Source organism: Pinus tabuliformis, chromosome 1_1 (assembly GCF_031772625.1).
Source record: "Pinus tabuliformis cultivar Carrire ecotype Pingquan chromosome 1_1, CPIR1, whole genome shotgun sequence".
In the NCBI taxonomy this organism is placed as follows: Eukaryota; Viridiplantae; Streptophyta; class Pinopsida; order Pinales; family Pinaceae; genus Pinus; species Pinus tabuliformis.
The window spans coordinates 209,727,014-209,871,192 of NC_142297.1; the positions used below are offsets into that span (position 1 = coordinate 209,727,014).

General features: G+C 39.1%; 1 protein-coding gene across 5 annotated transcripts; it reads left to right on the forward strand.

The window, feature by feature from the left end:
* Positions 1-21,162: 21,162 nt before the first annotated feature.
* On the forward strand, positions 21,163-113,453 carry LOC149212277 (uncharacterized). 5 transcript variants are annotated; one of them, XM_089391806.1, is made up of 6 exons: positions 21,163-21,483; positions 21,580-22,238; positions 43,816-43,937; positions 111,725-111,852; positions 111,992-112,774; positions 112,882-113,453. In XM_089391806.1, the coding sequence occupies exons 2-6, from the start codon at positions 22,156-22,158 to the stop codon at positions 113,080-113,082; spliced, it is 1,317 nt and encodes a 438-aa protein (XP_089247932.1). In that variant the 5' UTR covers positions 21,163-21,483; positions 21,580-22,155; the 3' UTR covers positions 113,083-113,453. The 5 variants fall into 5 exon arrangements, with proteins under 5 accessions (XP_089247932.1, XP_089247929.1, XP_089247930.1 ...); XM_089391803.1 differs by having other exon boundaries at positions 21,166-21,483; positions 112,873-113,453; XM_089391805.1 differs by having other exon boundaries at positions 21,168-21,483; positions 111,995-112,774; positions 112,873-113,453.
* The last annotated feature ends 30,726 nt before the right edge of the window (positions 113,454-144,179 follow it).

Here is a 144,179-nt window from a genome sequence, read left to right on the forward strand (position 1 = left end):
TTTGAAGGGCACCCGTAACCCCACTTTATGGGGTCCGGGGCAGCGCCCCGGAAAATTTTGGTTTTGGGCCATATGTTAGGTTGGGCGGACCCACCTATGGTTTTATGCATGATTTTCGCACATGTTTTTTGGACGCGATGGTTTTCGGTCCATGGTATTGGACGCGATGGTTTTCGGTCCATGGTATTGGATGCTTCGGCATGTATAAATATGTATTGTAACATTGAAAGGAACATAATGAAAAATCAAGCTGGTAGTCCCGGTTTTGGGATCCAGGGAAAAATCTCTGTGCATATGTGTTTTATGGGTTATGCTCTCGCATTGTTTATTTTCTTTGTTTAAGAATTTGTATGCAGGTAATTTCTGTACAGGGTTAAAACCTACAATGCATTTCCTACTCCATGTCTGTCAACATGTCTGATTCAATAAATACCCTCTTCACTGGATCACTCTAGCTGATAGGAGTGTTACAACTCCATCCATACAATGACTCGAAAGGACTCATCCTCAATGACTCCTAATAACCATTGTTGTATGTTAACTCAACCAATGGTAGATACTCTTCCCCTTTCCTCTATTGGTGCATCATGTACATCCTCAACATATATTCCAAGATCTTGTTGACCCTCTTTGTCTGACCATCTGTCTGCGGATGCTAAGTTGTACTGAAGGCCAACTCTATGCCCAAGCCTGCAAATAGCTCCTTCCAAAACTTGGAAGTGAACTTCACATCCTTGTCTGATACAATCTTCTTTGGAACACCATGTAGTCTCATACCTCGCTAATGAACACCAGTGCTACCTCACTAGCTGAATATGTAGTCTTCACTGGAATGAAGTGAGCTACCTTGCTCAACCTGTCGACCACGACCATAATAGAATCATGCTTCTTCACTATCCTTGGAAGACCTGTAATGAATCCATGGAAATGACCTCCCATTTCCATTATGGAATCACAATAGGTTGTAGTAGACCACTTGGATGCTTACTTTCCACCTTTACCCGCTGACAGTCTAAACATCTAGCCACGAACTCTGCCACTTCCTTCTTCAGATTCGGCCAATAGTAAAATTTCTTCACCACCATCAATGTCTTGATATCCTGGATGACCCGGATACAGTTTCGCATGAAACTACCTCAAGATAAGATTCTTGAGCTCACTGTAGTTTGACACACAGATCTTGTCTCTAAATCTCACTAAGCCATCTGTCGTGAGACAATAGTTTGCATCTTGATCACCTGTACCTATACCTGTACTTTGTTGTTGCATGTGCATGATCTCCATGTATTTGTCATCCCATTGTCTTGCCTGCAAGATCCTATCCTGTAACTCTATCCCATAGGAGCTTATAATTGTTATATGATTTACCTGTACCTTCCTGCTAAGAGCATCTACAACCTGGTTCTCCTTCCCTTTGATGTATCTGATCTCGAAGTCGAACTCACTAAGGGCGGCCAACCATCTAGCTTGCCCAACATTCAGGTTTGGTTGGTCAAACAAATACCTCAACCCACAATGATCGCTCATCAATGTAAACCTCCTGCCCAGAAGATAGTGTCTCCACATCTTCAATACATGTATAATCATTGCTAGCTTAAGATCATGTGTTGGATAGTTCTGCTCGTGCTCATTAATTTTTTGTGATTCATAATGCACTGCCTGTCCTTCTTGCATGAGAACTCCACCAAGTCCCCTCTTGCAATCATATGTACATACTACAAACTCCTTGTCCGGATCTGCAATCTTTAGCACTGGTGCATGTGTCAACAACTGCTTAAGTTGCTCAAAACTATCTTCACATTCCGTCGTCCATTCAAACTTCTTACCTTTTCATTGCAATGATGTGATAGAATATGTAATGTGTGAGAAGTTCTCGATGAACCTCCTGTAGTAAACTACCAATCCCATGAATGATCTCACCTCATCTACGTTCTTAGGAGTTGCCCACTCCATGATGGCCCTTATCTTTTCTGGATCTACTGTAATGCCATCCTTGGAGACAACATGTCCCAAATAATGTACCTCAGTCTGAAAGAAGTTGCACTTGTTGAGCTTAGCATACAATTGATGCTCTCTCGACAACCTCAATGCTACTGCTAAATGTTCGGCATGTTCTTCCTCATTCTTAGAATATACCAGTATGTCATCAACGAATACAATAACAAACTTGTCCAGTTAAGGGCGCAACACACTATTCGTCAAACACATGAATGTAGCTAAAGCATTAGTCAAACTGAATAGAACAACAACAAACTCATAATGCCCATACCTAGTCCTGAACGCAGTCTTGAAGATATCCTCTTCCTTGATGCGTACTTGATGGTATCCCGATCTCAAGTTGATCTTTGAGAACACTACTGCTCCCTTTATCTGATCAAACAAATCATCAATCCTCGGCAAAGGGTACATGTTCTTGATCGTTACCTTATTCAGTTGTCTATAGTCAATGCACAATCTGAGAGTACCATCTTTCTTCTTCACGAACTACACTGGTGCGCCCCAAGGTGATACACTGGGCATGATCTATCCTTTGTCGAACATTTCATTTAACTACAACTTCAATTCTACCAACTCAAGTGTGCTCAACCTGTAAGGTGTTTTCGATGTTGGAGTTGCCCCTGACACCAACTCAATAGAAAATTCTATCTCCCTGTGAGGTGGAAACTCTGTAGTGCCCTCAGGAAATACATCTTGAAACTGCTGCAAAACTGGGTACCTTCTCAATACATCCACATCCTCAACTTCCTTGCCCTTGTCACTGGAAATGTGTACTGCAAACATCACACAACCTTTTCTACAGCTACGCTTAGCCTGCATAGCGATAACCATCCTCACTGATGTAGGCTTCTTCTTTCCTTGTAAGGTCCTCTTTTCCCCAATATCATCCACACACTCAATAGCCTTGTCAAATCAATCCACTTTGGTTATGTGAAGGTATAGCCAATCCATACCCAAAAGCATACTACACGATTTAATGACAATACATTCAAATGCGCTATTGTAGGCATCCCATTTAACTCAAATGCACAAGCTCTTACCCAATGGTGAACTCACTTATTTGTACCTGTAGCCAACTGCACCAACCAAGATTTTGCATGCACTTCTTTTCTCAAACCACACTTATCCACCAGGTCAAGATTAATATAACTATAGTTAGATCCAGGATCAATCAAAATAGAAGCAACTTGATCACGAATCTTATCATCCATCTCAATAATCGATGCCTCTGATTCGCCTACCTGTTGCCCACAGTTGCATAGATCTAAGGAATGCTATGACCAACATTTCTAACTATATGCACCTCCCGAGAACTATAGATCTGGGGTCTACCACCACTCGGATACTACAGACAATCCATCTTACGACGATCCTTACCACATATCCAACACTTCAATGGTTCCCTACCACTGCCTCTAGCATGCTGCTCTCCATGTCCTTTCTCAACTATATTGAATCTCTTGTAAGGAACTACATTATCTTTCTCACTTTCATCTTTAGGTCTTCCTCACTTTGGTGGGCATTTTTCTTTAGCCTTGTCATTTCTTCTCAAGTCATGCTTCAGCTCAACTTTGTGCTTTGACTTCTCATAACAATGCTTCAACTTTCAGATGGCCTCCTCCAATGATCTAGGCTCATCAAACTCAATCTGTTATTTGTATGCAACTAGAAATCCACTGATGAATCTCTGAACCTTGGCCTTCTCCTCTCCAAGGTAATGCACATATCTCAACAATACCAAAAATCTACTAGTATACTCCTCATCTGTCATAGAACCCATCCGCAACTCTTAAAACTCCTTAGCTATGTCATCATGATTCCTCTCAGACAAGTACTTCTTCTTGAAGAGCCTTTCAAATGCATGCCAAGTCAAATCATCCTCATGTATGTCCTAGACATGCTAAGCAACCAAGCCTCTGCGTCTTGCAATTTCTTCATCTCTCCATCAAAGTTAGGTGGATTTTCCTTCTTGAACTCATCCGGAAAGTATCCCCTATCATTCCTCCTATACGGATGATGACAATGATGATCATGATGTCTATCAAAACCAGAACTAGAGTAATACCTGTGTCTGTCACCCCTCCTATCCAGAGTGTCCAACATAAAAGTAGTATCACATTCACCTCTGCTTGTTTCTCTTGTTCCTGCATGATTTTTTTCATTGTCTACTTTGCAACTCCTTATTTCTTCCTTTAGGCTTCTTAATGTGTCTGCCAATCCAGAAGAGTTCCCCACACCACGATGCCCATATGATTCATAGGGAGATTCTATGTAGTCTACCACCTTGCTAGCCATCTGATCTCGTTCATGTAAGGCATACTGTGTCAGCTAAATAAAATCACCATAAATCAACATACCTTAGCATAATTCGGGGAGGATACCTTGACTGCAAGATCATCAAATTAGTGTGATGCATGTACGACATAACCATAATAACATATAGGCATATATAAAATAAGTGCATCAACGCATAACCATCATTCTATACAAGTCCAGTCATCAATGCAAGACCATATCAACATTGCACACTATGACCTCATGCATGACAACAACCTTTACTCCAGTATACACATTGCCTCATGAAACTATCAACCTGCATACACAATGCCTAACCACTACACATACGAATAAACGCATGTAATCAAGCATAAGTGATCAATTCTTGTAATCAACCTACAAGACTAATGCATGTAACCAAATAATCAATAATGCAACCCAACATACAAGAATGTAATCAAGCTGCATATAATTTTACCAGTCATATACTCATGACAATGCATTCCATAAAACCGACATCAAGTTCCTCATGATAACCTTACTTATACCATGATCAATGTGATGCAGTGCAACAAGCACATGGAACACAAATGTAAGAGACAACACACACAACTGACATGCATGCATGACCAACACATTCTCCCATATCGGTAGCACTAGATATGACCCAAAGAGAGCGAAATCATGCTCTGATACCAATATGTAACTAATCCAAGTGGATATTGGTGGTCACCTTCCAAGTCCACTTGGACCCCACCATTGTTTCTCTCAGCTTTTTCAGTTTCCTTAATTGTAGCACAACTTACTTTTTTTAGCATTTTTTCGGGTCTTAAACTTCCGGAGTCGTTTTAAGGCCCTAAACGAAGTTTTTTGGGAAAACTGGGAGCAACATGGGTCCATGGACGAATGTTGGTCTTCCCAAAGCTGTAGTTCTCGGACAGATCTTTCTAACGAGATATTGTGCACGTCAAACAGAGATCATATGCCAAAGTTACGACCCGGGGAAGTTGATGTACCAATTTACGCAAACGAGGCCCACAATTTGGCGTTTCATCTTCTAGGGTTAGGTTTCTGGATGTTTAGGGTTTTCCATTGTTTCTCAACAATAAATAGGCATTCGAGCCTCATTGTAACACAGTTCAAAGGCATGTAGCCGCCACATCTCTTCTCAGAGATAAGCTACCATCGCCTTTGCTGGTTTATTTCCATTTGTTTGTAAGCATATTTCAGTATTTTACATTAATGAAATGAAGTATTATTTCTGCTACATCTTTGTGTTTATGGTTATCTCTATAATTTATTGCGTTCCTATCTAAATTTGGATCAGTGGTATCAGAGCGGTTTGCTTTTTTTCTCTATTTTTCTTTGCATGTTCCCAACGAGGTCGGGATATAAGGAGTTAGGGCTTGAATTGGTCGAACCTTTGCAAGACCAGCCTCGCAAATCCCGATGGCCTCCCATGGCGGATGAAAAGAAAGATGAGGGGGCAGGAGATCCTATCAAAATCTTGCTCGAAGAAGCCCTCGAGCGATAAAGGAACGTGATGATGGATAGCTTTGCCCAGATCCTTCAGCGGCTACCCAGAGGCGACGCATCAACTTCCAGCAGCTCCTCTGGAAATTCCAAGCCCTTTAAGGTACAAGTTAATTTGGAAATCCCCATCTTCGAGCGTCAAATAGACGCAGATGCCGTACATAAATGGTTAAATCTGCTAGAAGGTTATTTTTTTCATGATTTTTCCAGTCGGCCCCCCACGTCAAAGACTGGTGGGAAACATACTGCGAACTGAAGGATGAAAGTACAGGCTCACTATTTTCAGCCACACCCACTTGGGATTCATTCTGGGATGCCATTAAGGAGCAGTACTACCCTGTCAAAAGCTATGAGGATCAATACATAAATTCGACTACGCTGCGGCAAGGAAGGGACCAAGACGTGCCAGAGTTTACCAATATTCTCCATACCCTTCGCAAAAATTTGGGTGTCAAAGATTCAGAGCAGCATATGGTACTCAAATACCGCGGTTACCTGTACAAGTACATCCAGGAAGAAATAGAATTCCTGAACATCCCCTCGCTCAGCACGGCATACCGATATGCCGTCAAGGTCGAGCAAAAGTTTAAATAGAAGCAGCGAGACTTTGGATCTGCGAATTCGAAGCAAGGGAAAGGTGCCCCCAAACTGAAAAACAAAGGACAAAGCCAAGGTGGGATGGGCCAAGACAACCTGCCAAAGCTGCAAGCAAAGAACATCGTAGTGAAGCCAGAAAAGGACACGGGAAAGTGGTGTGAGTTCCATAAGAGCTCCACTCACAACACAAGTGAGTGTCGGGCCAGGCAGTCACTGGTGGCCGAGTTGAAGGTTTTAGAATCAGATGCATGTTCCGACTTTGAGTCAGAACCCGACAAGGGGAATGACAAAGGGAAGCAGATTATCGATGCGGAGCCAAATGCCACCATTGCCACCATGAAGATACAAAAGGAGGAACCTGAAGATCCAAAGGAGGAGGAGTGTCTCTTCCACTCCCAGATGTGTGTAAAGGACTCCCCGCTACAGTTCATTGTCGACAGCGGGAGCCAAAAGAACTTCATTTCGGCAAAGGTTGTGAAGCGGTTGGGCTTATCGACCACCGCACATCCACAACCGTACACCATCGGGTGGCTTCACCAAGGAAGAGATCTTTGCGTGAGCTAGCAGTGTCGCCTTCCATACAACATCAAGCCCTTCACGAATGAGGTATTGTGTCACATTTCTCCCCTTGAAGTGTGTGATGTATTATTAGGACAATCATACTTGTGGAAGCGACATGCTGTATATGAATCAAGGCCCCAAGCTGTTATTGTTACATTGGGAAATAACTTGTATAGGATACCGGATGTAGCACTGCCTACCGCCATCTCTTTGGTTACTGCAAAATAATGCAGTAAGCTCATTTCCAAAACCGGGAAATTTGTTTTCCTGATGATACACCCTCAAGGAAAGAAAAAGATGGTGGCCACAACCTCCAGACAGGGCCCCTCCGCACGACAACTACAGGTGGACAAGGTCGTGGAGGAGTACGAAGACATCTTCACCTCCCCTGCAGGGGTTCCTTTGCACTGTCAGGTGAAGCACTCCATCGATCTGACCCCAAGTGCGCCGTTGCCCAGTGGATCAATCTATCAGTGCTCCGTTCTGGAGAACAATGAAATCAAGAGGCAAATTCAGGAGCTGCTGCAGAAAGGTCACATCCGTCCGAGTTCATCGCCCTGTGGGAGCCTGATCATGTTGGTACAGAAGCTATGTGCCAATTTGGAGAAATGCACTTTTGGCACGACCCAGGTTCAGTATCTGGGATACATTATTGATGAACAGGGGGTGCATGTGGATCCAGCCAAGATCCAAGTCATTTGGGATTGGCCATCTCCAACCACTCTGACAGAGCTCCACAACTTTCTAGGTCTTGCCAACTTCTACCGCAGGTTCGTGTTGGGGTTTTCTCATATCACTTGGCCCTTGAGTCAAGTCACCAAGGGAGGAGCAAAAGCAAAATTCTTTTGGTCTGAATCTCAACAGAAGGCATTCATAGAGTTGAAAGATTGCCTCTGCATGGCACCAGTGCTCGTGTTACCAGATTTGCAACAACCATTTGAGGTCAAGACAGATGCCTCTGACTATGCTATTGGGGCAGTCCTTACTCAACACGGGCATCTAGTGGCATATCACAGTGAGACACTTTCAGACACAATCTGGAAGTATCCCACTTATGACAAAGAGATGTATTCCATTGTGCAGGCCTGCCGACAATGGAAGCATTACATTTTGGGGAAGGAAACGGTCATCCACACAGACCACCGACCCTTGCAGTTCATACAGACCCAAGGGAAATTGCAGAATGATCACCATCAGAAGTGGTCTACATACCTACAACAGTTCCATTTGAATATCAAGTATAAGAAGGGCAGCACCAATAATGTTGCAGATTGCCTCAGTCGACCACCGATCATGGCGTTAACCATCGTGCTCAACTCTTGTGGGCACGAGACTTCTGATTGGCCACTTCTCTACAAAAGTGACCCAGAATTCAACCACACATACCAGACACTCTTGGAGGGTCGGCATGTTCCAGATTTTCACCTCCAGGATGCCCTGTTATGCCACCTGGGTCACCTTTGTGTTCCTTCAAGCGAGCGTGCCAAGATGATTTGGGAAGCACACTACAGTCGGGCTGTTGGGCATTTCGGGGTCGAGAAAATGGTGGCAGTACTGCAAAAGTATTTCTATTGGCTGAATCTTCGATAGGATGTCGGGAAGTACATCAGATCATGTACTGCCTGCGCCATTGCCAAACCGACCATCAAGAATCAAGGCCTCTATACCTCGCTGCCTACCCCTAGTCAACCTTGGGAATCCATCTCCATGGATTACATGTCAGGCCTTCCTTCCACTAAGCATGGAAACGACTGTGTTTTTTTGGTCGTCGACAGGTTCTTGAAGATGGCCATTGTGGTGACCTGCAAGAAGAATATCACAGTATAAACCACTGCTAAACCCTTCTTTGAATGAGTGTGGGTGCACTTTGGGATCCCACAGTCTATCATCTCAGATCGAGACAGTCGGTTCCTTAGTACATTTTGGTCCAGTCTCTAGTCGATGTTGGACACCAAACTCACTAAGTCCACAGCCTTCCATCCTCAAACTGATGGCCAGACAGAGGTTGTCAACAGGATGATTGTACACATTCTGCGCATGTACAACTCAAAGCATCTACGCACATGGGACGAGAGCCTCCCCTATGTTCAACACAACTACAACCGAGCTCTTCATAGCTCGACTGGCCACAACCCTTTTCAAGTGGGCTTAGAATTCCAGCCACTATGTCCCATTGATGTGGCCATGCCATTTGCAGCTACTCACACAGACTCGGCTCATGTCTAGTCTGAAACAGATAAGGCAACCAGCTTCATTGAGCACATCCAACATATTCATCAGCAGGTCCATGACATTCTGGACAAATCAAATGCCAAGTACAAGCAGCGACATGATCAACATTGGGTGCCACACAAGTTTTAGGTGGGCGACAAATTTTGGTTGCATTTGCAAAAGGAACGCCTTACCGGAGCCTATCGGAAATTGAGACCACTCCGATATGGTCCTTACACCATTACTAAGGCTGTGGGAGACAATGCATTTGAGCTCAACATTCCCCCATTCCTTGGCCTACACCCAGTGTTCAATGTGGACCACCTTCAGCCATACTTTCCACCATTACTAGACACATCCAACATTGCAGAACAACTCACACCCACAGAATTAAATCCAGATTGCATGGAACAAGTTGCAACTGATCGGATCATGGACACACAGATCAAGCACACTCGCCGACAGAATATCCAACTATATCGAGTTGTCAAAGCAAGCCAACTCCTTCACTAGGCAAGTGGCTCACGAGGGACCAAGTTCAGCAGAAGTTTCCTCATCTCATGGAGGAACTCAACGCAATGGGGACCATTGCTTCCTGGGGGGGGAATGATCCAGGTGGATATTGGTGGCCACTTTCCAAGTCCACTTGGACCCCCACCATTGTTTCTCTTAGCTTTTTCAATTTCCTTAATTGTAGCACAACTTACTATTTTTAGTAGTTTTTTGGGTCCTGAACTTCTGGAGTCGTTTTGAGGCCCTAAACGACATTTTTTGGGAAATGTGGGAGCAACAGGGTTTCATGGACCGATGTTGCTCTTCCTAAAGTTGTAATTCTCGGATATATCTTTCTAACAAGATATTGTGCGCGTCAAACGGAGATCATATGCCAAAGTTACAACCCCGGGAAGTTGATGTACCAATTTACCCAAATGGGGCCCATGGTTTGGCGTTTCATCTTCTAGGGTTAGGTTTTTGGATGTTTAGGGTTTTTCATTGTTTCTCAACAATAAATAGGCCTTCGAGCCTCATTGTAACACAGTTTAGAGGCATGTAGCCGCCACATCTCTTCTCAGAGATAAGCTACCATCGCCCTAGTTGGTTTATTTCCATTTCTGTTTGTAAGCATATTTCAGTATTTTAAATTAATGAAATGAAGTCTTATTTCCGCTACATCTCTATTTTTATGGTTATCTCTATAATTTGTTGCGTTCCTGTTTAAATCCGGATCAGTAACACCCCCTCGAAGGTCTACCCAAATTAACCATGCCAACCAGGGTAAACATGAGAAGAGAGGCTACTACGATTAGATTCGACCTCCTATGTCACCTTAAGGAAGTTGAATCAACGAAACATCACATACAGTCATCCAACATCAACATAACCCTTAGGAGACAAGTTAGCCACTCAAACATCCTGTCCCTAGGTCCCATTGTTGTTTTGCAGCTCTTAGGCCATAGTTGCTCTCATGCTATAGGCAAGGGAACGAACAACAACCTAAATTCTCTCTCATAGGCCTGCCTGCTAGCGACTATGGAGCAAAATTGCTAGTTCTGTGCTAGTGACCCTGAGATTTAAGCCACTTTTGTAGCCCAGAATCCTGGCCTTTGCCCAGAACTTGTTGTAGCTTCCATAATTCATTAACAACATGATAAGAATGTTGATCAAACAAAAATCAAGCTCAGGACTAGGCCTGAGCATCCCCAACCAGGACTGACATTCTGTCAAACACTTGGTATCAATGCAACCTATAGGTATAGGATACAAGACAAAGCATAAATGGCTGAAACAACTTATGAAATATAACCAGAAGGATCACCTCCTTCTCCATTGAACTACTCAATCATCAATTAGGTCTTGCATCCATCCATTTAAAATTTACAAGTAAATACATGAAATAACCATGACATAACCTGTCACATGACCATGCTTATAACCAGCATTAAACCATGTAAATATCACAGATAAGACAACCATTAAATCCACATATAAATCGGTGAAAGTAAGAGAAAATAACTTTTATTAATCATAGGCAATTCCGATTAGGTTCAGGACTTCCACGTACCACCCAACCATAGACATGGCTTAACCAAATCTCTCTTTCAGCCAGTCACCCTCGTGCCATATTCCAAGCATGAATGTGGGATCTCATAGAACAACAACCAAGGAATTAAAAGGCTATACCACCTCCACCCTCACCAAACCGTGATCACACCAAAACCGATGCTCCAATCACAACCGAATAGAACTTGGAATGCCATCCAGAATCCATCACTATCCTTGAGGAATTTTCCATCTTATTGTCTCTCAAGCTTTACCGCAATCCAAACCTGGATCACTAGGCCCTAAATCGACACTGCTCCCTCAAGCTTTACCGTGTATCCCGACAAAACTGGTTAAGGGATTCCTAGGCCTTTGGGAATGAACCTTGAGACCACCTCTGCCTCGGATTTTGAAATCCATCCGACAATTCCAAAGCTCAAAAACCGAAATAAAAATCCCAACATACCATGGCATCCGGAAAAAGGCAAGGCTAGGCTGAAAACCACTATCATAATCTGGCAAAACCATGCCACTGACAACAAGAGAACCATACACCAACATGCAAATCCATGCATGTCCAAACCAGATAGGAAATCACAAATGCAAAAGATTACTTGCAAGTATTCCTGCTAAAGTTGCTTGAGTCCTGCTTTCCTTTCCTTGATCCTTGCTTGTTTTTCCTTTCCTTTTCCTTTCTCCAAACTAGAGTGCTCCAAGAAACAATAAGTGACCAAGAGTGAGAGAGAGAGAGAGAATAACGAGAGAGATCCAAACTTGAACTGACAAAAGGTTACCAATTGATCCTCAAAAGCCTTTTTATGAAGGAGGCCTCTAATTCCTTCATTTTCCTCCTCACATGCAACATGTGACCTTTCACCTTAATTTTCTCCTAATTTCCTTTATTTTCATAAATAAATGTGCCAAAAATGCCTTTTTTTCCTTTTAATGCCTTAGCCAAAACACACATCCAGTGATGCCCACTAGGATATCTTTGCCTATCATTCAGCTTGGAATAAGTGTCCATGGTCTTATTTTGCCTTTGTTAACTTTTATTACATGAAGTTTTCACCAAGGGTGTTATAACATACAATTTAGCATTAGGATAAAGCAAGATCCCAAATGGTCAAGATTGGAAGACGCGCATCAAAAAAGAACCAATGGATCTACTTGTGCGCAGGAAGGTACTTAAGTTGTGCTTCACTGAGATCATGTGATGCCTAATAAGGGGCATCCCATGTAATGTATTCCTTTCCTTGCTTTTATTTCTTGTAATTTACTTCAACATTTTAATTTCAACATTGTCATTTCTTATTATGTCAGCTAATAGAATAATAATGACTTTATATGGTGCATGTGGTTCTAATATTTTGTGCGGAGTGTTTATGGCTATTGCAGATTCTAGAGCTCTTGCATACTTTCCTGAATATCAAGCGCACATCTTCATGTGAAGCCAAATGTTACCTACTTAGATGTACCTAGTAGGGAATGAACTCTCCATTGTCCAACAGGGGAATTTTGCCCCTTCTTATATCCTCTTGCTTTGTGCAAATTTTGTACCCCCACAGGGGAATTATATAAAATGACACTAGCATGATGAACTTATGTAATAGACTTAGACCCTTGGGACATGGTTACTAAGAACATCACTCTAGAGAGTTTTTTTTTTTACTAAATTAATTAATTTCATGGATCTAATTGCTGATGATGAACCACGAAGGTTGGTTCGAAACGTCGAATACAACAAAAACCTAAATGCGATGACTCCGAAAGACAACAATACACAAATTATGGATCGCAAAAGCCTCAAATCAACAATAAAAAAATTAGTTAAGTTTTTTCACTCACATCCTCCAAAGTTGGAGTGCGATTACTAGCTAGGCCTCAAGTGTGTTTTCTAAATATAGGGTCAATGTATATTACCATGCTAAGCATTTTTCAGAGTCTCACATAATTGCACTAGTTATTTTTATAATTTTTTAATAATAAAAAATTTCATGTAGAACATAATTTTTTATGTAACAAATAGAAAAGTGGAATTAGGAAATATTTTATGGCATGTGAATACTCAAAATTCATACTCATAGTACCAACATTATCCTAGTACCCACTTTTGGGTGCAAAATCTTAATTTTCCCCCCATGAAAATTCACTTTTACTCAAAAAGTGGGGAAAAAGACAAGAAAAATCAATCATTTAATAATTGGGAACATATTAAAAATGTGTTTTCGCTCAACTATGTTTTTCAAGGAGTGAAGTGACTAAGTATCAAAGAGTTAGTTGTGTGATGATGTGGAGGCCAAGTAAGGCCGACAAGTTAAGGAATTAACTAGCTACCCATTAGCATGAGTTGACTGCCAGCAAGGGAGGTCAAGTTCCTTATTTGTAGGGGTCGACTTACACACTTGGAGAGGTTGAGTTGATTGCTGGAGATAACACGAGTTAGGAGGGGTATGTGGCAGGGCCACGAACAACTCCCTCTGCGAGTTTACACTTGGGATCATATGCTTCCCACTAGAGAAGATATACAACAATACTTGGCAACCACATACAACAACTGTTATCACACTTGGAGAGTTGGCCTAACACTTGGATGATGACTAGTTTTACACTTGGAGACAACCATGATTTGAGTGGAGATTTTCCCCCCCTTTAGTCCCCCTATATTATACTTGTCTCATGTAGCTCCTTTTTATATCTACGTTGCCATCTTCAAGGGATCATGCACAACCATTTGGAGGATATGTTGGGATGCCTTGGGATTATCACTTGGCCACTTGTTGTTTTTCTCTTCATTTCAGTTCCCCCCCCCCCCCATTTACCTATAAATGTAATCTCCCCTCTCATTGCTAAACATGTTTGGAAGTTTAAGCTTGGGGAAGTACTGCTAATATTGCTTTGTAAATGTTCTATCTTGACGATAAAAGGAAGACTTTGGAGGTCCATGAGATTCTATCAATTTTGTGTGGTTTGCTTGGCTCACCTTCTGTTTAATTGCTTAAGGTTTGTAGCTTAGGCCTTGATAGGGGCATTATTGCCCAAAGAAAAAGATAACAATTGCTTGTTATCTTCTTGTTCGTTTGCATCCTAGAACTTAGTATTACATCCATTTCTTGGTTGAGTATCATGTTTATTTTTTTCATTGTACAAGTTACACCTATCCTACTAATATTTTTTGCATGATCTTGAGTGTGTTACAGGTTCCTCTTACTTGGAGTTGGGGAAGTCCTTGGTTTGACCAACCATCTTCTAGCACCTTTTCAAAGCATTAGTCCCACTTGGATTAAAAACCTTCAAAGGCCCCCCACTCTCTCTCTTCTCTCATGACAAAATTTCTATCAACAATTCTTGGTTCTTATTCAAGTGCTTCATGTGATATATCTAGCATTATAGAGGCTGAAAGGATGTTATCCTATGAACAATCATATTATATGAGAAAAACGAAGTTCTCTTGGTCTTTTCTTAACTAACCAACATAGGAACTTAGCATTTTAATTATAGAATTTCGCTTGTTATTTTGGGCTTTCATATACTAACATTTTTTGAGTGTTTCGAACTCATTTTCATCACTTTTGGAACTAATTAGCTTGTTGGTTTTTAGCAGACTTGTCATTTTACAAGGGGGAATGCTGGTGAAATTATGCCAACATTGAGGATTTGGAGCACCTAATGAAGACCTCTTACCATTTACCTTGTAAAAGCACCACTATAACATCATATGCATCCTTTTTTAATCCCTTTATTAACAAGGGAATACATCTAAGCATTGTAATCATCTTGGGATTTAGGAGAGTCTCCTAAGCATCATCCCCTACCCAATGGGGTTATCTTGTGTGGGTGTGTCTCTATCCATGGCGTGATCTCTTTGGGGTAAAATTGACCTTTAGATTAGCTTAATCACACAACATTAGATTAGTCTACTTTTATTTCACTATATTAGTTTCATTTCATTGGTCTAATTTCATTCCATTTTATTAGTGTAATTAGACAACATTAGATTAGTTTAATTCTCTTTTTCACTAGAGTAGTCTGATTTCTTGATCTTAGTTTAAATTTCAATTATTACTTTCTAGAATATATTTCAATTCTTGTTCTTAGATTAATTTCAATTTCTTGCAAAGTAACAAACCCCATCAAGATCTTTGTGCTCACGCCATTGCAAGCTTGCCTTGATCCTTGCGTGTGATCATAAATGTTTTGTTGGTTGATTTAGTCTAATAGGAAAAACCACTTCTATATCTCCTTATTGTGAGACTAGAGGAAATTAGTAAACATTTGACTTGTGAAATTAACCTAGGGGCTTGTTACCCTTAGTGTTGGATCTCCTTGTGAACATGTTGACTTGTGGGCTCTCTGGAGTACTCATTGAAGCAAAACTTCCTCCTATAGGATCTCCTTGAAACTTCCTTAACCGAACGAGGATAAGGCAAGAAGGGGAAACTCACATTAGTTAGATTTCCTTTTTTTGCAATCACATTCCCACATTGTACACTCAAACAAATCACCACATATCCATCAAATTAACTTAAATCCAAGTGAAATCTAACCTTAACTAAAATGTACCAAGGACACTTCACAACACTTCCTTTACAACATTCTTGGTCTTGGTTATTTTCATAGCAACATTTGCTTTTGACATCTTATTTCCACGTATATATCTGTCAAGCTCATTTATTTTTGGTAGTTTCATTTCCAAATGCAAACACTTTACTTTTAAGCATCTGCCATTTACTTTGAGTATTTCACTTTCAATTATTTACTTTTCAAGTATTTGAGCATTTGCTTCCACAAGCTATTTGACTTGGCACAGTCCGTATTTGTTACATTGTTTGTGAATATGTCATTCATTTGGTCATTATTGCTACATGTCTTATGGATGGTTATATGTGCCTTGATTATTTCTTCTACTTGTGAAATTATTTACATGCCCTTGATATGATATGTTGTGATTTGCATTTAGATAGTTTCTCTTGGTTAACTCATTTAACTCCTATAATATTGCTTGGTTAACTTAGTTTAGTCAAACCTTAGTGTCTTTTTTCTCATAGCCTAGACGAAGGAGTTGAGAATTAAGTGATAGTTGCTCAACTCAAGACTTACCCCCAAAGCCACATCAAGTGGATTAAAGATTTATTCCACATTAGCCTCAAGTGTGGATTTAGGTGACAATAATGTATTGAGAAGTGTTTTAACTTGTAACAAACAACCTATTTTATTCAATTAATTATTAGAATTTAGTAATAAAAAATCTTGATTACATCAACTAAAATTACTTTTACACAAATTTTCGCATTATAAATCATTTTTTTTTGCAATTATTTATTTATTTATTAATAGTTCCATTTTAACATCTCAATATTGCTAATCATATAGTCTAAACCTACCATGGCCATTTCAAAATTCAAACAAAATTCTTATTTAAAAAATAGTTTATTTTTATATAATTAATATATTTTTTGAAATATCCATTATTATTATTTTTTAAATAATAACAATTATATGTAATATTTTAAATATAAATATAAATACAAGTTTATATATAATTTAAAACAAACATTTATAAATATTTTAGTATTTTTTTTTTAAACAAAATATACCACTACAATTATAAAAGCCATAGTCTAAACAAATTGTTTTTTTTTTTTTTTTCCTTGAAAATCATGGAAATTCTGTAACGTTTTGATAAAATCTGGTGAAATTTTTGTAAATCCATGTTATAGTTGTCAATTTTTTTATTTTTTTTTAAATTTTTTTTGCCAATATTTTTACCACTTTTGACCATCCAAACAATTCCTCCACCTCAATATCCTTCTTCACTATAAAATACAATCACATAATTTTATGAATTTAACGAAAAAATCCTAAAATGTTACCACATTCATTATTAAAATTAGGTTCACATCAATAATAAATGGTAAATTTATCCTTACTATTACCTTATATTTTGTATTTTATTTCCAAAATAAAAATACATATAAATATATTGTTGAATTTAGGCTTCCTTGATCCATATCAAGTATTGAGAAGATTTTTCGGCCTAAATCACATCGTATTTCATTTGTCGACGCGTTTCGAACCAACAAGTGTGGTTCATCATTAGGACAAGTTGAAGAACCAGACCATGACAACAGTTTAAATATAGAGATCAGATCATCAACGACTATATTTGACCAGGAAACGACTATATTTGACCAACGATTATATTTGACTAGGAAACATATATATTTGACCAAGAAACGACTATATTTGACCAGGAAGCTATATTGGATTGAGGGGTAGGGATAGGGAAATTAATTTAAAAGTTTGTTTCGATAAATTTATTACCATAATTGATTAAATTTAACTGCTTGTATTTAATGAGAAAATAGATTTATTATTATTATTAAAAAACAAGGAATAACATAGACACCTTTCATGTCCTTGGGGTCGATGGGGTCTTTAATAAACCTAAGAGAGCTACGGACCCCCTATGTTGGAGAGACTCGCCGTTCTATTAATCAAAGGATTCATGAACACTCAGCTGACATAAAAAATATGATGACCCATTCTTCCGCACTGGCAGAACACGCGGAAAAAACTAAGCATCACGTATGCATTGAGGAGGCCCGTGTTATTGCCAAGATTGCCCCTTTTCATCATCGAAAGTTTAGGGAGGCCATAGAAATTGAAAAAAGGCCTAACAATCTCAATAGAGATGACGACTGGAAGATCAACAGATGTTGGATCCCTGCCCTTTCTTCCTAGCCGCCCCCGCCCCCGCCCTGCTCCCACCCCTTGTATTGTTCCTTTGTTGTTATCTTCTCTCGTCTTCTGGGCCTTGTGTTGTCCTTTATCTGCTCGATGATTTTAATGAGTTATTCATCATTTTTAGCTTTACTTACTCTCCCTTTAGAATTAGATATTTATTTATAGAGGTAGTAAAAGAAAAAATCTTTTTAAGCCTTAGTTAATTGGCATAATTAATTTAATAAAATTAAAAAAAAATTTTTACCTCGATACGAATTTTAAAGAATAGTGCCTATTATCCCATCTTTAATTTTAATATAAATATTCATTAATGAATTTAGAAACTGCCATCTTCTTTTTCCATAGCTCCTTAAGAACCTTTAGATGATTTTTAATAAGAATTTGCCTCTTTTCAATTTTTGTTAAATCCTTTTTTTAGTCATCTTTCTAACTAACTAAGTAGGTTAATTTTTATTAAACAATTTAATCTTTCTTAGGATTTCATTTAAGATTAATAACATTAATTTATAAGTATGAGGGTTTACGCAGTGCATTATATTAGATATCATTTTGGGATTCAACTGTGTTAAGTAAGTCATTCAGGTATCACGTATGACCATTTCGTTGCTCACAGGGGTGAAGAAGTGGGATTGAAACTAGTGAAATGAATCACATGTCAATCATCACTTCCGGGGCTTGAACCCGGTAACCAGGACTTCCCGGGAGGTCACCCATCCCAGATCGCCTCAGGCATCCATCCCAGACCGCCTTTGGCTCAAGCACGCTTAACTGTGGAGTTTTCCCCACAATCAAGCCCACTTAGCTTGCTACCCCATTTGCAAAACTTAAGCTCATGGAAATGGTCATACGTGAATGACTTACTTAACACAGTTGAATCCCAAAATGATATCTAACATTAATTTATATTTATATAGCTTTAACATTAATTATAAATCTATTATACTCTTTAATTATATATAGTTAAATTAAGACTTAGTTATTTAATAATATATGGTTAATAATTAATATAATTAGTCTCACCTTAATGAAGAAAATTAAAAATGAGGATCCCATTTTAACTTTAGGTTTTTCAATAAAGAATTCATTTTTTTTTTCTCGTTAAAGCTATACTATTCTATTATATTATGTACAATAAACATTACAATCAGAAAGACAAGTAGCCCAAGGCTAACTGTGGCGCTTGGGGGGCAGATCACGATTCAGAATTGGCCCACGCAGGGGCGGCGTGACCAGACTTAATCTCTTCCAGCACATGACAAAATTCAAAACAGTAAGCACATCTTGCAACAGCAACCCACGCAGGGGCTTCAAAACAAAAACAGAGTTTTTCCCTCGCAGGGGTGACAGAGGACCGGTGACAGCATGATTTCGAATCCTGCTAGCAGGACTATGGCAACCATTAACATAAGTGAAAACTAAAAAGACCCAAACAGAGAATCTTGACCTGTACCCGTCGCAGATGGAAACAAAAAACTTATACCGGACCTGAGCAAAAGAGGATGAAGACGGAGGTTGCCGAGGGTTGCTATTCCTCAGGCTTCTCCTCGAGGATTCTGCACCACCCATATCCTTCAGGGCGGCCTTCCCACTCGTCCACTTCAGCCTTTTTGGAGGTCGACGCCTCATTCTCGTGAGGTTGGGAGGGAATCTGCTCTGGCACTCTCGCTGGTTCTTCCTCAATTGTTTCCGGTTGGTCCTCTGAGAGCGCCTCCTTGCTGCCTGAACCTCCCTCCTCATCCTGAGAGTCCTCAATGAATAGGACTGATATATGTGCATTGATACGAGCATTATTTCTCGAGCTGCCCAGAGTGAAAACGGCAGTTCCAAACGCTGGCAGCGGGGGCGGTCCAGCACTGGGACTGCCCGAATCCATGAATTGGCTGACCTGTAAGGGAGTGGCCCCTGATCTTCTATGGCAATAACAACAACAGCAGTGGTGATGAGATTCTGCAGCAGGGTTGCGTGAAGAGCCTCCACGAGCAGAGCCTCGCCTACTAAGCATCCTTTGTCTTGGACGGACCATATTTGCCTTAACGCTGGAGGAGTGGAGCAGAGCGTCAGAAGAAGAATTATCCAGCGTGAGTCGCCCCCCTTCGCAATTGAGACCTCTCCTGGCAGATCCGGGACGGAATTCAATGGCGTATAGATAGCAATCAACCGGGAGTTCCCACTTGAAGCGTTCCACAGCTTCGTAATGGCTATCTGCAACAGCAGTAGCTGAGTCTTGAAGGAGACGAACGCCCACCGGACGAAATTCCTCAAGAGCCTGCACCACACAAACCTTACATTGCGAATGGGCCTGCAGTAATCCTTTGCCCCTCTTAATCCTTTCAACATTCTCTCGAAAGTAACCCTCCATAACTGCTCTCTGCAACAACAGCTCTTCACCTTGCGCGACATTGAATGCGATGAGCTCGTAATACTAATCTTCATTCCTCGGCGGCAGTGTGTAATGACTGTCCTGAATTAACACGGGGCGGCACATGCTTGGCATGTGGCCCTTCCCTGGCTAACGTGCTAACACCCGCATCCGGGGAATAAAGAATTCATTTAACTATTAACTTTAAAATGATTTTAATCCAACTAACTTAGTAGGTTAGCCTTTAATAATCTATTCTAATTTATAATGTTAGTTTGTATATTTTTTAATAATAATAATAAATCTATTTTCTCATTAAATACAAATAGTTAAATTTAATCAATTATGGTAATAAATTTATCGAAACAACTTTTTAAATTAATTTCCCTATCCTCCCTACTCAAATATACAGCTCCCTGGTCAAATATAGCCGTCGATGATCTGCTTTCTATTTAAAGTGCTGCGATGGTCTTGTTCTTCAATTTGTCCTAATGATAAACCACACTTGTTGGTTCAAAACAAATCGACAAATAAAATATGATGTGATTTACACTGAAAAATCTTCTCAATACTATATAAACATTTTATTAACATATTCTTAAATAATAAAAGTAAAAAAAATATAATTCTTAGATATTTTTTGCCATATAACTTTATCCTTTCTATCTTATTTCTAGTTATATATCCTTTCTATATTATTTATAAAATAAAAATAATTGATTACTTGAAAATAAAATATCTATCGCTAAGAAACGTGAAACTATAAATGACCATCACCGTATATGGAAATGGACAGGCCACTCCCACAAATTAAATAATTCTTCAAAGGTCATTAAAACATTGAAAACTTAAAGGGACTGCAGGCATCCTTCAAATTGAGAGCCCGTGGACTCCACGAGTCCCCACTGTCCGCAACCAAATGAAATGCTCGTGGCATCCGCGTGCAGCCGCGTGCTCGGTGACCTAAAGATGCACAGATATAAAAAATTACTTGTAATTTGTCGACTTCAGAGTCTTCTGCACAGCGAAGAAACCTCAAATTGCCCGTCGCAAATCTCCACATAAGATACAGGTCTAAAATCTCTGTAGTGCGCGCTCCTGATCGAACGGTCTGGGGCAGAAAAGGCAAATTGAGGCGTCCCTAGAGTCCTACTCTTTTGCAGGTATGTAAAAATCGTTCATGAAATGAAATTGAGTTGAAGAATATTGAAGCGGCTACGCGTATGTTTTTTTTTAAACAATGGAGTCTTTTGTCACAGAGCTGGAAGGAATGCTGAATATTGGATATATTGGCACGAAAACATCGAGTAGTTAAATATCTGCGAATAGCGGAGATATTGGGAAAGAAACAGAAATATAGCGGTGAAAATCTCTAAGTAATGAAGATACGGGGGAAAAAACAACAAAGAAGCGAAAATATCGCTGAAAAGTGGAGATTTTGGCGAAGGAACAAGAAAACCACTATGAAATTCGCTAAATATTTCTGATGTTGTGGAAAGGAGATTAAATTATTGTAAAGAAATGACAAAATTGTAGTTAGGGTTTCTGGAGCGAAGATCGTGTTGCTAACCCTAAATTATTTGCCATTGATATCGGTTCATTTAAAGAGACTAGCAGAAAGGCCTGTTATGGAGTCTGATTGGCTTGTTTGCGAAAAACGTTGGGTTCGTTGGTAGAATTTAGAGAATTCAGTGTTTTCGTGGTGAAATCTGGCAAATTGATTATTTTTCCGGAGCGAAATCTGTTTAATTGAGTGCTTCCAAGGTGAAATAAACTCTTCCGGGGCATCTGGACCGATGACATTGTAGAGATTTGTAACATTCTTTTCAGCAAATATGTTTCCAGGGTTCCATCCGCCATCTGAGATTCATCAGCCTGCAGCCGAGTTGCATCAATTGCACGGACAGCCAGAGATAAGGTGAGTTTCGAGGTTCTATCTTACTGTTCTTATGGACGACATTGCTGCTCACAACTACTGAATTTAAAAATTAAGCTTTCATGGCTGCATACGAATTTTGGTTTAGCTCCTACAGTCCTTTCAAACGGTTGCTCTATTTATGAAACTGGAGTAGCTCACAAAATAATTTTTTAACTTCTAGTTTTTTTTAGTAAAAGTTCCTTTTATCAGACGCAGGGACTATGAAAAGGGCGTTTTGTAATTTTGCGAAACACCTCGTTTAGTTTGAGAAATGTATTCTGGGTGCATCACATTTTGGATGATGAAGTAGGCATTTTGCTAGTGCGGCTCATCTTCAGGACACAAAGTCAATCTGAAAGGAGAAAACTGAACAAATTATTAATATTGAAACCTCGGAGAAATGTCACACTACCTTGAACAGAGACGGCCAAGAGTGGGAATTCCAGGCTAAAATTTTATTAAAAAGATTTAATTATTATTATTATTTATTTTCTTAATTATTATTGTTATTTTATTTAATGAAATACTTTTTAAGGCAAATAAAAGGTTTAATTATTTTTGTTATTTTGGGAAATACTCTTTATTCTAACTAAGAGCTGCTCTTTTGGTCTGTGAAAATCACATAGCATTTGCACCTGGTCTCATACTCACCCTTGCACCTGGCTGGGAGTTTAAAACCCTAGCCTTCTGCTTAATACAAGCCCTATCACATTACTGCTTTGCCAGTAGACCAAACTTCCATGTCAAAATATTTAATTGTTTAACTAGTTGGATTTCAAATTAATTAACTTGGAAGAATTTTGAGACTGAGGGACTATGAAATTGTGAAACGTCCTTCCTTCCTTTAGAAGGGATTAGGATATTCTGTTTTGTGCATATTGGGGATAACCAGATGCAACCATGTAAACACGGTCCCTTCTCTTCACTTTAACATAGCCCTGTAGCCTACCTGGATTTGAAGTTTGAACATGGGTTAATACGGTGCTGGCTACCTCACATTCCACTAGACCACAACCTAATGGACAATCTTTTACTTGTTCAAGGTTCAAAGTTGCAAATAAAACCGATTTTCTTATTCTTTTTTGACTTGGTGACATTTCAGCCTGCAATCCTACTATTGTTGTGTTCGATACCCGGGGTTAGCAGTAAGTTGGAGAAGCATGATAGAGTCAACTCATGCCTCCTATTAAAATATGTATGAAGAAGGGAGGTGAGGGGGGAATCTCTATAGATCAAGGTGAACATTGAAAAATTAGTATTGAATGGGGTCTAGGTGAAGTGAGAAATAGTCAAGATGAAGTGCTTGCTATTATCAAAGACTCAAGCTTCTTGACTCAAGGTGGATTAGGAGCTTGATTGTTATTGGGGACTCTGAAATCATTATAAGGCATACGCCTTGCTTTTTTACTCCTGGATTGCTTGTCAACAATTCTCATCTCTAGAATCAAGACTGAGGTAAAGAGGTTTGAAGGTTGATTTCTTCCATGTTCTAAGATGCAGGAATCATTGAGCTAAAAAGTTAGCTAACGAAGCCTCTAGCTTAGAGGGTGGGAAAATAAGGATAAATGGGTGGGAAATTATCCTCTATCCCTTAATTTTATTCATGAACTACCATCCAAAGCTTGTCATGCATCCAAGATTTATTGATAAGAGGCAGCACAAATTTCATGATGGTAGGCTGAGACACAAGCTGGAGTAACTCGCCTGTAGATTCACACTCTTTGCATTTGATTTGGGAGCAGGTTCATCTGGTATTTGGCTCATTGCAGATGGACGAAGGTGGGATATTTTTGGATCCCAGCCATTTCTTGTTCTGATTTGTGCCTGGTTTTACTGTATTTAGAGCATTTCCCTCGTGGTTCATGCCCAGTTCTGGTGGTTTTAGTCGGTCTCAGCATTCATGGGAAGGATTGGTGGGACAGGCTTAGCATCTGCGAGAGGAATTCTATGGTCCTGTTGCAACTGTAAGTCAGTGGCTTTTCACTGTGAACGAACATGGATTCTACAGTGGTCTCTGTTTATGATTGCAATTCTGTTGAAGTGTTATCTTGGGTTTGTGGAATACTAGTCTGGGATTGCAATATATTAGGGGTAAATTCTGTGGTGAAGATAGCTTGGGCAGAACACAATTATCTTCAGTTACCATCTGCAGAGTTGGAATGTGGGATGATGGAAAACGACAGTCACCTAGGATGCTGCTCTATTTGTGTACTCATGGACATTTACTATTTACTGGGTTTTAAGGAGACATAAGAGTGCTGTCAGACAAAAAACCTTGATTTTCAACTCAACTATGAGATATTCTAGAGTCGGTCACTCAGCATGCCAAGTTTATAAGCTTGAGTGCAGAGTTCCTCAGCATACTATAACGAGTTTGGCAAAAGGTTCCCTTGTCAGCATTAGGCCTTTATATGTTCTGTAAAACTTCTTGGGTCCAAGGACTTCTGACTGCTCTGTAGGATTTATACCAGTCAGTTTTTTATGATTTCCTCTGTGAAGGAAAAACATTTTAAATAGTAGCTAGCAGAGCCATTTTGGAACTTTTTAAGACATTTGGCTGTTAGCAATGCTTCCTTTTTGAATTAACATTTTGACCAGTGAGGCTGAGCATTTCTTTTAATACAAAATGTAACTGTTTTAGTCAAAGGAAAAATATGTATGATAACAAGGGAAGATTTGATTGTATTTCTAGCCAGCATTGGAGAAGGCTGTTTAAAATATCCATATATTTGTCCAGTGCTAAACATAGATAAAGCATTGCTCATAACATTTTTAGAAATTACTGGCTACTGTCTTTATCTGTTTGCTACAAATGGAATGTCTGGGCCTGATAACTGTATAATCAATTGAAGAATAAGTGTATAACTGGGAATTGTGCGGATCTCAAGATTATGTGAACAATTAATTTTCCCTTTTCTCTCTGCCCCTGGGATTTGTTTTATTCTCCCACTATTACTGTGGAGGCCATTTTGAGTATGCTTTCTCAGAGATTTAATTCTTCTTCTAGTCATCTTTTTTTCAACTTTTTAAAAGTTTTCATATATTATGAGACCCCATCTATAACCTGTGCTTAGTGTGAGAAGAAAGAACCGACAATTTCTTGTGTGTTTACTGGTTAAAGCTTTCAACTGCTTGTCGATTTAAGAAGTTCTACTTTTTGGTTGTTACTTTTTTTCCTTCAACTCAAAGAGTCGATGTTTTGCCAGAGTGACAGAAATTAGACCTTAAATAATAATAATTTATTCAACCACCCCATAGCTAAGAAGAGCTTATCAATTTGCTAGTAAGAGAGATTTGTGATGAACAGTCATTTCATTCACCAAACATATTCTTGTTGTCGTTGTAATTCCAATCCATGCTTATAGATAGGATGCTGAAGGTCAGATGAGGCAGGGCGTGACCACTTACCAAAGTATTACCTTCTTCACCACTGTTTTCTTCCCCCTTTCTTCTTCCTAGCAAGTCTTATTGACACTGGTGAAGCCTTTACCTGCCTGAAATACACTGTCAACAATTTTGCCTCCCTGTTCTCTGATAGTTTTCTTGTAATCAGTTGAAAAAGTTAGTCCCATTGAAGATGATGCTCTCTTCCCAGGGGAAGAACATTTTGTTGGAGAATGTAACTAGTTTCGGTCTTCATAATCTGTACCATTATGTATTTTATGTAAAAAGTAAAAGAAAAAGAAAAAGAAAAAAATATTATTATTTTTCTAGACAAGCATGTTCTTCATGCTTCTAAGTTTTTGAGTCAAGTCCTATTCGGACCCATTGGAAAAAAAAGGAAAAACAGTTTTCAAATATGTAATTTTGGGTCAGAAACCCCTCTAGGTGCCAAGTCGGCTCTGCCCCAATGGATGTGTCTATTCACACGCACTCTGAACTGTATAAATAGAAGGAAGATGGAGCTCATTTGGACACACACACTTGATGGATTGTGGTCTGAATATCGCAGAAAGGGTGGAGAAGAAGGGAGGGCCGAAGTCTGAAAGAGAGGATTTATTCTTGAGCTAAAAATTGTGGAAGATCTGCTGGAAAGAAAGAAGGCTTGACTTGGCATCTAGAGGTGGAAGTTTTTGTGGTTAGGGGTCTTGGACATCTCATTTGATCTGATTCTATAAGAAGAGAATTTTATGTGTTTTTCCCTTGGGGTTTTGCCCTAACTTGGAGCCTATATCTCGTGTTCTCAGTTTTTCTTGTGATCTTCATGTTTACATTTTTGATAATTGTTTGATGAAGAATGTTAAAATTGGCAACTAGGGCCAAACTCCATGTGGGTCATCTTATTAATGACAATGTATATTTTTCTTGGATCCCTCTCATCGAGAGCTGTAGGATTGATCCAAAGATTATCCGATTCCGATAAGTATTCATGGAGATATGAATTTATTTGTGTTATGTGACAATTCGTCAAGGTTGGCCAGCAAACAAATCAATGTTACTTGGGAGTGGGAGCGACATTTTCAAAAGCTCCCGGTTTGGGAGCGAATCCCAGAGTATTTTTTATATAATATATATATTTTTTATATTTTTATATTTTGATACATATATGTCAACAAAAACATGTAGAATTATGAATTAGATATAAAAAACATAAAAAAACATAGATTGAACTATATAACAACAATCACCTAGAAGTTATAATCTTCATCAACCATGTCCACATGTTAGTAACATAGTAACATACAACATATTGAGTCTCGTGATTCATCAATCTTAAAATTTCAAGCTTTCAAAATTCAATATATAACATTTATCATCATTGATCACCAAAGTTGTACTTGTAAGCGAAGTGCAACCATTACAACAAATAATATCTAACATGAAATGAAATGTTATAAAATGAAATGAAACAACTTTCAACTTTCATGAAGCATCATATTCATAATTCATTACTGATGAGTTATAATTGCCAACTTCAAACTTAAATTGTCATATATTGTTTAAAAAAATATCATAATAAATATGAAAGAGTCAATAGCTATAAAAACTACTAGAAACTAGAAAAGACAAGTAAATCTATTATCTATTGCTTATGCTTGGGCCTCTTTTCCACCACGAGAAATGTTTAGTTTTTTAGTCTTGTTGGAAAATCAGGATCTTTGTCATTAATATTACCTGCTAAGCATTAATATTTAGAGGTATCTTTGTCATTACCTCTATATTTGTATAGGGATCTTTGTCATTAATATCACCCTCTAAGCATTAATATAAGATAGAAAAAGCATAGCATGTCAAGATTTTGTTTGAGTGATGCGTACATTTTTAGGAGGGTCATGATAGAGGAGTTCGACAACCAATGTCACTAACATCAAGGTACATAGAGGTATTGGTGCTCTTGATTAAATACGAGTTCCATACCCTAATACATGACAAAATTCAATGGAAACATTGCAATCCTGAAAACCTGAAAAACTGATAAGTATGTTGGATTTTGAATGAAATCTAAAATTCTACTTTCTCCATGTGAAATCCAATGAGGTTGGAACCACTCAAACATCCTGAGTCATTTCATGGTAATGTTAAAAATTTAAGTAAAAGGATGAAAATGAAGATTAAGGAGAATGTCACTTTTACTTTAAGAATTTAACATTACCATGAATCGCATATCAATACTAGGGCCATAGGCTTGATCATTAAGTTGCCCCACTCAAAACTTATTTGTTTCTTTGAAAAGAAGGCTAAACGCTCTCGAAAAGGCAGGAGGCGTTTTTTTTTTAGGGAGCGCGCTCCCGACCCGTTCCCTAGTCGCTCCCACTTGGAGCACGGATTGGGAGCGGGAACGAGGGGGGCGGGGGGCGCTCCCCGCAACACTGAACCAAATAAACCCCACATGTGCTCAACGTTTTAGTATAAATAGAGGTGCCTTGAAAGTCATTTGGACACACTCACTTGGGATCTCTTCCTCTCTACTTGTCTTTGGGTTTTAGTAGGAGGAGAGATCCTAAGGGATAATACTGCCCTAATGTAGAAGGTTCTATGCTATCTAGAGGGAATGCCCTAGGATCTACGTTGCCCTAATGAAGAAGCCCTAATCAGCCTTAACGCAATCATGGAGGAGACTACTATAGCGCAGCAAGGAGAAGTTCTAAACTGCTTTCAACACTGGTCTAGAAGAGACCTAAGTTGATGTCCTAAAGAAGAGCCCTAGCCACAGATCTAAATGGAGCCACAAACTAGCCCTAGCCGCAGTAATGATAAAAGCCCTAGCTACAGGTGGAAAGGAGACTCAGCCGCAGATGGAGGAGAGCTCTAGTAGCAGTTAAGGTAGAGAATTGCTGCTAGAGCTCTGGCTGCAGTTAAAGAAGGCCTAAATCCACAGTTAAAGGAGGCCTAAATCCGTAGTTAGAGGAGGCCTAAGTCTGCAGTAAAGAGAGGCCAGATTCCTAGCAATTGAGGAAACCTATACGCAGCTAGAATAGGAGACCTAGCCATGTAAGGATACTATGTGTGCTGTAGGTGACAGCATGGAAATCTGTGTGCTGTAGGTGACAGCATGGAAATCTATATGTGTTGTAGGTGTTACAGTGGGACAACAGTATAGCTGTACATGATGCAATACATGGACAACAAGTACATGGAGCAACAAGGTACATGTCTAGTTGGGGCATCTAGTGCATGGAGCAACAAGGTACAACATGTCTAGATGGGACAACTAATACATGGAGCAGCAAGGTACAACATGTCTAGATGGGACAACTACTACATGGAGCAGCAAGGTACAACATGTCTAGATGGGACAACTAGTACATGGAGCAGCAAGGTACAACATGTCTAAATGGGACAACTAGTACATGGTGCAACAAAGTGCAACAATAGTACTTGGGACAGCAATGAAGCTTGATGGAGCAAGCAAAGAGGACAACAGTATGGCAAACATGGAATGACAATATCACTAACAATGGGATAGCAGTGGCAGCATAAGGTGCAGTAGTATGATGTGTACAACATGGTCATGAGGTCTAGCAATGTGATGATGGGTGCATCATGGTGCAACATGATGACGAGATGTAACACAATGATAGGTGAAGGAATTGCCTTGGAGAATCAGTTGAAGCAGCATGTCTTCAACTGATCTCATGTAGAGATGATCTATTCTCTTATCTAGAAAGTCTAAGTGTTGACTTCTGTTGTAAATGTACCATCTCTTTCTCTCTCTCTTTGCTGAACTATTGAAAAACATATAAGAAGAATTGATCAAAGGTTTCCCCACATTGGGGTTTGTCCTTGGCTATCGCCACATCTTGTGTCCTCTTGTCCTGGCTTGTCTTCTGCGATTTATGTGTATGTTCTATCTGTGGTTTATTTTAATGCTGATGTGATTTCTAATCTGGAAAAGATATTGAGGTAACTGTGAAAATTGAAATAAATTGCTCTAAGCAGAGAACATGCCTAAAAATAACATGGTATTAGAGTTGAGGTGAAGACAAAGCCCAAGCAAGAGTGAAAGAGCAATCACTGAAGATAGTTGGGAAAGGACAAAAGGATCAATGGATTCTTCATACCTCTTCAAATTCACCAAGGGTGAAGTCAAGCAGAGTATATTATCAGAATGGCGCCGCAGAAGCTTCTGATGGCCTACCTACAAATCACTTCAATGGGAAGTCCGGATCTCAGGGTGAAAGGAAAGGCAAACGCTTTTCTTACAATAAATTCGACCATTATGCGAAGCAGTGTCCAAATGGCAGGGACACATCTCTTGATGAACATAAAAATCATTCCAGGGACATCTTCAATGATCGGAGGAATGACAAATAATGCAGGTCATCAAGGAAACAACCGACTCTTCAAGGAAAGCAAGGAACCCTAGGTATGAAGAATCAAATGTTGTTTCTGATAAGATAATCTTGGATTGGCCCTCTCCTTTAGATTTTGTGGGAATCTGGCTTATTGATTATAGTGCTTCAAGGCACTTCATCGGATAGAAGGGTGCTCTCTCGAATTTGGTAAGAGATGGAAACAATAGTGGGATTATGCTTGGAGCCGATGCCATATGTACCTAATTGCAAGAAGAACTTGGTGTCCATTTCGGCAATGGAAGTCAAAGGTTTCAGGGTGGCATTCATCGATGGAAAGGTACATGTTTGAAAATAGAATTTTCAAAGATGCTTTTACTCATGGGTTCAGGGTTGGCAATTTGTATCAAGTTGTAGGATGGTCCATTGGGGACCATGTCAATTGACACATCTCATCTATAGCATCGGAGGTCTACTGTGGGGCCCTACCCGATGTGAATCGGATGGTGACTGGGATGCTTGAATTCAAAAGGAGCATGAAGGTACATGTCTGAGATGTACCAAAGGAAAATCTTACAAGGGGACCATTCCCCTCATGTAGCAGGTCCACAGACTTGGAACAACCCGAGGGGTTTGAGATTCATCGGGAATCTTATGTATGCAGGTGGAAGAAAGCCGTCTATGGCTTGAAGCGAAACACCCCGGGCGTAGTATGAGAGGTTTGATAATTGTCTGATAAAGCTGATTTTCACTAGGAGTGAAATTGATCCAAACCATTGCTTGAAGGTTGTGGATGATAGATCTCTCATACTGGCACCTTTTGAGGACGACCTGTTTCTGACAGGTGCAGACCCTCTTAGAAGTAAGAGGGAGTTGGATTCCGGATGTGGAATGATAAACTGCAAGCCTGTGACTACCTCAAGCATCTTAACTTTCAGAAGTTATATGGTAGTGATGTCGGACCTGATTTGCGAAATGCCTCTGAGTTTCATAAACTCATTCACGTTGATGTTCTTGGTGAACTTCCGTCTGGACATATGTTTTGCAGTTAGCATGATGAGCTCATATATGGTTGAGCCTCACTAGATTGGTGCCAAGGATCTTCTGAGAAATCTTCAGGGCACAATCTCTCATGGATTGAGATACACTGCCGGAAATGTGAAGCTGCATGTTTATTCGAATGCTCACTGGGTAGACAGTGCGGAGGATTGCAAGAGCACTTTTGAGTGCTGGTTCTCTTTGGGTTCTGTTTCGATATCCAGGATGAGTAGGAAGCAAAAGTCGGTTGCTATAAGCACCGCTGAGACTGAATACATAGCTACGAGTATGATCTCGTGTGAAGCTGCCTGGTTGTGGAAGCTCTTGAGTGAGCTGTTTGTACACGTGATGGACACCACCGTGATCTTCTGTGTCAACCAGGGAGGGATTCGATTGTTGAGGAATCCCGTATTCTATGATTGCTCTAGTAGATAAAGATCAGATACTACCTTATCAGGGATATGGTAAGTCGATGAGCGAGGAGATTCCATCGCATTGAGACTGATGTATAGGTCGCAGACATTCTGTCTAAGCCCCAGGGAAAGGTTAAATTTGCGACTTTCTCGAACGACTTGGAGTCGTTGAGAGACCTTTTTATAAGGGTCCTGCATGTTACATGCATTGAGCTTTGGGAGCTTTGGAGGGGGCTTGGGGTACTTATTGGAGCAACACACGACCATAAGGCGACTCACCCTCCCCTAATGGTGCACTGTGTACATGGTGAATGGCTCAACCTTCCCCTGTGATACCCCGAGGTGACTTAGGGACAGGATGATTAGTTCTCCTGTCGAGGCATCCTACCCATGCAGTCTGGGACTCATGGGAAGTACCTCTCATCTGATCAATGAGCAGGGAAATTGGTGGCAGGGGTGCAGGCGTAATTGACAAACGTTCAAATCTGGAAACTATTTCTTCTAATTCTGGCGGAATTTCTTCTTGGATTTCCCTCAGAGTCTCGGTCATTTACCTCCAGAGTTAGATACTCTGCTAAATTAGTAGAACCGCTAATTTAGCCGCAACCGCCAAATGCCTTACAAACCCTCTAACCATCGCATATCGCAATCGCAAGCTCACCGGGCAGGTTTCCTTTATTTGTTAACGTTGCGATGTGATATTTATCAATGCGCTTGTATCGCATGTCGCATTTCGCAACTCCGCCAGGCCAGGGTCCCTTCACTTATAACCGATGCGATGCGAGATCCATCTGATGGTCAGCATTCATCAGTGATCTGACGGTCACTATGATATCACACAAAGATCTGTGCGACGTTACCGCCTCATGGAGCCGATAGGCTTATAAAATCCAATTTATAACACTTTAGGTCCGGACTTGAGATTAACACCGATGACAGAGGTTTTTCAGAATCTACGACTTGCGGGACTTTGATTAACACAAGGTTTAATAACAGGCCAACCCCTGCTGTTGACTGGGGAGCAATGCGTTGATTATGAAATCAATGGTTAATAACGAGTGCAGGACTTCAATCCTAGTTCAAGAATTCATGCACTACTAACCCCGCAGTTACTAATAAACGACGAAAAATGATTAAATGCGATCACACAGAACTCTAAGTTTCAGGGCTAAATTGATATTTCAATAATACACAATGATATTACGGAGGGATGCAACACCTCCTCGATTGACCAAATACATGGAACTACACAGAGATATAATTCCTGCAACCAAATCTTATATACAAAACAAGCCGAATCAGTTAAAATCCCCTTACAATGATTTAGAGCTTACATAAGTACTGGTTCATTTAACAACCAGATCCTAAATCAAAGGATCGAATTAACTAATCCTATCTAATCTGCATAATATTCTCCTCGAGAATCTCCACTACATCTAACTACTTGAATTTATTACATGATAATCCAAATCCTAGATTCTAGTTCAAATACTAACTAGAAAGCTTTGTAAATTGACAGCTAAAGGACTCCACTCCTTTGCTTGTAAACTTTTTTGTATTTTTGGAATAAGTTCGAAGCTTTTTGCCGTTAAGCCTCATGCTCCTGCATCAGAAATGGGGTTAGGGACCATAGTAGTACTATCGATGGATGCATCGTTGTATCTACCATACTCCCTATGTTAGGATGACCTCCATTGATCTGGGATCAATAAAAATGACTTTGGGTCAGTAAAGAATGGTATGAGACATTCTCGATCAATTCTTCTTCTTCATGGTTTAGCAGAGCAGTGCAGGGCACTGATGGCAGAGATAGTATAGTCGGACATATGGATTAGCAGATGGAGTTCTCCCTAGTTGACAGGGAGTGTTAAAATTGGCAACTAGGGCTAAAATCCATGTGGGTCATCTTAATAATGGCAACTGACATTTTTCTTGGATCCCTCTCATTGAAAGGTGTAGGATTGATCTAAAGATCATCCGATTTCGATAATTATTCATGAAGATATGAATTTATTTGTGTTATGGGACAATTCGTCAAGGTCAACCAACAACCAAATAAACCCCACATGTGCTCAATGTTTTAGTATAAATAGAGGTGCCTTGAAAGTCATTTGGACACACTCACTTGGGATCTCTTCTTCTGTACTTGTCTTTGGGTTTCAGTAGGAGGAGAGATCCTAAGGGACAACGGTGCCCTAATGGAGAACAGATCTATGCTATTTAGAGGGAGTGCCCTAGGCTCTACGCTGCCCTAATATAGAAGCCCTAATCAGCCTTAATGCAGTCATGGAGGAGACTACTATAGCGCAACAAGGAGAAGTTCTAAATTGCCCTCAACGCTGGTCTAGAAGAGAGCTAAGCTGCTGTCCTAAAGAAGAGACCTAGCCCTAGCCATAGATCTAAATGGAGCCACAAACTAGCCCTAGATGTAGTCATGATAAAAGCCCTAGCTGCAGGTGGAAAGGAGACTCAGCCACAGATGGAGGGGAGCTCTAGTAGCAGTTAAGGTAGAGGTCTGGCCGTAGTTAAAGAAGGCCTAAATCCGCAGTTAAAGGAGGCCTATAAAGGAGGCGTAAATCTGCAGTTAGAGGAGGCTTAAGTCCGCAGTAAAGAGAGGCCAGATTCATAGCAATTGAGGAGACCTATACGCAACTAGAAAAGGAGACCTAGCCACGTAAGAAGGACCCTATGTGTGCTGTAGGTACAATAGTATGGTACATGGGACAGCAGTGGCAGCATGAGGTCCAACAATGTGATGATGAGTGCAGCATGGTGTAGCACGATGAGGTGCAACATGATGACGAGATGCAGCACAATTGTAGAAATTTCTGTTTTCCCACCCCGGTTTTCAGTTTCACCTTATTTCTCCCATGTAGTTAAATGCCCTTTCCCATAACCATACATTTAACAAGCTGAAAAAATAAATATTGCTGAAAACACAAATTCTGGAAATTTTACAGAATGCTGGAAATTGCAGAAATAAAAATCAGCAGTAATAAACAGCCTTTAAAACACATTTAAACACTGAGATTTTTGGTCAACTTGACCCTGGAAAAACCCCCTACAACTCTTGGGGAAAACCAGTTCGAGAGCTCTTCTTCATTTCTGAAAATGCCTTTTTACAGTGTGAAATTTTCAGCAAAAATCAGCAAGCAAATTTACAACTTATCTCGATTTCTGAGCCTCACAGCCCACCAGAAATTTCCAAACAACAACACAATGCTGTACGGCCACTGTACGGACGGTACAGACGGCTGTACGGACGATACAGACGACTGTACGGACTGTACGGACATGCTGTACGGACGATACAGACAGACTGTACGGACCTCGATTTTTGTGCAGAAAATCAGCTGCCTCGATTTTTGTGCAAAAACAAATCTGCCTTTTACTGTTTGCTCAGCAAAAATTTGCCTTTTACTGCTTGCACATTCAGCTGTAAGGATTTGCTTAAATGCTGCCTTGGTATGTGTGCCAAGCTGCTGCCTCCTTCTCCTCCTTGTCCAGAAATCTCCCTTGCTCTCTTGCTCTCTCTCTCTCAATCTGCTCATGAAAGAATGAATGATCTTTTCCTCCTTTTCCTCCCTTAACCCAACCCTAAGTGACTTTTGGGTGATCCCTAAATCCAATGGCTGAAATAGATTTAGATCAATGGCTGAGATTAAATGCTCATTTAAATCTCACTTTCTATTTTTTAATTCACCCCACTTTAATAAAGACCCACTTAGTCATTTATTTCCAAGGTCACTTTTCCTTTCTAATTTTTCATTGACTTTATAAAAGTCACTTTAAAATTAGACTTAGTAACTTTATCACTTAAAGTCACTTTTAAATTAGATTTAACTTTATAAAAATTATAAAGTTACTTTAGGAGAAAAATTAAATTCTTTTGGACACTTTTCCCTAGGCCAAAGATCAAAGCCTAAGGGAACCACCTGTCCTCCGGTACCAAATTTCAACACTCCCTCTTACCGAGGAAGGTGTTCCTCACCACACCCATCTTGTCTCTGAAGTAGACATGCTTGCCCCGTGGTAAGGCTTTGGTAAGAATATCTGCAACCTGCTCATCAATGGAAATATACTCAAGCTTCACAGCTCCCTTCTGAACATAGTCTCTGATGAAATGATATCTGATCCCGATATGCTTTGACCTGTCATGAAATACTGGATTCTCCGTGAGTTTAATGCAACTCTGATTATCACAGTAAATCACTGAAGGTCTCAACGGCTGACCAAATAAGCCAAACAACATCTTGCGAAGCCAGATGGCCTCACAACTAGCTAGACTGGATGCCATATACTCTGCTTCTGCTGAACTCAGTGCTACTGACTGCTGCTTCAGGCTGAACCATGACACTATTGCTGAACCCAACCCAAAACAGCACCCTGAAGTGCTCTTCCTATCAGAAGCACAACCTGCCCAATCAGAATCAGTGTATCCTGCCAATCTCACTCCATCTCCCTGCCTGTAGTCCAGACCATAATCCACTGTCCCTAGCAAGTACCGCAAAATGTGTTTTGCAGCCACCCAGTGAACCTTCCTAGGCTCACACATAAACTGACTCATCGTGTTGACTGCAAAACAGATATCTGGTCTAGTGTTGACCAAATACATCAAGGAACCAATCAGCTGCCTGTACAATGTGGGATCCACCAACTCGGAATCCGAAGCATGAAGCTTCTTCCAGTTGGTGATCATCGGTGTCGACATGGGTCTACAATCCTCCATGTGGAATCTGCTAAGGATGTCCACAATATACTTCCCCTGCCCCAGGAAGAAATGCCCCTCCTCCTGCCACACCTCCAAACCCAAAAAGTAATGCATCAAGCCGATGTCCTTCATCTCAAACTCCGCCGCAAGATCTCTCTTGCAGTGCTCTATGAGTCTCTCTGCACCTGTAATGACCAAGTCATCCACATACAGCACCAGAATGAGAGGCTCCTCACCAATCACAATAAAGTAAAGGTTCGGATCTGCCTCACTCTTTGTGAAACCCATCCCCTGCAAATATGTATCTATCCTGGAGTACCAAGCTCTGGGAGCTTGCTTCAGGCCATAAAGGGCCTTCTTCAGTCTGCACACATGGGACTCCTTCCCATGCACCTCAAAGCCCTGTGGCTGCTCAATGTACACCTCCTCCTGTATGAAGCCATTGAGAAATGTGGTCTTCACATCCATCTGGTGGATCTTCCAACCCATCTCTGCTGCTATCGATATAATGGAGCGGATCGAAGTATATCGAGCCACGAGAGCGAAGGTCTCCTCATAATCAACTCCCTCTACCTGGGAGAACCCTCTAGCCACAAACCTTGCTTTGAATTTCTCAATGCTGCCATCTGCAGCATGCTTTACCTTGTAAAGCCATCTGGAAGTAACCACGGATTTGCCCTCAGGCCTCGGCACCACCTCCCAAACATCATTCTTCATGATAGAAGAATACTCCTCTTGCATGGCCTCTCTCCAGACCTGCTGGTTAGCTGCCTCCTCATAGCTAGAAGGCTCAGAGTCAAGGATGCTGGTAACCATCGCCATATAACTACAAAACCTCTCAGGTGGTCTACTCTCTCTGACCGGCCTCTTCGGCTCAGCAACAGATGTGGCATCTCTCAAGGTGTCCTGAAGCCACTTGGGCTTCCTCTTCCCTGAGCATGCTTCTCCCATAGGAGAATGAAACTCCTCCTCCTCATCACCATCAGTAGCCTGAACTCCTGACTGTCTGTCTGCTGTCCTCCTGCTTGCACCTGAACCTGTAGAAGCTGAGGTACCGTGTGAACTATCCATCAGTGGACTCCCTAGTGAACTGCTCTGTGAACTGCTCTGCATGCTGCCCGGAGCACCACCCCTCTGGCTCGGCAAGCCACTGCTCACTGATGGACCTGACATCCTCATAGATGTACCTCCAGATCCTCCTGATCCCTGCCCACTGGATCCCTGCGACTGACTCAACTGCTGCTGAGGGTCTGGCTGATCCAGATACTCTAACTCCCGTGACCTCCTAAAGGCCCTGTCCTCCTCGAACTTCACATCTCGTCTGACAACAACTCTCCTCTGTGCAGGAATGTAAATCCGAAAGGCCTTTGAGGTCTCACTGTAGCCCACAAAGATACCCTTCTCTGCGGTGGGCTCTAGTTTGGTCCTCTTCTCCTTGGGTATATAGGAGTATGTAATGCATCCAAAGATATGAAGATGACCAATATCAGGCTTCTTCCCAGAGAAAGCCTCCTCCGGAGTCATGTGCCCCAAGGCACGATGCGGACTCCTGTTCTGCAAGTAAACAGCTGTGTTGCAGGCCTCTGCCCACAAGAACAATGGTAACCCCTGATCATGTAACATGGCTTTGGCAGCACCTATGATGGATCTGTTCTTCCTCTCCGCAACCCCGTTCTGCTGGGGGTTGTAAGGAACAGTGAACTCCCTCCTAATGCCTGCCTCCGCACAATAGTCAACAAACTCTCCAAGGGTGTACTCTCCTCCATTGTCCGACCTCAGGGACTTGATCTTCCGACCTGTCTGTGTCTCCACAAGAGCTCTAAACTCCTGAAACCGCTTGAAGACCTCACTCTTGGTCTTCAAGAAATAAATCCAGGTCCTCCTGGAGTGATCATCAATGAATAAAACATAGTACTCATATCCACTCAAGGAAACATGAGACATCTGACCGCTCACATCGGAATGAATCAAATCAAGTATCCCAGTCGCTCTGCTATCACTGCTGGGAAAAGGGGATTTGGCAAACTTGCCCATCGCACAACCTCTGCAAGTATCAAAGTGATTAGTACTGAAATCTGGCACACCTGTAGTGATCTCCCGCAATGTCCTCAAGGCTCCATGATACATGTGTCCCATCCTGCGGTGCCAAATCTCACACAGCTCAGAACTGCTAGCTCTGCTGTCGGTACTACTGCTCAATGCCAACAGGGGCTGGAATGCAAACTTGTACACCTTTGCATGGCGTACACCTATCACTCTAGCTGAATCAGCTGGAGCGCCCCTGGGATACATCAACACCTGTCCTCCCCTGAACAGTACCTCATATCCTCTGTCCTCCAAAGCTGAGACGGATATGAGGTTCTTCCTCATCCCTGGCACATAAAGAACATCTGACACTTTCAAGGGAGGTTTGGACTCCCTCTGAAATGTCAGTGTCCCCACCCCGACTGCTCTAACAACTCTGTCATCACCGAGTACTACCTCTATATCAGTGCCACTCTCTGAAAGCTCTGAGAAGTACTCACGGACTCCTGTCATATGACGTGAAGCCCCACTGTCCACATACCAGATACCTGAAGATGCTCCGCTAATCGAGGGAAAAGCATGCTCCCTCTGAACCTGTGTGGCAGGTGATCCTGCACTAGAGGACTCACATGTAGTGAACGCAAACTCTCGGTCAAAACGACCTGCAAAGTCCCCAATCTCTGCTGAAGCTGCCATGTCCTGGTTCTTCCCCTTCTTCTTCTTCTTCTCCGGACACACAACTGCATAATGTCCCATCTTCTGACAATTCCAACACTTCACCTTGGAATAGTCCTTCTGTGTGTTCCCCTGTTTACCTTTACCTTTGCCTTTGCCCCCACCACCGCTTGTGGAAGCCTGCTTCTTCCCTTTGCCTTTCTTGCCTCCTGCCACCAGTGCTACGTCCTCATCCTGCTCACCTGGCTTGGCCGCCCCAAGCTGTCCTTTCCTGATCTCTGTCTGAATGCAATCATCCCAAAACCTCTCCCATGTGGGAAGGGTCTCACGTGCACAAACCCCATCAGCAAAGTTCAACCATGAACGGGGGAGGCCATTCACTGCAATCTGCACCAACTCAGTGGGTGGAATGGCCTCTCCAATCGCTGCCAACTCATCTCTCACATTAGTAATCTTTGTGAGATATCCAGCTGCACTATCATTACCCATCTTAATGTTCTTCAGCTTCTCCTTCAGGACCATTTTTCGGTTCTCATTGGTACTCTGGTAGAGATTGGACAATGCTGTCCACATCTCATGGGCATTGCTCTTTCCTCTCACATGAGGAATGCAATGGTCTTTGATTCCGTCTAGAATCAGCCTCTTACCCTTGTTGTTCTTTTTATTATAAGCTGTCAACTGAGTAGCATCAGTAGGCACAACAACAGGGTTCTGTGTGGTATGCATCATGATATCCCAGACTTCTGCCTCCTCAAAGATACTCTGCATTCTCTCCTTCCAAACGCTGTAATTTGTATGCCCATCCAGCCTATCCTCTACCCTCAATCCCAATGACATCCTGCTGTCCTAAAACTGAAAAATAGCACTGCTGTGGTAAAGATAAAACCGCTGTTTATGAAAAATCAGCTTGCTGGAATTTTCTGAGTGAAAAATCAGCAGCTGTAATTTTTCCTTTTGCTGTCCCAAACTGCCCTTCAGCACTCAAGCTCTGATACCATGTAGAAATTTCTGTTTTCCCACCCCGGTTTTCAGTTTCACCTTATTTCTCTCATGTAGTTAAATGCCCTTTCCCATAACCATACATTTAACAAGCTGAAAAAATAAATATTGCTGAAAACACAAATTCTGGAAATTTTACAGAATGCTGGAAATTGCAGAAATAAAAATCAGCAGTAATAAACACCCTTTAAAACACATTTAAACACTGAGATTTTTGGTCAACTTGACCCTGGAAAAACCCCCTACAACTCTTGGGGAAAACCAGTTCGAGAGCTCTTCATTTCTGAAAATGCCTTTTTACAGTGTGAAATTTTCAGCAAAAATCAGCAAGCAAATTTACAACTTATCTCGATTTCTGACCCTCACAGCCCACCAGAAATTTCCAAACAGCAACACAATGCTGTACGGCCATTGTATGGACGGTACAGAAGGCTGTACGGACGGTACGGACGGCTGTACGAACTGTACGGACGGTACAGACAGACTGTACGGACCTCTATTTTTGTGCAGAAAATCAACTGCCTCGATTTCTGTGCAAAAACAAATCTGCCTTTTACTGTTTGCTCAGCAAAAATCTGCCTTTTACTGCTTGCACATTCAGCTGTAAGGATTTGCTTAAATGCTGCCTTGGTATGTGTGCCAAGCTGCTGCCTCCTTCTCCTCCTTGTCCAGAAATCTCTCTTGCTCTCTTGCTCTCTCTCTCTCAATCTGCTCATGAAAGAATGAATGATCTTTTCCTCCTTTTTCTCCCTTAACCCAACCCTAAGTGACTTTTGGGTGATCCCTAAATCCAATGGCTGAAATAGATTTAGATCAATGGCTGAGATTAAATGCTCATTTAAATCTCACTTTCTATTTTTTAATTCACCCCACTTTAATAAAGACCCACTTAGTCATTTATTTCCAAAGTCACTTTTCCTTTCTAATTTTTCATTGACTTTATAAAAGTCACTTTAAAATTAGACTTAGTAACTTTATCACTTAAAGTCACTTTTAAATTAGATTTAACTTTATAAAAATTATAAAGTTACTTTAGGAGAAAAATTAAATTCTTTTGGACACTTTTCCTTAGGCCAAAGATCAAAGCCTAAGGGAACCACCTGTCCTCCGGTACCAAATTTCAACAACAATGATAGATGAAGGAGTCACCTTGGAGAATCAGTTGAAGCAGCATGTCTTCAACTGATCTTATGTAGAGATGATCTATTCTCTTATCTAGAAAGTCTAAGTGTTGACTTCTGTTGTAAATGTACTCTCTCTCTCTCTCTTTGTGTGCTGAACTATTGAAGACATAAGAAGAATTGATCAAGGGTTTTCTTACATTGGGGTTTGTCCTTGGCTAGCGCCACATCTTGTGTCCTCTTGTCTTGGCTTGTCTTCTGCGATTTATGTTTATGTTCTATCTGCAGTTTACTTTAATGCTGATGTGATTGCTAATCTGGAAAAGATATTGAACTAACTATGAAAATTGAAATAAATTGCTCTAAGCATAGAACATACCTAAAATTAACAAAGAAGAACATAATTAAATAAATAAGATGCCAACAAATTTCACAAACAGTTATCAAGGAAAGGAAAATCTAATTTAACCATAAAGTCTCCTGATTTTCCAACACATTTCGACAGCACCTCCCTTAGGAGCTCCTCTTATATATATGATACTACTTTGGGACCTCATATAGCTGACCCGATCCAAGGTATTGCTTGTTATGTCACATGGAAATAAGGTTTGTAATTAATTTTGCTTTAAGTTGGTGAACTTATTTACAAGCTGAGGTTCTATTCTTTTTGCATTTGCAAGTATCAATAGAAGGCAGCTATTGTTTGTAGTAATTCAAGGACACTAGCTTTTGTTTGTAGTAATTCAAGGACACTAGCTTTTGATGAGTGAAACAACATTCATTTGCTGCATTATTTAATTTTGATAATACTATTTTGGTTTCATGCCTTGTGGGCTGTCTTTGGCTTGAAGTTATTATCTATGTGATGTTGCAAGCTATCTTTCTATGGTAGCATATCCTTTTGTTGGGATTTCGTTCCATATTAATACCCCTCTTAATATTATTTGTGTGTGTTTTAAATAATCCCACACGCGTAACAATTGCGAGGCATAGATTGTTTGTTAGGCACTACCTGCAGTCACAGTTTCGTCAATCTGGACTCTAGAGTCTAGACTTGGGTTGTAAGAGCCCCGGTTGATGCGATAGTGTCTTCTTTCATTCTGGTACCATCATTGCCATCAATTTTTGTGTCATGTCTTGTGGTTCTTATCTATGTTATATTGCAAGCCATTTTACTACAGTAGCATACCCCTACGTTGGGCTTTCATTCCACATTAATAATTCCCAGTTTTGACGACATGCCTTGTGGACTGTTTTTGTCTTGTAGTTGTGGTCTATGTTATGTTGCAAGCTATCTTGTTATAGTAGCGTATACCCCTATGTTGGGAAACGTTTCACATTAATATGCGCCCCCTATATTTGTCAATTGGAGAAGTTGCAAAATGGCCGCATAAAGTTGGGTCTCTTTGACATGATTGATGATATTGTTTAAGTTTATTTAATGGCATCCGAGTCTACATTCTTGTCCTAGGTTTGTGCCCTATGCCATCAACCATGTTGTGGTACATTTGATATTTTTTGACTACTGATTGGTGTTGTTGTAGAATCCTAATTTCTGCATCCATAAATGCTATGGGCCACTTGCTTATTGATTTCAGCAATTCAGTTGCATGGAAGTATAGACACTGGTTTTCAATTATATGTGTTATTGTCATAATTCTGCATCACCTAAAATCTGTGGTCCAATTGGTGTCTCACATGCGAAAACTTAAAATTTCATTGTGGGATGAGGGATTGTGTACTATAATCTTAAGTTCCTCTACCTTATACTTGAAGAATATCTTGTCGTCCTCTGAATTGTGTTTTGTCATTTATAATGATTTTGACATGTAATAAAATTAATTATTCAAGTATGTAGATATCCATAGGTAGTTATTTAGTCATAATTGTAGTAAAGTTTCTGGATGTGCATTGTGAACTGTGATGGAGTTTAGAAACATCCCAATGTATTGAGTGGACAGGATCCAAATGAATTCCTGATGATGGGTGGAGTATCTACTCAGAACATTGGGATATTTCTAAAATTCAACATAGTTCACATCCAGACATTTTAGTACAATTAATTATTCGTTTTTTATCCATGTTACCCTTGTTTAGCTTTTCTTCAATGATAGAAACAATATAAGGAGGGTACAGGAGCTTAGATTGTAGATTTTTTTTGATCTAAAGTCTGGAAAAATGCATAGGGAACTTCACTAATTTCCAATTTATTAAATTTCGATAAAATGAATAAATTATTTCAATGATATATAATATTATTCTCATCTGGATTATTGGTTTTGTAGCTGGAAATATTTAGTTGAAAAAAAGTTAAATTTATCACCAAGTTTAAAGGGTACAAGTATTTCATAAAAGACTGACATCATTAGATTCCAGGGGGTTGTCACAATGCCACTACCTTCACCTTTTTACCCTATATAATATTTCTTTAATAAGGAAACTATCATTTCTAACAGAAAGGCTTCAAGGTAAATACTGTTTTCCGTATTTTTTCAAAGTATATAAAGAACATGTTTGCAAACAAATGATGTGCTTCCATTTGCTTATGCTAGATCTTTACTAGGAACTACATTGATTCTTAATGTAATCATTTCTGAATACACTTATTACTTCAAGTTTCTACTTTTGACTCTTGAAGGTACTTCTATTCAACTATCTGATGCACAGTACTACACATACTTTTGATCACAACAATGTTTTTGTCATGTGCAGTATGCATAAAACCATAGACAAAAATCTAAATGCACAATCGATATGTAGTTTAGTACATGGAGTCTAATGAAACTAGATATGAATGAAAAATGCCATTGGGAAGCATGCCTCACTTGCACGAGATTTGTAACTACTTTTGTTTGTCCTTAGACATAATAGGCGGGGAGATGTAAAGGATGCAATTGCTGCAAGGAAAGTTCAGAAGGCAGATCGTGAGAAATTGAGAAGAGACCGCTTAAATGAGCAGTTTGCTGAGTTGGGAAGTGCAATTGGTAAGAAAATACGTAAATTTGCAGACTGGTGTCATGCTATGTGCAATTCAATCTGAACTGGTTACACAGATGATAATGCAGATTGATATGCATCTATTAAAAAATAACCGACTGAAGTTTCTATTTGGACCTAGAAGATTTCATAACTTGGATATAGGCAAGGTGTGCTTTTTATAAGGCCATATCTTATTTGCTGTTATGCTTGGATTATTTTTACTTTTGTGGATATACTATAATTCTATTGTAGCCTGAAATGGAATCTGCTGCACATTAATTTTGTCTGTTGTGCTTACCTCTTTTTATGTTGTGTTTTCTCTTCTGTTGCTTTTCACAATATGTATGCAATTATTTTATAAATGTCAGTTTTATATGGCCTTAGTGCAATAGATGGTCTTATCTGGTAATGTAGCTGATATTGCAAGAAAGAAACCAGAATTTTACATTGAGATGAGGAAAAATAAGCATTTTTGTTATCACCAAATATGTTTTTATCCATAGTTAAACTGTTTAATATTTATGCACCTATACCCAAATTAAATTAACAGTACTGATATTTCTGATATATGTCAATTTTGGTGGACTGGTTTGTAATGGCTTTGATAATATTAAGGATTTGATTAATTTTGTTTTACAATGTAAATATATAATTTCCATGGCAAGAGGGTTTTTTTTTTTTGGAGTTACTCATGATCCTCCAACTTGACTTTCAACACTTGCTAATGTCTATATACATTGACAGAAGACCTGTAGAACCTGACTGAGATAAAAGTCCAATATTTCCAGTGATGCGACTGAGGTTATGGAACTAGAGGCCCTTCATTTAATAAACATCACAATACATGATTTTCTATGTTCCACCAAGACTATGGGACAGGGGTATGCAGGTGCAGGGAGATGCAGAGGGGGTACGTGTGAAAGTACCTTCAAATTTTAGAGAAATTTAGGGGGGATGGGTGGATGTTGAGATATATAATTTTTTTATGCTTTCGTTATTGAATATGAATTTGAATCTGATATTCAAATTCATATTCAATAATGAAAGCATAAATACATTGATCCGTACATAATTGAATTAAATAATGGAATGCACTGATCCGTACTCATCATTCTTATTGATACATACATCATTCATCCATACACCACGAGATTCAATAATAAAATATATTGATCCATATTATTATTAATTATCCATCATTCTAGAATCTGCATTGTTTTAAAAATTAAATTCATCATTGGTCATTCTAGATTCTAAATTGATTTTAAATTTAAATACATCATTCATCATTCTAGAATATAATTAGTACTAAGCAAAATAGATCATAGTAGATATGGAAGTCTGAAGACTAGAATAGTAATTTGGTATAACTCAAACTCAAAAATAGTAAAGAGTGACGAGTCAAAGAATCGGTCTAAGGTCATCGATATCTACGGTCAAGACTCGAAAGTTAAAACTGAAAATTAAAAATGGACAATGAGCATTGATGGAGTGCTGCATAGTATGTCAAATAGTATTGCGTGGTAAATCAAGTAGAGGTAAGCTTGGTAAGTTGAATGAGTGAGTTAGGGATTGCAAATTAGTCTTTGATATTTGTTATGTATTTTTCATTTTCATTTTAATTAAATTTTTGTTTTTTAATATATTTTTTTTAATTTTATTTTTGTTTTTAAATTTCGAGGGTTATTAGACAAAATTGAGGGGGACACGTCCCCCCCTCAAAAGGGGTGCTTCTAGGCTTGGTGCTCTTGATTAAATACTAGTTTCAGACCCTCATACATGATAGAATCCAATGAAAACATTACAATCCCCCCAATCCTGAAATTCTGAAAATTGTTAAGTCTGATGGATTTTGAGTGGGATCTAAAACTCTACTTTCTCCATATGAAATCGAATGAAGTTAGAACCACTCTCAAATATCGTGACTCAATTAATGGTAATGTTAAATATTTAAGCAAAAGGATGAAAAATCTAAGAATTTAACATTATCATTAATTACATCATTAGTAGGGCCCTAGGGTTGAAGATTAAGCTTCCTCACACATAAATTATTGTCTTCAAGTAAAATTAATGGCGGACGTGTAGCTCTTTTTGAAGGTGGATGCCCACGAGCACTCGTTTTGGGGAACGCCCACATTGGGGAAACATTTCTCCTTGCATTTCCTTACATCTACCTAAAAGGGGGACATGGGGAAACGTTTCCCTAGGCGTCCCCTTGTCTTAGGTGTGTGGGAAGCGTGCCCACAAGCACATGTTTTGGGGAAACGCGTCGCCCACATTGGGGAAACAATTCTCCTTGCATCTCCTTGCATCTGCCTAAAAGGGGATGTGGGGATGCACTAGATCCGGAGAGTGCAAGCCAGAGAGCAATTCAGTGAGGTAGCACAGTGTTGCGTAGAGACAGTGCAAAACTTTAGAGGGAGAGTCGAGATCTAGTGCCAGAAGCTGAGGTGTGAGACTGAAGGGCCATAGGGTCGAATTTCCAAACAACATGAGATCAAAGGATGAGGTGAGGCAGTGCCCAATGATTGTGACGCAGATCTGTGTAGGATTGACGCAAAGGCAGCGTGGGGCCAACCAGCGAGCCCTTGATCAATGTCGGATCTCCAAAACAGTGTGAGATTTTTCTCATTAACCTTTCCCAGTTATTCTTTGTATTGGATAACCAGTTTGGGCATCCAACGATTTGTACTCAGATTACTACTGCATAATAATAAAACCCTCTGCTGCTGCACCAATTTTCCCAAGTTGGATTTTTCTGGGGAAATTGGTCCAAAAACAACAATGTAATGTGTGTGTCTCTATTTCTCTCCTTCGCAGTATTTAGTTTCCGTAGTATTTTTTTGTGCACGCTGCAATGTATGTATTTTGATATTTGTTGTAGAAAACTACAAGTAATTTGTTCAAGTAATTAACAAATAGGAGAAATATCATCAATTTGTTGCAGTAGGAATCGAGTAACTGATTTTTCACAATATTAAATCAATCATTGCTTGACAAGCATACAAACACCCATGCAACTAGAAAGCGCTGTATAGCTTGAAAGCTAGATTTCCTCCTTTGCAAAGAAACTTTACACCATTTTATTCTGATCATTAACAAATTCTCATTGGTATCCCCAATAGCGCCATCTGGCTTAAAGATCACAAAGAGTTGTGTTGGTTTTCTTAGTTGGGTTTTATTCCAACCTTTCTGAAATTTTGATATGCTTACTTAGCAATTTATGTCATTAACAGCTTTTTGCACATTCTACTCAAAGGGTGGTTACACTACCATCTGTATTTCTACTTTCAGTTGCTTGATGGGCTACTTTTACAATTTTCCAGGAGCATCAGTAAAGCAATAATAAATTCCCTAGAGCATCTGTGACCTATTATAGTGCAAAAAACAAGACTATCTTTTCATATCCCGTCTATGTAAATGAGAAAATCATCAGTGTTCCACAAGAACACGTCCCTCAGGGTGGGGTGCACACACCCCGCACTTCCCATGCACCTTGGACAAGGGGATGCATGGGGAAAAGTATTATGATACCACATGCATCCCCTTGAAACAAGGGGATGCACTTTTCAACAGAAACCATGCCTTGGTATAATAATACTTCAATTTCTTTATGAGCCCAATATCAATTTCAATTTAGCAATCACATAAACATGTAAGTAAAACGCTAATAGAACATAAACATAAACAATAGAAGACAAGCCAAGACAAGAGGACACAAGATGTGGTACCAGCCAGGGACAAACCCTAATGTGGGGAAACCCTTGATAAAATCTTCTTTTAGTCTTCAATAGTTCAACAGAGAGAGATGTACAATTTACAAATTCTGATAATTTATAACAAGAACAAAAGAGCCCTAACCAGAAAAGTCAACATTGGTCAACATGGCAGATTTAACCCTCAAAGATTCGGTCGACTTTGGCCTCCAAACAACAAGATGAAACAACCCTCAAAATAGTCGAATTCTACCCAGTCAAAGTCTGGTCAAATAGTGAACCTGCGGTCAGCCCAGAATTGCAGCGTGCTTAGAAAGAGATTCCTCACCCAAACTGAAGTCAAAACAGGTCAATGCATTCAAACAGCCTCCCAGCAACTTGGTCACCGCTGGTCAACGCAGCAAACAAAAACCCTAGTTTACACGTGTGGAGAGAGAGAGAAGACTGCCTCGGATAGGGTGCCCAATCATAAGAGGAGAGAGAGATACGTGTGATGAGATGATGGTGAAAATGACTTGAGGTCTCCTTTTTATATGCAACGTTGAGGATGAATTGGGGGCTTGTGTGCTTGTTTTGCTTGCTAGTTGACCTTGACAATATGTCCATAATATAAATAAATTCACATCTTCAGTTGTACATGTCAGAATCGAATGATCTTTAGATCAATCCTCCACCTCTCTGAGAGAGGAATCTAATAAAGATATCAGTTGTCATAAATAAGGTGACCCATGTGGAGTTTGGCCCTAGTTGCCAATTTTAACATTATGGCACGTGCTTGGATATTTGTTGAACTCCGAACCTCTTCCCCGAAGCAGCTCAGATCTCTCTTAAGGCATGGTTTCTGTTGAAAAGTATTATGATACCACAATTCAGATCTTGGCATAGTGAAAGACACAACTTCAGATATCTCTATGACTCTACTGTAGTAGCGCAACTAATCTTATGGAGGACTTATCTATGTCACAGTTCGAACTTGTTTTTTGTTCAACTCGGGTATGATGCTACACTTCAAATCCTCTCTAAGCTGCAGTAAGGATCATTGGTTACAATTCAGAGTCTTGGTATTAATTCCATTGAAGGTTGGAACATGATTTGGTGGAGGATGTCTAGGCTCCTATGAATACTCCCATCAGAGGTTCTCCATGGCCCAAGCTATATTGAGATGCTAACAAGGTATGTCTTGCTTCAATATGTAGAGCTCCTCCATATATTACAGTAAGCAAAGTAGTCCGAGGAATACTTCTGGTAATGATCCCTGTGCCATCTATAGTCATAATATTGTTTTAGTTTTTATAATGCATACTAGGCCTTTATGTTTGCATAGCCAACATACAATTTAGAAGTACAATGATTGAAATAATCCGAGATATACATATGTTGATTATAGTAGACCAAGGGTACACATTAATTGTTAAAGGGTTTGATTAAAGGTTAGCTAATGTATGCATTGACCATCATGTAAATAAAGTGCAACATAGTATGGTGAAAGGACTAAAGATATGTTGCTACAAGACGAGACCTAATGCTACAAAATCTAACCTACAATGTCACCATATGGAAAACTAACTTACTACAGGTCTAGGGTGTTATAGACTAACATTATATAGTATGGAGGTGACTATTGTGAGGTTTCTTGCCACAATATATTTGATCATAGTGAAAACATGATATGCAACATGTGGCAATAAGATAGTGATTCTTATCGGGACCATGATGGTTATTAGGTAGTCGTCAGCTATTAACAGTGACCTAAATTTGGCTTGCTGGGCAAGCAAAAGTTGTTGGCGCTAGGTGGCTTGATGTATTGCATCTATTTATATTGAACTCTTGATATTAATCGAATAATAAGAAGAATTGAGTTTGGGTTTTCCCCCTTGTGGGGTTTTGCCCTAGTCTCCAACCTAAATACTAGTGTCTGTATTGCCTTCGCTTTTCATCTATTGTTCCTTATTGTTATGTATATTGCTGATAATGATGGAATGCATTTACTCTGATGGAAAAAAAGAAATCTAAAATTCTCTACATGCAACAAAGGCCCTAAAATTAACATGGCGTTTCATGCAACTTAGGTTGTGGTTCTGATCTGAGGGATCCCATGAAACTATGAGGTGATCGTCTCGGTCATCCCAAGGCAAGGCATGGTGTACAAGAATTGTGATTTGTGACTGAAAATCTTCTTGATGGAAAGGGCTAAGCATTGCTGGTCCCAGTACTTGAAGAAGGTAGAGAGGGAGCCTCTTTATTCTTGATATAGACAGTGATAACTTTCTTTGATCTAACAATATATGGGGGCACCTAAAAATGAGGTGCATCTTTGTCTTTGTCTCCTATAAGTGGCACATTTGGTAGATCGTATTTGACCATGGTATATGGTGGTCATTCTTTATCTAGAGTCTATGAGAAGCAACTTGAAACTATCTTAGTGAGATCCTGAGCAAATGCATCCAATGCTTGCGTGTGTTAATGGGGTGTACTATGATGCCATCTTGTAGCTCCAAAAAGTGCCCTAGATAGAAGGACTTCTTTGAGTCCAGGCTCATTGGAGGTGAGGTCCAAGTGTCTTGGATGTATAATCTGTAGATATCCTCTTCGATGGTTTGATTCAGTACTTAATAATTTGGCAAGAGGTGGCTCGTCACATCATGGGAGAATATGAATGGGTAAGTTGCTTAGGGGAGATAGTTAACGATTGAAGCCAAGATAGCTTTGAGAACCAACCTTGATGTTATATATATATATATATATATAAAAATGTAAATATAAATAATAATAACAATCATAATAATGAAGAAGAGGCATGTCTAAGGACATGACCGTTCATGAAAGGGCACTTGCCTAAGTATATGTGGACCCTCGTTTATTATTCCTTTTCTGAAATCTTCCCAGCTAGAATGTAATGAACAAAGTTAGTATACGCAACAAAATAATCAGAAGATCTGAAATATAAAAATGTCCATGATAGGATAATAAAAATATATGAATGTTTGAATACAAGAGATATGAGATATGATGAGATTGTTACAAATGAAGGCCTCGTTATATACCTAGGAAGGTGCCCTTTCATGAACAATCGTGTCCTTAGAGACATGCCTCTTCTATACTAATCACTAATTAATCATTATTATGATTGTTATTATTATTATTACTATTTTTTTTGTGAATCTACTTTTCTTATTAATTCATATTATTCATAAGAAGTCTGCATCGTGAGGTGTTTGTCTTCAAAACACCATTGGCCTCATTCCTACCGGACTTGTTGGCCAAATGGTAATGTCAAAAAGACACAGATAGTAGGAAAACAAAGCTAAAAGACCATACACAAATTTCCCATATAAACTAGAATGTTCCAAGGATCAAAGTACAACCTACACTCATGATTAACCCACAAGATTACCTGGTGGTGGGTCATATGGACCATTTCTATCTGGTTGGTGAAAGGCTTCCTGAATATGAGCCTCCATGTGTGTGATCCTTCCTTCAAAGTTGTCCAGTCTCTCTTGGAGCCGCTGTTGGCCTCGCCATAGGGAGACCAATTGATCCATCATGTGCCATTGATTGTGTTAGGTATCATTGCTGAAGGCAATGATCTAGTTTCTATTGTCACGTCTGTCGTGGACCAACTACACCACTGCCAGTGTCATTTGGTGACGCTGCTTTTCTAAAACGACAAATAGTGGAGGAAGTTTGACCCGACCCGACGAAATTGCCCGCTGCTGTTCCAAATCCTCCTCTCATCCTATTGCTCAACACGATGTCCAACTCCTTGACCACGTTGCCCCGCAATGCACTGTGCATCATTGTGCTCCAACTATTTGCTCGACACTGCTCCCACTGTGTGTTCAACTCAACACCGTGGCTGCCAAGGTGGAAAGCCTGCTAGAACGCTCAAGTTTCCAAACACTCCTCCCCAACTCGCTTGTCCACTTCCCACCCAAACAACCAGATATCATAATTTTCTTCAGCGTCTAGCTAGTTGCCTTGCCACCTTGAATATGTTACACTACCTCAAACCCTCCTAGCTAAACCAATTCCTTTGTCGAGACTCCACCAACTCACCTTGGTACTGACCCCTCTTCTCCATACAATGCATCCTGACCCACCTCCGGAAAATAAAATGACTATCCCTATCAACCAGCCTCCCTGGTCAACCGCCAAGCCCATAAAACTACAGGAAGGAGTAGCGAAAGTCACACATAATTTCACTGTCTTCAACGCCCAGCCTGGTCAAACCCCCAGACTCTCCAAATACCATAGCAAAGACTCTAAAGTAAACACCAAACTAAAAGGAAAATATAACATGAACTTGATACTTGCACCACACCGAGAGGGAAAGTCTCCCGAACAATGTCATTGTTGCCTTGTCAACTATGCCTCCCTCGTGCGCTGCTACCCAGAAATCACCCACACACAACACCTCTTGAAGCGGACCAAGGTCCCAATTGCTTATTCACTGGACCTCTTCGCCAACCAAATTGCTGCCATTAATCTAAGAAACCCTCTTGTGCTTCCCTCTCATGGGACGAAAGCCAAGGTATGGCTGCAACAAGTAGCTACCATGCGCTCCATAGAATGCACTTTCCCCCATCAATTTCCTGCCCATAACCAAAAACTAACCAATGATACTCCCAACCATCAAGTCCATACAAATAAACTTCATATGTTCTCGAATGTTTTGAAGACGTGCTCCAACAATAACGTATTTGACACTCTTCCTCATTTACGTACTGCGTGGGAGTGGATTTATTACCCACTCATTAACTTCCATCACCTCATTCCTCACCCCCATCGGGGTGATTGTTATTATTATTTATATTTACATTATATATATATAACACACAAGCATGTCGTAGTTTTGGGGGGGGGGGGGTGGATTTCAAGAGCAAGATAGGAGTACCTCTTTCTCTTGGTGGAGGGTTCTTTGAAAGACTTGTCTCTATCAAGGAAAGAGACTAAAGATAAAATGACATTGTGGCGAAATGGGTGGACATCGAATTCTACTTGAATAATGGTTTGTGGAACTGCCCGCTTAGCGGATGATGCATTTGTAGACTCTCTCGAAGCTAGCCTAGTCTATCTGCAACAAGTTCGACCCCAAAACTTTAGAGACATAAATATTTGTGGGTCTAATAATCACCTTCATGAGGTGAAGTTTTGACGAACAATCCTAAAACCAACTTTGGAAACATTGTCTCTCAATGAAGGCCAAGGAATCATATCCTCTATTGAGCTGAGGATGGAAGGCATGTCACATACCAAAATGAGGCCTCGTAAACTGTGCCCCCAGGTAGGTGTACGCTGTGGTGATCTCAATCTCAACACCTTGATGGTAAAAATGCAAGTTTGTAAGAGATCTCTTGGATGCATTGAAGACTAGAACCTTGTTTTTACCTAGGGTGACTGCCAATTGTTGAAGGTCACAAAAGATTAACAATGTGTTGATTTGTCTCTGTAAACCCTTGGGGATACAATCAAGAGGATCAAGTCACTGACAAAAAGGAGTAGTGAAATCAACACTTGTGTAGAAGACAACCATCTCCCTTGTGGATATGCTCATGTAGGAAAGACTCCACCTCATCAATATAGATCTCAAAGAGGGTTGGTGAGAGGGGGCATCCCTATTTTACCCTAATTTTACCGTGGATGAAATTGGAAAGGCCATTTACCGTCTTGAGCTATCCCAAAACTGACTCATATAGTCTCATAATGGTTGCCAGGGTAAGTAATTGAATTCGATCCCCACCCCCCACGTGTCACTAATTGAGAAAATCAGACACGATCCTTGAGGGACAAGTGTCTGATTTGATGCTACTACATATCATGAAATCAGGATTCGTGTCCCACAAGAATCTTGATTTTTGGACACATGTCTGGAAAAAAGGGACCTGCGAGCTTGATAAAAACTAGATTTGGGCCGTTTTTTCTCACTTGCAATTGTGGTTTTGGAGTTGTGGGATCGACCAACAAAGGAGATAGGCGTGTTTTGGAGGTGATTCAAGCAACAAGTATGTGGATTTCTCTTCCATTTTTTTCTCTAGTTTTGCTACAATAGTGTGCTTGTCATTTTGTTACATTTTTATTTATTTTTACAACAATCATGGCTCAATCAAGGGCAACAGGGAAGTGGCAAAAAAAGGGAAGGAATATCCCCATTGGTGATGCCCCTTCTTTCAATTTCATTAGGGTTTGCTAGTGTTCCATCTATTGTTAGTGGGGTAGCAACAACAACTTCAAATGTTGGGGTAGCAAGACAACAAGCTCAAGAAAGTAAATATCCCTTTTGGAAGTATGTTACAAGAGATCAAGGGCCAGGCAACAAGTTAAAAGGAGGAGGCAATTTTCTTTGTAAATGCAACTTTTGCAACACTCAATTCAAGGGCACTTATTTCCGTGTGAAAGCACATTTGGTGGGCTTACCATCTTGTGGAATTGGAGCAGGTTTAGGAGTAATTGCATCTAAGAGGAAATAATTAGAAAGAGAGGCCAATGTTGTTGTGGCAATGGTGGCTGCATCATCTAAGAAAAACAAGGATGAGGATCCCCTTCCATTCTAGAGGAAAAACAATGCCAGTTATCCATTTGGGAGTTCCGATGGGGGTGTAGGTCAAGCAACAAAAAGGAGGGCACTTGGTCCAATGGACAAGATATTTCAGCAAGAGAGGTGAGAAGAGATTGATCTCACCATTGCCTTTTTTTCTATCTCAACTTCATTTCATTTAATGTTGCATGTTTATTGAGATGTGTTGAGCTCTAACTCAAGGGGCTCCATTGGGATATGTGCCTCTTAGGTCAAAGAGGCTTAGAACTACATTGTTGAGTAAAGCAGAGAAGGAGCTGGATAAAGTGCGTGAGCCCATTAAACCAACATGGCCAACATTAGGGTTTACTATTGTTTTTGATGGATGGACAGATGCAACATGCCATCCACTCATCAACTTCATGTTGTCTTCCTTGAAAGGACCAATTTTCTTGAAAGTAATGGATGCTCTTGGAAAATACAATGATGCACAATATATGGGTGAATTGTTCATTAAAGTTATTGAAGTTGTAGGTGTTGATTCTTGCGTGCAAATCATTACAGACTATATATATATATATATATATATATATATATATATATATATATATATATAACGTGTCCTGTTCCAGGGGTCTCCGTGTCCTGTGTCAGAGTCTCGTATTTTCGTTTCCACAAATCATTACAAACAATATATATAACGTGTCCTATGTGTCTTGTTCTAGGGGTCTCCGTGTCTTGTGTCAGACTCTCATATTTTCGTGTCCTGTGTGTCTCGTGTCAGGTGACTTAGGTTTAGGCATGCATTAGTATCACCATCTAGGACTGTGGCAAGTCATCATCTTAAGGGCTGTGTTAATATCTGCTCAGGCATGTTAGGACTGTCTAGGGATTGTATTAGACTCAATGAGTGTATGTTGTCCAGGGTTGGATAAGTTCAGAGCAACAAGGCAACAAGGTACAAGTAGCATTTGTTGTAATTTGCTATATGACTTTGGTTGCAGGCAGCTCAGGTATATTTTATTATTATGATTATGAGTGCAACTTTTCACAGTAAACTTGATTATTATTGTGCTAACTGTTGATTGCAAGCAAAGGTAAGTATGTGGGCATAAAGTATTTACATTTTAATTTGAGGTTGGGGTTTCACTTGGGTTCATCTCCTTGTAGGGGCATACTTTCTTCAAGAAAAGATCCTCCACGTCACCTACAATTGTGAAGATACAAGTAGAAAAGGTAGCTTTGTTAAAAGATAGATTATTATCAGTGTTGATAATATCGGTATCGGCAAAATATCGGCAAGGGTCCATAAAACATCTTATCGGCAATATCGGCGAAAATATCGGCAAGCATAAAAAATCAATTTTTTTTTGTTATCTTCAGATTTCTAAAGTTTCATTGATCTAGTTGGCTTAAGCATCTAATTGAAGTTTCATTGATCTAGTTGGCTTGAGCATTGAAGTTTCATTGATCTAGTTGGCTTAAGCATCTAATTTAACATTGCTAAGGAATTATTGATAATTGCTAAACACATTGTGTTGTCTATCTTAAGCATTGGCATATTGAGAATTAATTGAGCATCTCTTAACTTTGGGCATTAAAATATAATTGGCATTTTGGTTAAGGCATTATTGAGAAATTTGTTGGATAATTGCTCCAAGGTAAGCCCATAATCTCGCTTTGGCAATTTTGTTAAGTATTGGCATCTTAAGTTTGATTGGTTATCATTCCAATTGAGCATCTTTCAATATTGGCATTGTCTAAAGCGCATAATCTTTGTATTATTGTTGGCATAAGATTGTTGATAATCATCATTGGAATATCTTGACGTAATCGACATCTTGTGGATAATTATTGGCAAATTGTTAGTAATTGCTTCTAATTAAGCACTTTGTGACACTTAATAATTTGCACACTCTTGGTAATAGGATTGTTTTTTCATTTATTTGATAAGTACTATTTTCGTTGAAGATTAATCATAATTTTAAGTACTTAAACATTAAACCAATCTTAAACCAAGAATTCACTTGTACGTTTTGCATAAGCATTTTAAGCCTAGTTGCATTAATAATTTACCTCCAAGCATAAGCTTGGTTGATAGACCTCTAGTGTCTCCCTTTCTCACCTAGCTCGAGGGATTCGACACCTTTTTAGTGGTTAACACAGTGACCTTGTAGTCGTCAAAGCCATGTCTCTGTAGTGTCGGAGGCACTGGGTGGTTGGAACACAGGGGAGGTATCGTTAATCAAGCCTCTGCTTGCTTCCCGTTGACTTTCATCCCACAACCTACTTTAAAGACTGGTCTCAAAACAATTAAAAGGAAGGTTCCATTTAGACTAGGCATATAATTTAAAAGTAACCAAGATCCTTGCATTACACTTGGATCATAGGACTTGGATCTCATATAGGTTAGTGAAGCATCTAAGCAACCACTGTCCATCTGGTTACTTGGTCTTAAATTATAATAAGCAAGAATTTTTACTCCATAAGGCATTGGTCTCATATCTGAATCTAATCTAATCTTTGAGTCTTGCTAAATTTAACCAAGTAGCTAGGCTACTCAATCATGTCTCTCGGGTTTGTTGGTTGCCAACTTGCCTTTCCACCTTCACATTTCCATAGGGACTACCCCCCATAGTCTGGTGTTGGGAGACAACTAGAACGGAGTGGGCAGGGATCAGAGTGACAGCCCCCACCCTAAGCCATTGTCGCAGTCCCTGTACAACCTGAGCCATTGTCGTAGTGCCTATACAATCTGAGTGACAACAGGTAGAACTATTGGTATATGTTGCTGACATTGTGAGCCTAATTGTGGCAATTTTTATTGTACTCATGTGGTCTTGTGGCCATTGAAGCACAATTGTAAATCTCCCAAAATTTATCTTATCAATGTGTTTTACACCTCCTTTCCTGCAATTTGGTTAGCTGTATAGTGTGCATATTGTATAAATTTATTATTTATTCGTTGTACATATTTCCTTTCTTTTATTTCAACATATTAGTATATTGTACATAATTAGAGCTAATACACATAGGGTATTAAGCACTGGGCTTTGTCCCATTATCTCACCTGCCTTGTGAGATTCGAGGATGTTGTTAGTGAAGCATATAAACTTCATTCGTCAACACTTGGCGACCATGCGTATCAATCACGTTTTCGTATGGAAATTCTAAAACTTGACTAAAATGCGTTTTAGTTCATATGAAACACATTTCACATGTCGGAAATGTATTTCAAGCAATTTGAAATGCATTTCCAAATGAAATTTGTCTGATTTTGCCTTGATTTAATTGTTGGGGCCCACATTTTTGGTTTTAATGCCTAGTGAGAGGTTAATTATGAATTAATTAGACTTCTAGAAACCTCTAAGACTGAATTTTTTTCTTTAAAAAGGGTTTCTCTCAGTTTGCACCAAAATATTGAAAATTAATGGTAATGTTAAATTATTTTTTTTCTCAGTAAAACTATGCTATTCTATTATATTATGTACAGATAAACATTACAAACAGAAAGACAGGTTGCCCAAGGCCGACTGTGGCTCTGTGGGTTAGCAGCTTGCAACTCCAAATTAGCCCTCACAGGGGCAACATTTCCAACCAGAATTGTATCCAAACCGCTACAAAACACAACATAGTTTTCATTCCAAACCAAAATAACCCACGCAGGGGCTTTGGAGCAAAAAACTGCCCTCGCAGGGGCGACCGAGGACCTATGCCAGCGCCCTTACTATACCTACTGACAGAACCATAGCATATAAAGACCTGCACATGAACTTGAAAGACACAGACATAAACATATATCTTATCCCAGACCCAGACACAGACAGCGACCGAGACAGAAGACTTGAACCGGACCTGAACAAAAAAGATGGTCGACGGAGCGTGCCGCTGAATGCTACTCCTCAGGCTTCTCCTCGATAATCGGAACCCATCCGTATTGTTCAGGGAGGCCTTCCCATTCTTCCCCTGCATCTTTCTTGGAGGTCGACGCCTTCTGCTCCTGAGGTTGGATGGGAGCCTGCTCAGGAACTCCCACTGTTCTTTCCTCGGCAATTTCCGGTTGTTCATCTGATAGCGCCTCCCTGCTGCCCGAACCGTCTTCACCTTCCTTGGTATCCTTAATGAATAGGACTGAGATGTGTGCATTGATGCTTCCAAGGGTAAAAACTGCAGTGCCAAACGCTGGAAGAGAGGGTGGTCCTGCATTGGGGCTGCCCGTGTCCATGAACTGGGTTGCCTGCATGTGAGTAGCCCCTGCCCTTCTGTGACAGTAACAACAACAGCAATGGTGGTGGGAATCCGCTGCGGGATGGCGTGAGGAGCCTCCTCAACCAGTGCCGCGTTTGCTTGGCATTCTTTCCCTTGGTCCGACCATGTTTGCAGTGATGCTGGCGGAGTGAAACAGAGCTTCAATTGCAGGTTGCCCCTGCTCGAATCGCTTCCCGGCGGAATGAAGTTCTCTCTCCTCCAATCTTGAACGTAACACAGTAACAACCACACCTCTATCAACAGGGAATTCAAGCTCGAAATATCCCTTGCCCGCTTGTAAACTGGCTGTAACAGCCGAGGCGTCTGCCAGAAGGAAGAGATTGCCACCACCAGCCTGCGCAGCGTGCCTCTCACTCTGAATATGGTCCTGCCCCATACTGTCACCCAACTTAACCCTCTCACCATTCTCTCGAATCCTGGACGCCATAAATGCGCTCTGCAACCGTCCCAATTCACCTTAGGTTTCATTGATGGCTCTGAGCTAAAGCCTCAGAACTTAATTCCTCGGCGGCGATCAGTATGTCTTCCCTCAGATAAACTCGAGGCGGCACATGTTGGCCATGTGGCCCCTCACCTTCTGACGTGCGAACACCCGCATCCGGGGGGTAATGTTAAATTATTAAAGTAAAAGAAATGTCACATTTCTTTAAATTTTTAGCATTACCATTAATTGTTTCAGGATGTTTGAGAGTTTTTCCAACCTCATTGGTCTTCATATGGAGAAACAGTAATTTCATATCTTGTTCAAAATTCTGCAGAATTAACACTTTTCAGAGTTTCAGGATTTTTTTCATTTGATTCTATCATGTATGAGCGTATGGAATTGGTAGTTAATCAAGAGCACCAAGCCCTTTATTTACCTTGATGTTAGTGATATTACTTGTTGGACTCTTCTATCACGACCTTAGCAAAAATTTACCCTTCACTCAAACCAAAATCATTGATCAGGCATGCTAGACTTTTTGTAGCATATTTTAAGGTTTGGATTAGGTAGTTTCATCAAAATTGGTTGGTGTTGACTGATGTCCTTAAAGGATTGAGGTGGAGACAAAGGGTGATACTAATGATGATGACCTTAATATAAGTGATGGTGGAACATTGCTTGTCATTTAAATATTCTTGCTCATTTATTCATAATGATCTCTTTCCAAGTTTCAATATAATGCGCTATCCATACATACATACATACATATGTCTCCTTGTTTCCCAATTTTTTGGGGGTCACGTTTCTAGTGTGTTTTTCTTTCAAAAACTTGTACCCTTTTCCCCATATCATGCAACTGAATGTTGAACTATCTTCGTAGCTTATGATTTGTAAACAAGTTACCAACTCTAAGGTAAGGAATTGTTCCTAGGCCGACCCATCAATCAATAGGTGTAAATGCTTAGTGACATGTTAGGGGTTGACTTCATGGAGGATGCCACAGTCTTAATACATGCTATGAAATTTCATCATCCTTAAGAAGTATGATGCGAAGAGGGAGTAATCATGGGAACTGGGTTACCCCTTTCCTCGATCTATTTTTACCACCCCTCTTGTGTGCCTTTTTCTTCATTGATTTTCTTTTTGTTTGCAAATTTGGCTTGGGTTACAAGCTTTAATTGATGCATCATTGACCCCTTAAAGATGAAGCATTTCATCGCTTATCGAGGCTGGAATAATCAGAGTTCCTTTTATTCAAATAGCTCATGCATCAACTAGGAATTAGGAGAGGGATAATGAGGGGGGTAGAGCTCAGGCTAGGCTTTTCTCCACACACTTTCATTTATCCCTATTAATCTTTTGCATTTTACCATTATGGCATATTGTTTGTTTTCTCTCTCTACTACATCAACCTCTTAAGACAAAGTTTTTGGGTCCCTACTTAAGGAAGAGGAAAAACTGGAACCAATATTGGTGGTAGATAACAATCAAATCGAAGAAGGGACATGGATACAAGGGAGAGATGGAAAGTGTTAAGTAATGATTACCATGGACATGCAACATCAATAAGTGCCTCCTATATATGCTCCTCTTGGATAGTGGGAAGAAGGGCCTCACGGAAGGTCACACTAGACTAGGGGCAAGGGATAACCAAAAAGGTAAAGCATGGGAACAAGGATACAACCAAAAGCGGTCTATCATCGAGATGAATTTGTGATCCATACTAGATTGCCCTTAAACATTAAGTGAAAGCGCTTGAATACAAAATTGGTTACTTTACCTTGCAATAAATGGCTCACCTTCATCTGATGAGTAAGCTAGATGTAATAAAGCATTAAGTGAAAGCGCTTGAATACAAAATTGGTTACTTTACCTTGCAATAAATGGCTCAACTTCATCTGATGAGTAAGCTAGATGTAATAAAGCATCGATTAGAGCATAGATGGAAGGTCCTTGATGCTAGCCATCTGTGGATCATCATAGGGTTGTTGGCTAGCAAACTAAGCAAATAGGTTAAATTTTTTCTGGTAGGGGTTATCCATTTGGGTGGGTAACAAGGATTATTATTCTTCTAGTAGAAAAAGGGAGTAGAGTGTTACCATTCAAATTGTATGTTAAAAGTGATAAAAGCTCCAACCATACTTTATAATCTAAGTGGAACTCTGGATAGGTCACCCATAATCACCATGCTAACCTACCTTGCCTCTTTAGGGTGGTTCTCCTTTGGCTTCTAGGGGGCTCTCCTAAAGATAACTAGGGCTCAAACAATATGGAATAGAATAATAGCATGAGTAACCCCAGGGAATGAAATGGGTTTTCTAATAGAAAATGGGAAATAGTGTTGATAGAAGGATGTGAAGACCAGTGTCAATATTTAAGGGCGATGGATTCAAGGGAATGTTAGAACAAGAGGATATCAAGAAGCATGGCCCTCCTTAAGTCGGTTACACAAAATAATGGATCGAGAAGGAGAAACTCTTATTGAAGAGATGGGTAGTTTCTCAGCCAATCAGGGTAAATTGCAAGGTTAGGAACTCACTAGAGAAGATTCATCAATGGGATTTCTATCAGTCCAAGGATCAACTATGGGATTTCTGTCAGTCCAAGGATCAACTATGGCATAAAATAAGCCAAACATTTATTAAGGGAACCCCCTCAAGTGTCTGCCTAACAAAGAGGGGTGGACATTTCAAACCAACAAAGGGGATGTGAAAACCTGTGTTTGTGACACCCCCTTCCATGTGACAGTTGTCCCATAGTGGATTGATCTCACTATGCTTTGTGGTGGTCCTGAATCTGTTATAAGTTAAACCCTAAAAAACGATGCAAATGGAACCAAGTAAGAAAAGCCTAAAAAATTGTAACATGCATCACATAATGAACTTGAAACCCCAATGGCACTGGGAAGATTTTCATTAAGCCACTAGAAGAGGAATACTCCTGCTATCCAACAAAAATACTTCCTTTATATAGGCGAGGAAAGGAATTTCATTTACAATAAAACAATATTATTTAGGGAGGACCTTGGACCTAGTCTAAAAAGACAAGATCTAGTTTAACTAAAAAAAGAAATAATACAACTAGTGGACAAAGCCATATGTACAGTGATAATATATTGAATCCCCACAAAGGTGGGTTGATTCTCAATAAAAGTATTTGACTCCTCATGTGCCTAATGTCCACATAACGAAGGTCCAACGATCCCTTTGACTAAGTTGACCACCTTTAATAAATTGCAACGTTTAAGAGTGTCAATCTGTGCATAGGTGGGGACCTCAACCAGGACAATCATGGAGTTGACTTTAGCTGTAGTGGACACAATGACATCAAAGTGACTGACAAGAATGTCGTGTGCTATCTTAGCCAACTTCATGAGGTAGAAAACAACCATTAAGGTCTCGAGGGCTAACAACGAGCATCCTCTGCTCTTGTAATAGTTTGTTGGAATGCTCCTTGCTAGAGTGCTTGCTTCGTGGTTTGATGATAAAAGAGGGATGCTTAGTCCAACATTTCTAATGGATGAACTAAGTCCGATGCATGGTGTGGAAATTCATGAAACATTTCTGAATGACTTTTTCCATGTTCATTGATTTGTTCCAGCTAAAGCCCAATGATCATATATCACATAGTACAAATATTCCCTTTTGATTTTCTTTGCTACTTTCTTTTGTTTCTTATTCTTTGATCAAACATAAACTTTCTTTATGTATTGCAGTTGGGATGACTTTGCTAGATCACCCCCAGGCTAACAACCTTCTGAAGCTTTCTACAATAACTAATACAAAGATCATACGAACAATCTGGGCAACTTCTGTGGAAATCTACAATTAAGGTATTGGAATTGTCACAGTAAATGTGTTCATTTGAAGTGATTTTTGCCTTGGGAATCTCCAAGCTTTCCGGTGATTTTCCTTGGATCCTAGCATCAACCACTTGCTCCCTGATTTGTTCCTCTTGAAATTTAATCAACATAGGGAGAAACATTCAAATCGAGTGTTGGGAATAATGAACCATTTCAGTTGTGCTTGTTTGCATCATGCAGACCTTGAGACAACCTTCTCACCACAAACAAGCTTTACAATTGCAGTTCCCCCGACAAAACATACATGGCTTGGCAATATCCTTCTCACTTTGAAGGGTTTACCATCTTTCAATGTAATAGACACAAAAACACTTGGTACATTTGGAGCACCAAACCGTTTACCCTATCATTTTGCTGACACTAGTGGCACATCAAAATCAATCTCTCTAATGATGAATTTATTGCTTTCTCTTCCTTAGCAATATCCTTAGGCAAAGAACATACTTGAAGCTCCCGATCTACCCCATTCTTCATTTTCTCGACATATCTTAGGTTGACCTGTCTCGAAATCTTCATCAAGCCATTGGGCACATCATTGTCATCTCGTAAGAGGCCTTAGTTGAATTTGGTCATATGCCCTAGCTCTAATGACTTGCCTTAATTGGCTTAGGAAGATAGATAGGAAGAAAAAGATGAAAATTTTTATGATATTTGACCACCACAAGGATTCCTATTGTCTTTCCCTACTTGGGTGTTGGAGTCTTAAGGGTTAAATTTAAGAGATCAAATCTATTCATGGAGTAAGGGCGGAAACCCTAGTTTTCAGTTGCAAACTTTAGGAACCTTTTTATGAGGGGAGAAATTAATTAGAAGAAAGCTCTCTAGGAGGTGTTCTATGGCCTTCAAGGAAAATAAATTTGACATGCAATAATCAAGCAAGATTTTACAATATTCATCACATGAAAAATTGTTATAAATATGCAATAACATGTAAAAATTTCCCAGGAAATTCCCTTCTTTTGATCCCAAAAATACTTCTTCAGGACACAAATTAGTCTCTCATAGCAATAGCGCCAAAAATATCACATGTCCACAACTAGCTAGTTGCAAAACAGCTAAGTCGATCTCTTTAAAGGAGGCCGAAATCTGTAAGTGATGATCAACAAATAGAATGGAGCGATCCTCATTTTGTATAAGGTCTATTACATCCATTAATCCAACTAAAAGCCTTATTACAAGTTTGATTTTGAGTAAACATGAAGTAAGTGGGTTACAAGCCAATGTAATAGCTCAATAAAACAAAATATGCTACTAATTACCCACACATGTGAGTTGCAAGCCCTCTCTAAGCATAACATCATGCTTTTTTAAGGCTAATAAGGCTCCAAAAGTGCAATAGAATGGCTAGATGCATCTCCATGTGTCCAAAAGCCAGCTCTGGGTGCCCTGCGTCATCTCCATGGGTGTCATCAAGACAATATTGTGTAATCTCTCTCCAACATTGGGGCTCCATGGGGTAGTATAAGCCCTCCCTAATCAACCTAGGGAATGTTCATCATCATTTGGACTTCGAATGAAAGCATGCCCATGTAATAGGGTCAAGGCTAGCCTAGGGTTATGTTAGGTCCACTGAGTACATCATCAAGAATCACCAAATCCAAGCATAGCTAGCTCAACGTTTTGCAATTTAGGGTGCTCTAGGGTGTCAATCAGTTGTTAGGATCATCAAAGTGCCCAACACTTTGTTGTGGAAAGGAAACACTGCATCTGCAAGGTCATCGTGCTCTCTGGAAGTGTGATACAACTTAGGCATCATGTGCAGTGGGCATGAAATGGGTGTGCTCGCAAGGTCTTTGCTGCTCTATGTAGAACCACCTCGCATAACCATCTCAAGTTCAAGTGAAGGAAACCACCCATTAGAGACAATGACCATGCATGCATCATAGTGGAGCATACTTAATTGTTAAAGGCATAGTAATACTTCAAACTGAGATCGCCTTCAAGTATCTAACTAGACGAAGTTTTGTAAAAGTCTCCCCTACCTTTTTAGAGGTGGCTAGGTAATCAACCCTATTAGATGCTCCCTTAAGAGGAGGTGACATTTCCAAGGTCAACCCTTCAATTCATAGGCGCTAGTGACAATAGGTGGCAATGAAGGGGGATGACTTCATGGCTAAGTGCCATGGCTAGGGGACCAGCTGATGGAGGTCGACATCCTAAGTGTGTATATGTAATGGAGGGAGCAATCGTGGAGTCATGAGGTACCCCTTTCCTCGGACTGCTTTTTCCACCCGTTTGGTGCACCTTTTACTTATTTTGAATAATGCTTTGATATGGAGCGAAGCTCAGGTGTCCAAGCTTTCTTTTTATGGTGTAGCATTTATTTACGTCTTAATGATGAGTTGGTTTCTTGTTCTTCAGGGTTGGGACATGCAAGGGTTTCTTATGATGTGATGGAGGGTGATGGATAATGAGGGGGGTCTAGCTCATGGTAGGTTTTTTCCCACGCGGTAATTATGTCCCAACCATCTTTTGCATTTTAACTTTTCTTTTCTTTTTTTTGTTGCGGCCATCTTATGCTTTTATCTTTCTTATAGCTGCATCAAGCTTCAAGGCAATTTTTTTTGACTCTACTCAAAGATGTGGATGTATGAGTGCTTGATCCCAATGAACAAATGACGGTTAACCTGAAGGATGGATGTGTTATTAAGGGAATGACGAAAAGTGTTATATATGGAATGGTTATGGACAATGTGCTACTTCAATCCAAGTTTCCCAATTAGTGCCCCTCCTATAACCCTAAGGCCCTAGAAGAGGTTCCTTTGGACTAGGGATAAAAACTAACCCACTGGTAAGGTGAGAGTGTGTTATGAATATAATATTGTTACAAATAAGAGCCCACTTATATTCTAGCTGAGAAGATTTCATTTTAGCTGAGAAGCTTGTTACAAATGAGGGCCTGCTTATATACCTAGGTAGGTGCCCTTTCATGAATGGTCATGTCCTTAGAGATATGCCTCTTATATACTAATCACTAATTAATCATTATTATGATTGTTATTATTACTTATATTTTCATTATATATATATATTATATTCATAACAAAATGAGTTTATAGTCAAGGTTGGTCAATCATCCAGATAACCCCTTTATCCTTGTTAAAATTCCCAAAACAGGAAGTAAAAGCACTTTCTTGCAAAATGGTTGTATTTGCTGAGTTGGCAACCCCACCATTTACAAGAGGAATGCCGGATGGTGAGAGCTGTATGACCCGTGCAAATGGTGGAGCAATGTAGGCATATCGTCATCACTGAGAAATATGAAGGCTGCTAGCTGGCTGGCTGTCCAAATAGGAGAAAAGTTTTCTCCTATGGGGTTTACCCACTTTTGGTGGGTAACAGTTCCCTCCCCTTTCTTACAGGTTATAATCCGGATCCTTTTCCTTTGACTTTTTATTCTGCTTCCTCTGCTGGCTGCAAATGGTATTAAGAAGGCTGTAATGTCAAGGACTTGCCATGATTTCCCTCTCTGATCCAGTATACAATCTGATTGTATTTTGAATTAAGGTGCTAACCATTGTTTGATGCCAAAACAGATTTCTCATAAGAGAGAAAGATAATTATATTTACTCTGCTGCACATGACAGTTCTGATGTATTTCTTTGACTGCTGAAGGGTAACAACATGCATTTACTGCTATAAGTTTGTCAGCCCATAACTTGATCTGTGTATTAGTGTTCTTTTTTTACTTTATTTAAACCTCAGAACATCTATCTCAGCCACAGAACATTAAACAAAAGATGGCTTGAACAGGAACAGTCCTGGAGATTATAAGTGGACCTTCAGATAAACTTAATTCATCAAAATGCAAAGTGAAATTTTTTGATATAGTTACCCCTGTTGGAAGGAGCGATAACACAGAGCAAAGGAGATTTTTTCAGAGTGGCTAGAGATATTCTGCCATATCTCCTCTCAACTAGTGTTTAGTTCTCAGGATGGCATGAGGCTGCATGGGGGGATACTTCCATCTTTGGGTGTTCCAATCTAGGGATAGCAGCAGCAATAGAAGTAGAAGATGAAAACGTTATCTTGGTCAGTTATATGGGAAAGAATGTTCCCTCCAAGGAGGAAGCAAACATTCAAGAAATTCAAGATTGTTTTATGAGAGGGGATGTTGATACTAGATGATGTGGGGCAGGGGGGAATGGGGTATAACAACCATTTGTGTGAACATTGGTCATGTTGTGGGATCTTTGTTGGCATTATGATTCAAGTGTTGTCCTTGATGGCAACTCACTCAGAGGTTGGTACAGGTGCTTAGAGGTTGGTACAGGTGATGGCAACTTAATCAGAAGACAGATCTTAGTACAGCATGCCAAGGAAGTTCATATACGCAGGTTCGTTAAGCCCAAGTCGCGTGTACACGCAAGTTGGATTCAGAAAAAGCGCGTGTATGTGGAAGAGTACCTTTGATCCATGGTGGTTAGTCCTTGGAAGTTGTGCCTATGGTTTCGGACCATTGTGTCTCGACGGGTGTGTCGATCCCTAGTTTTGAAGTTGATGGTATTGAGTTACTATGGTTTTGGCTCTTGGTATTGAGCAAGGCCTAAGGCTATATAAGGAGAAGAAGATCATTAGGCAATCTCATCTTTCGACAAGGCTTGAATATCTAAGAGAGAAAGAGATCTGATATGCAGGGTTCGGGTTGCTTGATATGAGCTAAGGAGAAATCACATCGGCGGATGGAAGACTAGATCTAAGGACAAATCGGGATCTAATGGTTTGAAATGCTCTATTATGATATGGTTGATTATGCGTATTTCTAGATCTGCATACTGTCGCAATATTATGTTCTGGATCTAACTGATGTCTGGTACAGCTGCAAGTTGAGAGAATCTATTTTTAGATCTGTACGCAGGTTGGCTTAAGTAAAAACGCGTGTACACGCGGGTTTCGCTCATTGAAGTAGCGTATATCTCTTAAAGCTTGATTTTTGGGTTTGCAGTTGGATCTGACTGTTATTGCAGAGTTCTGTAGACTGCTCTGGGTTCTGGTATCTGGTGATTGACAGGGTTCAGTGGTTCAGTGATTCAAAGTTTGATAATTCTAGTATTGGTTGTTTTATGCTTCATGGATCTGTTATGAAAGATTGAATGAATTGGGTTCTACAGATTGAATGATGTGCTTCAGGAATATCCAGTCTGAAAATGTATGAAAGGTGGTACCTGAAAGAAAGAAGATTGTAGGCTAGCACCTACGTACTAGTATCTTGGCTAGTACAAGAGCAAAGGGGGTTGGAGCTCCCTTCCAAGGAAGTTTGGAGAACGAGAGAAGGTTGTAGCCTTCTGCAGGTTGTAGCCTGCGTACTGGTACAAGGCTGCACCAGTACAAAATATTGTAAACTGAAGTTTCTTATTAAAGAAAGATAGAGACAACTTGCAGCAGGTGGTTTTCACCCACATTGGGTTTCCACCTTATATCTTGGTGTTCATGTGTGTGGTTTTTGATCTGTTCTGTTATACTGCACCTGCTTACTGTTAATGTGGTGAATAATGTCCTGATGAACTTAACTGAAGAATAAGCTAACTAAATTATGAGTTTTCTTCTTATACGCTGTTTTACTTAATCACAGTAGCGTGTACACGCTGGTTCACCTAACTGAAGTAGCGTATATGTTTCTGAGCATTGAAAAGTTTGATTGATCTGATAATACTGATTCACCCCCCCCTCTCAGTATTATTTCCAACAATTGGTATCAGAGCAGGTCCTTCAGAGAAGCTTGATCGCTTGAAGGTAGATCATTCATCATGAGCAGCTACGAGAAAGAAGCATCAATCAGGCCACCGATTTTTGATGGGACAAATTTCAATTATTGGAAGGTAAGAGTTACTGCATATCTTCAATCTCTTGGTACAGAAGTTTGGAACATTGTAGAAACAGGCTATGCTTTTCCTTCAGCTACTCCTACAGATCCAGCTGAGAAAAAGAAGTATGAAACAAATGCAAAAGCAATCAGTACTCTATTAGGAAGTATATCTCAAACAGAATTCATGAAGGTCATGCACTTCAAATCAACAAAAGAAATATGGGACAAAATGATCACTAGCTATGAAGGAGATGAACAGGTAAAGCAAGCTAAACTTCAAACTCTCAGGATTCAATATGAGACTCTCAAGATGTATAATGATGAAAGTGTGGCTAATTATTTTCTTCGGGTAGATGAGATTGTTAATTGTATGAAAAATTTGGGTGAAGAAATAAGAGAAACTATAGTAGTTCAAAAGATTCTAAGATCATTATCCCCCAAGTTTGAATCTAAAGTATCTGCAATAGAAGAAAAAGAAAATCTCCGTGTTCTCACTATGTCTCAGCTACATGGAATTCTAACCGCTTATGAAATGAGAAAGGGAGGTCCATCTGACAGAAGGGAAGCTGCTTTTAAGGCATCAGGAAAAGAAGATTACTATGAAGCAAGCCATGTTCCAGAAGAAGAGGAAGAAGAATCAAATTTTGTCAGAAATCTTCAAAGGGGTTCTGGAAGGTTCAGAGGTAAGCTACCTTTCAAATGCTTTGCTTGTGGGAGAGTAGGTCATTATGCTGCAAAATGTCCTTATAAGGATAAAGGAAAAGAACCTGCTAGATGGAACAAGAAACAAAGTGCAAATAAGAAAAGCTACTACACCCATGAAGATAGTGATGGCTTATCAAACAGTGATGAAGATGAACAAGGTAATAAATATAAGCTGTTAATGGCATTTGAAGATGATGATTATGAGGATGCTGTAGATGTGGATAATCTCTATAATGAAATCACTAGACTCAAGAGAGGCATAGAAGAAAAGAATGTGATCATTGATACTTTGCAATTTCAAATTGATGAAAAGGAAAAACATCTTGAAAAACTAGAAGGTGAAATTGTTGGTCTCAGAAAAGAAATTGAGAAAACAAAAGCTATTAATCTTAAATTTGTCAAAGGATCTGAAACTTTGGATGAGATTATCAGTGTGCAGCGGTCTCCTCTAAACAAGACAGGTTTGGGCTATAATGGAGAAACCTCTCAAGCATCCACCTCAAAAAGTTATCTTGATGCAGCAAGAAGAAATGAGCGGAAGAACAATGAAGATAATCAGGTAAAGCAGGGACGAATTACAAACAGAAACTATCAGGGACAATCCTCCTTAAGGATGAACAAAAGCTACAACCAACCACAGGTAAAATCTTCTCAGTTTGGCTCAAGAATAGATGAAAATAGAAATTACAATCAGTTCGCTGGTAGATTCAATAACCGCAGAAGCTTCTTCAATGGACAATGCTTTTCTTGCCACAACTTTGGTCACAGAGCAGCTCAATGTGTTGCATATAAAACAATCATGACTAGGGAAGCTCAAAAACAAAGAAGTATGACAGGGATTACAAAAAGGACCTATAACAACTTTTCGGTTCTTGAAAATGAAGTTGAATGTTCTATTTGCAATAATTTTGGTCATAAAGACTCTGAATGCAGGAGCAGGTTTCAGGAGAAAAAGGAACAAGCCACGAGCACCAAAACATGGAGAATAAAGGAACCTCAAACAGAAAGATGTGGGATAGCATTTTATGCAGAAGGACAGGAAAATCTATGGTACATTGACAGTGGATGTTCGAAACATATGACAGGTGATAAAGAAAAACTTGAATCTTATTCTACTTTAGAAAAGGGAAAGAAAGTTTCTTTTGGAAATGATACTCCTGCAACTATAAAAGGAAAAGGTATTGCTCCTTTGAAAGAAAAGGTCAAGGCTGGAAATGTTTTATATGTTGATGGATTGAAGCATAATCTTCTAAGTGTCAGCCAGATGTGTGATCAAAAAACCGAGGTTATTTTTAGATCAAATGGATGTCTTGTTCGTGATCTTGATACAGGAAAAACAGTTCTCAAGGGCAAAAGAACTCCAAATAATCTGTACATATTTGAAGAAGGACAACAACAATGCTATCTTAGCAAGGATGAAGAGCACTGGTTATGGCATCGAAGGTTGGGACATCTAAGTTTCTCACAAATAAGGAAAGCATGCAAATATCAGGCAGTTCGCGATCTTCCAGATATCAAAATTCCAGACAACACCATATGCAAATCTTGTCAGTTTGGAAAGCAAACCAGAACTAACTTTCCAGAGAAGGAAGGATCAGCTAGCTTGCCTCTTGAGCTAGTCCATACAGATGTATGTGGTCCATTTAGGAAAAGGACACCTCGAGGAGAAGAATATCTGATATTATTCATTGATGATTTCTCAAGGTTTGTTTGGTTAGGGCTTATGAAGCACAAAGATGAAGCATTCGAAAAATTCAAATCCTTCAAAGCATTGGCTGAAAATGAATCAGGACACAAAATTAAGTGCCTCAGATCTGACAGAGGTGGGGAGTTCACATCAAATGAATTTTTCGATTTCTGCGATGAACATGGGATAAGAAGAGAATTCTCTACAGCTAGAACTCCTCAGCAAAATGGGGTTGTGGAAAGAATGAACAGAACTATCCAACAAATGGCTCGTGCTATGCTCGATGAATCAGGTACTCCTGCAACCTTCTGGGGTGAAGCTGCACATGCTGCTGTTATTATTCTTAACAAAACAAATGTCCGAGTAAACAGCACTCAAACACCTCATGAGCTTTGGAGTGGTAAAACTCCTTCCGTGAAGCACTTCAAAATCTTTGGGAGCAAATGTTATATCAAGAATACTGATGAGCAACTTGGCAAACTTGAACCTAGAGCAGATGAGGGCATTCTTCTTGGTTATTCTCCACATAGCAAAGCATACAAGTGCTACAATAAAAGACTTGGCAGAATTGTTGACAGTATTGATATAGTGGTTGATGAGAAGGGATATATTCCTAGGCAAGTTCATCATGAAGACATTGAAGAAGATGAAGGTTACTCTCAAAGGCGAAATAATGAAGAAGAAGAACCTCAAGAAGAAGAAGAATCTCAAGAAGAACCAGAGGAGCAGACAAGAACGGAAGAGAAGACTCCATCCAGATATGTTCAAAAGAATCATCCAGAAACTCAGATTGTGGGGCAGAAAGAAGCAGGAGTACAAACAAGAAGGACACTTGCAGAAGCTTCAAGCTACTTGGCATTACTCTCCTCCACTGAACCACAAAATGTGAAAGAGGCATGCAAAGATGAATGTTGGGTCAAAGCAATGGATGAAGAACTTGAGCAAATCGAAAAGAACAACACTTGGGAATTAGTTCCTAGACCAAAAGATAAGAATGTAATAGGAACAAAATGGGTCTTCAAGAATAAATTAAATGAAAATGGAGAAATAATTAGAAACAAGGCCAGACTTGTTTGTAAAGGGTATGCACAGCAAGAAGGAATAGATTTTGAAGAGACCTTTGCTCCTGTGGCAAGACTTGAGGCCATCCGAATGTTCCTTGCTCTCTCAAGCTTTCAAAACTTCAAGGTATTTCAAATGGACGTGAAATCAGCCTTCCTGAATGGAGACTTAGAAGAAGAAGTATATATTGAGCAGCCAGATGGTTTCATTCTTGGGAATGATCCAAACCTTGTATGCAGATTGAAAAAGGCACTCTATGGACTCAAACAAGCTCCAAGGGCTTGGTACTATCGGTTGGACAAATATCTTCACCAACAAGGCTTTTCAAAAGGATCAGCAGATAGCAATCTCTATATAAAAGTTGAAAATAACAAATTGCTAATTCTTGTTGTTTATGTAGATGATATTATTTTTGGCAGCAATGAAGAGACTATGAGTCAAAACTTTGCCTTGGTTATGCAGAAAGAATTCGAAATGTCACTTCTTGGAGAATTGACATATTTTCTTGGATTGCAAATCCAACAAAATGAAGGAGGTATCTTCTTGTCTCAAACCAAATACCTCAAGCAGATCTTGAAGAAGTATGGCATGGAAGAGTCAAAGCCAGTATGTACACCCATGGTTACAGGATGCAGCCTCAGTGCAAATGATGAATCAGCAGCAGTTCACCAACCCACTTATAGATCCATGATTGGGAGTTTGCTTTATTTGACAGGTACTCGACCAGATATTACACATGCAGTAGGAATGGTTGGAAGATTTCAAGCCAACCCAAAGGAAACTCATCTTCAGGCAGTCAAAAGAATCTTCAAATATCTTCAAGGGACCCAAAACTATGGCTTATGGTATCCTAGAAATACAGATCTCACTCTTCATGCTTACACAGATGCAGATTGGGCTGGAAGTGTGGATGATAGGAAAAGCACAAGTGGTGGTGCTTTCTTCATGGGTTCCAGATTAGTATCTTGGTTCAGCAAGAAGCAGAGTTCGATTGCCTTATCTACAGCTGAAGCAGAATATGTGGCTGCAGCATCTTGTTGCACACAACTTCTTTGGATGATGCAGACCTTGCAGGACTTTCAAATCACTTGCACTCCACCCGTCTCTATCTTATGTGATAATACAAGTGCAATCAGCATTTCAAAGAATCCAGTCATGCACTCAAAGACCAAGCACATACCAATCAAGTACCATTTCCTTCGGGAACAAGTGCTTGAGCAGAAGGTCAAGTTGGAGTATGTTCCTTCTAAGGAACAAGTTGCTGATATTCTCACAAAACCACTGCCCAGGGAAACTTTTGAATATCTCAGACAAAAGCTGGGAGTAGTTGATGCTTCATCCTGCTGTTGAAGCTTGTCTGTTCTACAGAAAAGTTGGTATACGCAAGTTACGAAAGGTATATACGCGTATACACGCGGATTTATGGTGGGAAAGTCGCGTGTATGGTGTACGCATGTTGCAGAGAGTATATCCGCGTTCATACGCCGTTTTGTGCAGGATAAAACGCGTATATGGAGTTCTGAGCAGCAAGGGCAAACTCTGGAGTCCTGAACAGCAATGGGTATGTCAGAATTCTTCAAGCACGGTTTCAGGGGGTGTAGCAGGCACAGGTTCAGGGGGAGCAGCTTAAAAGTCTCATAAAGTTTTGTTGGCATTCAGATGTTTTGGTTGTTGATTTCAGGAAAAGGAGCTCGGAAAGAAATCCTGGTTGCTGATCTAAAAAGATGTTTATCATATGCTGCTGGTGACTTTCATAAGTCTTGGTCTAGATCTGTTGTCTCTATGTCATGTTTCTCTCTTGTCATATCTCTTTTATGGTGTCAAGGTCATGTAACGGCCTATGTTGGTTTCCCCACTATGCCTGGGATGAATGATGTAATATAATTGGTTGTTTCTGATATGTCCCTTCTTGGTAGGGAATATGGATGTATGTATTGAGTCTTTTGGTGATAGGAAGGTCCCTTATGGTGTATAAGTCCTGTTGAAGAACATCTTTTGCAGATCTGGCCTACTGTCAGGGGGAGCATGAGTCAGCACAGCAAGCAGAGGTATCAGCATGTCCTCAGGGGGAGCACAGCCCTTTGCCCTTGATGTCAAAGGGGGAGAATGACTTGGTGTGGTGGTTGCCATCAAGTCCAAAGGGGGAGATTGTTGGCATTATGATTCAAGTGTTGTCCTTGATGGCAACTCACTCAGAGGTTGGTACAGGTGCTCAGAGGTTGGTACAGGTGATGGCAACTTAATCAGAAGACAGATCTTAGTACAGCATGCCAAGGAAGTTCATATACGCAGGTTCGTTAAGCCCAAGTCGCGTGTACACGCAAGTTGGATTCAGAAAAAGCGCGTGTATGTGGAAGAGTACCTTTGATCCATGGTGGTTAGTCCTTGGAAGTTGTGCCTATGGTTTCGGACCATTGTGTCTCGACGGGCGTGTCGATCCCTAGTTTTGAAGTTGATGGTATTGAGTTACTATGGTTTTGGCTCTTGGTATTGAGCAAGGCCTAAGGCTATATAAGGAGAAGAAGATCATTAGGCAATCTCATCTTTCGACAAGGCTTGAATATCTAAGAGAGAAAGAGATCTGATATGCAGGGTTCGGGTTGCTTGATATGAGCTAAGGAGAAATCACATCGGCGGATGGAAGACTAGATCTAAGGACAAATCGGGATCTAATGGTTTGAAATGCTCTATTATGATATGGTTGATTATGCGTATTTCTAGATCTGCATACTGTCGCAATATTATGTTCTGGATCTAACTGATGTCTGGTACAGCTGCAAGTTGAGAGAATCTATTTTTAGATCTGTACGCAGGTTGGCTTAAGTAAAAACGCGTGTACACGCGGGTTTCGCTCATTGAAGTAGCGTATATCTCTTAAAGCTTGATTTTTGGGTTTGCAGTTGGATCTGACTGTTATTGCAGAGTTCTGTAGACTGCTCTGGGTTCTGGTATCTGGTGATTGACAGGGTTCAGTGGTTCAGTGATTCAAAGTTTGATAATTCTAGTATTGGTTGTTTTATGCTTCATGGATCTGTTATGAAAGATTGAATGAATTGGGTTCTACAGATTGAATGATGTGCTTCAGGAATATCCAGTCTGAAAATGTATGAAAGGTGGTACCTGAAAGAAAGAAGATTGTAGGCCAGCACCTACGTACTAGTATCTTGGCTAGTACAAGAGCAAAGGGGGTTGGAGCTCCCTTCCAAGGAAGTTTGGAGAACGAGAGAAGGTTGTAGCCTTCTGCAGGTTGTAGCCTGCGTACTGGTACAAGGCTGCACCAGTACAAAATATTGTAAACTGAAGTTTCTTATTAAAGAAAGATAGAGACAACTTGCAGCAGGTGGTTTTCACCCACATTGGGTTTCCACCTTATATCTTGGTGTTCATGTGTGTGGTTTTTGATCTGTTCTGTTATACTGCACCTGCTTACTGTTAATGTGGTGAATAATGTCCTGATGAACTTAACTGAAGAATAAGCTAACTAAATTATGAGTTTTCTTCTTATACGCTGTTTTACTTAATCACAGTAGCGTGTACACGCTGGTTCACCTAACTGAAGTAGCGTATATGTTTCTGAGCATTGAAAAGTTTGATTGATCTGATAATACTGATTCACCCCCCCCCTCTCAGTATTATTTCCAACAATCTTTGGAATGTAGATAAATTATGTTATTTGTTTGCACCCTTTGTACTTCGTTGGTAGAGTATTTAGTGCTAAGTATGAGTTTGTCTCTCTTTTCCATGATTATGATCACTTAACAATGATCCTTTAGTCCTTGGAAGGAAGCCCAGACAGCCAAATCACATTTGGAATTATTTGCAGGAAGGAAACAAACATTCAGAAAATTCAAATTGTTTGAAAGGATGGGATGATGATGCCAAATGGGAGAGCGAGGAGGAGAGGTTGAAGAAGAGAAGATTATTCACCACTGTTATCCACAACACAAATTTGTGCAAGTGTCATATATACCCCATGAGAAGTCCTCAATATACTTCAAGAGAAATGCTCAAAGGGAGAACGACAATCATGTGAACATTGGTCACCTTGTTACGGGAATTTAGGCATTTTATATTTGTTTTCACACCAGTACTTCATAGTCGCTAGTGCCAATTGAGTGCTTCTATCTTTTTCATTATCATGACCACTTAACAATGATCCTTCGATTCTTGGAAGGAAGCCTAGATGGCCAAAGCATATTTGGAATTATTACATATCCTCCTACATAAGGATGGCATTAAGGCCAACTCAGCATAGGTTTTTCCTTGTGTCTTGAGTTTGCTCCTTTTCCAATGTTAATTAAGAAATTGTTAGATTGTATGTTAATTTTGTAGCATCGCACATGTGTTCTAGTCTAGACTTTTGTCAAAGAGGCTAAGAAACACAAGAACTCTTGAACCCAAAAAACATTCCAGGAGAAAACACCTAGAGATGACTCAATTAAGTTAATTGATCAATAATTAAAATTTGGTTTTTATCGTCCTGATGATGAACCACATTAGTTGGTTTGAAATGCGTTGAGAAATAATATTTTCATGTGATGGTTCCTGAAGACTTTCTTCTAAATTAAAATTTTCCTAAGTTTAACTTAGGAAAAGTGATTAATTAACAAGAATTAATTAAGAAAGGTGAGATTTCTCTAGAAACTCATGAATTAATTGAGAAAAGTGAGATTTCTCTAGAAACTCAGATGGATCGACTCAGAGATGATCTTGGATATTGATGAGGATTTAATCATGGCTGTTGGTGAGCCAACGAGAGATTATAAGAGGAGGTTGATGGGTTTGGAGCAAAACACACAAGAAGAGCGAGTTTCCTTGGTAGAGCAATTTTCCAAAGAGTAATATTCAGTTGAAAGAATTCGAGCTAGAAGGAAGCAGGAGCAAGAGGGAGATCAAATTTCCAGAGGAGGATTCCAGATCCGGAAAAGTGAGGAGAGGGGGCCGAATTATTTTCCCAGGAGGCTACGAAAAGACTGCACATGTGCCTCAAGAGGGAAATTCGATTCAACTGGGAAGGAGGTCGTTTTAGGTTCCAGAGGCCGGGATTATTTGTAGAGGTTAGGAGAAATTCTTTTAGAGGCAATAATAGGCTATAAGATTGATTTAGGTAGTGCGCATAAGGGATTGTGTAAGCACTGCGCAAGGGTTTTCCGAAGCCGTAATTCAGAGAGAAGATTGTTGTTGGATTGCTTGTGGAGAAGGGAAAATTTACCTTGATAATTTTGCTAGTATTTCTCTCAGATTGGATTGCTAGATTAAGCATCCAAATTGTACTCAAATTTCTGCCACTGCATAATAATAATAAAACTCTCATTTGCTGCACTGATTTTCCCACATTGGGTTTTTTTTGGGGACAATTGTGTTAGACACATACATGGCAGCAACAGAAGATGAATTATAAGCATGAGAGAGTATCTTTTATTAACAAATGATATACATTTATAGTACATTCATATGACCTTTGGTTTTGTATTCCAAAGTCTCTTGGACTTCCTTAAACTATTCAGCTTCCACACCAACCCTTCCAACATTCCCCCCCCCCCCCCCCCCCCCCCCCTAATCCGAAGGGTTATGTATGAGTCCAAGAAGAGAGATGTAATATAAAATGTGCAAAAATGCATGGCAGCACTAGGCTGAATGTGCTCTCTGAAATGTTGGTATAAGGGAGGTGGTTTAAGGATGACCACCAACAGTGGAATGCTTAGTGCAGTTCCTGGAACTCTTCCAAAACTGGCACAAAGCTCAAGTCTTCTGCTAGAGGAAATGCTCTTGATGTTTTGAAGAGGGAAACCTTCAACCATGAAAGGGAGGCCTCACCTTGCATAAAAGGGAGAACCTCAACCTGAAAAGGGAGGTCTCAACCTGTGATGGTTTAAGGATGACCAACAACTCTGGAATGCTTAGTGCAATTCCTGGAACTCTTCCAAAACTAGCAAGAAGCTGAAGTCTTCTGCTAGAGGAAGTGTCCCCAATTCTTTGAAGAGGTATCCCTGACTGAAGGCATGCTCACGGACATATTTGTCTCTGGCTACAACTCTGAATATGGTATGGCAGGTTGTGGCTCAGGCTCGCTTGATGTGGCTTTGAAGCTTGTAGATGACCATTAGTTCCCCCCTGTCAGATACAAGGTGAGATGATGGAGAAAATTCAACTGCAACACTGTTCAATATTCGAGAACAAATCCTATTGTATGAGTGAAATATCTTCTTGGCTGTTGAAGCCCATTGCCAAGAAGCGATCCATCCAAGATGAATCTTTGTTCTTGCAGGAGGTTTGTTTCTGAAGCATTTGTTTGAAGAATGACTGGTTTTATGACAATGCTTACATGGGTGAAGATCAAAACAATGATCTTTCATATGGCTAACTTGGTCACAGTGTTGGCATTTCACAATCTGTTGTTGTCGCTGTGGAAGGGGCATAATCTGAAACAGCTGAAGGTGAACTGTCATGAAGGAATCCAACACTCTGAAACTGAATGGGCTTTGAGTATTTTGGAATTTGGAAGGAAACCTCCTTATCATATCCAAGACCTGTTCTGTGCTTGTTGTGGACAAGCGCTTCCCAAGGTCTGATGATGGGCTTGGGAAGTGCAAACTGAACTTCTGCAACTGCATGTACAACTGTTGCTTCATTGGGTACTAAATCTGAATTGACTTGTTGTTTATGGGAGTCTGTTTCAATCTTATGAACAGAAACAGGTTCAAAATGATGACTCCACTGCTATAAGTCTTCCTGCTGTAGTTGAGATTCACGCTGCAAAAATTCAATATTCTCTTGTGCATTTTGGAGACAAATTTTAATATTGGAAAGAGAGGTTTTGTTGATCTTAACCATCTCATCAATTTTGGAATGTATTAAATTATTTAGTAGTTTCAATAAATCATCCATTCAATCCATTTCAAACCAATATAATGATGTTATCTTCAACTACAAATTGTCCTATAAAATGATAAATAGCTACAACTATTACATGAGTAGCAGGATACCAATATCACCAAATCATTGTAGCAGATAGCGCAGTATCAATTTCAACGCAACAAATGACTCGCTGCTGCAATGTACTTCTCAAATTATTCAAACTACTCACACTGTGAAAAAGAGAGTCAATCTTTGACTTTCTTTGCAAATGAAATTTGTCGACAGTTCTAGTAGAGCCTGGTTTGTGTCATCAAGATACCAAAGACAATCAATTCCAAGGAAGCTGGATCGAACCCTGCGAACTGATTTCTCATCGCCGAACTAAAGCTTCAAAAGAATCAAGTACCTTCACCCAGTGCTAGAATCAGGAAAATTTTGAAACGATCAACGAAGTATCTTTAACGCAGTGATTTGTCAAGCCCTTTTTTGGAAGGTCAAAATTCAATAGTTCTTCAAATTTAACATTTGTTTGCAAAGTAACAACGCCATTGGTTTCAAATCCTCAACCAACCATAGCCCCTAGATTTTGTCCCTTTGGCAAATGCAGCACAAGGGATACAATTTAGATGCAGAGCGCTTGAGAAAGCAAATGCAAGAGGTCGTTGTTGGTAATTATAGAGCATTCATTACTGTAGTTGACGCATTGCAGTCAGTTAGGGAAGAAGTGAGTTCAATTGACAAACATTTGGAGTCATTGTTATTAGAAGTGCCAAGGCTTACTAGTGGATGTAGTGAGTTTATGGACTCATCTCAGCAAATATTAGAGAAGCGAAGGTTAAACCGTACTCCTCTGCATCTGTTTAGAAGAAAACTAAAGCAGACATAGCCGTTGAAAACGAAAGGATTTGAGGCATGTTATGTATGTCTAAGTATTGACAACCTGTTTTTTTTTTTAATTACAGCAGAAACAACACTAAAAGCAAATAGAAGAACAAGTCTCGAGCGACCATGGCGGGCAACAAGACATTCACTCTGTCGAAAGAGATCGAGCTGAGAATCGAAGTTGGGTGGGATGCACCCCTCCGCTTACAGCTCACCTCTGGCGCCGCTGAAATCTTCGGCACCAAGTTTCCCCCTCAATATTGGCTCACCTTCCCTCTAGCCCACAAATTCGTGATTTTCACATGGAATGGTGCTACTGTGGAAGTAGATGGCAAAGCAGAAGAAGTTAGGCAAACAACACAATCTATGCTATCACAGCTTCTTCAGAGACTTAGAGCAAATATTCAGTTGCCAGAATGTCTTCGAGTGATTGGATACCTTCGTCGTTTAGGAGTATTTAATGAGCATGAAATGTGCTTATAGTTCTTGAAATGCAGAGAAGCATGGCTTGCAGCTATCATTGACGATTTGGACCAAGGGAATGTATATGAGTTCTTAAAACGAATGGCAGATTGCCACAGAGTGCATCTTTTTGATGTTGTTACACAATACTGGGCTATATTTGCGGATGACATTGTGCGGAAAATAGATCCCCGGATGGCCAAGATTGAGCAGGTCAGGCAACGACGGAAGGTCGAGTGGTCGCGACTATGGTTGAATCCCTCAGCGGGATTTAAATTGTAAAGCAGACCAAAATCTTAGTGCGATAACATGTTGCATCTTTGATCTACCGGATCGGCTGTCGTGGTGCCTTTAAAGGCTAGGTGTGTCTTTGTATAACACTTTGTGCTCTGCTTTGAGATCAATCCCTGCGGGAATTTCTTCGGCTTGATTTTTTTGCTGCTATGTCGTGGCGAGATTTATGTCATATTTTTCCACATGCTTTCTTGAACTTAGGTGCTTAGACTTCCACCTCTGTTAACCAAATATCTTTGTATAATAAGGCAGAGAATACGAGGCAAGCAGGTAGGCAAGAGGCAAGCAGTCAGTCTCACTCCCTGGTCCGTTTCTTCTCAACTACCAGGTTAAAAAACTGCTATTCCATCGGATTCAAACACTAGGCGATCTGTCTATCGACCAAGCAATTAATCAAAATACAATAACAACTAAGCCTGCATTGTCAGAATGCACCAACCTATTTCATGATGAGGGAGCGTTAGTGTAGCAGAGTCTTAGAACAATCGCAGAAGGCGTTAAATGTGCAGAGAATATGGTAGAGGCGTTTTTGCTATTTGAGACCCTGGATAGAGAACCCAGCATGAATCTTGCTGAGAGGTCAGCCTGATAGTGCGCAACATGAAATAGGCATGCACATAATAATGACAGTTCTATCCACAGGAATGCAGAACTGACATGCACAGAGAGGCCACAACTAGTGGCTCAAATTTGAGCAGGGCAGAAATTCGCTTGTAGCTTTGATACCATGTTAGACACATACATGGCAGCAACAAAAGATGAATGATAAGCATGAGAGAGTATCTATTATTAACAAATGGTATACATTTATAGTACATTCATATGACCTTTGGTTTCGTATTCCAAGGTCTCTTGGACTTTCTTAAACTATTCAGCGTCCACACCAACCCTTAGAGGATTAGGTGTCCAACAAATTGTCCAAAAATAATTGTGTCAATTTTATTGTGTGCTATAGCATTTTCTCAGTTTCCAACATTTTATCTTCCGCAGTATTTTTATGGTGAAGAAATTGTGGTGTGAATTATTCATTGTTTGCCGTAGCAAATAAATTGCTTAATAATTAACCAGTTAGAAGAATAATTTCCAGTTGCTGCATTCTAAGGAATTATCACATGGTATCAAAGAAAAGTTGATCAGATCAGAACCTTAAAAGCGAGAGAGTGAGAAATTCGCAGTTTCGAGGGAGTCCGCAACGTATTTTCTCCAAATTTGTTCAGACACAGCCAGGTAGTTCAAAATGTCGGGTAGAAGGTTCAATTTTCTATTGCAGGTGGCAGGAAACATTCACAAAGCCTAGTAGCAGTTCTAGTAGGCAGTGGTGAAGCCGCGAAGCAGTTCCAGTAAGCAAATCAGTGAATTCACATGGCAGATTTGAGCACAGTTGGTTTACAACAATTTTTGGAGTAGCAGATGAGTGCTGGGTGGAAGAGGAAAACACACACTGAGGGATTCTTTCTTAGAGGGTTTCCAGTGTCAGTCCTGAAGGAAATCCAAAATTTCTAGTAGCAGAGGGAAACAACAGAGAAAATCAGCGCATTTTCAGAAGGATGTGCATGTAGCTAAGCAGGCAACCAAGTAGGAGAAGGAGGAGATTCCTGTTTATTTCCTAGTTGTGAGTTTTGCAGAAAATGGCTTTAGCAGGACTTGGGAATCAAGACAAGTTAGATGGGGCATCGAACTGTTGTATCTGGAAGGCTAGAATGTCCTTCCTACTAGATGAATTTGGTTTGAAGACGTACGTAGAGAGAGTTCTTGCAGTGCTTATAGATGCAAATCAACTAGCAAACTACAATAAGGAGATGGCCAAGGTAAAGTGATTGATCCTTGATGGCGTTCGAGATCATATAGTCTCACAATTAACGGTCAAGAATATGACCAACGAAATGTGGGATGCTCTCTACCAGAATTCTTCCGGGAATCAGAAGATGTTCTTGCAGAAGAAGTTGAGGACCACTAGGATGCAGAAAGGTGAAGGGGTTACTTCGTACCTTACTAGGATTTAGGACATCCGAAATGAGCTTGCCATGGTTGGAGAAACACCTCCAGATAGTGAATTGGTGCGTGTAGCTATCAATGGTTTTGTTGAGGAGTGGGCTAGTTTTGTCCAAGGCATCAGTGGACGAGATCGACTACCAGGGTGGAATAGATTGTGGGCATATTTCATGCAGTAGGAGATGAGACTTGCTCTAGTCAAGAGTAATCTCGGTGGCAACAACAGTTGTTAGCACTTCGTAATTCCTCCAGGCTGAGGAGAGGAACCCAAAGGTAACCACAAACCAATCTTTAGGGTTGGAAGCTAGCCCTTCCAAACCTAGAGAGGGCTCTCTCTTATGAAATCTTCTAGATCTTAGGCTAGGTCTATAGATCAAGGTAGAATAATTTTAATAGTTTGATGGCAGGGGGGAGGGAAAATCCATTGGGCATGGAGTCAAATTGGGATAGATTGTGGGCATATTTCATGCAATAGGAGATGAGATTTGCTCTAGTGAAGAGTAATCTCGGTGGCAACAACCCCTGTTAGCACTTCGTAATTCCTCCAGGATGAGGAGAGGAACCCAAGGTAACCACAAACCAATCTTTAGGGTTGGAAGCTAGCCCTTCCAAACCTAGAGAGGGCTCTCTCTTATGAAATATTTTGGATCTTAAGCTAGGTCTATAGATCAAGGTATAATAATTTTAATAGTTTGATGGCAAGGGGGAGGGAAAATCCATTGGGCATGGAGTCAAACTAAGCTAAGGATTTTTAGTGCTATGATGGGAAAATTAAGAATCCTTAGACAGGGGCACAAAAGGCAATCCTTTATGGTGTCTTTGTCAAATTTCGTTGTAGAGAGGTGAGTAGAGGAATAATGGAATTGATAATATCTAAAGCATCTAGTTGAGGATGAATTTTAGATATTATGGTGGAGGAAAAACACTGAAATGTTTAGTTACTTATAACAGAGCACCTGAAAGTGAATTCTGAAATAAATTCGTTTAACTAAACGCTGAAGACATAACATTTAAGCACGGCCATAATAGAAGATAAAAAACACAAATAGGAGATAAACATCACCATAAATGATTAACACAGGAATCCTTGAACAAGTAGACTTCGACCTTCATCATTCACTGAATTTTTTTTAAATAGAACTGCACAATGCACAATGTCTTCTCTCTATCACACACCAACTAACCCCTTTCTCAATCAAAATTACATCATATATACATCAAAATATTAGTTCCTCCCTTTAGGAATTGAATTCCCCAAAAAGACTTAGTTTACTGCTTGTAGCAACGAATATAGAACCACCTTCTACAAATTAGGAAACTGTTTGACTAGAGGAATCTTTAACAAAATACATTGAATGCCTTCATAAGGATGAGGCTCGAATCTCCAAGACACTTAAGGACACTTGTCATAACCATATAAACTGACTTCAAGAGGTCTGGAGTTGGATTGAAAGGTTAAACTGCTGACTGTGTAGAAACGCAACAAATTTGTTGCGTTACTTCTTCCTTTAGAAAAAACTCAGCAAAAAACACAGTGAATTCACCATTCTCATACTTTTGATCATCTCCTGGATTTCTGAATGTGTCAGACAGGTGGAAGACAACCCCTAAAACATCAAACACCTGTTAGAAGACATTTGTTCAAATTGCATTTCTCCATTCTTGAAAATAATAACCTACAGAAAAATGCAACGATTGAGCGCAGCGAAACTTCACTTGCATGGGTTTGACCAGGTGTTGAAGTCTTTGACCGAGCAAGATGGTTGATGGATGATGTTGACAATCTTAAATACCTTCTTTGAACCTCTCCATATACATCAGAAGGAGTGCCAAACTCTGATCTTCTACCAAATCTCAATGCCTTTGACAGTAATGCAACAAATTTGCTGCGTTACTGTATAACTTATCTTCTTTGCAAAAAGTTCCAAGAAATCAGAGGATATGACTGATATAAACTGGTGCACTTGGACAAAAAGGGAAAAATGCAAAATTATCTTGATTACTTGTCAAAAATCAAACCTTAGCTGCCTCAGCTAATAAGTCCAATGTTCCTCTTCTTTTGTTATGCATTTCTTGCAATGCCTCCTTAGCGTATTGAAAGTTTGTTGTCCCTCATCCAACTTAGTATTTTTCTTCTCTTGCATTGACTTTTCTTTCACCACTCAAAAACTTTAATATATCATGTCCTAAATTGACTCTAAAGACTCGATCTCACACTCTTCACAAAAACTAAGGACTTGTTCTCTATGAGATCATAGCAATGCCTCTACAAATTGACCAAAATGATGAAAATACTAAACTTGACTTTGATTACTATAGCATAGGATTCTAACAACGACAAAGGACCGGAGGGGGTGAAGGAAGAGGAGAATGTAGCCTTTGTGTCAAAGGGAAAGGCAAAGAAAGGTCCTAGTCAGGGACAAGACTCATAGGGAGGAGAGAAGAAAAAAAAGGATCTTTTGAAGATCAAATGCTTCAAGTGTGGTGAATTTGGTCACTACAACACTCAGTGCCCTTAGAGGAAGAAGGACAAGAAGGAGAAGCAAGAGCAGGCAATAGCTTCGACAGAGATTGACAATTTGTCTTCTAGATTGGAGGATTAATTCGCATTGTATGCAGCTATACCTCCATGAGAGAAGTGGGGCGACACTGAATTTTAGTCATCGAAGATGCAGAGTTTTGGGTAGGGTCCAAGGAAGATAGTATTAGACAAATGCTTCCTCGGGGATCATTACCCTTGCTACAGGGATCCACAATATTCAGTAGCAAATGGATGAATGTCAATATGGAGCAGTCAGTTCTCGAGGGACAATTGTGTTGAGAAATCTAAGGCAGATAGAGAGGGCGATTTCTCAAGCTTGTGATAACTGCTTGTGAATGCTTTTTACTTTTCTTGATTAGGTTCTTCTTTTAGCTTGATTATTATAGTGTTCACTTCATCAAACAACTATCAAAACATAAAGAACAATGAGACAAAGGACAGAAGATATAAGTAATTAACCAGGGCCAAAACCTCTTCAATCTTGAGAGGAAAACCCACAAAATTCTTCTTCTTATAATATTTTCAATTGACGAATTCCACAACCTAGACCCTTGACCAAAACCCCCCTATAAGACCAAGTCAAAGTTTCTCCGTGATGAGGTTTTTCTTCCTTGAGGTCAACATTGGTCAAACTTACCTACTTCTGATTTCGACCTCTTAACTCAGAATCTTGACTAGCTGTTATAGATCTGTGATTATGGCTTCTTCTGCAAAAACCCTAGGTTACATAAGAGGCTTGAAAATGGACGAATTTCCCTTTTCTCTTCTTCGCTTTACTTGGCTTCCCTTCTTTTTCAACTTGGCTTGCTAGAGAGACTTTTCTTAGTCCAAAATATAGCTCTTGAAGACGACTGCAACTTCGTGCTTACTGCTGTAGAAACGATGCCCTAACACTTCGCATGTGTGGAGTAGAATGACCCAAAACATGCCTATAATTGCTTCGATCTTCCTTTCTCTTGCTTCTCCTTGATTAGGCTTCTTTATCTTCCTTGATCGAACTCCTGTATGCTTGAGTGAATGTGTCTTGAGTGAGGTCGAGTTCCTCTTTATATAGCCATTCTTGAGCCCTTAAATATGTCGACTTTACCTTTTAGAGAGGCCGATTGCACTTTTGTAGGCTGACTTGATCCTTTGTATTTGACAAGATCTTGGAGGGGTATTTGACTTTGTCTTTGACTCAAATATTTTTTCTTGTGTTATGTAACATGCCCAAGAAGGGTTATTCATACATGACAATGACTCTTTTTGACTTTATAGACTCCATGACAAATCCTAGAAGCTCTCAATGGGAGCTTGACCTAAAATAAATTTCCCTTGAGCATGAAACCTGTTACCGCTCAAACTAGCAGGGGTCCTAAAAGGGGATCCTTGAAGGGCTACTACTAGTTTAAAGGCAACAATGGAGCAATTACTCACTGTCACCTAGGCTAAGGCTCCCTACTTTTTATGGACTTTCACTGATGGGAGGAGACCCGCTATGATAAGGATCACGAAATGGATGGACCAATGATAGGGTGAAGGATGATCTTGGAAGCCTATTCATAAGAGAGGCTCAAATATGTGGCTTGCTTGCTTTGGAGTGCAAGGTTGAAAGGCTCTCAAGGAAGGGCTTAAGGAGAATTTCAAGGTATGTATCTTATAATGGAGGTTCCTAAGCCCTAAATTCTTGTGAAGACTTGGATTCCAAGTGATCTTTTGAAGGATTGTCCTAAAAGGGGATCCTTGAAGGGCTACTACTAGGTTAAGGGCAACAATGGATCAATAGCCCACTGTCACCTTGGCTAAGGCTCACTACTTTTTACGGACTTTCACCGATGGGTAGAGACCCGTTATGATAAGGATAACGAAATGGATGGATGATTGATAGGGTGAGGGGTGATCCTGGAAGCCTATTCACAAGAGAGGCTCAAATATGTGGCTTGCTTGCTTTGGAGTGCAAGGTTGAAAGGCTCTCAAGGAAGGGCATAAGGTGAATTTCAAAGTTTAGGTTCAAGGTATGTATCTTATAATGGAGGTTCCTAAGCCCTAAAATTCTTGTGAAGAATTGGATTCCAAGTGATCTTTGAAGGATTATCCTTAATGATGTATGGTACCACACACAACCAAGTGGACCCGGGGTTAGGTAAAGGGGGGAGGGTTTAGCAACCAATGATATGCTTGATTTACCCCGGAGGGAGAAAGGGACCAAAGAAATAATTTTTAATGCAAGGCAATATGAGGGCCCCAATGAGGTTTCTAGCCTAAGGAAACTAAGGGTGTAAGATTCAATCTCGAGGTTAGGGCTTGAGATATCTCAAAATCCCACCATCAAAATTTCTTCAAAATTGGAGGGTACCTAGGAGACTCATCAGTGCAGAGGATGCGAAGAGATCGAATTTTTTGAGTGGGTGGTTTGCAAGATAAATGATGCCCTAGGAGACCTAATGGGCTAGGCCTAGGAAAGAAGAGGAGGTTTAAGGTGATCACCTTATGGTGGACCAGTGCCTAATCCTTTGGGGAGATGGAATGAGGTAGAATTATGACTATGGACTTTCGGATTTTCTAGGTCAAGGAGGCCTCAAAGACAACTTCGCTTAACATTAGGGCAGCAACAAAAGTAGCTTCAAAGACTTTATACTTTGCTTTGCAAAATAGATGGCTAATCAAGATGAATTTAAGTAATGAAACATCCCTAGGAACATTCATTCATTATAGATGGCTCATACATGAAGCAACAATATCTATAAAAAAATCTCCACAACTTTGCATAAATGGATGTAGCAAATTAGTTCTAGTATAGCGAAATCCCAGCAACAATGTATGTGACAAAAATAGAAAGAAAGAATATCATTAAATTGCACTTACATTTATAAGAATATATCCAACCATCCAAAATTTTCCATTCAAAGAAGCTCCAAGACATGAGAAAATAATCCAAACTTCATAATTCATTCCATGCTCCAAAAATTCGTCCTCCAAGAAGGATAGTGAAAATCGCAAGAGAGATACAAGTACAAATCCAAGTGATGATGCTAAATTGAAATAACATCACTTGATTTATACATGTTCAAATGAATTCGATTTGCCTAATGAGGCCTAATTGAGCCCCTAAAATAAAATAATGTACAAGATAACTAACTTTTGGTGACAAGCCCACCAAACTAGTTCAAAATCAAAAGAATAAGCCTCTCAAGAGGTTGAATAATCAATAATGCATGTCGTTGGGCCTTGGCGGAGGCCTAATGAAGTCCATGGCTTTCATAATGTGAAATGTGACTCCCGAAAGCAGTGGACAAGGGGGTGACCCCTTGTTCTCTAAGTAGTAAACCTATGGTGCTCCCTAGTGGGTGTGGGGGCAGACAAGTGTCCTCATAGGTCTCCAAACAAATCGAAGATGCTTGTAGACCATCTGCAAGGGCTCAGATGATAGTATAAATGGTGCCACATCATCATACAAGTCCTGGGTCATCTGCCAAGTGCGTAATGTAATTGTGGGGCTGGCTAGGCATGGTGAACCAGTTGCATCTTCTTCATCCAATAGGTGAAACATATGTGATCTTTGAATGACTGTGGGGATCCATGGAATGGTATATGCTGTTGTGGAGGCCCATGGCTCTCTACACACACCCTACATGTGCCAATGTAGCCCTCTGGAGGGTTAGGACCCCGTATAGGGAGACCAATGCGTCCCCATACCTTCTAGCATATCAAGTCATTAAAATAATCAAGTAAAAGAATTTACAAACCATGGAAAACAAGTGGGCACTTCATAATGGCATGCCCTTCCATAATGGGCTTTGGTTAATCAAGGGGGGTTAACCAATCATCCTATTAGGTGGTTTTTGCTTCCAAAGGGGGTGATATGTCCATGGTACATCCTTCAAATGGTGGTGGCATGTGATACAATGATGGAACGAAGCAGGGGATGAAGGGGAGCAACTTGGGTCACATGCCATGGTACAAGGGTAGCTAATAAAAAGGGAAGCCCACACTTGGGTAAATGATGTGTAGGAGGGAGAAATCGTGGTACATGAGTTACCCGAACTTCATTTTTCCACCTTTCTTTGTGTGCCTTTTGCCTTTTTTAATGATATTCTTTTGTTCACTGCTTGGGGCTCAAAGGAATGAGAGCACGATGTGTAAAGTATAACAGTGGATACCACTTTTCAAGGTGGGGTAGTTCATCGCCCACCAGGGGTTGGGACAATCATGGGTTCCTAAATGACAAAGGAGACTCATATAGGGCGTCTAGGAGCTAGGGTGATGGCCATGAAAGGGCCAGAGCTCATGTAATGGCTTTTTCCCACGTGTTAAATGTGTTTGTCCCGACCATCTTTTGCATTTTGTGGTACAATTTCCGGTTGAATGTGGCCAATTATGGTTTTTCTTTTCTTTTTAGTCGCATCAACCACCAGGGCATTGTTCCAGGCCCGACCCAAGATGTGGGCAAGGGGAGGGGTGGCTGACCCTATGTGGACACAGGAGAGGAATGTGGATGCAGGTGGGAGAAGTGATGAGAGGGGTTATAATGAGCAGAAGGGGAGTGATATACGTGAATTGGGAAGCAGGACCACGCATCCAAAATCAGGGTTTCCCATGTAATACCATCTCAGAAACCCAAAGGCCAGTAAAAGAGATCCCACGGGACTAGGGTTCAAGGTTAACATCCCAAAAGAGACCTAGGAGACGAGCACAAACCTACTCCACTCTTTCCGCTGAATCCCCCATTATTCCATGCTCAAGAGTTTCCATGACAAGTAAACTAAAATACTCAGTTACTAAATGACAAGGCATACCTTTAGGCTTGGGAGGCCCACCTTCAAACATACGATCATGACAGATGGGTGAGGGACCACATGGCTGGCTCAGGTGGCAGAGAAATGTAGATCCAACCAACTGGTTGCTCTCCTTGCAAAAAGACATTTTGATAGAATCAAATGAGGTCATAAAAATACATACTTGATAAGATATTCCTTGATGACAATATTTTCAATTTGTTGCTTTCTTGATATTGATGATGATATGGAAGTAGAATATTTCTTCTTGAAGGTGTCTTCTCTCAAAAGTGATCCAAAGAGAGGGAGATCACCTTGAATCCTTGATGATGATGACACATCTTGAATCCTTGATGATGATGATGACAACGTCCTTGATCTTGCTTCCCATGGATGAGTACACGTCAAGTTGCTTTGATTTGTACATCTCTTCAATTTGAGTAGAGGTAGGGTCTTTTGTGGTCTCCTTGTGATGATGATTTGAGCAAGATTCCCAAGAATGCTTTAAGTATAGACTCTTTCCTTGAACAAGCTAGGGTATTTTCTTCAAGATGATTATGTAGTTATTGTCTTCGAAAAGCCTTGGAGATGATAGGATCTTCTTGATGCTTTGATGCCCTTGATACCTTTCTAGAACATCAATGAGATTGAGTGTCCCTTATTGAACTGCCCTTCCTTGATTTGTCACCTTAGCTCTGATACCATGTTGAGAAATCTAGGGCAGAAAGAGAGGGTGATTTCTCTAGCTTATGATAACTGCTTGTGAATGCTTTTTACTTTTCTTGATTAGGTTCTTCTTTTAGCTTGATTATTATAGTGTTCACTTCATCAAACAACTATCAAAACATAAAGAACAATGAGACAAAGGACACAAGATATAGGCAATCAGCTAGGGCCAAAACCTATCCAATCTTGAGAGGAAAACCCACAAAATTCTTCTTATAGAATCTTCAATTGACGAATTCCAAGACCTAGACCCTTGGCCAAAACCCCCTCCAAGACCAAGTCAAAGTTTCTCCTTGATGAGCTTTTTCTTCCTTGAAGTCAATGCTAGTCAAACTTATCTACTGCTTCATATTTCGACCCCTTAACTCAGAATCTCGGCTTGCAGTTGCAGATCTGCAATTATGACTTCTTTTGCAAAACCCCTAGGTTACATAAGAGGCTTGAAAATGGACGAATTTCCCTCGTCTCCTTCGCTCTACTTGGATTCCTTTTTTTTCAACTCAACTTGCTAGAGAGACTTTTCTTAGTCCAAAATATAGCTCTTGAAGGTGACTGCAACTTCGTGCTTATTGTTGTAGAAATGATGCCCTAACACTTTGCGCGTATGGAGGAGAATGACCCAAAACAAACGTATAATAACTTTGATCTTCTCCTTGATTAGGCTTCTTTATCTTCCTTGATCGAACTCTTCTTATGCTTGAGTGAATGTGTCTTGAGTGAGGCTGAGTTCCTCTTTATATAGCCCTTTTTGAGCCCTTAAATACGCTGACTTTACCTTCTAGAGACGCTGATTGCACTTTTGTAGGTCGATTTTACCTTCTAGAGAGGCCGATTGCACTTTTGTATACCGACTTGATCCTTTGCATTTGACAAGGTCTTGGAGGGGTATTTGACTGTCTTTGACTCAAATAATTTTTTTTGCAATATGTAACATGCCCAAGAAGGGTTATTCATACATGACAATAACTCTTTTTGACTTTATATACTCAATGACAAATCCTAGAAGCTCTCTATGGGAGCTTGACCTAAAATAAATTTGCCTTGAGCATGAAACCCATGCCTCAGGAACAATAATAACAAATTTATTTTTCTCTTTTCATTGAATACATAAAATCAACATTACATATGCCATTATGAAGACCGAACCTAGTTACATATTTGAACAAGTTGCAGTACTAGTTGTAGTTAGATGCTGAGGGGCACAATGAAGTTGCAACACAGACAATTACTGAGTGGATAGTGCAAAGGCTAGTAGTAGTTAGAGACTCAGGAGGTAGTTACAAAACCATCAAAGAAACATAGTGGATGCAATGTTCTTAGTTGCAGTAGTTGCAACAACAACAACATGAGATCAATTGCAACGCAGAGCAAAGTTGGCAGCAGTGCAGTGTCAACAACAACGTAGATGCAATGTGGTTCAACTATAGCTGTGGCAGATGAATCAGAGTTGCACAATGGTTGGTGGGCAATGGCAGATTGTCACAGTTGTCAGACATCAACAACATGTATGTGGGGAGATGTTATGAGATAGAGAGAACCCCTTCCTTGCTAAGAGGGAGTGTTAATTTTTGTAGCATCAGACAGGTGTTCTAGTCTCCACTTTGGTTAGAGAGGTTAATAAACAAACACAAAAACTCCAGAACTTAGAAAAAAGTTTTAGGAGAAAACACTTAGAGATGGCTCAATTAAGTTAATTGATCAATAATTAAATTTTTCCTAAGTCTAACTTAGGAAAATTGATTAATTAACAAAACATAATTGAGAAAGGTGATATTTCTCTAGAAACTCACATGGATCGACTAAGAGATGATCTTAACTATTGATGAGGATTTAATCATGGCCATTGGTGAGCCAATGGGAGATTATAAGAGGAGGTCGATGGGGTTGGAGCAAAACACACAGGAAGAGCGAGTTTCCTTGGAAGATCAATTTTCTAGAGAGTAGCATTCAACCGGAAGAATTCGAGCTAGAAGGAAGCTGGAGCAAGAGGGAGATCAGTAGCAAATTTCTGGAGGAGGATTCTAGATCTCGAAGAGTTAGGAGAGGAGGCCGAATTATTTTCCTAGGAGGCTGTGCAGACACTGCGCAGGTGCCTCAAGAGGGCAATTCGATTTAGTTGGGAAGGAGGTCGTTTCAGGCTTCAGAGGCCAGGAATATTTTCCAGAGAGAAGGAGAATCGCTTCTAGAGGCAACAACAAGCTAAACAATTGATTCAGGAGCAGATCCGGGCAGTGTGCAAAAGGGACTATGCAAGCACTGTGCAAAAGGGACTATGCAAGCACTGCGCAAAGGTATTTTGGGGCCAGAATTCAGAGAGCAAATTGTTGCCTGATTGCTTGTGGAGAAGGGAAATTTTCCCTTGATAATTTTGCTAGTATTTCGTTCAGATTGGATCGCTAGATTAAGTATCCAAATTGTACTCAGATTTCTGCTCCTTTATAATAATAATAATAATAAAACCCTCATCGACTGCACTAGTTTTCCCACATTAGGTTTTTCCCAGGACAATTGTCCACAAATAACTGTGTCAATTTTATTGTGCGCTAGCATTTTCTCAGTTTCCAAAATTTTATTTTCCGTAGTATTTTTATAGTGAAGAGATTGCAGTGTGAATTATTCGGTAGCAAATAAATTGCTTAGTAATTAACCGACTAGAAGAATAATTTGCTGTTGCTGCATTTCAAGGAATTTTCACATTGTATCTCAGATGGTCTTCTACAGCCTATTTGTCGCTGTGGCAGTCCTGGGCACAATTGTGAATAGATCTAGGTGCTTTAATTACAACATTTAAAATAGGACAGTGAGGGTGCAATTCCTCTTTCCATAATTAGCCGTATGGTGCATTAACAATGAGTGATCAGTCTCACATAGTGAATTGTTGTTCTACTTTTAGCCATCTATTCTGAACAGCGCATGCAATTTGCATGTGTTAGTTTGGTCTTATTCTAGTAGTTTGCTATTTATGACTGTCTATTTGCTTAGGTAGGACACATGCAGTTTAGTGATAGGATGCATATCCCATGGAGGTTGTCTCTTTGGAGCACACTAATTAAAGACTGCAGTAGGCCATCATGCAAAGGTAGGGTTCATATTCAAAGACTGTAGTGGATCAAGGAGTCAGGTCTAATTATGTAGCTCTAAAGTAATCTTCTTCTCTTATATTAGGAGGCGATGGCATACATTTTATTCATTTAGTTCAACAATGAGCAATGAATTAGTTTGTTATTTTCTTTGTAGCTGATTTTTGTTAGGAATTAATGTGAAAGGAGATTCGGGTTTGGACAATCCATCTTTTGAGTTTTTGTTAGATATTTCCTACAGTAAGTGTTTGTAGATTCTAGCATTACCTGAGTTGCAGTTTTGATTAGCTTTCAATTTTCAGCTATATAGTTCAACTTTAGGAATTCTTTTAGTGTAAAGTCTGTTTACAATGGTCTAGAAAATCTAACATGGTATTAGAGCACAATTTTCGAAATCTTTCAAATTTCATGTATGGAGAGACAAGCCATCTGGAGTAGTGAGTTGGAAATTTTCAGTGGGTAGTATGTCCAAGCTTTAGTGATCAATGAATAACTGTGCCAGTGATTGGTTTGTTGACCTAAGAAGGGTCGTGGAGTGAGAAGCCTTTGTTGATCAAATGCTTGTAAATTGTAGCTTGTTTGAAATAGTTTCCTGCAGCATAGCTTGATTTCCTTGAGCCTATGATTGATGATGACATGGTCCTTTGGAGGATATTGATGATGCTTCTCTTGCACTTGATGGATGATGTTACAGATCCTTCAGAGCGTATTCCACTTGAATGTTGGACGCTTAAAGATGAACATTATGAAAATTGTAACACTGAAATCCTTTTGCAACAACTGTAAATTATTTTTCTAATTGTTAATTAATTTAACAATTTATCTGCTACGACAAATACCAAATAATTCACACTGCAACCTTCACAAATTAAACTGCGGAAAATAATAGCACTAGAAACTGAGAAATCCTAGCACACAAACATCAAAATTAACATTGTTATTTTTGAACAAATGTCTCTGGAATAACCCAGCTTGGGAAAACTGGTGCAACCACTAAGGGTTTTTATTATTATGTAGCAGTGAGAAATTCTGAGTACAATCTAGATGCCGAAAACTAGCAATCCTGCAGAGAAATTATTGGCAAAAATATTGTGAGGAATTTTCCTCACCCCCACTAGCAATCCGGGCTCTGACTGCAGCTCCAAGTGAGCTTTGCAAACTGCTTCTGCGTGGGCCTGCGTCACCCTAGCGCAGTCCCTTCCGCGTTCACCCTGAATAAGCTGCTCCTCAAGCCATCTAGTTTGCTGCTGATTGGGAAAACGTCTCTCCTGGCCTCTGGAACGTCTTTCCGACCTTTGGAACTGAAACTCGGCTTCTCCCCAACAAAATCGAATTGCCTCTTAGAGAGGCTTCTGTGCATCACTTGCGTCAGCCTCACTGTGGTTCTTCTGCCTCTCTGCAATGTACTTCACCGGATCTGGAAAACTTTTTTCGGCCTCACTGTTCCTGCCCCTCTCAGTCTCTGCTTCCCTACTGAAGCTCGAACTCTTCCAACATTGCTGGCTCTTTGGAAAACCAAACTCTCCAAGGAAATTGAACTCTCTGTGGTTCTCACAAGTGTGTTCTCTATCTACCCATCAAATTCTTCTTATCATCCTCTGTTAGAGCTCCAACGGCGAAGATCAAAACTTAATCAAGGACCAAGATCATATTGGAGTCGATCCGTGCGAGTTTCTAGATGATTCACACCTTATATCAATTAATACTGATTAATTAACTTCTTTTCTTAAGTTTAGACTTTGGAAATAATTTAAAATAGGATAATAATCTAATTGAGGTACTTCTAGGTGGAATTTCTAGAAACGATTTCTGGGTTATGGAGAGCTCATGTGTTTTAGCCTCTCCACAAAGTTTCGAGACTAGAACACCTCCGATGCTACAAAAACTAACACTTCCTCTTAGTGAGGAAGGTGTCCTCTCTAGTGTTGCACACTCTGCCACAACACCCTGTCTCTGTACCACCCTCTGTTACATTGCTGATGTTTGGCTAATGCCCACCAACCACAACGCAACTTTGATGCTTCATCTGTGCTACTGCTGAGACTGCCATATTGCTATCAACTTTGCATTTGCACTACAACTCCCTCTCATTTGTTGCTGCTGCAACTGAGAAGCATCCAAAATATTGAATCAACTTTGTTCAATATGACACATCTGTCGGATTGCTTTTGAGCTTCCCAGCTGATCAATCACGCTCTGATACCATGTGAAAATTTCAATACTGAAATCCTATTGCAGCAATTGGAAATTATTTTTCTAATTGTTAATTAATTTAAAAATTTATCTGCTATGACAAATACCAAATAATTCACACTGCAACCTTCACAAATAAAACTTAAATAATAGCACTGGAAACTGAGAAATCGTAGCGCACACATCAAAATTAACCCAGTTATTTTTGGACAAATGTCCCCGGAAAAACCCAACTTGGGAAAACTGGTGTAACAACTGAGGGTTTTTATTATTATGCATCAGTGAGAAATTATGAGTACAATCTGGATGTCGAAAATTCGCAATCCTGTAGCGAAATTATTGGCAAAAATATTGTGAGGAATTTTCCTCACCCCCATTCGCAATAAGGGCTCTGACTGCAGCTCCAAGTGAGCTGTCCAAACTGCTTTTGCGCAAGCCTGCATCACCCTAGCATAGTCCCTTCTACGCTCAGCCTAAATGAGTTGCTCCTCAAGCCATCTAGTCTGCTGCTGACTGGGAACGTCTCTCTTGGCCTCTGGAACGTCTTTCTGGCCTTTGGAACTGAAACTCGGCTTCTCCCAGTAGAATCGAATTGCGTCTTAGAGGCTTTTGCACAACCCATGCGTCAGCGTCACTATGGTTCTTCTGCCTCTCTGCAATGTACTTCACCGGATTTGGAAAACTTCCTCCGGCCACTGTCCCTGCCTCTCTCAGTCTCTGCTTCCCTACTGAAGCTCGAACTCTTCCAACATTGTTGGTTCTTTGGAAAATCGAACTCTCCAAGGAAATTAAACTCTCTGTGGTTCTCACAAGTGTGTTCTCCATCTACCCATCGACTTCTTCATATAATCCTTTGTTGGAGCTCCAATGACCAAGATTAAAACTTAATCAAGGGCCAAGATCATATCAGAGTCGATCTGTGTGAATTTCTAGATGATTCACACATTATCTCAATTAATACTGATTAATTAACCCCTTTTCCTAAGTTTAGACTTAGGAAATACTTAAAAATAGGCTAATAATCTAATTGAGGTACTTCTAGGTGGAATTTCCATAAACGATTTCTGGGTTATGGAGAGCTCATGTGTTTTAGCCTTTCAACAAAGTTTCAAGACTAGAACACCTCTGATGCTACATAATCTAACAAATGTTGGGCTTGATGGTGACCCGACACACCTCTGGAGATTCTCCTCCATCCCTTGGACCTTGGATGTTGCCACTTGGGGTTAGGGTGTTACACATGAGCTTGATGTAGCACCTTATGCATGATGTGGTGGCTTGGATGGATGACATTAGCCTTGAGGATGCACCTTTCGATGATGAGGCATGAATTTATGGTGGAGAGACATGCCTTTTGGAGATGATGTCACCCTCTTGAAGTGTCTACACTCACACATGTGACTCTCTTGAGGGCATTTTTTATGTTTTATAATTGTATTATTATCTTAGAGGCTATTATAGGGGTTGACTTAATGACCTATCCACCTTGTATCATGGATTTTCATTATTTTAGGGGCTTTAATGAATTTTTAGCATTAAAAGGGTAAAGCACTTGGTTTCGCTAGTATAAATAGGGAAGTGCTACTCTTCATTTGGGTCATTGCACACATGGAGATACCTCTTCTCTTGTGCTTCTCTTTTCTCCCTCAATTTGCTATGGAGCACTAGTTGAGTGACATTTCTCTTGGGAGGTCTTGCGATGTGGATGGTTTTTCTTTTCATGGATGATTATTGATGAACTTTGATGACATGTGCTATTCAATGTGCGTAATCTCTTCTAGTCTTGTTTATTGTTGATGGATAAAGGTTATTAGATATTCATCATAGTTTTGTTGGTATTTTTTTATCTCTAAGTTCTCCTTGAACAAGGTTTTTCGTGAAGTTTTCTTGAGGTGACCTAAGTTAAGTTCCCTCCCTTATCCAAGAAACTAGAATGATGCTAGGGTTAGAGGATTAAGAGACACAAGTTAGTCTCCCTTGGTTTCTTTGAACCCATATCCATTTTTTTGTTCTAAGGGTTGTTACTCCTAGAGTCCTAAATTCCATTAGCACTAGATTGGGAAAGGCACTATTTATGTTTCGTGTTAACCATTTACTCTCTATAATTCGTTTTTCTTTTGTTCTAGGGTAAATTAGGGTTTAGTTATGGCAAAATCGTATTTATTGATTTAGATATTAATATCCTATGGTTAGAAACTGTTTAGAATATGTTGGAAAGGTAAAAGTATAATTTTAATTGTATTTTCTAGCCATAAATTAGGGCTGACATGTAGGGGTTTAAGTACTATTATACGTTATTTAAACCACATAAAATTACTGAAATTATTTCTTTTGTTTACTCTTATTGTTCGCCCTCAATTTTTACTTTAATATAGTATTTTCTAATTTTTCATGTCAGTTTTCTTAAGCAAAGTGTGATTTCTTGATTATGTGTCTTGTGGGACCACCTTTAAAGTTTCATTAGTTGACCTAAACCTTTAGGAGAATAGGACTCGTTGAAATCAAAGGAAATTCAAATCCACCTCAAACCCTAATTTCCAAATCTTATTCTTTGGTGGAAAATAGTTGTAGAACCCTTAGGGGACACTTAGCTTAGTTTGATGAGGTTATTTGATTCCCAAGATCTACTAGGGAAGCCTCCCTTCTGTTGTAGTGTGCCCATCACTTAAATAAGGGGAACTAAGGTGACTGTGATGACAGTTCCATTGTTGCACGTATTCTCTTAGTCACCTATTGATGCTTTGCACCAAGGTGCTAGATTTTGCTGTAACAAGCTTATTACTGATCTTAGCAGGGCCGCTAAGTTCTTGGCAGCCTTGTTAAATGGGCACACATAGGGCAAGGACCCACTGTCACCTCAGCTCAAACCCCTGCTATTTAGGTTCAACACCCCCTAAACAACCAAGGGAGAAGTCCCTAAATATACCCTAGCAACTCTGGTTTATGCCCAGTGCGTTATATGGAGTCAATTGGCTGTAGGTGTTCTTGATTTGTTTGCTGTCTTGCATAAAAGCAATGCGAAAAACAATGCATATTTCTAACAACAGATGTTAGTAGCCAAAACAACTCAAAGATATGGAATGTGACCTATGGATTTTGGTCTATTAAATTTATTCTAACCAAATATACAATTATTTATCAGTTCTAATGCTTGGTTAAGGATCTACGGGTGAAATAACTTCCTGTCAGACTGTGATACCTGCCTAAAAACATAGGGACAACAACCTATATTGTTTAATTAGCCAATTCACTATATGAAAAACACCTTTAGGGAGTTCCCGAAAGTATGGAATGGATTGAGGGTGATTTCAGAGGCTTTGGGGCCTCCCTGAAAATGCAATTTCCAACTAGTTGGGAATGGATAATCAGATTTTTGGGTTATGTTTATTAACGCAAAAATTTCCATAAAATTATTTTTTTGATTTAAATAGCTGGGAAATGAAGGAAATTCAACTCTAACATGAAAAATGTGACTCTAAATTAATTTAGATCCGAAAACATCAAGTTGTAATATAGTAAACTCACCTATATGTTTGTAGAACTTGTTTTTGGTGGCTGAAAATGCAGGTTCAATAGGCAAAAAGACCTCTGAACCTGCAGGTCTGAAACCAAAAGGCTAGATACAAGTGTAAAATGAAAGAAATAGGAACTCCTATCAAAGTGGGGGTTAGGTCTAACAATTAAACTGATTTTCCCCAATAAATAATTTGCTGTAAATTGATGAAATTAAAAACTGGCAAGTAAATCCTACCCTAATTGTAGAAAGTAAAAAGGAGAATTTGAGATTTTTGGTTGTTGAAGTTATACTTGTGCCTTGGAGACTCACCCTTTGGTAAAGTGTGAAGTAGATGCCCCTCTTAAGTCACCATGCCTGCTTCTGGTCCTTTCAGAAATAGCCCCCACTGTATCTCAATTGACCTTTCAACTTTCAATCTTCCTTAGGAGCAACCCTCTCTTTGTGGCATATCCAAGCTTTGTGTTCTGTGTGTGGCAAAATCCGAAATCTTTGATTTAGTAAAGCCCCTTTTTGAAGTAGTTTAAAACCTGCAGATTGATTCACCTACAAAACCAAAACAAACAAGTGGGGAACCTTAGTTGCTTGCTTCCATGTAGCATATTAGCTCTTCAATGGCAAAGGACATTAATCTTGCGATATATTTAATTATTAGCAAGATGGAATTAGATAAAAATAATGTCCAATATTAATAGCAAGAATAGTAACATTAAAGGAAACCACTCCACAATTATACAAGTGTACAAGAGTTTGCAAAATAGATGAGTTCTTTTTGTTGGATAGCATTTGTATCAAGTGAACAACAACAATTTACAAATGAAGAGAGGCTAGATTTTTATAGAAAAAATTATAATGGCTAGCTTGACTCTTCCTCGATAATAAATTTACTAGTCATTTACATGTTGGAGACTTAATAAACTAATTCATAAAATATTATAATTTATTTTTTACTTCACCCACTAAGGGGTCAACTTGGACAATTTTTCACAATTTAGCTTAAAATTCCCTTTGCTCATGGTCCATTACTCAACTAATTGGTCCATTGGGTCTCCAATGGCTAGTTGACTTCACCAACCACTATTTTTGACTTGACTTTTCCTTCTAATATTTTGACTTAGCCACATGGAAGTTGTATCTCCAACGTCCTTGACTTTTTGACTATTCCAGAACTTGGGTATGTTGAAACTGGTTGGGATTGGAACTGGGTATCTCTCGAAATCTTCATATCTTGCCCAACATTGCCACGTCATCACCTGCCTGCCATGTCATCATGCCCTACTAAAGCTCTAACAACCTTGGGAATTTGGAGAAATTGAGACATGGGTTTTGTTCCTCTTATTCTGTAGACCAATTTTGACATAATATACGTCAAATTCTGTCAAGTTTTGCACCTGTTAAGCGTCCTCGAAATTGTGCCACATCATCACTTCGAAGTGGATGATCTCCATTGCCTTTGAGGATTTGCAAAATCTGAAAGATGGGGTTTTGTTCCTCTCATTGAGTAGACCACTTTTGATGTCATGCATGTCACAAACAATCAAATGCTCTACTTGAAAACCCCCATTGGAAACTTTTCATGTATTGTTGACCAAGCTTGATCGAGCTATAACTAGCCACCATATGCTTAGATTGATAAAACTTCGTCGCATGGAATCCTCTCATCATGCTCTATAATATGAGACTAGGTTGATTTTTTGACCACTTGGACCATTTTGCATTGGGAATCTTGAACTACCTCAGGAAATGTTAAAATTGTCACAAGAGACTGCTATATTGCACCAAAAATCATATATTTCATGAGTAATATTGTACCAAAGCAAAGGTCACATATAGAATCTATAGACACTAACCATATGGAATGACATAGGTGCACCTTGATGTCGGTTGGACTAGTCCATATCACCCCTACAAATGCAGGTTCACACAAAACCGTGAGTCCTCATGAGAAGCCTACCCAGGTCCTATGACATAGGTGCACCTTGATGTCGGTTGGACTAGTCCATATCACCCCTAAAAATGCAGGTTCACACAAAACCATGAGTCCTCATGAGAAGCCTACCCAGGTCCTCCATTCTAATCAGGGACGAGATCTCCTAGTTGAAGCTTTCAAGGTATAGGGCATGGTCTAACCAAACAAGATAGGTACAGACTCAAACTGACAAGACACAGGTCTAGGAGAACTAATACAGGGCCTCACATGGTTTTTACATTGCTTTGACTTGTGACCTTGGGCTTACAATACTGGTGAATGATGCATTGGAAAAAATCTATGTATCCTCATTGGCAGAGGGGAACAAGGCCTGACAACAAAACATTGTGATCTTGTATAATAGACGAGCAGAAGATGCAGTCATTGTGTACAAGTTTTACTCTGATTGTGTTCCCTATTTGGAGTTATGCTGTTCTGTAAATGCCATATTCAATATGAACAGACTTTGATTTATTTTTTCTGCTAGAAGTGATCATTTCCTTTCATGTTCTTTTTATATAATAAGAATAATGGAACTCAGGGAATTACACAGTTTGGGAAATTTGCCAAATTTTTATTGTAATTTGGACCAAGCCACCTAAGTGATTATTGATATCGTCAGTTCCTCTTGGCTTGCAACAATTTTCAGGGCTACAAACCATACAAAATGGGTGGCATACACAATCTGGGTACGTGTTTAAAAATAAAATTTTCTAAGATGCTTTTGAGTTCAGGGTTGGCAATTTGTATCAAGTTGCAGGATGGTCCATTGGGGACCATTTCAGTTGACACATCTCATCTATAGCACCAGATGTCTACTTATGGGGCCCTACTCGATGTGAGTCAGATGGTGACTCAGATACCTGAATTCAAGAAGAGCATGAAGGTACATGTCTGAGATGTACCGAAGGAAAATTTTACAAGGGGACCATTCCCCTCATGTAGCAGGTTCACAGGTTTGGAACAAGCCGAGGAGTTTGAGATTCATGATTGGGAATCTCATGTATACAGGTGGAAGAAAGCCCTCTATGGCTTGAAGCAAAACAACCCGGGCATAGTATAAGAGGATTGATAGCTGTCTGATGAAGCTGAGATTCACTAGGAGTGAAACCGATCCAAACCATTGCTCGAAGGTTGTGGATGATAGACCTCTCATATTGACACCTTCTGAGGACGACCCATTTCTGACAGGTGCATACCCTCTCATTTGTAGAAGCAAGAGGGAGTTGGATTCCAGATGTGGAATGGTAAACTGCAAGCCCATGACTACCTCGAGGATCTTAACTTTTAGAAGTTATATGGTGATGATGCGGAACCAGATTTGGGAAATGCCTCTAAGTTTCATAAACTCATTTGCATTGATGTTCTTGGTGAACTTTCGTCCGGATATATGTATTGCAGTTAGCATGGTGAGCTCATATTTGGTTGAGACTCACTGGATTGGTGCCAAGAATCTTCTGAGATATCTTCGGGGCACAATCTATCATGGATTGAGATACACTGCCGGAAATATGAAGCTGCATGATTATTCGAATGTTGACTGGGCAGGCAGTGTGGAGGATCACTAGAGCACTTCTCAGTGCTGGTTCTCTTTGGATTCTGCGTTGATATCATGGATGAGCAGGAAGCAGAAGTCGATTGCTATAAGCACCGCCGAGACCGAATTCATAGCTACGAGTATGATCCCGTGCGAAGTTGCCTTGTTGTGGAAGCTCTTCAGTGAGCTATTACCATTGCGATTCTCTGTGACAATCAGGGGGGGATTCGATTGTTGAGGAATCTCGTATTCGATGGTTGATCTAGTAGACAGACATCAGATACTACCTTATCTGGGTTATGGTAAGTCGATGAGCGAGGAGGCCCCATCGCATTGAGACTGATGTACAGGTCGCAGACATTTTGTCAAAGCCCCGGGGAAAGGTCAAATTTGTGACTTTCCTGAACGACTTGGAGTCATTGAGAGACCTTTGTATAAGGGTCCTGCATGTTGCATGCATTGAGCTCTGGGAGCTTTGGGGGGGCTTGGGGTACTTATTTGAGCAACACACGACCATAGGGCGACTCACCCTCCCCTAATGGTGCACTGTGTACAGGGTGAATAGCTCAGCCTTTCCCTGTGATACCTCGAGGCGACTCTGGGACAAGATGATTCGTTCTCTTGTGAGCCAGGATGATTTGTTCTCATGTGGGACAGGATGATTAGTTCTCTTGTCGAGGCATCCTACCCATGCAGTCTGGGACTCATGGGAAGTACCTCTCATCTGATCAATGAGCAGGGAAATGGGGTTAGGGACCATAGTAGTACTATCGATGGACGCATCGTTGTATCTATCGTACTCACAATGCTAGGATGGCCTCCAACTGATCTGGGATCAGTATGAGTGGTTTGAGACACTCTCTTGTGATATTGATCCGGGATCAATAAAATTGACTTCTGGTCAGCAAGAGTGATATGACACACTCTATTCAGATGAAACTGACTTCAGGTCAGTAGAGAATGGTATGAGACATTGTCGATCAATTCTTCTTCTTCATGGTTCAATAGAGCAGAGCTCAGTCGAGAAGAACTGAGCAGAGCAGAGCTCAACCAAGTAGAACTGAGTAGAGCAGAGCTCAAACGAGCAGAACTGAGCAGAGCTCAGTAGAGCTGTGCAATGCACTGATGGTAGAGGTAGTACAGTCGGACATATGGATCAACGACTGAAGTTCTCCCTAGTTGAGAGGGAGTGTTAAAATTGGCAACTAGGGCCAAACTCCATGTGGGTCATCTTATTAATGGTAGCTGATATTTTTCTTGGATCCCTCTCATTGAGAGGTGTAGGATTGATCTAAAGATCATCCGATTCCGATAAGTATTCAAGGAGATATGAATCTATTTGTGTTATGGGACAATTCGTCAAGGTTGGCCAGCAACCAAATAAACCCCACGTGTGCTCAACGTTTTAGTATAAATAGAGGTGCCTTGAAATTCATTTGCACACACATTTGAGATCTCTTCCTCTCTACTTGTCTTTGGGTTTTAGTGGGAGGAGAGATCCTAAGGGATTACGCTGCCCTAATGGAGAAGCCCTAAATCAGCCTCTACACAGTCCTAGGAGGAGACACCTTTACGCATTCAAGAAGGGTTCTATATGCTGTCTTAATGGAGATAAAATGCCCTAGCCGCAGTCCAATCTAGGAGCTCAAGTTGCTGTCCAAGCATGCCCTAATCAGTTGTCAAAGAAGGGCTAATGCTGCCCTACACTCGGTCCTAATGGGAGGTTCAATACTGCCCTAGCCGCAGTCCTAAAAAGGGTGGTTTAAGCCGCAGTCCAAGAGAGGAGAAACCTGCCCTATACGCTGCCCTATCTCGTTGTCTAAAGGAATTCCCTAACAGCAGTCTACAAAGGCTACTTAGCCGCAGCAAGAAGGAAACTGTTTAGAGGATCATCTATATGCAGCAAGGTAAGACCTTAACACTGTTTTTGGAAGGGGGCTTAGGACAGCCCTTAGACGCGCAACCAGGAGACTTAGCCGCAGTCTATACATAGCCAAACGCAGTCCAAAGATGATGACTGGATGCCCTAGCCGCAGCAAGAATAGACAGCAAGGTAATGTCACTTCAGGACAGCATGGAGAGCTTAGTTCAGAGGACAAGTTGCTGTGAAAGTGCGGATTAGTTTGAGGGCTGTTTGAGGGTGCAAACAGGTCCTGAACAGGGCTGTCTCAAGGATCGAGGAGCTGTGTGTAGGGCTGTTAAGACCAAGGCCAAGTCAAGGTAGTTTGGACTGCAATCAAGGTGTTTTGAAGTGAGCTGGAGATGACAGCTATACTGTTATAGGCAGCAGGCCTTATCACCTCAAACAAGAGAAAACGTGGATAGGCTTGGGGCAGATCTGTGCACAGTATGTACAGTAGCATAATGATGTGATAGGTGGCAGCATGATGAACTTATGAAGGCATATGGTGCTGTATGGTGCAGCCTTGGGACAGCGATGAAGCTTGATGGAGCAAGCAAACAGGACAGCAGTATGGCAACCATGGAATGGCAATATCACTAACAGTGGGACAGCAGTGGCAGCATGACATCCAGCAATGTGATGATGAGTGCAGCAAGGTGCAACACGTTGAGGTGCAGCATGATGACAAGATGCAGCACAATGATAGGTGAAGGAGTCACCTTGGAGAATCAGTTGAAGCAGCATGTCTTCAACTGATCTCATGTAGAGATGATCTATTCTCTTATCTGGAAAGTCTAAGTGTTGACTTTCTGTTATAAATGTATTATCTCTCTCTCTCTCTGCTGAACTATTGAAGACATATAAGAAGAATTGATCAAGGGTTTCCCCACATTGGGGTTTGTCCATGGCTAGCGCTGCATCTTGTGTTCTTGTCTTGGCTTGTCTTCTGCGATTTATGTTTATGTTCTATCTGCAGTTTACTTTAATGCTGATTTGATTGCTAATCTGGAAGAGATATTGAGCTAACTGTGAAAATTGAAATAAATTGCTCTAAGAATAGAACATACCTAAAATGAACAGTTTGTGATGGCAGAATTGGTGAACCTTCTTCGGCATTTGCCAGATGGGATTCTCTATTGTGCTGTAATTTCACTTGTGATCAATGATTAGTTAACCTCCCTATTGGGGTGGTGCTCTATCTCTAACTACTTATGGAAGAGGGTACAATTTATAATTGGATTCTGTCTTTGGCTTAGTGTTTCTTAATGAAGTGGCTGTTTAATGAAATTCAATGAAATAGAGTCTTTTATCTTTATCATCTTTCATGAGTCTGCCATGATATACATTTGATTCTGAAGACTAGTTGAAGAAGGTTTAGGGATCATTTGAATGATTATTTGTTGTATAAGACATGACTAAAATTTGACAAGTTATCTGCACATTCCTCTATGAAATTTGAAGAATGGAATGAAAGAGCTATTGCAGGTTACTTTTAATCATTTTAGAATAAATGATTAAAAACATGGGGCTAGATGGGCTCTTGCAAGCCTGATATCTCACTTTTCTCTTTCAAGTTTAGGACTATAAATGATAAGCGATCTGTTACCCGCCATGTCAGTAAGGGTACACATATTTTTGCAGCACATTTTGCCGCATTGTAAGCCCATTTTCACAAGTCAAAGGCCTTTTAACAACCATGTGAGGCGGTATCCTAGAGCTTATGTTTGGTCGGATCATGGCCGGTCCCTTTGGGTTCATATCCGACTCCATTCATCTTAGAAAGGATCAGAGGTCGTTGGATGGGCTTACATGAGGACTCATGGTTTTAGAGGAGTCTACTTATATAGGGATGACCACTAGTGTATAGGCCAGTCCAGCCTGCGGCAGGGTGCATGTATGTCTTATTGCATGGTTATGTGTCTATTGGGTCTGTACGTGGCCTTGGCCTTGGTGCAATATCCCTCAGATGTTTCTCAACATTGCAGTGTCACAGAGTTATTTTTCATGTTTTTGAGACAACTCATGTTAAATTTTCGGCTTGATGAGAAGATGACATGCCATGTAGAAAATTTTAGAAATAGTGAAGGCATTGTCAAGTTACAACTGGTCAAAGTTGGTCAATAGGTACTACAGGTTTCCAGGTGGCAAAATAGGGTCAACGTTGAATAGTTTTAGACATGCATTATGTGAAAAGTGGTCTATACGAAAAGAGGAACAAAACCCATGTATCATATTTTCCAGGTTCCTCAGGGTGTTAGAGATCTAGCACAGGGGCATGATGTGGCAACACAGGACATGGTATGGAAAACTGGTGCAAGACCCAGGTGAAATCAAGGCAGGTTACAACAAACCTAGGTGGCAGAATCGTCAAATTCATGAAGGCATTGGAGATCAAGCCAAAAGGTGGTGAAGTCAAGTTTATTATTTATTAATGGTCAAGTCAACTAGCCATTAGAGGAGGAAAACCCCAATGGCAGGAAGACCCCTATGAATTTGGAACCTCTAGGTGACCTCTTTCATATTTTATAGTTGGAGAGCACTAACAGTCTTTATCGGCTCCTCAATTGTATTGTTTAGGACATATCTGATTTACACTTTTATGTTGATTTTGGATTTGTTTTGATTGAGATTATAATAGATTGGAGATGCCTCATATCAGTGTTACTTGGGAGCGGGAGCGGGGAGCGGGAGCGGAAGCGGGAGCGGGAGCGACCATTTTCAGAAGCTCCCGGTTTGGGAGCGAATCCCGGAGCGATTTTTTAAAAATATATATATTTTTTATATTTTTTAATTTTTGATACATATATGTCAACAAAAACATGTAGAATGATGAAATAGACATAAAAAACATAAAAAAACATAAATTGATCATTGAACCATATCACATCAATCATCTAGAAATTATAATCGTCATCAACCTTAGTAAAATAATAAATTAAAATAACATTCAATTCAATAACATTTATCATCATTGATCACCAAAGTAACAAGTTGTACTTGTAAGCCAAGTTTAACCATTACAAGAAGTAATATCGAAGATATTTCTAAGTCCTAACTTCTAACTGTTAACATGATATGAAATGTTAAAAATTTATAAAATGAAACATGAATAATGAGATGAAATGAAACAACTTTAGTCTTTCACAAAGCATCATATTCATAATTCACAATCATTACCAATGAGTTATAATTGCCAAGGCCCAACTTCAAACTTCAAATTTTCATTGTCACAGTGATATAATGTTTACAAAAAATATCATAATGTCATAATGATATGAAAGAGTCAAGAGTCAAGAGTCAAGGACTCAAAACTCAACACTGAACAGTTATGAAAACTAAAGTGACAAGTCTAATAGAAACTAAAAAAGACAAGTAAACTGTAAATCTACAAGTGGCCCTTGCCACGAGAGTCTCCAGGAGTATAAGTAGGTCTTGGCGGTCTTCTAGGAGTCTCCCTCCCAGACCGACGACCAGAACTCGAGCCTCCACGCGAGGGTGTCGATGGAGGTGGCGACAGCAATGGAACAAGACTCGGGCCCCGAGAACTGCTACTGGATGGTGGAGGTGGCATGGCTGCTGCAGCTGCTTCAGCTTCATCCCGTACAAGCTCATCTTCTAGTTCTTCCATATGTACAATGCCATCCTCTAAATTGTCGTCCTCAGGGTGACTGTCCCAAATTTTATATGTGGGATCTTCATTGGCCCGATCACAGTAATGGCTCAACAACCTCAAATTGTAGTGCACATAAACCAAGCTTTCTGCTCGGTTTTCGTTGAGCCTGTTTCTTTTCACATTATGTATATAACTGTAGGTGCTCCAACACCTCTCTGCAGAAGAAGAATTTACAACCTGTGCAAGAACTTTCAATGCCAATTTTCGCAAAAGTCCGTCGCCGCCATATGTTTCCCACCATGTGAGAGAATCAAATTTATCTTTGTCGTCCATTGCATGGAAGTTACCATACAAACCACTGCCAGTGAAGTATCTGCCTATTTCAAGGCGCACAGCTGCACATTCCTCCCTGTCAGGCACCAACTTTTCTAATGCATCCAGATATCCTTTAGTTACCTCTCGATCTAAATGGGGTTTGGTCCTAACACCACCCCCTGCTGCAGGTTTGCCCAACCAAGAATCTGAGTAGTATTTTGGCGTAAGGATATACGCCAAGCAATGTAGTGGAAGGTTAAGCTTTTTCCACCGTTCACACACACAATCGTGAATCAGATTGTACAAGTCGGGATCTCTGTTATTAACAATGTCTTTTATTTCCCCCAACATGGTATCCATTTGCTCATACACCTCGCCAATCACCGGTTTGTCTGTATCTGCAAACCGAATCATGTTATAAATTGGCTTGGTGAAATCCAATACCTGTCTCACAGCTGTCCAAAACTGCCCATCAAGAGCGGCCTCCTCCACCGTATCAAAACCTGCAATGTCAGCTACATTTGTAGCCCTTTCCTTTAACACCTGCCAATTTGGACTTGATACCATGCTAGCTAAACCCTCTCTTACCTTCAAAAGGCGCCTGAAGGTGAGGTAATAGCTACCAAATCTAGTCCTCGCAATCTTCAGCAACTCCAATCTCGAGTGACTGCGGAAAAGGCCATGGGTATTGCTATGATTTGTAATAAATTTTATCATTTTTTTTCCTCTCTTGTACAAATCCCCAATCCATTGGTATTGTTCATTTTTGTTTTTGACAATATCATGCAACAGAAGGTTCAATGTGTGAACCAAACATCCAGACCAAAATATGTTCGGGTATCTATCCTCAATAATTGCTCCCGCTGCCTTACAATTAGGAGCATTATCAGTGATGACTTGGATGACATTGTATGGGCCAATACGCTCAATTGTTTCAAGCAATGCTTCTGCAATGTTGATAGCGGTCTTGAACTTGTCTGAGTAATCATGTGCAGCTAGAAAAATGGGACCACTTCGGGACACAGCAAGAACACTTATCAATGGCTTGCCTTTTACATTTGTCCATCCATCAGATACAATGGACACCCCATTGTCAGTCCAAGAACTTGTCATTTTATTCAAAGAATGTGATATTTTTGCTTTTTCATGATCAAGGCCAACTGTTCTTGCCTTGTCATACCCAGGGCTCTTGTATCCTTTAGGGGCATCATTTATGGCAGAAACCATTTCGTGCCAATAAGGTGAGCGTAGAACATTGAATGGTATCCCATTTGCATAGAGGAACCTGTAAATTTTTGAATCCACATCATTCCTACACCCCTCATCAAGGAAATCTGATATGCTTCTACGGCGTAAAGATGATGACCCTGAGCCTCCATGTCCATATCCACTGCCTTGGGAGGATGCTGAAGGAGTTCTTTGTGAGCTTGGTTCAAAGAAACCCCTTGATCTTTTTGTTTTGTATTGGGCGTCCTCCTCTTCCTTTATGTATTTGGCTCTATCAACTGTTGACACCCCGTTGCAAGTTCTGATTCCTATTTGTTTCTCTCCATCCCATGCCCTTTTCCCGCAAAGGTGTCTTCTCAAACGGGTGTATGAGCCTGTGAAATCAGTGTTGCAATGGGGGCAATGAAATTTAGTGGTTCCACCCCCTCTCCCTGTTTCAGGCCTCTGAACATATTTCCACAATGGAGTTTGGTCTTGTTTAGTTTTTTCACCCTCATGTTCACCCTCCACATCCTCCTCACTGGGGTTTTCATCTATTTGACTTCCTCCGGCTTCTTCATCCACCTCTTCAGGGTCAGGCCCCCTCCGTTTCCTACTCTCCACCACCATAATAACTAGAAAGGGGACCAGGAAGAGGAAAATGCCAATAAAAATGCTCAGGTCCATCGTGTTTGATGTTTGTAGGGTTTGAGTCTTGAATCTGCAAATTAATTTAGTTTATTGGGATTAATTCATTTAATTTATTAATTTAATTTAAATTAATGATCTTTAAACTCAAACAGGTAAATGAAACTAACCAAATTAACTACCTAACCAGCTAAACTAACTAAATGATTAAGTTACATACCTCTGCAAGCTTGCTCCTCGCTCCTTGGCACTTGCTCCTCGCTCCTCAGCTCTGGCTCCTTGCTCCTCAGCTCTTGCTCCAGCTCTCAATCTCTTGCTCAAGCTCTCAATCACTTGCTCAACAAAGTTGTAATGACAAGTTTTTGGCCCATTGGGCTTATAAAACAAAAAAAATTAGCTAAATTTTTTTAATTTTTCGGGTCCGGCGGAATTTTTTTCCGCCGAACCGCTCCCGGCCGGTTAAAAATCGCTCCCGGAGCGTTTTTTAATGCCCGGGAGCGATTAGGGAGCGATCGGGGAGCGATCGCTCCCGGGCATTAAAAAACGCTCCGGGAGCTCGGGAGCGATCGCTCCCTGAAACGCTCCCTATCAGAGCAGGGAGCGTAAATTTTTTTAAGGGAGCGCGCTCCCGAAAATCGCTCCCGTCCGGGAGCGATTTTGGGAGCGCGCTCCCGAGCCGCTCCCGCCCGGAGCGCGCTTCGGGAGCGGGTTCGAAGGGGGGGGGGGCGCTCCCCCGCAACACTGCCTCATATACTCCCTTGTTACAGTAGGAAGTTTGGATTTCTAAGCTGAATGATCAGTGTTGGTCCTCATCTTTCATTTTTTTCTTCCTTTGTTTTGAGTATATCTGTTGAGAGCCAGAGAAGCTTCCTATCATTTAATCTCTGAGATGTTTACAAATTGAAGCTGAACGCTATAGTATATATCTATCACTGTATGAAAACAAATCATTACAGTGAAAAGAAATGGTTTTGGTTAATTGTATAGGGGGTTATTGTAGAATGCTTATTTTCTGTAACGACATCTCCTGAAGAACTTTTCAAGTAGGTATGGCTGAAATAGGAAAAGTTGTATCCTATATTTAAGATCTTATAAGTTTTTTATGCAATGCCAACCATGCTTAAGCCTCTCACAATTTGATTACATATAATGCATAAGCATTTAAAGATTCATGGAAAATAAATGAGTGGTTTTTTAATTATTCTCCTTTTTAGTCCTGTTAGGATTTTGTTCTGAATAGTCTATTTTTCAATATTCAGATCCTGATCGGCCTAAAAATGACAAGGCAACGATTCTTGGAGATACCATTCAGATGTTGAAGGAGTTGACTGCTGAAGTAAAACGCTTGGAGAAAGATCAAACGTCTCTGGCAGAAGAATCTCGTGATGTAACTTTCATGTCTTTATACCTAACTTAATCTTGTGGCTGAGAGCATTTACATGGTCAAGTCAGTTTTTCCAGATAAGTGTGATTCTTTGTGTCTGGTGTTAATCTGTTTGGCGTGTGTTTTGCATTGACTCAACAAGCAGCTTGCACAGGAGAAGAATGAACTTAGAGAAGAGAAAGCTACATTGAAGGCAGAAATTGATCAGTTGCAAAGTCAATATGAACAACGTGTACGAGCAATGTTCTCATGGACAGCTATGGATCCGACAATGATGATGGGGGCACCCCCTTTCCCATACTCTGTGCCAGTTCCCCATCCAGGATCAACTACAGTACCTGATTCACACCCTACCCCACTGCAAGGTCATGCACAGACTCCTCTCATGGCACCTCCTTTTGTTCATGTTCCCGTTCCTCCAGGAACTATTCCCATGCACCCCTCTTTTCAGACATATCCATTCTTTGGAAATAGGAGCACTGATGGAAGTAATCCATATCTAGCATTTCCACCATATTCTTCTCCAATAAATTCACACACTCACGTTGAAAGACCATCACCACAGTATCCTTCATCTGTACAACCTCTGCCAGGCTACCTTGTACAATTACAGCAACATCCAGGGAATCGACCTCAGAGCACAACTGGTACATCTCAGTCTATTGGTGCAACAATATCAGCTCAAGCTTCTGGTGAAAATCTTGAATCTCAGCAAGAAGGCAAGTCAACGGCAAGTGATATATCAAATGGTCATCCAATAAACAATGGGCCCAGGTCATCTTCAAATCATTCTGGTAGCAGAACTGACCACATGGATGCTAACCATATTGTTTTGCAACTAAAGACTCCGGGTTCAATGCCAGAAGCCTCTCATCGTCAATCTAATCACTCCTCTTATGCTTCCGAGGAGCAGGAGCAGATGCAGGTGAAATAATAGGACTATATGGATGTATTATTGAAGTTATTTAACTAATCAAAGATTTCAGCTTGAACCTGATTTTTTTATGAATTCACTTTTTCTAGAACTTACAGGAGGTGTCATCTGAAGTCAGAAAAGGAAAGAGCTCACCAAGTGATGATAGCTCTGTTCGTGTGGGTCACAAACTTTTGGAGAAGGTTTGTGCTAGGGGGCTGTCGCTTTGTCATTGTGTTCACGATGCCTCTTCTAGCAGCCATGGAAATGAGGATTCGGTGAAAACCAAAAGCAGTCAGTCATCAACAGGAAAAGAGTGACATATTGCATACAATCGGATTATGTATGAAGATGAGGTGCATGATGTATTGTATCCCGGGATGCCCTCTCCTTTGTCACCTTTAGAAAATTTCGATTTGATCTTTGGAATTTTCTCCTTTTTCTTTATTATTTTCTTTTCTTGTTCAACTTAAGTGCAATTAGAAAATAGAATACATGAACATTGATTGGTCTATTTAATGCCAAACGATTCTTCACAATGTACATGCCCATGTAACATATCAAGCAATCAAAGGAGAGTCCATTCTAACGAGAGAACAGGTGATGTCAAATTTCATTCATCTTGTTAAAGAAGATATTACAGTTAAATTTGCAAATATGGTCTGCGTTTCAACTTCTGACCGTTCGGTTTTAGGCTTGCCGTATGTTTGGCCCCGTGAGCAATGTATGTGATTTTGCACTTTTTAGTTACTCACAGTTTGTACCATGAGATACGTATATATGGTGCATCTTTTCGAAGTCGAAGCAAATGTGTTTAAAACTTTATACATGTTAGTTTTCACAGGGCACACTATTCCAACATTGAAGTTGTTTGTACCTTAAGCATGCAGAAAGGTAATAAAATTTGTGATAAAATTTGTGTTGGCTGTTTGGTTTCAGTTATAGTAGTACCGAAAATGTAAGCATTGATAAATCACGCTGAATGTAGAAATTATTTTGTAAGCATCTTTTGTGTACTGAAAATTTTATGTGGTTTTCTAAATAAACTTAGGGACATTCTATGACTCGTTCAATTTTGTTATGAAATATGGGTGGTAGATGGGAACCCTATGTAACAAGATAGGGCACAATTCCTGAGACCTAGTAAGGGGGTGGCCACAGGTTTACAGTTCGCTTGCAGCTGAATTACTATTATTTATAACAATATAAAGATGGACACTATTAAAACATGGCACATTTTACTACATTTTTATATGATAAGATTGTTAAGCTGTCTGCAACAGTAATAATGGTGTCTGCCACATCCATGGAGCTCTGCTTAAAGTTCAAATATTGATGGCATTTGCATCAATTAATGCTACTGGAATTTTAACTCACTTGAAAGTTGAAATATTAATATTCATTACGTTTCTCATCAAACAATAAGCCTAGAGGGAGGGTGCAAACAAAGCTGGAGAACACATTCACCTTGTTCAGTCTTCAGCTTTTTGGTAAGACTTTGTTAGGATATCGTTTTCCTTCTCCAAAATATTGTGCTCTATCCTTTAATTCTGTTTAGTCAATGGAAGCCAACCAAGAATTGGTTGAGAGGGAACGTGACCTATCCGTGACTTTAGTATCTCCTACCAAGGTGATAGCTGTTGATGTAGACGTAAAAGTCTCGCATGCAGTTAAGAAGTGTTGCATCTTGGCCAAGAGGAGTCGCATACTGATAAAGAAGTGTGATAAATGCAGAGATGGTTATAATGTGGCCACGAGTTGTTGCAGGAACTGAGACTGCAAATTTTGATGTCAGATTTTTTTATAATTACAGTTGATTCATGTATATTTCTTTCTAGCTTTGCATCAAAGAGTTGGACAACAAGAGGGTGGCTGAACTCTGTTGAAGTTTTCAGAGGAAGGTTGTGGATCGAGAACAATAACTACGGTAAATGGTGGGAGCAACAGGGCCAGGCTAGGGCGGAGGAGCTCGGTGTCGGTTTATGAGAAAGGTTGCTCACCAAGAACAATAGAAGAAAATAACGAGTAAGAGAAAAAAAATGAAGAGTTCTATGACGAGAGGGTGGTGGAAGAATGGCTGTAGACAAAGAACAATCTCTGAGGAAAATGGCCGGACAAATAAAAAACACGCGCTTCCATGATTCACACAGATTGGATAGTAAGATGTTCTGATGTATGGAAATTTAAAAAAAAATGCACTTCTACTAAAGAAAATGGGAGAATATACGCGTAGTTGATAAAAGATTAAGTCAGATAGATACATAAGGTGCTTCATGGAAGGGATAGAATGGCCTTAGCCATTATTATCATGTCTGTAACGAATGCAGGTCCAATTTTTAATATTCTGGACACACACTCACTCCTAGTGAAGCTTGTAACCCACTAATGGCTATATATGAAACTTTAGAGGACAGAGCATAGGTTGTGGGTGTGGAAGTTGGTATTTCATGTTTGCTGCTTCACCAGCTTGAATAGCTTGAATATAAAGGCATTAGTAGGTGAGCGCAAGATTAAGTAAACTCTGGCATGAAAGAATTAGTTACATCAATTATTAAAATCCCATTTTAATGAGAAAAGCACATGGTTCATCTGATTATGAAAATAAATGTATCGGCGAAGCATGTTTGACAAGTAAAAATGAACGTGCCACTCAGTTTTGGGGACAAGGAAAAGCGAGAGTGAGGAATTGTCTTTGAGTGATGCGTTGTGACACTTGCCCTAATTTTAAGAAACATCACAAGGACCAGGGAAAGCGAGAGAAAGCGAGAGAGACTTGTCTTTTGTGTGCTGTTGGGACACTCCCTTGATTTTGAGAACTTTCAAGAGAGACGTTGTGGACTTCGATAAAGTGGATTTTGTTCGAAATCCATAGAAAATTATTTGAAAGTCACAAACATAAACAATGAAAGCTTGGAATGTACGTTTATATTGATAATTTAGCTTTATTTAACCTTTTAAATTTGGATTTATTAACTATTGAATTTTTTAATAGGTAATTGTTTTAATGATGTATTAAGAAATTTTATTCTGCTTGACCTTTGATAAATCAAGGTTTAAGATGGATTTTACGATAGATTTAGGGGAGTGTATTTTTTTAAAGATGTTATCACATAATATATTTAGATTTTTTTCCTTCCTTTAGTTATTAAACAAAAAATTTAAATACTATTTTAATATAAAGTTAAAATGTATGTTGATGCAAAGTTTTTATGTATTTTATAATAAATTTATTTTATTTAATAGTATTAATATAAAGTTAAAATGACTTCCCCTCTTTATGCAAATATTTAAAAGAAATTAACCAAAGTTACATGAAAATTGTGTCAAATGATAAATTAAAATACAAATGGGACTCAATGTTAATAATATTATTAACAAATTTAATAGTTGTGTTAAAATGACTCCCCAGGCTTGATGCAAAGATTAAAAGAAATTAATCAAAGATACAAATGATAAATTAAAATACAAATAATACTATTGATAAATATGATAAATTAAAATACAAATGATATTAAATGTTAATAATACTATTGATAAATAGTGAATAGTGACTCGAAGATTTAGTGATAAGTGACCAATTCTTAATAGTAAAAATCTATCACAATTCATAATAGGAGATTTAAACAATAACAAAAAAGAGGTGATAGCGTAAAATTTAAAAAATAGCAAAAATAGATAAATTGAATATTATTGCCTAAGCCGTTCGTCCTATGCATCCATATGTTGTTTGAAGACATTTCTCTCTCTCACTCACACATTCTTTAAAAACATTGACACTATCATTGTGAATGTTGGTTCATTATGTAGGTTAGAGTCACTCATTTCATCCATATATTCTTTGAAGACATTGAAACCATCATTTCGAATGTTGGTTTCATTAATCACTCTTGAGAGTACTCAATGGCACATTAATTTCGATGCACTTGATTGGGTGTTTCTAATGGCTAATTCTAGACTTTGATGCATCCTTGCTATTTATTCATTAGGATCTATGGATTTTTTCACCCTTGTCTCGAGGATGAAACACATTAGTTGGTTTGAAACATCAACCAAATAATATTGATGTGATTAATATGAAAGACATGCTTATAACTTCTACCGTCAGATCATCCACCTAATGAATGACTCAGATTGACTATGAAATTACAATATTTTACAAGGAAAATTTACATTTATTTTTAGCTTCGGGGGCACTGCCTTCGAATCCTTGCCGGGGGATCATAAAATCGCCTTCGCCCCCCGTAGCCCCCCTTGACAATGATTAAACGAGCGGCATTGTTGCCCCATTAGGAATTGGGGTCTAACGTGGCGATACTTTTGAATAAAGAAGATAATTAGGCTCCACACCCAACAATTCTACCATTGAGGTCTCATAAGGCCTCGTGATAAGGAGGTAGTGTTTGTGGCATAATTTTTATTAGAAGGCTCTTGTCACTCTATTCAATAATCAATTTAGTTTCAACAACGTTTTCAGATTCCCAAAGCATTCAATAACCATCCAAACAAGAAAATTTTGTGTGTCAATTTTGTAATAACAAGGTTCAAGTATTAAACTTGGTTTCTTTGCATGTTTATTGAAGATTAAAGTCTTCACTATGCATTGAAGTTTTTATGTCGAAACTCGTGAAACACACTCCAATGATCTATGGTTCATTCTCAGGACATGTTATGTTTGAGTGTGTTGATTCATCATGTGTGTTGGTTTATATGTGCACACATTAGTGTAATGTTTGTTAGTTCAACCATTGGTATCAAGAGCCCGAGGGAAGGAGGTCATGCTTAGAAAAACCGCAAACCAAAAGAGTAACACCAAAAGTCTGAAACGACAAAGGGGCATTATTCCATCGTGTCGCTAACTACCACCTTTGTTTGTTTCTATCTTAAGGTGAGCGTGTTGACATCTATGTTGTTGCTTTATTGTAAAGCATTTGCATGACATTGTTTCAATTGTAACTATGTGACCATAGACTTAGATAATAATGTTGCTGCTATAAATTGCTACACGATATTGAGAGATGGATACTGCACAAAATTTTTGTTTTTTCCTGCAGATTATTTGATTCTCCATTGTTGAATTTATTGAGGAGTTACCGGTTCTAGTATGTGTAGCATTCATCCCTACATGTGGTCTTTTATTCATCGACGAAGTGACTCATTTTTGTGACTTCCTCCATGAACACGATCATTGTTTGACAACCCTCTCCTTAAAATCATGATTTTAACTTGAATCTCACTAAATATTAGAGGTTGTCAGTAAACAACTTGTCCTCATCACTCAATTCCAACTTTATCTCAATGGTTTCCTAAATGTCTACCCTAGCTCTGTGCACATGTTTCCTCTTTTTCTAGCAATAAGAAAGCCCACTGTTCCCTGGGCAAAACTAGGAAAAACATTTTATTAGAAGCATACTATTCTAGACCAGTGTACTTAAAAGGGAGTGGAATCTGAGTTATTATTTCCTTTGATTTTGTATTAAATGTGCACTTGGAGGTTGTTTTTTGTCATGTTGGATTACCGAATTTTCTACAGCTGCATTGAAAGTAGTTGAGATTTTAGGTCATTCAAGCATTATAGATCTCATCACAACAACCCTTTGCTTGTGGACACCTTTCATTTATTGAAGTTAAGCTATTAGAAAAATGACCGGAATTACTGAGTTATTAAAGTTGCTAAATAATTTAATACACTCCACTGTTCATGATATAGTCGAAATTGGAAATGACAATCCCTCAAACATTCAAACTTGTCTACAAAATGCACAAGAGAAGATTGAGTTTTTGTAGCTTGAGTCACAGTTACAACAAGATGAGTTACAACACAATCAACATTTTGAACTTGTTTTTTTTTTAGAATAATCATCTATTTAAGTTTGAAATAGACTCCCATCAACATTAAGAAAGTAATCAAATCAATGAGATTGACGTTGATTTAGACCCAGTGCCCAGTTCAAGAGCAGATTTGCAGGCATACGTAGAAGTTCAAGTTGCACTTCCTAAGCCCATGATCAGAACTTACAGAAGAGCTTTTTAGTGATAAGCACATAATAATTCTTGGATATGACAAGGATGTGTCCTTTCATATTCCAGACTATTCCAAGCTAATCCAATTTCAGAGTGTTGTATTTCTTCAGGAAGATTCATCTTCACCTATTCTCACTCCTCCTGCATAACAACAGATTGCTAAATGACAACGTTGTAATCGAGTTGGCCATGTGAAATATTATTGTTTCGATATTCACTCATGTGAGCATTTTCATAAGCACACTCATCATTAAAAAATATGCTTCAAAAACAAGCCTCATGCAAGAGCGAAGATTCACCTTGGGCGGATCGCTTCTTGGTAATGGGCTTCAACAACTAAGAAGATATTTCACTTATACCACAGGATTCATTCTCAACTATTGAAACGTCTTGTAGTTGAGATCTCTTCATCTTTTCACCTTGCATCTAACAAAGAGGAATTTTCGGTTATCTACAAGCTTCAAAGATAAACTAAGTGAGCCTGAGCCACAACTTGAACGCGCTGCTTGAGCCTACATCCAAAGAAAACCATACCTAGATTTAGAGTTGTAGCCAGAGACAGAGCAATTCTCCATGAGCATGCCCTTGTTTGGTGGCCATCCTTAAACCACCGCAGGTTGAGATCTCCCTTTTCAGGTTGAGGTTCTCCCTTTTTTCCGTAAGTCGATACCTACCTTTTCCAAGTTGATGGTCTCCCTTTTCAAAACATTAGAGACACTTCCTCTAGTAGAAGTCTAACAAATTCTTGCAAGATTTGGAACTGCTCTGAGAACTACATTGAGCATTCCAAGTTTAGACCTCAATGGTCTCCCTTTTCAAAGCATTAGTGAGCACTTCCTCTAGTGAAATACTTCAGTCTCTAGCTAGATTTGAAAGAGCTCCATGAACTTTACTAAGCGTTTTAGTGTTGGTGGCCATCCTTAAACCATCATCATTTGAGACCTTGATTTCTCCCACCTTATACCATTATTTTAGAGAGCATATTCAACTAATTTCTACAATGCATCTTTTGCATTTTTATTACAACTCTCTTCTTGGACTCATATATACCCCTTTGGATTAAGGTGGGGAATGTTGGACACCTAATCTGCTAAGACTTTTGGGTGTGGAATATGAAGAGTCATTACGGTACAAGAGACCTTGGAAGACAAATCCAGTGGTCATCAAAAATGTATTAATATGTATATCCTTGTAAATATAAAGCATTCAACAATTATCTTACTTTTGGTGTTAATTATTTTATTGTTTAACAACTTCCTCATACAAATTCCAATTAAGTTGATCTTTGCACCATTTGAAAGCTCTTAATATTTAGAATAGTATTAAGACATTGCAAATTTTGTTTGCAATTTTTTTACCCCAAAAATGTCATTTAATGCTTCAAATATTATCTAATAGTTTTTGGACCCCAAAGCACCAAAATATGAACTACCCCTAAAATGGGTCTTACAAGCCAATATCTCTATTTTTTTCATAAAAAGTATGATCATAAATTATATAGTAATCCATTTGGGTTCATACCTCCTCATTTTGGAGATCTTTTGGTCCCCAAATATTTTACTAAAACATTAGGGGAAATTTTCCTCTACATCTCCCTAGAATACCATTTGGGCTTGCCTATAACTTGTTCTTTCAACCGAACCTACCAGAGTTCATGTTACACCCATATGGTTATCTATGATGTCTTTTGCAAAGTTGTATCCATTGGTAACTATACTTGAGTTTTTAGTTCTACATCCTCTTTTGTAGGTAAGACTTATTTGTTAGTTTACTAGTTAAATAGGGAAGACTCATAGAGTTTTAGAATTTTCCCACATTATTGAGAGGGAGAACCTTACCCTTATATTTGAGGTCTTGACCTTATTGGGTTATATGTAAGAACAAGATACACTTTTATTCCCTCAATCTAGCTAGCTCAAAAGAAAATCAAAGGATAATTACAGTATATGGAGGTACATAGAGTGTGTAAGCATTATCACCTACCTTCTCCAACACTTAAACATGAACATACCATAGAACCTTAATATTTCACAAGGACCCTGTAGCTTTTTTTATTCATATGTAACCAATCCCAATGTCCTACTTCAAATGTCTTCTCAATTTTGTATTGGCTTTGTTAGGCCTTATTTTTTTCTTGTGACTTTCTTGATATCTCATGGACTTCAAATGAATTTGCTTGATCTTATCAATGAAATTTTCATCATTCAGTGCTTCACCTATGGTGTCTTCCCTTAATCCTACATGTTTTTTTCAGAAAGAAAAAAACCAACACTCTTTATACTAATATAAGGTTGTTTACATATATCCTAATTTTCATCCAAACACCATTCTAGCAATTAACATGTAAACACATTAAAAGTATCACATCTCCAACATATAAATCTGTCCCCAAAAGAGTCTAATGTTAACAAAAACATATTATGTTCCCTACATCCCACAAAGTTATAACATATATAATGAAATATGACAATAGGAAGATCCTATTCTTGAAATAAAACTTATGTATATTTGATTTTCCTGGTCCTTTATAGATTGTCATTGAAGTAGGAAGAATATAAATCTCCCCAAGTAGATATTTATGTCCTAACTTTGAAAGAGCATCCGCAACACCGTTATGTTCTTTATGTATATGGGAAAATGTCACCCCACAAAATATACCAATCAACAACCTTATCCTCTTCATCCAATTTATGAGGATAGGAGAATCAAATGAAGATTGCTACTTTGCCTAATCAATAACCACCTTTGATTTACCGAAAACATCTAATGACTCTATGGATAATTAATGAGTACAATATAAGACTTGCCATAGCACAATAGTCTCCACCCCAGGATTGGAACCCCTGCCACCGTTCCAATAGAAATGATAGAAATGACCACACTTTATCACAATAAAAGCCCCACTACCACACATATTCATACTAGTCGCCCCATCAAAGAAACCTACTGGATAACTACACCATTGTTTGTTAAGTGTATGCATCTTGAAGGTCCCTTATATACCATAGGTCTAAGTTCATTGAAATATGCAAATACATTTTATGTTAACGGGGTATTTTCAAATATATCTGCATTCCTGCATCTCCAAATTCCCCAAAATATGTAAAGGGGTAAAGCACGATATTCCTTGTATTCCATCATCTAGTCCTGCAAACAAGCTTCCAAAGATGTGGTATTCCAATCAACAAATATAATTAGGATGTTCAACACACCATACCAAATGGAGACCACAAAAGGACACTTAAGAAAAAGGTGCACCACATCCTCAAGCTCCTCCTTACATAGTGCACAACTGTTTGGACCGATGAAACCCTGCTGCCACAAATTATCCCATATTCATATTTTATTTTTCTAGGCCAACAACTAAATCATTTGCGCTTTAGGGGACGATTCAAGTCCCAAATTTTTCTAAACCACTGTCTATCCCCAATATTCTGATGACCATGAGTGATATACATGTAAGCCTCTATAACAATGATCTGACCCATCACAAATTTACCATTCCACTTAAAGATATCCTCCTTCTCCATCAAGGTGATACCAACCAAATATAAGTTACTTACTTACCTTTCCCATGTCTCATCCAAATCACCATAAAAACCTAAGTCCCAAGAGCATATCCAAGATGGATATAGGAAGGTGGAATCATGTGATACCTGAATTTGATTTAAGAAATAAATACCCAAATTATGATTGTACATGATAAGTGTGATAGGCATATGATGATTACCATCAAAACCATTAATGGGATCCATCCAAATCTCCATCAAAGCACCCGTTCCAATCTCATCTTAGATTCACGATCAACCTTTGTTTAACTTTCATCAAGTTGTTCCAAATATATGGAATAGAGTATGGAGCCCGGGTCCCATCCTTTATCCACTCCAGTCCATACCAATTTTTAAAGTATTTATCCTTTATAATCCCCTTCCATATGCCAGTTCCATTTATGACATGACATAAGCACTTTACCAACAAATCCCATTCAAACTTATCAATATTTTTAAAACCCCATCCTCCATTCTTAATCGTCATGAAAATGTCCTCCAAGTGAACAAGATGAATTCCTTTTAACATCATTAGAACCCACCTAGATAAAATTGGAAATAAAAGAGTTTATCCACCTGATGATTTTTTTGGGAATCATATAAAGATGCATCCAATAAACAACAATACTCTACAAGACAAACTACACTAGGACCAACCTACTTCCAATAGTCAACCATTTATGTGCCCATGTTGACAGTTTACATTCAAATTTATCAATCAACCAACACCAATATCTCAACCCATAGTTATTTGGTTTGAGGATGAACTTGAGGTATTTGAAACCTCTATTCATCGGGACCGTTTCCACACCAAATATATTAGCAATTTTCAAAACAATGTCCTTCTCTGGTACCATAGCAATCAGTTGAGGTTTAGTTTTGTTCATATATAGCCCCAAAGCATCACCAAAAGATCAGATAATCTGATGCAACTATATCCATTTTCCAATGGAGATCTTCCCAGTAAAAATAACATCATCCACAAAAATAAGGTGAGTAATGAAAATATTTTTGGAGATCCAAAACCCTAAAAAGGACCCCCTGGATTGAACCTTAGTAATTATCATCCTTCTCATCTCGTCAATTACCATTAACAATAAGGGAGGGGATAGTGAATATCCCTACCTTAACCCCCTTGATGGCTTCAAAAAATAAGAAAGTGCCCTATAAATAAAAAAAAATAAAATCTACAGAGGTGATAAAAGTGATAATCCAATCAACAATCCTCACTAAAAGACTAATCTTATGTAAAATCATCCTTAAATAATACTTATCCACACAATCATATGCTTTGATCAAATCCAATTTTAACATAAGTGCATCCCTCTTTTTAACCTTAATAGAATTCATACATTCTTGTGCAATAACCACTACATCCTATATCTACATATTGTTTAAGAACCCTATTTTTTTTGGAGTAATAAATTTTGACAGTGTATCTTTTAACCGAGATGCAATAATCCTGGAAATCATTTTATACATGATATTGCATAGTGAAATAGACTTGTAATCCATAAATGTTGTAGGCATGGATGCTTTAGAAATCAAAGTGATAAAGGTGGAATTCAACACACTAGAGATTGAACATGAGGTCCTCGAATCCTCCGCTAAAAGTAGTAGATTCAACCCCATGATATCAAAGAAATGAAGAAATAGTTCCACGAGCCACCCATCCGAACCAGGGATCTTGTCCCTGGCAAATGAATTAAGAACAATAACCATTTCATCTAATGTAATCGACTGACCAATAATAGCATTGTCTTCCTCATTGAAAATAACAAGATATGATTTGTTGAGAAATCAAGTGTAGTAGAGATCAATGCTTGATTCCTCTTCTTGATAATTACTTGTGAATGTTAGTTGCCTTCTTATTACTTATTGTGTCTTCTTCATCAAGCAATTATACCAATGTAAAATATACAAAGATCACAAAGAGACAAGAGACACCAAAATTTAGGCTACTAGCCAGGGAAAAACCCCAAAAGGGGGGAAACCTAACAATCCATCTCTTATAGAAATAAATCCAAATGAGATATCCAAGACCAAGACCAAGTTTTCCATAAGAATTCCAAGTTAAACTCTCCTCCAAGTCCCATCCAATAGTCAAATTAAACGTTGGAAACCTAGCTCCAAATCTTGTCAAAACATAGATTTTTGTCCTTGCAATAGAGGTTGACTTTGAGCCCTACAATACCTTAGAAAGTTCCTTAGAAATTTCGCACGTGAGAGTTGAATTAGGGCAGGAAAAATTTGATTTCTCTCTGTCCTTTAACTTCCTTCTTTCTCCTTTGACTTTGACCATGTTCTTCTTGTCTAAGTGCAAAAATAGATAAATGATCTGATGATGAATGAATGTCTCCAAGAGGTTGAACTTGACTCTTATATATAGCTATCCAGGAGGGTCAAATAGGTTCCACTTGGACGACTTGTCCAAGGAGGGCCAACTTGAAGATCTTGTGGGCTTACGACACAAAAATAAAATTTGACTTATTTTTTTTGCAAATGTCCAAATGGGACATGACTCAAATCAATATTCTTTTGACTCAAAATAAATTCTTTTTGACTCTTTTGACTCTAAGAATGAAGAACATGCTTTAAGAATATAAATAAATGGATCTCATAAATATATCAATGATATCTTTATACTTATGAAGGTTGACTCTAGTTACAATTTTCAACATGATTATCAATATCCACCATCTCCCTAGCACAATATAGCCTTCCAAAATAACAAATAGCCTCTTTATGTAGAGCCCTCAACATCCTTGAGCTCCCAAATGGTATTTTCTCTTTTCCTTTGTTTAGCAAAATTGTGAAAAAATTTAGTGTTTTACCCCACGCCCCCCCAAGCGATCCAAATGGCATGGATTTTAAGCCGCCATTCATCCTCTTGTTGTTTCAATATCAACCACTTACGCCCTTCTAGATCTATAGCCAATTTTTTTTGCACATTGGAGAAGGAAACTGAATCCAAAATTGTCGAAAGTTTATTGTTAATGTCAATTAATTGTTGGATATTGTTCCTATTTTTTTCTTTTTCCCAAGTCTGAACCACCTTCTTTAGATCAATTAATTTACAACTCACCACATCCATCCAGAAAGTCTCCCTATGCTAATATCATTTTAACCAAGTAGTATGAACCAGTGGTTCAAAATCCCTATCCTTTAACCATGTGTGATTAAATTTAGAAGGAAACCCTTTCCGGTTGCATTCCCCCTGCTGATTATTGTACATATATAGTGCTTCTAGACATGAAAGTGGCAAATATCCCAAATCAAGTCTCAAAATAGGCTTCATTGGTGAAAGTATTGACTACTCCATTGAAAATAAATTAGATTTTCATCATAGTTCTTTAGATGATTTTGATTGTAATCTCTAAAAGTTCAACCAATATCTTGTTCAACACTTCATTTTGCCCATTTATTTAAAAATGGAAAAATTTATGTAAATAAAAAATTATAAATCCATTCAACTAAAAAAATTTAATATCTTTATTTAAAATAATATTTTAAGTATCTTTAAATACATTTTGTTTGAATTTTTTGGAAATAAATTATGATAGGTGTTTACCGTGTTGACATTTCTCTAGACACTCCACACATTATCACTGACTAGAAAGCAAACAAATAATTAACATGTGTGCTGATATAACCTTAAATAATAAGAGCCACTAGATTGTATTAGCTGTCAATAAAATATAAATTATTAAAATAAACTGTCAATGGTATAATAATTATTAAATTATAAAATGATCATTAAATATATTAAACAATTATTAAATATATTAAATTATTGAAATAATGGTGACTAATAAAGAGTGAAAATAAGGAGAAATGTATTAAATTATTAAAATGGGGAATAATAAACCGTGAAAAAAGAGAAAAGAAAATTATTAAAATGGTGACTACTAAAGAGTGAAAAATGAGAAATGTATTAAATTATTAAAATGGTGAATAATAAACATTGAAAAAGGAGAAAAGAAAAAAGAAATACAAATATAATAAAAAAAAATTGAAGAAAGAGAGAATAAGGGTTGAAAACTAGAAAAAAAAAATTGAAAATAAAGAAAATAAAAGATGAAAACTAGAAAGAAAAAGGAAAAGAAAAAAAAAAGAAAAAGAAAAAAAAAAAAGAAAAAAAAAAGAAAAAAGAAAAAGAAAAAAGAAAAAAGAAAAAAGAAAAAAGAAAAAAGAAAAAAGAAAAAAGAAAAAAGAAAAAAGAAAAAAGAAAAAATTGGTTTTACATAAATATGTATATGTATAGTAATATATATTAAATATATTATTACATGTGAAAGTCCAGAGGTTTGTGTACGGGTTCGTGTATTGATCACAAAGAAGAGACTCAACGAGAGCAAGCTTCACGCCTGAAGCCCCTGCAACAAATTGGTATCAGAGGCAGTAACATATGGTTCATTACGGTTAGTACTCAAAATCTATAAGTCTCTAAAATGGATAATTCTAGAAGATCAATATTTTTCAGAGAGCTTGAAGCTGAAGAAAACCCATTAAGAGATATGTTTGCTTCATCATCTAAAAGGGTTATAAATTTTGTAGAACTTGAATATTTTGAAAGTCAGCCTGCACTTAAGTGGTGTCTGCCCAACATCTCCTTGTTAGACGTATATGCTGACTTATCTATGTTCCGTCTTAAAGCTGTAACTAGAATATCTATCAAAGAAAGTATTAATCAAATACAAAAGAACTCAGATTCTGCACAAACACTTTCTCTTCTTGACACTAAGAAACTTCAGGCTGAAGCTAAAAGATTGGGAACCAAATATTTGCATCTGGGGTGCATAAGGGTAGGGATCAATCCCTTAGTCCATAGAGGAATAAACACTTTTGTTCTTGCCACAGTGAAAGATCTGACACATAACAAGTATTCAGATTCATTGATAGGAGGAATGGTTGCTCCATTATCAAATGGACCAGTATACTTTGATTGCTATCCCAACTTTTCTATATATACATTTGATGAGCACATTAAGGATATTTTACAACTACAGATTCAAACAAAAGGGTTTGATATGAAGAAAAAGATAAATAATACTGCCATTCAAACTCGTGGTTGTTTTAGACACAGAAATACCCTCTATCCTGCAGTTCTCCATGCTCCCAGCAAAGAATCCAAATCTAGTGTGGTTGTTCTAACAGATACCCATAATCCAAAGTTAGAACATCAGATTATTAAATGGGAAGACCTAAGTATCCCAGAACATTGGGTTGTTGATAACCCAAAACCTCCAACAATGCAAAATATTACTTCTGTTGATATACAATAAGGACCATCATCTACTTGTTAATCAAGGTTGTCATTGATGTCAATATGACATTTGTGGACATGGAAAATATTCTTGTGATAACCCTTTTGTGATGGCATGTATATCCCTATGTTGAATAATTCTCATGATGCCCTAAGGAATGCCCAAACCTAATCCTATGTGTATTAATGAAATTCTTGCATTAATAAGCATACCCATGATGCATGATCTAATGAAGCCCTAGATGCCCATGATCTATCTTGGATGATCTGATGATGCATGATGATGAATCCCTTACCATGAAACCCTTCTATGATGCATGATTAAATATTGATTGGCAAATAGGATGCCCTAAGACCTAAATATCTTGTGAAATAATGATTCCCCAAAGATGCCCTTATCCTAAAAAGCTATAAAGGCCTAAGACCATGAAGAAGGAGCCCTAGACATAAAATCCTAATGGCTGCCATAAATAACATAATGACAGTTTTACAAATATGACTTTCTTGGTGGTAAAATGACCTCATTTAAGGAAGGACTTGGCATAAGCTCATCGAGGACATTTTCCCCTTTCCAACGAGATATTACACGCCCTCTAACTCTTATTAGATTGGGAGAAAATGATTTTTTAAGTCATATATATATATATATATATATATATATATATATATATATATATATATATATATATATATATATATATATATATATATATATATATATATATATATATAATTTAAGGACAGTCACAAAGAAAAATATTTTTTTTCAACCTTAGAGGCACCTTTTATCAATGGGACCTAGACCATCTTAAAGATGATTTTTTCCTCTTTCCAATGAGCCCTTACTTGCCTTGAAACTCCAAATAGTTTGTGAGATATTGAATTTTTAAGTCAAGAAAATTATAATTAGCAGTGAGCCGACCTACACTCAGTTATACAAGTTGACCTCACTTCAAATAGACATGTCCCTTCATTTCAAAGTCGAATTGATATAAATAGAAGCTCGGAGTGTCATTTTTACTCACTAATTTTCAGTGAAGATTTCATAGATAAGGTATAGAGAGGCACAAAAGTAAACAAAAAGCTGAGGAGGATAAAAAGACATAACAGGTTGGGAAATTTCTTAAGGTATTTATTATAGAATCTCAGATCCCTAGTTGGAAGGGTCAGATTGCAGACTAGAGGACCTGTGACAAACCTCAGACCTGTGGGAGACCAGAACCGTTGATAGTTACCACTGTTGAAGCTTAGACAACCACTTGTGGGAGCTCATTTAAGGCCCAGATCTGTGGTATAAAAAGTTCAGAACTGTGCTTTGAAATTCGGATCTATGGCTTAAGCATTTCAGACTTGTGATTTACCTCTGGGCATATACCTCTTGCAAAACTTGTGACTGATCAGATTTTTTTGTTGTTGAGACATTGGTCATCTCTTCAGCTTCACTTGAAGCACTTCAAAAGATCTTTTGGTACAACCTTTGAAGACACTTTGGAGCAGATCTAAAGGAGTTGTTGACCCTTTTGCAGACCTGTTGAAGAAGACCTTTTGAAAGCAGCCCAGTGACATATTTTGAAGTAGTCCTATAATCATCTTGAAGAGCAGCTTATTGAGGAATAGCGCTAAGAATTAGTGCTTGAACCTATGAAGAGCAGTGAAGTTTTGGGAAAAGGAGTCTTGAAGCAGTGAAGTATTTGGAACCCTTGAAGAATTCTTGGAGCAGCAAATTGAAGACCTGTAGGTTATCCTTGGATCAATTAAGTGCATTGTGCATTTATGGTTTGGGCTTTGGGTTTGAATTACTCTTGAAGGAGCATTGTTTTGAAGATCCTTTTGGAGCACATTGACGACACCTTGGAGCATCTTGTGAAGATACTTTGAAACTGAACTTGGAGATATTATTGGAAGACCATGATGCATCGTTGATGTCATCATGAGGTAACTTGGAGAAATTGCATGGGTATGATGAAGAGCAGTGGTGACACCTTCTAAGAGATCAAGGTTGTCATTGATGCTGCAGAGTGGAAGACTACATTGAAGCTGGAGATTGACACGACAGGTTGAAGAAGATATTGGGAGCAATGAAATACTATCAAACACATCTAGACAAAGTACGAGAGTGGGTTGGAGCCTAGAGGGTTGGTGCCCGGAGGTTGGAGCCTCGAACAAAAAGGTTGGTACCTTGGAGAATAGGATTGGAGACCTAGAGGATCGAATTCCTCAAGAATCTAGGTTGGTGCTTGAAGAAGATAAAGGGTTGGATTCCTTGGGATTGGTGCCCCAAACTGATAGGGTTGGAGCCCTAGAGGATCGGAGTCCTCAAGAAACCAGGTTGGTGCTTGAAGCAGATATAGGATTGGAGTCCTTGGGGTCGGTGCCTCAGAATTGACAAGGTTGGTGCCTTGGAAAGTCCAAGTTGGTGCTTGGCAATAGGTTGGAGCCTGGGAGATTGAAGATTGGTGTCTTCATCTAGGGTTGGAGCCCTACATATATTGTACTTGATTTATTAAAGAAATTAATAAAAGCATTTATTCTTATTGTTGTTCATTTTGTGTTCTAAATATAAGTGATCTAATTGGTAAAAGTAACTATTGAGAAGGAATACTGATTCACCCCCCCCAGTGTTCTCAACAATTGGTATCGGAGCCAGTACCTTCACTAAAACTTAACAACTTGAAGGTTGATCATTAGAACACAAATGGCAAAGCCAAGGAAGAAAGTCTCCAATCCTCCTAAAGATGTGTCTCCCTCAACCACCGAAATTGATGTCAATCAATTTGTGAAGGCTCCATTGTTTAATGGCAACTTTGATATATGGGAAGCAAGAATGAGGAATTTCTTAAAAACTCAAGGCATTGAAGTCTGGAAATCGGTGATTGTTGATAGCATGATGGATGGAGAATCTAAGGAGTAGAATGCAAAAGAAATGTAGGCAATCTTGAATGGGCTACCAGATTCTATAAAGGCCAATTTGGAAAAATGTTCATTAGCAAAGGGTATATGGGACAAACTTCATGACCTTCACTGAAAGGGAGCATTGACAATGATCTCCAGTCAAAAAATGATTGAAAACAAGAAGGAAATCTAGAGCCCATCAAGGAGGCTGAAGATAAGAGTGATGACATCAAGGCTAAAGAAGACCTAGAAGTTGAAGAGAATGAAAAAGATTTTGAAGAAGATCTCCTCACTAAACTTATGGCTGCCATGGAAGAGATTAACAATTTGAAAAGGAAAATAAGGAGCTTAAGAAGAAAGTGCAAGTTTGTGACCAGGACAAGACAAGGAAGGAAGTTGACCTTGTCAAGATTCAAGTACAAGAAAGAGATGAGGAGCTCACCAAGATTAAGGAAGAACTTCATCAAAACAAGAGAAAGCATCATGAAGAAGTCATATCCATGACAAATCAATTGGATAAGGCAAAGAAACAAGAAGATATCTTGTCAATCCACCTTGAACAAAGGCACAAGAGCTTGAACAAACTTGAAGCAAAGATTGGTCAATACAAGGAAGAGGTCTCCTCCCTTAGATCTAAACTAGAAGAAGAAAGGAAACAAGCACAAGGAGCTGAGAAGGTGATGGAAGCTTTGACATTCATAGAAGGACAAGTTGATGAAGCAGAAAATGAGAGAAACGCCATGATATGCCAACTAGAAGAAAAGGATGATGACATCACCAAGTTAAAATCATAAATCACTTCTCTTAAGGCCCAATCATGTGAAGCTGTTGAAAATGGCAACAAGAAATGCTAAAAATAGAAATGCTATAAATAGCATTGCTATAAATAGTATCTCAGGTACCAGTGTTGGATATAGCAACAAGGAATGAAAAAATGGAAATGCTAAAAATAGCATTGCTATAAATAGTATTTCGGGGTAGATTCCAATTTTAGTTAGTCCCTGAACTAAAATTGAGAATTAAAATTCGAATTTGATCTTAGCAGCTGCTTGTAAAATAATTGATTAATTCATCTTGAGTTAATTAGTTGTAGAAAATCAAACATGAATTCTATGTGAAGACATGCAACAATTTCTCCATTGATTGAGGAAGTTATCCCTTAATTAAATGAGATCAAGATAAGTTGTACTTTGAGTTGTAATTAGTTAGCTCAGTTATTTGAGTTAAGTCCAGTTAAATTAGTTCCAAACAGCTGGAGGAACTAATTGTGAGTTCAGTCAGTTAATGCATGCATGCATGCAACTAATGTTCTCGAGATAACTGAATATTCTCTCATAAATAACTCATGCATGTCAGTTCAGACAGAGACCCAGTTGAGATTAAAGGAAGGGACAATGTACTATCAGTTGGAGGAATTTTCCTATATAGGAAAATCATCCATGTAGAAGGAATCATCTCCTTCAGGATTGCGTAGTTACTTCTAAGTTTAGTGAGCAGTGTGAGAGGTGAATTCACACAGGTGGCAGCATTGGACCCCAGGAGAAACTGCGCAAGGAAATAGGAGGCTTGGAGGGCAGAGGATAAGGTTTGTGAGAAGCCTTTGGCTGTCTATGAGCAGCAGAGGGATTGTACTGAGAGCATGATAGCTTGTGAATTAATTCTTTGTGTAATCCAGACATATTTCCACTTGTATGATAATACAGAGATCGAGGTTTTTAGCTGAGGCTTTCCCTAGAGTATTCTTCTGTGTTTCATGTGTATGATTTCTTCTTCTCTGTTATATGTGTTCTAATTGATCTAGCTCAAATTGATTAAGCTTTCGCAAAGTTTGATTGTAGAAGTAGATCTAGTATTTTGCTTTAGTATATTTCATTATCAAGTGATCTACAGTGAGAATTTCTACATGGTATCGGAGCTAGATGATCTATAAAGAAATTTCTACATGGTATCAGAGCCAAGTTGATCAAAGCGATGAACAGTATACAAAGAAGGGAGAAGTTCGAAGTTTCAAGTTCATGATTATAGAATTCGAATTCTTATCACATCTCAAATTTCCCCAATGGCGCTCAACGGTTTAAGACTCGAGTATGCCCTTGATGGCAGCTCGAATTATATAGCCTGGAAGGATCGCATGGAAGCAGTATTAGAGGACAACGGTCTAAAGGACTTCATTGATCAAGAAGTCCCCAAGCCAGCAACGGCTAATTCTACATAATTAGCGGAATGGAATAAATGTGTGGCTAGAGTGAGGATAACCCTCCTGGAGGGAGTTCGAGACCACATTGTCTCGAGCCTCCATGGGAAGGAGACACCGTTTTCAATGTGGAAAACATTGAAATATCTATATAAGAACAACTATCAGAGGAAGCTGGCGCTGATAGACAAGCTTCGGAAAATCAAGTGTGAAAAGGGCGACACGATCTCTAAATATCTGAACAAGCTCACCACCTGCAGGGATGAGCTTGGAAGTGTATGGATCACGACAGCCGATGATGACATGGTGAATGTTGCTCTCCTCGGTCTTCCTAAGAGCTGGCATAGCTACCAAGACTCGGTTAATGGAAGAGAGAAATTTCCAGATTGGGAACGACTTTGGTCGGATCTGATGCAGGAGGAGATAAGAAGAAGCACCAAATATGGTTCTTCATCCAAGGAGGATGAAGAAAACTGCGCCTTAGCGAGTAAGGCAAAGAAAGGGAAGGAGAAGGATTCTCATCCCAAATCGAGTTCTTCCCATGGTGGGAAGAAGTTTGACAAATCGAAAGTGCGATGCTTTCATTGTCATGAGGTGGGCCATTTTGCTACAAATTGTCCACTAAAGAAATCCAAGATGGCATCCAAGGAAGGATCTGAAGGTGAGGCATTGGCCTCACAGTTCGAGTTGGATTTCACCCTCATCGCATGCATGGTTTCATCGATGATGGGATGTGGTTGGTTTCTTGACAGTGGAGCTTCATTCCACATGACTGACGATAAGAGTTTGTTCAGTACCTTGGAGGAGAAAGATCTCCAAATACTCATAGCGATGGGTAATGATGAAAAGTATAGTGTCTCAGGAGTAGGCACAATTATTTTTAGAGGGAGCATGGAGCTCGCATTACCTTGACAGATGTGAAGTATGTGCCAGGACTAAGGAAAAACTTGGTATCGATCGCAATGTTGGAAGAAAAAGGCATTGATGTAGTCTTCAGTAAGGGAAAGGTTTTCCTTAGACATGTCACCACGAGACAGGTGAAGCAGATCGGTTCACGAGTCAAGAACCTGTATGCTCTTGAGGTTTAAGATGCATGCAAAGGCTTGAGGAGCAAGGCAACTGATGGAGACTTGCTGGTTGAGAGGGAGAGTACATTACCTCTCACCATGTAGCGCCAGAAGAAGTCTCAAACAATTGTGGAGGAGCCACAATTGGTGAAGCAGCTTCAGGAGGTTGTGGAGTAGACATAACTGGAGAAGCCGAGAGGAGATCGAGTGGAGGCATCCACTCATGCAGAGACCTATAGTAGGGGGAATTTCAAGCCAAGTGGGTAGAGGGATCACATGCATCCATACCTCCAGGTCGGAGGTGGGGCGATGTGGAGTGATAGTCCCAGGAAGGCTGGAATAGGGGCAGGATCATTGAGATACCCAACCTTTTTGATTAGACCTTGCTATGGAAGCCCCGACGAGGAGTAGCAGGACTGGCTGAGTGGGTAGATACAGATGCGGATGGAGTGACAGAGAGAGCTACAGTGCAGGAATCCCAAGACAACGCAGAGCTAGCGGGCTGCAACAATGCGAGAGGCACAGGAGTGTTGCACCAGTGCAGGATGGCACAGAGAGGTGTGCAACAGTGCAAGATGCATGGAGTGTTGCAGTAGCTCAGAGGTCACAGAGGCAGTACTTGTCAGCGGCAAAGGGAGCTTCAGCATCAGAGGGTGTTTCTAGCCCAACAGGGAAGTCAATTGGGAGATTTTTTTTCTTTCTAGAGTTGCTGGAGCAACAACACTTGGGAGAAGTTTTGCATGGAGAACATTCCAAAGGTTCAGGATCAGGTTCGAGTTGAATGCATTTCTTGTTGAGAGGGAGTGTTGAAAATGGCTACAAGAAATGCTAAAAATAGAAACGCTATAAATAGCATTGCTATGAATAGCATCTCAGGTACCAGTGTTGGATATAGCAACAAGGAATGAAAAAATGGAAATGCTAAAAATAACATTGCTATAAATAATATTTCACGATAGATTCCAATTTTAGTTAGTCCCTGAACTAAAATTGAGAATTAAAATTCAAATTTGATCTTAGTAGCTGTTTGTAAAATAATTTATTAATTCATCTTGAGTTAATTAGTTGTAGAAAATCAAACATGAAGTCTATGTGAAGACATGCAACAATTTCTCCATTGATTGAGGAAGTTATCCCTTGATTAAAGGAGATCATGATGAGTTGTACTTTGAGTTGTAATTAGTTAGCTCAGTTATCTTAGTTAAGTCCAGTTAAATTAGTTCCAAACAGTTGGAGGAACTAATTGTGAGTTCAGTTAGTTAATGCATACATGCATGCAACTAGTGTTCTCGAGATAACTGAATATTCTCTCATAAATAACTCATGCATGTCAGTTCAGACAGAGACCCAGTTAAGATTAAAGAAAGGGACAATGTACTATCAGTTGGAGGAATTTTCCTATATAGGAAATTCATCCATGTAGAAGGAATCATCTCCTTCAGGATTGCGTAGTTACTTCTGAGTTTAGTGAGCAGTGTGAGAGGTGAATTCACACAAGTGGTAGCATTGGACCCCAGGAGAAACTGCGCAAGGAAATAGGAGGCTTGGAGGGCAGAGGAGAAGGTTTGTGAGAAGCCTTTGGCTGTCTATGAGCAGCAGAGGGATTGTACTGAGAGCAGGATAGCTTGTGAGCTAATGCTTTGTGTAATCCAGACATATTTCCACTTGTATGATAATACAGAGATCGGGGCTTTTAGCTGAGGCTTTCCCCAGAGTATTCTTCTATGTTTCTTGTGTATGATTTCTTCTTCTCTGTTATATGTGTTCTAATTGATCTAGCTCAAATTGATTAAGCTTCTGCAAAGTTTGATTGTAGAAGTAGATCTAGTATTTTTCTTTAGTATATTGCATTATCAAGTGATCTACAGTGAGAATTTCTACATGGTATCGGAGCTAGCTGATCTATAGAGAAATTTCTACAGAAGCAACCAAGACAAAGGAAGAAATGGAGATCATTCTATCAAAGAAGGATGAAGAATGCAAGAAAATGAAGGAAGAAATTGTCTTTCTTAAAAAGGAAGTTGACTTGCTGAATAAGAACTTGAAAAGTTCTCAAACACTAGATGACCTCCTAAGTCATCAAAGGTTTCCCCTCGATAAATCAGGTCTTGGCTATGTAGGTGAATACTCAAGCAAGGATGATAATGCTTCAAACAACAAGGATGTGAGGAAGCCTAGAAGAAATGTTGATGCTCACAACAAAGGCAAGAGTCAAGTTGACATTGGAAGAAATCCTATTCCAAGAAGAAATGCAGATGGTGTCAAGGATGCAAGAAGCAATGGTTATCGTCAAAGGATCCCAAGGAAAAATGACTTCAGAAGTACATCAAGGAAACCTTCATCTCCCAGGTACCAAAATTTATTTCTTGGTTATTGTTATGCTTGTACAAAATTTGGACACATGGAAAAAGATTGTAGGGCATATCACAAAGATAAATATTATGGTCCCTGTCAATCTCCGAGAAGCAATTTTGCAAGAAATCATGAATTCTTATTCATGAACAACATAGAATTCTTCAAGTGTCATAACATTGGTCATATGGCATGTGATTGTAACTTGACTTGGGCTCCTACACAAGCTAGAAGCATGCTAGAGAAGAAAGTTACACAAGTATGGAGAAGGAAGTAAATACAATCCGAAAATCTCCTGAACTCTCCAGCCAACAACACATGTTGATGACCTGATCTTCGACAATCTAAGCATTTGATCGTGAGACTCTGCCAAAGGAAGATCATCCATACAGTTAGGGGGAGCTTATGATGATTAGGCATTCTTGTAGAAGATATTCATGGATGGATCTTATGAAAACCTTGATGACTCATATCTGGACATTCATAGATCATCTCTCAGGAACACTCCATTGAAGAACATGATCTCTTATCTATCCAATGAACTATTGTTGAATACTTCTTCCACTTGTTTACAAGACAACAAGTTTTCATGAGCTATAAGAGTTTATGTAGGTAGGGGGAGTTGGTTCATCACATGAAGAAATGTAAACACATCTATCATGGACCACATTGTCAGAAGGAAGAGTACCATGACAGGGGGAGTAACATACCTATGAAGAACTATTATTGATGAAGAAAAGAAGTAGTTGGGCACCCCATTTGCCATTGATGTCAAAGGGGGAGAGAATGTTGGAAGGGAAAGAATATTTCCATCAATGACAAAGGGGGAGATTGTTAATCAAGGTTGTCATTGATGTCAATATGGCATTTGTGGAGATGGAAAATATTCTTGTGATAACCCTTTTGTGATGGCATGTATTTCCCTATGTTGAATAATTCTCATGATGCCCTAAGGAATGCCCAAACCTAATCTTATGTGTATTAATGAAATGCTTGCATTAATAAGCATACCCATGATGCATGATCTAATGAAGCCCTAGATGCCCATGATCTATCTTGGATGATCTGATGATGCATGATGATGAATCCCTTGCCATGAAACCATTCTATGATGCATGATTAAATGTTGATTGGCAAATAGGATGCCCTAAGCCCTAAATATCTTGTGAAATAATGATTCCCCAAATATGTCCTTATCCTAAAAAGCTATAAAGGCCTAAGACCACGAAGAAGGAGCCCTAGACATAAAATCCTAATGGCTGCCATAAATAACATAATGAAATTTTCACAAATATGACTTTCTTGGTGGTAAAATGACCTTATTTAAGGAAGGACTTGGCATAATCTCATAGAGGACATTTTCCCTTTTCCAACGAGCTATTACACGCCCTCTAACTCTTATTAGATTGGGAGAAAATGATTTTTTAAGTTTATATATATATATATATATATATATATATATATAATTTAAGGACAGTCACAAAGAAAAATATTTTTTCGACCTTAGAGGCACCTTTTCTCAATGGGACCTAGACCATCTTAAAGAGGATTTTTTCCTCTTTCCAATGAGCCCTTACTTGCCCCGAAACTCCAAATAGTTTGTGAGATATTGAATTTTTAAGTCAAGAAAATTATATTTAGCAGTGAGCCGACCTACACTTAGTTATACAAGTCGGCCTCACTTCAAATAGACATGTCCCTTCATTTCAAAGTCGAATTCATATAAATAGAAGCTCAGAGTGTCATTTTTACTCACTAATTTTCAGTGAAGATTTCATAGATAAGGTACAGAGAGGCACAGAAGTAAACATAAAGCTGAGGAGGATAAAAAGACATAATAGGTTGGGAAATTTCTTAAGGTATTTATTACAGAATCTCAGATCCCTAGTTGGAAGGGTTTGATTGCAGACCAGAGGACTTGTGACAAACCTCAGACCTGTGGGAGACCAGAACCGTTGATAGTTACCACTGTTGAAGCTTGAACAACCACCTGTGGGAGCTCATTTAAGGCTCAGATCTGTGGTATAAAAAGTTCAGAATTGTGCTTTGAAATTCGGATCTGTGGCTTAAGCATTTCAAACCTATGATTTACCTATAGGCGTATACCTCTTGCAGAACTTGTGATTGATCATATTTTTTTGTTGTTGAGACATTGGTCATCTTCTCAACTTCACTTGAAGCACTTCAAAAGATCTTTTGGTACATCCTTTGAAGACACTTTGGAGCAGATCTAAAGGATATGTTGATCCTTTTGTAGACTTGTTGAAGAAGACCTTTTGAAAGCAACCCAGTGACATATTTTGAAGTAGTCCTATAATCATCTTGGAGAGCAACTTATTTAGGAATAGCGCTAAGCATTAGTGCTTGAACCTGTGAAGAGCAGTGAAGTTTTGGGAAAAGGAGTCTTGAAGCAGTGAAGTATTTGGAACCCTTGAAGAATTCTTGGAGCAGCAGAAGACCTGTAGGTTATCCTTGGATCAATTAAGTGCAATGTGCATTTATGGTTTGGGCTTTGGGTTTGAGGTACTCTTGAAGGAGCATTGTTTTGAAGATCCTTTTGGAGCACATTGACGACACCTTGGAGCATTATTGGAAGACCATGATGCATCGTTGATGTCATCATGAGGTAACTTGGAGAAATTTCTTGGGTATGATGAAGAGCAGTGGTGACACCTTCTAAGAGATCAAGGTTGTCATTGATGCTGTAGAGTGGAAGACTACAATGAAGCTGGAGATTGACATGGAAGGTTGAAGAAGATATTGGGAGCAGTGAAATACTATCAAACACATCTAGACAAAGTACGAGAGTGGGTTGGAGCCTAGAGGGTTGGTGCCCGGAGGTTGGAGCCTCGAACAAAAAGGTTGGTACCTTGGAGAATAGGGTTGGAGACCTAGAGGATCGAATTCCTCAAGAATCTAGGTTGGTGCCTGAAGAAGATAAAGGATTGGATTCCATGGGATCGGTGCCCCAAAACTGATAGGGTTGGAGCCCTAGAGGATCATAGTCCTTAAGAAACCAAGTCGGTGCCTGAAGCAGATATAGGATTGGAGTCCTTGGGGTCGGTGCCTCAGAATTGACAAGGTCGATGCCTTGGAAAGTTAAAGTTGGTGCTTGGCAACATGTTGGATCCTGGGAGATTGAAGATTGGTGTATTCATCTAGGGTTGGAGCCCTACATATATTGTACTTAATTTATTAAAGAAATTAATAAAACATTTATTCTTATTGTTGTTCATTTTGTGTTCTAAATATAATTGATCTAACTGGTAAAAGTAACAATTGAAAAGTAATACTGATTCACCCCCCCTCTCAGTATTTCCAACACTACTGTAGTGACCTTTCCTAGAAGATCTACAATAGATCGCACAAGAATTGATTTAGCTTGCAAAGCATCATCCATGTATATTTATCCACAAGTAGTAGATACTGCCAGTTCTTTTACACCATCTGTAAATTGCCCGCATATAGATCTATTTGAATATGCTCAGATTGTAAATTTTTCATCCCTGCAAGTTATTTGCCCAAGTTGCAATCAAAAGATAAATCTCAGTAGCCTTGCTGATTCTGTCATACATCAGAACCACCATCCAAGGACAGGAGTATCTCCTCCTACAACTTCTGTCACTCCGTGTCCAAATCCTAAGTGTTCTGAAATATCGTTCCCTCATGATACTGATCATGTATTAATGATTCACGAGCTTCCATCTTTGGAAAATGAATACCCCCGCCTCAAAGACATGTTTAGCAAAATGCTTCCTGATGGTATGCCTCGCTATGGTCTAGGATATCTGGAACAACTTGATGAGATAATCCCCCAATCCAGATTTGACAACTTTGTGCCTTCTGATTGTAAGAAGCCGTCAAAACCAGAAATGCACAAGTTCTTTTCGGTTATGGAAGGATGTAGGAAGCTTACACTTGATCATCAACGGATGACAAATATGCTTAATTGGGATTTATACGCTTATCCTGAGGCTGAAATTTTTGGCCTTACCACTCCATACCCAGAAAAAATAAGATTATCCCATGAATGGAAAACATATATGCAAAAGAACAACGTTTGGTTGTCTTTTTATGAATGGAAGAGGAAGCAAGAAAATACAGATGTACAAATGGCAGATGCTGAATCATCCTATGTTATTATAAATTAAATAATTAATAATATTATATTATTAATATTCTTTTATTTATTTTTTACAAAAACGCATACAAACTCTTTTAATATAATTATTAATTAATCAAATACAAATAAATGATTTTGCAAGCTTTCCCTTTCCACAACTCTACAAAGTATTTATATGGTGGCCAATAAAATAAAATATGAGCACAACTATTAGCTGATGTTGAGTTACGCTTAGACATCTTTTAGAATAGTTTAATTATATCAATAGTAACTTTCATCCTTAACGCCCAAAATCAGTGTTGTAAAGTTGTAAACCCTATGCCTATGCGCACTTGGTCAAATCAAAGAAAATGATTCCATGGCCCCTCTCAGTCACGTCTAAACACATATCTCACTTGGTGCGTAGAAACATACCATCAACCACATGCTGACATATATACCATTAAACCCCATGCTAAAATATTTAATAATGTTTGAGATTATGTTTGAGATTTTTTTGAACAATCATGTTTGAGATTTTTTTTTTAATATATATTTTTGAATAATTTTGTCTAAATTTTAATAAGGATTGGTTGGAATTGCAAGTTTGAGCTATATAGTCTATATTATTTCACTAGTCCCAAAGATTTTCAGAAGATTGAATCTATTTATACATTCCAACATTAAATCATTTATACATTCAAAAATGTAATTTAAACAATAAAAAATTGCAGGGGCATTGGATCCATTTATACATTCAAAAACACAATTTAAACAAAAAAAATTACAATGGCATAAAAAACTTATTGTATTCAAGTTAGAAAGACAAAAACTTAGAACAATTAGACTAAGCTATTACAAAATGTTTCCATATTATGGTTTATGCCCTTAATAATAACTAAAATGAAGATGACTACATACATACATCATAGATAAGGCTCATAACTAAAATGAAAATGACTACATACATACATGACACACATAGTTTGACAAAATCCATAGCTAAAATGAAGATGACCATATTGTACCTCTTTAAAAGTGAGGATAAAAGCATCCCCTCTAATTATAAGACCATATGATTAACCCCATTTTAGCCAATGGATTATTTTGGAAAAGAAGTTTAGCTATAACTAAAATGAAGATGACCATATTGTACTTCTTTAGAAGTGGGGATAAAAGCATCCCCTCTAATTATAAGGCCATATGATTAACCCCATAGGGATTATTTTGGAAAAGAAGATTAGCCTATGGATAGAAAGTCATGCTTAAAGAGGTAAATACCAAGACGGATTTAGAAGATATCATTTGACTGTCGACAACCTTGTTACTCTCAAAATCATTGTGGAGGAGTGTTGCAATAAGAAAATTGATCATATATGTTGTTTTGTTGACTTTAGAAAAGATTTTGAGACTATTCCCATGACAAACATATGAAAGAGGCTTGAAGAGATAACGATTATTCTTGAGTTGGGGGTTGTATGAGAACATTATTGCTAATCTCAGGACCGTTGAGGGTTGGCCAAAATAAATTAATTGTAATATTGGAGTCAAGCAAGGGTGTTTCTTGTCCCCTGCCCTTTTTGGCATACACATTAGTAAAGCTAGAAGAGTGTTTGGAAGATACAAATTGTGTTCGCCCCACACTCATTGGTATAGTCATAACTCTTCTCCTTTATGATAATGATATTGTTCTTTTGTCAAGGAAAAATTACGATCATGAAAAACAGCTAAGAATCCTCCAAGATTTTTGTTCCAATATGGGTGCAACTATTAATATTGACAAAAAAAAAGTCATGATAATCAAATCAATAAAGATCACATATGATATGAGAAAAAAAACTTGGTAGAATTTCATATGAATATCTTGGAATTGATATCCATCACAAGCTCAACTAGAATTGAGAAAAGGATAAATGGAGAATGGAAAGCTTATTATGGACTTGAAAATAATTGTGAGGCAACAAAGTTTTGGGTATGTGATAAAGAGAAACTCCTCTTTGAGACTCTTGTCACTGTTGTTATACTATATGGATGTGAGGTTTTGGGATGTAGTATCTCCAGGGAGTCGTGGAGGAAGATAGAACAAATAGTTTATAACCGACAATATCGAGATTAAAAGAAATACACCCTATCCTATCCTCTCGATCAAAGCAAGATTTTCCCATATTGAAAGCATGGCTATAATATAGGTATCTTATGTATAAGAAGAGGTTAAAGAATAAAAAATTGTAAGGGCATTGAATCCATTTATACATTCAAAAACACAATTTAATAAATAAAAAGTTTCAATATCATAAAAAAACATATTGTATTCAAGTTAGAAATACAAAAACATAGAACAATTAGACTAAGCTATTACAAAATGTTTCCATACTATGGATTATGCCCTTCATAATAACTAAAATAAAGATGACTACATACATACATACATAATAGATAAGGCTCATAACTAAACTGAAAATGACTACATACATACATGGCACATATAACTTGACAAGGGGCGTATCTAAAATGAAGATGAACACATTGTACCTATTTAAAAGTAGGGATAAAAGAATCCCCTCTAATTATAAGGCCATATGATTAACCACATTTTAGCTAAGAGATTATTTTGGAAAAAAAAGATTAGCCACTGGGAAGAAAGTCATGATAAAAGAGGTAAAGGCCAAGATGGATTTAAGAGATATCATTCAACTGTGGACCACCTTGTTACTCTCAGTATCATTATGGAGGAGTATTGCAATAAATAAAATTGTTCGCTTATGTTGTTTCATTGAATTTAGAAAAGTTTTTTCCATTATTCCCGTGACAAGCCTATGAAAGAAATTCGAAGAGATAATGGTTCTTCTTGAGTTGAGGGTTGTATGAGAACATTATTGATAATATCAGGGCCAATATTGAGGGCTGGTCGGAAGAAAAGAATTGTAATATCAGAGTCAAGAAAGGGTCTCCCTTGTCCCCTACCCTTTTTGGCATACACATTAGTAAAGCTATAAGATTGTTTGAAAGATACAAGTTGTGGTTACCCCACACTCATTGGTATAGTCATAACTCTTCTCCTTTATGCTAATGATATTGTTCTTTTAGAAATGAAACATTATGATCTTGACAAACAACTAAGAATCCTCTAAGGTTTCTGTTCCAAGATGGGTGTGACTATTAATATTGACAAATTTTTTTTCATGGTAATCAAATACATAAAGATCACATATGATACGATAAAAAAAATGGTAGAAGTTCATATAAATATCTTGGAATCAATATCCATCACAAGATCAATTAGAGTTATAGAATTGAGAAAAGGATAAATGGAGGATGAAAAGCTTATTATGGGCTTGGAAACAATTGTGAGTCAACAAATTTTGGGATATGCGATAAAGAGAAAATCCTCTTTAAGACTCTTGCCAGCCCTGTTATATTATATGGATGTGACATTTGGGGATGTAGTATCTTTATACAGTCATGGAGGAAGATAGAAAAATTCAAAAGTAGTTATTAACTGACAATATCAAGATTAAAATAAATATGCCCTATCCCATCCTCCTTATCAAAGCAAGACACTCCCCCATTGAAAGAATGACTATGATATTGGTATCTTATGTATAAGAAGAGGTAAAATAACATGGAATACAAGAGATTTCCTAAAATTGCTTCTAACTCTAGCAAAAACCACCACCTCTGACTAAAGCGGGGATAACATAAGGATGCCTTGGCTAGACCATTTGGGGATAAAGGAGGAAATCATTTTTCAAAATAAGGATACGATTAAAAATAATATTACAACAAATTTTAAGGAGAAATTGTGTGGTGATAAAGAGTTATAGGGAAAAAGAAAGCTACGATATTATAATGATGTGATCAACCCAAATCTCGAAAATCTAAAATATCTCTATGTCTTGGATATTGTAAATAAGAAACTAAGCATTGCTAAAATAAGAGAAAATTCTCATGAGTTCCATAATGAAATTGGGTACT

What these genes read in the sequence shown, in the direction of transcription:
- LOC149212277 (XM_089391804.1), top strand. Translation starts at nt 22,156, where the DNA reads ATGTTTCCAGGGTTCCATCCGCCATCTGAGATTCATCAGCCTGCAGCC. An exon ending in TGGCAGAAGAATCTCGTGAT is followed by an intron (nt 111,853 to 111,991) that starts GTAACTTTCATG and finishes TGACTCAACAAG; the next exon opens with CAGCTTGCACAGGAGAAGAA. An exon ending in AGGAGCAGGAGCAGATGCAG is followed by an intron (nt 112,775 to 112,872) that starts GTGAAATAATAG and finishes CACTTTTTCTAG; the next exon opens with AACTTACAGGAGGTGTCATC.